The sequence below is a fragment of the Girardinichthys multiradiatus genome, chromosome 6 (assembly GCF_021462225.1).
Source record: "Girardinichthys multiradiatus isolate DD_20200921_A chromosome 6, DD_fGirMul_XY1, whole genome shotgun sequence".
Taxonomy (NCBI): domain Eukaryota; kingdom Metazoa; phylum Chordata; class Actinopteri; order Cyprinodontiformes; family Goodeidae; genus Girardinichthys; species Girardinichthys multiradiatus.
In genome coordinates this window covers 19,886,732-19,994,532 of record NC_061799.1, presented here as the reverse complement: position 1 = coordinate 19,994,532, position 107,801 = coordinate 19,886,732, and the positions used below count along the sequence as shown (strand labels likewise).

General features: G+C 40.1%; 5 protein-coding genes across 16 annotated transcripts; 3 read left to right on the top strand and 2 right to left on the bottom strand.

Moving 5' to 3' along the window:
• Window positions 1–12,008: 12,008 nt before the first annotated feature.
• Window positions 12,009–46,511, top strand: LOC124870265 (transcriptional repressor p66 alpha-like). 6 transcript variants are annotated; one of them, XM_047368853.1, is made up of 11 exons: window positions 12,009–12,203; window positions 32,295–32,815; window positions 36,763–36,892; window positions 38,347–38,475; window positions 39,029–39,106; window positions 39,198–39,317; window positions 39,575–39,766; window positions 41,729–41,990; window positions 42,643–43,058; window positions 43,151–43,274; window positions 45,279–46,511. In XM_047368853.1, exons 2-11 carry the CDS (start codon window positions 32,298–32,300, stop codon window positions 45,416–45,418), a joined length of 2,109 nt encoding a protein of 702 aa, XP_047224809.1. In that variant the 5' UTR covers window positions 12,009–12,203; window positions 32,295–32,297; the 3' UTR covers window positions 45,419–46,511. The 6 variants fall into 6 exon arrangements, with proteins under 6 accessions (XP_047224809.1, XP_047224803.1, XP_047224808.1 ...); XM_047368847.1 differs by having other exon boundaries at window positions 12,011–12,203; window positions 43,151–43,409; XM_047368852.1 differs by having other exon boundaries at window positions 12,012–12,203; window positions 39,599–39,766; window positions 43,151–43,409.
• Window positions 46,512–51,300: 4,789 nt separating this feature from the next.
• Window positions 51,301–57,077, top strand: ndufa13 (NADH:ubiquinone oxidoreductase subunit A13). The gene is made up of 5 exons (XM_047369424.1): window positions 51,301–51,456; window positions 54,938–55,016; window positions 55,107–55,178; window positions 55,264–55,333; window positions 56,847–57,077. The coding sequence occupies exons 1-5, from the start codon at window positions 51,363–51,365 to the stop codon at window positions 56,964–56,966; spliced, it is 435 nt and encodes a 144-aa protein (XP_047225380.1). The 5' UTR covers window positions 51,301–51,362; the 3' UTR covers window positions 56,967–57,077.
• Window positions 57,078–58,751: 1,674 nt separating this feature from the next.
• cirbpa (cold inducible RNA binding protein a) lies at window positions 58,752–63,004 on the bottom strand. 3 transcript variants are annotated; one of them, XR_007038734.1, is made up of 8 exons: window positions 62,848–63,004; window positions 62,097–62,209; window positions 61,896–62,002; window positions 61,678–61,813; window positions 61,463–61,592; window positions 61,312–61,370; window positions 59,002–59,100; window positions 58,752–58,929 (listed from the first exon to the last, which is right to left on the bottom strand). XR_007038734.1 is itself a non-coding variant. In XM_047368892.1 (7 exons), the coding sequence occupies exons 2-7, from the start codon at window positions 62,194–62,196 to the stop codon at window positions 60,288–60,290; spliced, it is 537 nt and encodes a 178-aa protein (XP_047224848.1). In that variant the 5' UTR covers window positions 62,197–62,209; window positions 62,848–63,004; the 3' UTR covers window positions 60,001–60,287. The 3 variants fall into 3 exon arrangements, 2 of the variants coding, with proteins under 2 accessions (XP_047224848.1, XP_047224847.1); XM_047368892.1 differs by lacking the exons at window positions 58,752–58,929; window positions 59,002–59,100 and adding an exon at window positions 60,001–60,292; XM_047368891.1 differs by lacking the exons at window positions 58,752–58,929; window positions 59,002–59,100 and adding an exon at window positions 60,001–60,840 and having other exon boundaries at window positions 62,848–63,003.
• Window positions 63,005–66,120: 3,116 nt separating this feature from the next.
• LOC124870685 (midnolin-A-like) lies at window positions 66,121–74,142 on the bottom strand. 3 transcript variants are annotated; one of them, XR_007038863.1, is made up of 8 exons: window positions 73,706–74,142; window positions 73,535–73,622; window positions 73,383–73,439; window positions 70,926–71,405; window positions 70,744–70,837; window positions 69,302–69,535; window positions 68,496–68,828; window positions 66,121–68,377 (listed from the first exon to the last, which is right to left on the bottom strand). XR_007038863.1 is itself a non-coding variant. In XM_047369509.1 (7 exons), the coding sequence occupies exons 1-7, from the start codon at window positions 73,948–73,950 to the stop codon at window positions 68,653–68,655; spliced, it is 1,374 nt and encodes a 457-aa protein (XP_047225465.1). In that variant the 5' UTR covers window positions 73,951–74,142; the 3' UTR covers window positions 66,121–68,652. The 3 variants fall into 3 exon arrangements, 2 of the variants coding, with proteins under 2 accessions (XP_047225465.1, XP_047225466.1); XM_047369509.1 differs by having other exon boundaries at window positions 66,121–68,828; XM_047369510.1 differs by having other exon boundaries at window positions 66,121–68,825.
• A 9,197-nt stretch (window positions 74,143–83,339) lies between these two features.
• Window positions 83,340–103,483, top strand: LOC124869386 (voltage-dependent calcium channel beta subunit-associated regulatory protein). Of its 3 annotated transcripts, XM_047367181.1 has the most exons (11): window positions 83,341–83,494; window positions 83,692–83,880; window positions 90,601–90,672; window positions 93,809–93,960; window positions 94,130–94,191; window positions 94,295–94,457; window positions 94,542–94,722; window positions 94,803–94,937; window positions 99,786–99,984; window positions 100,800–101,001; window positions 101,086–103,483. In XM_047367181.1, the coding sequence occupies exons 3-11, from the start codon at window positions 90,625–90,627 to the stop codon at window positions 102,935–102,937; spliced, it is 2,994 nt and encodes a 997-aa protein (XP_047223137.1). In that variant the 5' UTR covers window positions 83,341–83,494; window positions 83,692–83,880; window positions 90,601–90,624; the 3' UTR covers window positions 102,938–103,483. The 3 variants fall into 3 exon arrangements, with proteins under 3 accessions (XP_047223136.1, XP_047223137.1, XP_047223138.1); XM_047367180.1 differs by lacking the exon at window positions 83,692–83,880 and having other exon boundaries at window positions 83,340–83,494; XM_047367182.1 differs by lacking the exons at window positions 83,341–83,494; window positions 83,692–83,880; window positions 90,601–90,672 and having other exon boundaries at window positions 93,821–93,960; window positions 94,559–94,722.
• The last annotated feature ends 4,318 nt before the right edge of the window (window positions 103,484–107,801 follow it).

The following is a 107,801-nucleotide window of genomic DNA, read 5'->3' as shown; positions in this document are numbered from 1 at the left end:
AACGTCACACCACAGAAGAAAGACTTTAAGTCCTGTGACAATAATAATTATTTCCATTGTTCTACATCTGCATGAGTTGGTTGTGAAAGTCTATGAAAAGTCAATGCACTTCTATGTACAAGTTAGTTTAAATCATACATACCCCATGGTATAAGAGCCTGGCTAATGGGTGATACCCAGGATATCATGACAAGGAAGCTTCTTACAATACACAGAGGGTTCTACCAAAGTCCAACATGTATGAGACTATATGGCAAGCCGAAGGAGAGTGGCCAAGGTCTCAGCACAAGAGCAATGGAGGTCAGGGTCGACCACATATGACAGGACTCAGGATTAAGTTGTGCAAAGTTGCCCCTGAAAGAGTCCAGCAGATAATAGCTGGGTGTAAGATATAGGTCCACAAAGCCTACAGGGAATGTCATAACCAAGGACCTGAGGACCCGAGGTTGAAGTGGAACCAGCAGACGGAGAGGACAAGTAACAAACTGTTTACTTGAGAAGTGGAATAAAAGCAAATATTCTGTATTTAGTATGCATTTGTATTAGGCTGCTCTAAGCCATTACGTTTTAGAACCACCTTTTGTGTCCCGCTGTAGCCGCTTGGTGGACCACCAAGTGTTTTGGGGCATCTCTCATAGCTCAGGTTCTGTAAAATAGGACAGATAGTGCAGTGACCTTCAATTTTTAAGTCTTGTCACAGATTCTCATTCAGGGTTAGGTCTGCATACTGACTGGGCAGCTCTAACACATGAATGTCCTTTGTTCGGAGCCATATTTATTGGGGGTTAGTCTGCATGTTCAGTGTTACTGGTCTGCTGAAAGGTAACCCCCCACCCTCAGTCTCAAGTGTTTTGCAGTGTAATGAAGGTCTTCATTACTTGTTTTGAAAATTTTGATTTATGCTGAATATTAAATTAAATGAAGAGATTACACAATGAGACAGTGAAGTATTTCATTGTTTCTCTTTGTGGTGGAGCTTTGACAGCTCTTTAGCTTGCACTGATGATGGCCTGTGCTGTGAACACAACAAACAAACAAATGGATAACAACAAGTGATGCTTTAACTAATCTCAGGAATGAGTTGTCAAAGACTGGTGTACCTTAGTATTTGTTGTGCAGAAGACCAACCTCGCTCCCTTCATCTGCAGTGTGTTTGGGCTAAAGACACTGCAGATCAAGAGCTCAGGGATCTGAGCACCTTTTTAAGGTACCAGAAGAGTAAATTTATAGATTGAGAAGGAGGAAAGTAAAGTGTGCACTTTGGGCTTAATATTATAGATTTAAGTCCAGAATTGAGATGTGTTTTCAGATTTTTTTTTTTTAAGTATTTGGATATTTTAATCATTTTGTAGATGTTTGTTAGTGCATATATATTCTTGTTAACCCTGTTTCATGGTAGGTCTGTTAATCTGAGGGTGTAGTAGGTTAGTAATGCTTCCTAGTAAAAGTCTTGGGGACTGCTGCTGAGCCCTCGTGCTGAACGTTTTTTTTTTTTGCCTGTTTCTGTACCTGTTCAATTTAGTGAATTGACACCTGGTTTCTCTGCACCCTATTGCGACTTCAAGCCTCCTGGATTTTATTTATGGTTATGGAGGGTTAAACAATTTTTATTTGAAAAGGATTTGTCAAAACTTGTATAATTGTCCTTCCATTCCATCACTTCATCATGATAAATCCCCATAAAATGCATTTCACCTTGAGGCTATAACGTGACAAAACGAGAAAAAAGTCAAGGGGTGTGATTACTTTTGCCCGGCCCTGTTGTTTTCTGAATTCTTTCATATTTCAAAGCGTATTTAGCCTGATAAATTAGGATTAAGTTAGATTATTTCAACTAATGTTTACAAATGTCCGTGCTGGAAGAAAATGTAAAACTAATAAACGGAATCTTATGTAAAAACACTATTATCGCACCTTTTATTTTAATCTATTTGATGTTAAAATAAATAAATTTAAGTCGACTAAGTTAAATAATTGCATTTCACAACAAGAAACGTTTGGTTTTCGTCTAATTAAGAATGAAGTGCAGCCCGCGCTCCTGCAAATGCATAAACCAACCAAACATCATCAAATTTAATTTCATTAACAAAACTGATTTAATTAAACATATCTCCTCTGCACTCATGTGTTCTCCCCACCACCACCACCCAACCAACACCCCCCATGCACCCGGCACACTTCCCCCAGCAGAGGAAAGAGGCTGCTGCTGTTGCGAGACGAGAAAAGTTTCTGGACGCTCTAGGTGTTTTGGACGCAGCAGCTGAACGGAGCTATTTCCTGCCAAATAGTGAGCCCGTCTAATCGTGACTGCAGCAGCTACTTCCTGCATTGTTACAGTGCTTAATGAGGATTAAGTTGAAGCTGTCATGGTGCTCCGCACGGAGGGCAAGAGACGAGGATAGGAGAAGAGACAAGCTGCATGGGAGCTGGATGATCTGATTTGGGTTTGATACCTACACAGGACCAGTTCACTTACTGTGATCTGTTAACAAATAAAAATGTGCCTATTTATATTTGGCACCTACAGTTTAGCATCTAAGAGAAATTCAGTTCTTAACTGCAAGTGGAAAATTTCCCATCAGTGTTAGTGACACACAATCAAATCAAATAGATAGATAGATAGATAGATAGATAGATAGATAGATAGATAGATAGATAGATAGATAGATAGATAGATAGATAGATAGATAGATAGATAGATAGATAGATAGATAGATAGATAGATAGATAGATAGATAGATAGATAGATCTAAAATAAGCTTAATCTATCTCTTACTGCAGTAGCATAATACAATATCACCCTACCTTCACCTACCCTAAGTTGTGCTTAAATATTATAAAATGATGTTGTTGTTTTTTGTTTGTTTGTTCACTAGTGTTACACTTACTGGCACTCCTAATAATTCCTAAAAAATGAATGTAAATGACACATTTTTTCATGTATGGTTTTTTTTTTATTTTTATACTTGATCAGAGTATCTAGGACTTTTTAATGAGTAATCCACGCTTTCTGTTTTATTGGTGTATGAATAGCATGACATAAGTCCATTTCACTTCTGCTCTTAATCCTATTCAAAATAAGAAAGAGAAGAAAACATACCATTCGAGCTACGTTGATGTGTTATGATCTTTGTAAGTCAGGAAATGGCCACAATAAAATAAAGACTCACCTAAACTGATATCAACAGTCAGAGCGATCATTACGAAACAACTGTGACAAACAAGGTTGGGTGACAACCTGTAGTTTTAGCTTGCTACCATGCACCACTCTCCATGCACTGATTGTGGTAAGGCAGGTAATAACTACGCCAATGTTCACTGTTAGTGGCATCTTTGGGTGTCCATGTCTCTATAACAACCATTAAAAGCCCTCTAGATGCTAACCAGTTATTTAAGGAAGTAGGCCTGGAAAAGGCCTTTTCTGTCCTACCATTACAGGCATACCTGTGTGGAGTTTGATACACACTACTGGGACTTTAACTTGATTTGATTCTGCCCGGAAAAAAACTTTATTCTTGTTATTGCCAACTCGAATGCAATAAAAAATTATTTTGTTCTTGTGGAGTGTGTACAGTCCTTTACACTTCAGAGACGCAAAGCGAGGAAGTGACTGCCTCATAGCGATCTACTCAGCTTTTCTTTATTCTGCTACAACCAGTCGCAGTTTGTTTTCACAATTCACAACAGTGGATAATCATTAGTTCAGCACAAAAATGCTACAACGTTTGATGTAAAAACAACAAATGGTTTGTGCGACCAGTTGGCTGGGGAATTTGAGGCGAAAACACAATGCAACTGGGACGTGCAACCCATGCATCATTTCTTGCTATTAACAGCTATTAATGTACATTTGATAGGTCAGATAGAAGTCTGCAGAGACAGAACAAATTACTGGACTTCAGCCTAAGGTAGTTATGCCCTTTTTTAAGATGTTTTATACATAGTTCTCCATATTGACCAGACTGAGTTCCACTCTATGCATCCTTTGGTCCTATAATACTAAATTTATCTTTAAAAACTCCCATGATATAAACAGTCTTATTGGTTATTTGGGAACTGCCAGAGAAGCAGTTAATGAATATGTGGGAAAGCAGCTCCAAGCCAACTGTTAAGTACAGTGGAGGATCTATGATACTGTGGGCCTGTTTCTCTTTGAAAGCATTTGGAACCATAGAGCCTTTTAGGATTATGGTCTAAAACATATGCCCAAATCAACACAGAAATGTAACGTTAAAGCTCTGCGCTGTCAGGGGAGCCAGTAAATATGTTACTTGTCATTTTGTTAAAAAAAATTACATCTTTAGATGGGACGTACCTATTCAATAAATATAATTAACTCTGTTTTGAAGGGTTTGTTAAACATACACCTCTTACTGATAACTGTACTAATTGTTTAAAGTGATTATCACCCAGCAAAGGTATGCAATTATGATTGTTTGGCTATTAGCAACTATTAATAATTATAATTAATAATAATTATAGAATTTTAGTTAGAGTAAGAAATCAGTGCACCAGCTGATCAGAAATCATTAGCCAAGCAACTTTCGGTATGTCAAGCATTGTCCTATGAATACCAGCCCAATATGGCGTGGTATCATGGAACAATAGATGAAAGAAGTAATTTGAGCACCGGCGTTCGGTAATAGCAAGCTCTGCACACATACGGACAACTTCTCTCCGAAACATAAGACTTTATTAACAAAAACAATTCAACTCCAAGTTAAAAATTTCTATTAACAAACTCTTGAACTAGGCTACAACAATTTTACTAAAACTACCAAGCCAAATACAGGCATAAGGAAAACTAATGAACTATATACAAATAAAGGAAAAGGGGAACCAATTAAAAATGATGCAGTGATATTTCAGTTCAGTGCGGATATTTATGTTAATGAACCAAAGTTTATTTGGAGAACTTTGAAAATGAGGTTTGAATTTGTTTTAAAACTAATTAAGGACAAACATTGGTATGTGTTCAAACAACCAATAATAATTACAGAATAAAGAATAAAAACATTATTTTAATAAAATAAAAATTTAAAGACAGTTTATTCTTAATGTTGTTTAAACAGCCACCATTGTTGTAATAAAATAATATTTAAGCAAATATTATTTGTCAAATTAGAAACCAATAATCTTTTGTACAATTGATCTTAATGTTGTTAACTAGCCATCACATGGGGTAATGGACTACTAAAATAGAGGAGAGGAACGTATATGGACTCTCACAAGACGGTGACAAACTGGTTGCATGGCGAGTGGCTCGCTGTAGCAGCTTGGTGGATCTCTGCATGGGCCAGCACACACGGCAGGCAGGGCTGTGGTCCCTACGCCCTCTTCTCTTAAGGCAGTAGAAAGGAAACCGCTGCTCGACATCTTTTTGGGGAATCTGTAATGCCTTCAGATTCTTTGCTGCAGGAGCTCAGACAAAACAATTACAGGCAGTTTGTCTTATGCTGCTATACAGTTGCAGGATATGCCGACAGCTAACCATATTTTATGTTGGATCCAAAGAATTTTCGAAGAAATGAATCTTACTCGCCAGCAAGTTTTAGAGACATCCAGGTGGTCGCGTGCTGTCACCCCAATGTGATCAGCTGCGCTGACGTGGATAAAGAGAAAGAGGTGCGGCTGGGAGAAGTGTTTTGACATTACGGGCGTTCCAGCTGTGACTCAATCTTGCTGGCCTGTACTAAAAGTAGGTTAATGCAGTACATTTTGGGATTCAGAGTTTTTACCAGTCTCTTTTTTTGTGTTCAGTCCACATTTCATTCCATGGCTGAGGCACAACAATATTCATTGTAAGCCCCTCATGGTTGTTAACTTTTTCTGTTTTTTTTTTAATTCAAATACCAAATCACCTTGTTACTTAAGAGTTGAACCACGCAGCTGAAGGAACATTAACCAGAAACCAAAATCCTTATCATTCATTCTTATGTGGTTTTTATTTGGTTCGTGCTCTGAACAAAGACATTCTGTTGGGTAAATATTGACTTGTTGCGCAATAAAACATAAAATTCTGACATTTGGAATCTGCACTAAAACCAGTCAATGAAACGACAACACATGAAACTGATCTGAAAAAAAGCCTTTTTTACAGATATTTCCAGCCCTCAGAGAATGAATATCACAGCTTTTTCACACCTTCTATGGATCAACAGCTGACACTACGAGTAGCCCCATGTTGTCAGTCCCTGACTTTACTTCAAACAGCACTAAAAAGATTGTGCCTTTCAGGAGCCACATAAACAAATAAAGTAAATAACTATTGCTTACTACCTCCTATGTACAGAGCATTTTCTAACCTATAATGTTTTGATTATAGTAAAAAGAAGACATCTGCTGTTCAGTTGACTGCTTTTAATTCAAGTCAATTCAGTTTTATTTATATAGCACCAATTCACAACACATGTTGTCTCAAGGCACTTCACATCAGTCAGGTACATACATTCCAATTAATCCTAACCATTGAACAGTGCAGTCAAAGTTGGTTATTTATTCAAATTGGATAAAAGGTTTTTCTGTCAAAGGAAACCCAGCAGATTGCATCCAGTCAGTGACTTGCAGCATTCCCTCCTCCTGGATGAGCATGTAGAGACAGTGGACAGTCACTGGCATTGACTTTGCAGCAATCCCTCATACTGAGCATGCATGTAGCGACAGTGGAGAGGAAAAACTCCCTTTTAACAGGAAGAAACCTCCAGCAGAACCAGGCTCAGTGTGAGCGGCCATCTGCCACGACCGACTGGGGGTTAGAGAGAACAGAGCAGAGACACAAAGAGAACAAAGAAGCACTGATCCAGGAGTACTTTCTATGGGAAGGAAAAGTAAATGTTAATGGATGTAGCTCCTTTAGTCGTTTCACCTAGAAAGAAAGAACAGATAAACACTAAGCCAGTTTTCAAGGTTAGAGTCTGAAAGAGAGCACATATAATTAGTTACAGTAAAAGCTCAGTCAATTGCCATGTCTAGGAGAAAGAAAGGGTTAAACACTAAAAGACGGGGCCATGTGGATCATCGGTAGAGGGTGAGCATTAAGTTGTTGCCAGCAGAAGCTCAGACGAGTCCCCTCTCCAGAAAGGTGTCACAGCTAGACACAGAGCCAGGTCAGGTGTAGCTTCTAGGAAGAGAAAAGAGAGAACAAGGTTAAAAGCTAAAATAACAGCAAATAATGCAAAATTGGAGAGTAGTGTGAGAATGTAGCGAAGAGGGTGAAAGTGGTCATTATGTCCTCCAGCAGCCTAAGCCTATAGCAGCATAACTACACAGATAGTTTCAGTTCAGATTATTTAGTTAAACGGCGCTTATTTACAACAATGTCGTCTCAAGGCACCTCACAAAGGGTCCCACTGATGGTCATTGTTATACTAAAAACCACAAGGATTGGGATACCTCCCTCTGTCAGACTGATTATAACCACTGGAAAAGAGAATGGGTCGCACAGGTAGCAGAAATGGAGGGTGTATTTGCACCTCAACCATAACTGAGCTGCTTTCCTACACACTCTCTAGCCTCAGGAGACTGGAATGTTAGGACGAGAGGACACAAACAATCAGACCTGATGAAACAGCAAAATCTAGAAAGAGTTATTTTTTGTTATTTAAAGAGCGAAAGGGTTAGGCTGACAAAGCACTTTATACCGAACACTGTGGTGCTGGAGAATAGCTTTCCTACTTCAGGCTTTCTGGACTCTTACTTAGATCGCAGCATTTAATTCACTCTACGTGTGTTTTTCTGTGCGTGCTTGTTGATAAGTGAGGATTAGTTCAGTTCACTGAGAGGGATGCTTTGAAAGAACAGAGTTCTCGTCAGGAGAGAGTATGCCAACTGGAGCCTTTACAGAGGGACTCATGTTAATGCAGTAATCCTGCTACGAACGTTCTGGACTTGCATGTTTGGACCTGGCTGACCCTCGAAGTAAGGGGAAAGCATAAGGATCTAAGTGAGGTTGACAAGGACCACATTGTGTCGGCTATTAGATTTGGTCAGAGTATCTCCAAAACTGCAGCTCCTGTGGGCTGTACTTGAAATGTAATGGTCACTATCTATCAAAAGAGGCTTCAAGGAAGAAAGAGTAGTGACCCCCGAGAGGGTCATGGGAAGCCATGTCTCCCTGATGCGCATGGGTCGCGATGGTCGGCTGTGTGGTCTGTTCCAACAGACGATCTGTAGCTTAAATTACTGAAGAAGATACACAGCACATCACAGTTTGTTGTGTAGGCAGACCTGTCAGGATGCCCACACTGGTCATAATGTTATCCCAGATTGGTACATAGTCAAATCAGCTTTATTGTTGTATCAATACCACACACAGAACCTCTTAGATTCCACTTTCTTTTTTTTTGCTATATGAGTCCAATATAACCACACAAATTAAGTGTGAGTACAGCCGTTTAGACTGGACAGTTTTATTTATAACATCTATATATGAAATTCATTAAAAGCTCAGTGGATATAAATCTTTCAGGAATTAATTGTAGTAAAAACTTCAGTGACAGTTGATGGATTTCGTGCTTTGCCCTTTTAGAAACCCTGGGTGATTGGTTGTTAATGAATGGCAAGAGGCATCTTAGCGAGTGACTTGTCTTTGATGCTGTCGTTGATTCTGTTTCATGAAAGAGATTTGAGATCTATCTTTTTGACAAAGAACGCTCCAATTTGGTCGGAGGATGAATATGTGGAAAAGGACCTCAAGCCAGCTATTACGTACGGTGAAGGATCTGTGATGCTGAGGACCTGCTTCTCTTCCAAAGCTGTTGGAATCTTAGTACCAAGATGTTGGTATGAGGATTTTTCAAACATCAAACTGGAGGCATGTGAAAGAAAAGCGATAATAGGTTGTCACTGGGTCTTTAATCAGGACATTGATCAAAAGCAAATGAGCAAATCAACACAGAATTGCTTCACCAAACATGGATCTGCTTTTTTCATACCTGCTCCTCAGCAAGTATAATCGGGCAGAGTAGGGCCTACATGTGACATAAACAGACTGCTGTTCATTTAATGGCCATGGGACCAGGAGAAATGAGAAGGGTTGTGCTGAGGTAGTGCAAGGAAATAAAACCCAAGAGCTACTATATTAAGGACCACAATGGCTGGAGCGGGTGGATAATTTTTCACATAAACATTTATAAGACATTCTTGCATTCACAATAATACAAACATTATTTGTATTTTGTTTATTTATGTTTTTATTGTCTATTTATTTATTGTTTCACACATTACTTTATTGTGACAATTTCACACAGTAATATTAATTGCAGCATAGCACACTACACTGACAGCTGGAGGAGGGGCTTCAATCCATAACTCCAGCCGTCAGTGAGTCAATGGAAACACAACAGGTTCTGTGTGGCATAGAGCGAGACTGAGTGGAGTGGAGCCATGTGGCCTAAATAGGGCCTGTGGAAAAGGAGCAATGGACTGCCCTTCCTGTGGTAACTCAAGAAGTACAACCTTTCACAGGACCTACTGGTCATTTTCTGCACTGTCATTATTCAGTCTGTCTTGTGCACATCCACCTCTGAGCGGTTTGGCTCATCCACAAAACAAGAAACTACAATGACTACAATGAACAATTAGGTCTGCAGAGAGTATCATCAAGGCTGACCTGCCCTCCATCCAGGATTTGCACAGGTCAAGGGTCAGGAAAAGGGCAATTAACATCTCTGCAGATCCCACATATCCTGCAAACAAACTGTTTAGACTTTTACCTTCTGGTCGGTGCTACAGAGCTCTATTTCAAAAACCAGCCGCCTCAGAGACAGTTTCTTGCTATCGCACTGTTGAGTGTTCATCAGAGCGATAGCAAAATTCAGCCACTTTTTTGTAAAAACACTGTATGTATGTATGTATGTACAGTACATACAGGTCCTTCTCAAAATATTAGCATATTGTGATAAAGTTCATTATTTTCCATAATGTCATGATGAAAATTTAACATTCATATATTTTAGATTCATTGCACACTAACTGAAATATTTCAGGTCTTTTATTGTCTTAATACGGATGATTTTGGCATACAGCTCATGAAACCCAAAATTCCTATCTCACAAAATTAGCATATCATTAAAAGGGTCTCTAAACGAGCTATGAACCTAATCATCTGAATCAACGAGTTAACTCTAAACACCTGCAAACGATTCCTGAGGCCTTTAAAACTCCCAGCCTGGTTCATCACTCAAAACCCCAATCATGGGTAAGACTGCCGACCTGACTGCTGTCCAGAAGGCCACTATTGACACCCTCAAGCAAGAGGGTAAGACACAGAAATAAATTTCTGAATGAATAGGCTGTTCCCAGAGTTCTGTATCAAGGCACCTCAGTGGGAAGTCTGTGGGAAGGAAAAAGTGTGGCAGAAAACGCTGCACAACGAGAAGAGGTGACCGGACCCTGAGGAAGATTGCGGAGAAGGGCCGATTCCGGACCTTGGGGGACCTGCGGAAGCAGTGGACTGAGTCTGGAGTAGAAACATCCAGAGCCACCGTGCACAGGCGTGTGCAGGAAATGGGCTACAGGTGCCGCATTCCCCAGGTCAAGCCACTTTTGAACCAGAAACAGCGGCAGAAGCGCCTGACCTGGGCTACAGAGAAGCAGCACTGGACTGTTGCTCAGTGGTCCAAAGTACTTTTTTCGGATGAAAGCAAATTCTGCATGTCATTCGGAAATCAAGGTGCCAGAGTCTGGAGGAAGACTGGGGAGAAGGAAATGCCAAAATGCCAGAAGTCCAGTGTCAAGTACCCACAGTCAGTGATGGTCTGGGGTGCCGTGTCAGCTGCTGGTGTTGGTCCACTGTGTTTTATCAAGGGCAGGGTCAATGCAGCTAGCTATCAGGAGATTTTGGAGCACTTCATGCTTCCATCTGCTGAAAAGCTTTATGGAGATGAAGATTTCATTTTTCTGCACGACCTGGCACCTGCTCACAGTGCCAAAACCACTGGTAAATGGTTTACTGACCATGGTATCACTGTGCTCAATTGGCCTGCCAACTCTCCTGACCTGAACCCCATAGAGAATCTGTGGGATATTGTGAAGAGAACGTTGAGAGACTCAAGACCCAACACTCTGGATGAGCTAAAGGCCGCTATCGAAGCATCCCGGGCCTCCATAAGACCTCAGCAGTGCCACAGGCTGATTGCCTCCATGCCACGCCGCATTGAAGCAGTCATTTCTGCAAAAGGATTCCCGACCAAGTATTGAGTGCATAACTGTACATGATTATTTGAAAGTTGATGTTTTTTGTATTAAAAACACTTTTCTTTTATTGGTCGGATGAAATATGCTAATTTTGTGAGATAGGAATTTTGGGTTTTCATGAGCTGTATGCCACAATCATCCGTATTAAGACAATAAAAGACCTGAAATATTTCAGTTAGTGTGCAATGAATCTAAAATATATGAATGTTAAATTTTCATCATGACATTATGGAAAATAATGAACTTTATCACAATATGCTAATATTTTGAGAAGGACCTGTATACATATATATACATATATGCAAAAATCGTTTTATTTTCCTTTGTATTTTGAAATAAATAATATTAATGTTCTTACTGAGACCAAGTGGAACCAAAGCCAAATTGCTTGCTTGTACGCAGAAACCTGGCGAATAAGGCTTATTGTGATATTGTCAAAACAACAAATAAATACTTCTCCAGACAAAATCAAACTACTTCAATAAAAATCGGTATGATCTATCTGTGGCATGTCTGAACCCAGTGTTCAAACACAGTGTACACCCCAACAGAGCTACAGTACATATAACGTTTCACATCTTGACTTATTGCATTTATCTTATGAAAGAAGAAGTATTAGGGGGTACATCTTCAGTTTTTCTCAGATCATTATCCCCTCGCTGTGACATTGTGTGTCTGAATGTGATCATGTGCTTTTTATTCACTGGTACTGTGACGGTCACTGAAGACCCTGACACCTTGGCCCCGCTCAGGCCCTTGGTGGCCACCGGCTTACATGATGTGCTCCGGTCGCCCTGGTATGCCGAGGTGCGCATGCCCACTAAGAGGACGCAGCGGCTCCATGTGTGTTGAGGCGCATTATTTGGCAACAGACGCGGCAGCGGGGAGGGCCGAAAAAAAAGAGGATATCCCCTGGATTTCAAAAAAGCAACGATTTATCGAGGTTAACTGCAGATTAAACATTCCCCCTTCGACCATCGACGAAGAAAGGGCGACAAAGCTTCAAAGTAAGTTGACTTATGCGAAGCGTAAGTTTTTTTAGTGAGTGAATCGAGGGGAGCCTTTTATTCGGACTCGACGAGAGGAGCCAGGTTTTCCTCCACCTATCTGTGACGATAAAGAAGCTGATGGGCTGTTGAAAAGTAACACTTCTCCGCAGAGCCAAAGGTTGAGCGCCGGGGAGAAAGAGGGGGGGCTCGCTCAGGTGAAATTTAGCTTTATTTTACCCTTCCTCGGGCTCACCGGCGTGTAAGTATGACAGCCGGAGTTGGTTCCGTGCGTTAGAAGTCGCTAAATGAGGTGAAGATTACAACGTTACACTGCCGGTGGCTCGTCGGCGGCAAGCTCTCTCTGTGGGCCCGGTGGGTGAAATTTATGAGTTCCGAGTGGAAGATTTCACCCCAGGAGGAGGCAAACAGGTAAACAGTCCCAGCTTGAGTCAAGCAACCCTACTTTCGGGGCTTTACGGTGAAAGTTCGTGCCCTTTTTCGAGCTGTCCAGCCAGGTTGGAGATTCGGGTTCGGTTCTGGTGGTGCGGGTCACGGTGTCGAACAGAAGCTGGGATTGAAGGACTTTTACTAGTTTGACTTAAAGTGTCTGTCAGCCGATGATGCTCGGACATTAACCGTTTTTTATCCGAAGCTAATGGGGCTTCGTGTTTTTGTTTGTGGGATTTAGCTAACGTTAGCTGGCTAACTAATAATACCTCCTCCGAGGCGGTGTCAGTAATAAAAAGCCGGCTAGTTGCACATGTACTGTGGGCTGGGTTTAGTTTTTAAAGGGCTGACTGTGGTGTTGGACGGTGTGGAGGCTGCTGAAGCGGTAATGGTGGACGCGGCTGCCCGCCTTTAAGCCCCGTGGCACAACCGTTGGTTCTGCTATCTGATAGCTAATCTTCCTACTTCTCTCTGTGACAACCGTAGTCTTCCTCCTCTTAAAGCTGAACACACGCACACACACTCAGTGATACACGGCGCACACACTCCGACTCTGCTTCTTCTCAGCCAGATAGCGCCACACACACATTTCTCCACACGAGTTTCCAGCGCTTCAGGACAAAGCTGTACCTCGGGGTTTTCTTAGCCATCGAACCGGTTTATGTAAAGATGTTCAATTTAAGTTCACGATGATGCATTTAGGTGGTTTTAAAAGCTTTAATTGATGAATGAACACGACTGAAGCTGGTGTGAACCACATTCAGCATCCAACAACGTGCCATGAATGCTTTGGTGATTGTTGCTCGTATACTAAGTTATGGTTTGCTTTTTTTATTTGCATTTGTGAAAAAAAAACAAGTATGGTTTTTAATTTACAAAGGTTCATCAGATGCATATCAGCTTTATGGGACAACCATACAGAATATTGCAAACTCTATTACTATATTTGGATTTTAAGTAGACCGACACAAAGTAGTAAGTATAGTTGTAATTTAGCGATAATCTGAAGTGTGCTGTGTAGTGTTATTAAATCCCCCTGTGAGTTAACACTTTGTGGAACCACCATTCTCCTTTGTTACAGCTGCAAGTCTTTGGCGTCTGTTGCTACCAGCTTTGCATGTCTATGAACTGAAACTTTGCCCATTCTTGTTTGCAAAATAGCTCAAACTCAGCCAGACCGAATAGAGAACATCTCTGTAAACAGCCATTTTCAAGTCCTGCCACAAAACTTGCCACCACCCATCTTCCCACCAACTCTGGTCAGTATCCCTATTCCTGCAAAACAAAGGCATTCTCAGAGCATGATGTTGCCACCACCCTGTTTCACTGGGGGTGTGCTCTGTTCGGTCTTATGTGTTGGTTTTACCCACATGTAGCCCAGACAGTTAAATTTATCTGACTACAGTATCTTCTTCCACATGTTTGCCCCCTGCATGGCTTGTGGCACATTGCAAGTAGGTTATCCTATTGTTTTCTTTAAACAACTGATTTTCTTCCAGTGGAGTGCACCACTAATAGTTTTCGTGTCTACTGATTCCTTTACCTGAGCTGTGGATCTCTGCAGCTCCTCCAGAGTTACCATGGCTGCCTCTTTGAGTAAGGCTCCCCTTGTGCAGCTTGTCAGTTTAAGTGGACAACCAGACTTGGTAGATTTGCAGTTGTTCCGTACTCATTTCTTTTTCGGGTGATATATTAAACAATGCTCTGTAAGATGTCCAAAGATTGAGATTTTGCTTTATAACCAAATTTTGAACTCCAAAACTGTGTCTCTAACCATTCTGGTGCATTCCTTGAAGCTACTGGTCCATCATTTAATTAAAGTCATCATTAATGTAACTTTGACATTTTACTTTTTAAATGTTTTGTTAAAATCAAAAATAACAGCCCAAAATTGCCCAACATCATGCTAACTCTAATGTGGGAAGAATTAGAGCACTTAGTTATCAGTTCTGCTGAGTAATCACAATTTTTAATCTAATCAGTTGTTATTGGATACTTGGTACCACAGCCAGATTGCTCCAAAACACAATCATGGCCTTTTTTCTGTCAGGATCCAGAATAAACCATCAGTTGTTTATCTGAACAAAGGCTGTGTAAAGTTTTGTTTACATGTTAACAATATGCCAGCTGTTAGAAAAAGCCTTGCTTTGACCCTAGTACTGCTGTACTGGACTACCTGTCCTGACTGGCAGAGAGGACATTTAGTGCCATGGAAGAGCTGTCCACCCTGGACTTTTTTTTTTTTTCTTGTATTAACAATACAAGCGTGAGTCCAAAATTAATCATAAGTTCTGACCTTCGCAGAAAGCACCATTCCAGCGATCACACACGAGGCAGGTCCAGAGCTGTTGTGTAATCAGCCATGCCTTTGGAAAGAGTCATTCGCTGGCCATATTATAAGTTGCTGCACAGCACTGCTTGGGTCACCGTTGGCTCTATGGTCAGTTATGGAGACTATATTTGTTATAACTCATTGTTTTGACAGAGCCAGGTCAAAAAGGTTCTCAGAAAGGAATTCCTAGCCGGAGCTGCATTTTTACAAAGTAGCGTGGCTGCATACTTGCACAGTTTTTTGAAATCCTTGTGTGATGTAGTCATAGGGTTTCCCAGGGTAAAGGTCTGTCTGTGTGTAAATACTATGCTGAACACATACAGCATGTTCAGTCAGACTCCAAGCAGGAACAGAAGACAGAGATGAAGAGTGCCCTGATAGTGGCCAGGTTAAAGGTTGTGCATTTTGGATCGCTGAAAGCCATGGGTGAAAACTGCTTAACATGTATTAGTGAGATGATTGGTTAGATTCACATATGGAAAAAACTCCATTATCTAAACATGCATCATATCAAAGTGGACTCGAATATTTGCGTAAAATCACAATGATTAAGCACCATCTCTCAATTAGGTATCAACATGTGATTTAAGTTGCTGTAGGATTTCTGAAATTTACCTAAATATATAAACCCATCAAGTCCTGTGTTAGTGCTGTAGAGAGGAGGGGGGTGGCGGAGCTGATGTTTTCCACAGAGTAAGCCCTGTGTTTATAATGCTGTTGTACTTGGAGCAATGAATACACATAGAAGCGAGGGCTGCATCAGAACTAGGATCTTTTTGTCTGTTTTTCTCTGCACTTAGTCTTTTCACTGAAGTTACTGTACAGTGAAGCAGCCACCATGCAGTTTCCTTTACTGTTGTTGCATTAAAAGTAACTTAAACAGTAAGTACAGTTTTTAATCACAAGCGTTAATTAGGAGGGTCACTGCAGGAAAGTGTTTTATGAAGGTCCCTTAAAGAATGTGACATTGGGCAAATAAAGAGAGATGTCTTGTTATATTCCTGTTTTCATTACATTTTACTTGAGATTTTTATTTTTTTTATTTTTATTTTTATTTTTGCAAAGCTACCAGCTTTTTATTTAAATATGACCCTACCTTTTGCCTGCAGAACTGCCTTCATTCCTTGTAGCATAGATTCAGTGAGCTGTTAAAGGCATGAAGGATTTTCTGTGAATTGTTAAAATCATGAAGGGTTTTGGTCCATATTGACATGTTGGCATCACAGAGTTGCTTAACATTTTGTCTGCTGCACATCCATGATTGGAATCTCCTGCTCCAGCACATCCCAAAGGTGCTCTATTAGATTGAGATCTGGTGGGACCCATTTGTTTCAAGGTTTCGTGTGTCGTCCATACAGAGATGGTATTCCACGTACTTTGGTTGTAATGAGTAGCTAATTGAGCTGCTATTCCCTTTTTTTTTAGAACCTGTATTTCTATTCTTCTCTGGCATCCACAAGGCATTGTTTTCAACACAACTGCCAGTGCTTTTGTGGAGAAAATCCCATTAGATCAGCAGTTTCTGATTCAAAAATACTTTATTAATCCCAAAGGGAAATTAAATGTTGTTGTTGCTCATATTATGAAGGTTTCTTTAAATAGCCGTTGTAGATGCTAATGACTGTGGGCAGGAAGGATCTCCTGTAGCGGTCCGTCTTACAGCAGATCGGAAGAAGCTTCTGACTGAAGACATTGTTGTTGTAGGACAGTCTCATGAAGAGGATGCTCAGGGTTCTCCATAATGTTCTTCATTTTATGAAGAATCCATCTTTCCACAATGACCTCCAGAGGTTCCAGAGGAGTTCCCAGAACAGAGGCAGCCTTTTTTATCAGCTTGTTGAGCTTTTTTAAGTCCCTGGCTCTGATGCTGCTACCCCAGCAGATGATGTAGTCAGACTAGCCTAAATGGCACCAAAACACCATTCCATGTTCAAAGTCATGATAATTATGGTTTCACTATTTCATAATAGTATTATATAATTGTTTTTTATTTAAATCAGGAAAGGAATAATTAATAATACTGCTGGTAAAATAACATGGCAATTGATTATGGTTCTAATATTTGTGACTTGTTATTTTGATTCACAGTAAAATATATTGAATAAAAATCCACTAAATTTAGCAGTAACCTTCTAGTAAAATCTGCTTAATGAGTATAATAAATTTTTTTTTGCTGATCTGCACTTTAACTGCATTGATAAGGAGTCTTACCTTAATAAAAAAAGAAGGTGGTGCTCCTTTCATTGCCTACAGTAACTTTAGTTTTTGCGACTACACAAGCATCCTAATTTGTCTATCATTTAAGCAAGAATAATGCAACTTGATCTTCTTTCAGCCGGTTGACCATCAGTATGAAGGAACAAGTGGGGGAGGGGCAACACTGTGTTGCTCTATGCTTCAAACACCTCGAGAAAACTTTTGTCACTCTGGCACTTTAAAACATAGTAGCGGTGCTATGGAAGATTGAAGTGGTTCTGAACTTGTTGGTTTTTAAAACCTTGGCAAACTTGGATACAAGTAACTGGGCCATGCCTGTTAACCACATAGATTCAACAGTCACACAGTGGCTGTCGCTTCATTCTAATGTTTTTGCATAACTTCGTGTCCTGAAGACCAGAACAGATTAGCTCGGAGCATTATGTCTACTTACCACCCATATTAATTACTCACATGCTAATTGTCCTTCCGTGTTAAAATGACCTCTGTTCAGTTGGAGCAAGAGAAACTACAAGCCACCTTTGACCTGCTTTGTGTGACATTAGTCTCTGTGTTCAAGCTGAGGTAGCTTAGTCAATTGGCTGCAACACTTAAAACTTGGCTTTTTGGTTGGATTTACTTTTTAAAAATAAAATCCAACAACTTTGAGAATATTAGTGAAGTAAGGGACCAACATGCTGTTGTTTAGTTTATTATGGGTATTAAGGAAAGAAAGCTGAAGTCAGCAAGTCAGACATGAAAGAAACATCTGTAAAATGGCAGCGTGCCTCTATTCTTGGGAATAACTGTGACAGTTACAATTTATAGAAACTGCAACACCAGCTAATCGGCAGATGTTGTGCACGTGTGTTTGAACTCCTGTTCTTTTGGGTTTTTTTTAAGCTCCCGAAAAGGATCTCATCTAAGTGACATAAAGGGGTTTTCTGTGTGAAAGTTTTGCGATCAGATTTGGAGACTGTTAACTTTATGGAAACATGTAGACAAAAACATCCTCAGTGGTTGCCTGGTGGGAACTGATCATCCTCATCTCTGCTCAGGTGCTCGTGGTTTATAATTTCAACGATTGTATGAAGGATTTATGCATTATTTCTTCTGATCACAACCTTCTGCTTTACAAATGCTTCTATAGACCTGTTACAAATGTGTAGTTCTGAAGCCGCTTAACCTGTTGGAGTTCTAGGGGATCAGTTCTAAATAGGCTAATTACTGTTGAATCCTACCAAAACAGCAGTTCTTTGTTGACCTACTAATAGTTTTGTGGCTCAGAGGGTTTTACTATTATTTTCAGACAGAATATTATCATTTAAAACCTCTTTTATGCTTCCTTTACGCATGTAAGTAGGTCCGTCCGATTCTAATGTCAGGTGCCATTGCCCCTATGCTTTCAGTTTGTTTATTAAGTTGGTATGATTGCTAGGCAATGTAGCCATTAGAGGACGTAGTTTCTGAATTCAGAAGAAAGTTTCAGACAATGGCAAACATGAAGATGGCAGAGGATAATGTACATTAAAAGACATATTGCAATAGATAGAAGGTGTCTGTACAGCCATTAAATACTTTACTGCAGCAGGTGCGTCGTTAGACCTGGGCTTCCAGGGCTGAAGCCCCGGATGTTGTCTGAATGGCCCCGGACCTCTTGATAGAAGAAATTTAGAAATATTAAAAAGATGGAGCCGCAAAATGGTATTGGACTTCACATCTTTATTTAAAAACAGTGGTCTTTTTATTTTATTTTCAATTGTGTTTTTTAATTGTGTTCACCTCCCACTCCACTTAACCTGACAATGAGTTGAAAGACAAAAAATACTTATTTGCGCACTCACGGCACCTCAAATACGCAACTACGCGCACAGGCAGAGAAGTCCAGAACAGCAGTTCACTCCAGGGCCGTCGACCTGCCTCGTTCATTACCCGAAAAGTTACACTGAGCGCCTCGAACAGGGGTCATTTCAGAGCAACCACAGAGCCAACCGGAGAGTAAGAGCCTGATGAATGTGTGTGTACAGGAACAGGCGGAAGCAGAGCGGTATGACCCAGACGAAGATAGCGGTAAAACCTGAATGCTGACTCAGAATGGGCTAATTGTCAGTTAAAGCTAATCACTTCTTCACCCAGCAAGACATGAGGTGGTAGTTCACTCTAATGAGCATCTTCAGGGTCATGATGAGGAACTTTCACCTGAGCTACAGGTGAAGGTAAAAGATCTGTCTGATAGAAAACAGTAGCAACCTTCTCTGTGAGCTTCTAGCCGGATTTGCATCATAATGTGAAAATATCTGGTCCTTTACTTCAGTCAAAATAAAAGCATTTAATCCTAACGTAGCTGAACACATTAAAAGGTCCTTCAGATCAACACATTGCAGCAGCCGGTCCTATAGTCCATTTCTACATGTAGACAGAAAAAAGTGATGCTCAATAGAAATCTTACTGGCACTGGGAAAATATCTCCTGGTGCCAGTAAGACGTAGTTGAAAGAGCAAAAGTAAACCTCCCTCTTTTTGTTCATATCTTCTGTGCTGATTCTAAACATACAGTCTGGCTTTAAAGATGCAGCATAATTAAGAAATAAATCATAGCTATTAATCACAGGTGGACCATTGATTAGTTAACTATTATATTTTTCTAAATTACACATGTAAAATTATATAAACTAAACTAATTAAACAAGGATACAGTTTTACTGAAGGTGAGACATACATACCATATGTATACGGTTATTAATAACTGTAATATTAGTACTGATAAGGTCCAGGATGAGGCTCTATGCTATATTTTAAACACCACAACTTAACACCCTTTCCTCTTATAGTGTTTAATAGTAAGAACTGCACTAATGTCTCACATGTTCAGTGCAGAATAAAAGACTGTGTTGTAAAATGTTTCTTTTATTATTTTTGGCAGGCCAAATTTCTTCAGAAGGGCTGAAAAGATGGCGGTAAAAGAGAACAGTATTATAAAAGAGGGAACAATTTTAATAAAATGTTTCAAAAGCTCTTGGCACAAATAAAATAAATAAATGTGTTTAACAATGGAGCCTTAGGAGTGGAACACTTTGATGAGAATGTAATGTTTAAAAAGGTAATTTATGTAGATGACAAAAGAAGTAAATTTATCTGGTCCATAGTAAACATCTGAGTTTAAAAAAAAGTTGTCAGCAAAAAGTCAGATTACGTTTTTTCTAAATACCTCAAAATGTGTCATTATTTGCTTCAGCAAAATGTTTTTTCATCAGTCCTAAACTGTGTTTCTCTTTATCCTTTATTCAGCTTCTAACAAAAATGAAAACCCAGTAAAATTATTGTAAACCCTTTTTGTTTGATTCACTATAATTTACATTCAGTCTAAACCCAGCCAAGACCGAGAACTACTTATAAACTGTCTTATGGAAATTTAAATATTTTAGGTTTGGGGTAAAGCTCCCAATGTTCTGAGACCCTAAAAACGCCCCTGCTTTGCAGCATGTGGATGGAAAAGTCCCGCCATTATTGACATCTTCTTTGTTACTTTCTTTGATCGGACGTGACCTATACTACAGCCACACTGTCCCAACAATATTGCTCAGTTTGTTGCTTCTGGGCATGTTGACAGACTTCCTGATGACGAACTAATTTACGCACGAAATCAAAACGGATACAAAGCTCCTCCTGTATGTGCCGACATATTTAATGTTGAGCTTAATTGAACCTTAAAACTGCCTTTAGCATCATTATGGGTGTTAGTAAGTGTGACTGCCATTTTTAAAACAGCAGTCTCTGCGTTTATTCCCCTCATTTCCAAAAGGCTACAAACATTTCCACATTCAGGATGTTCAATGGAATACAGAGGTTGAAAGCATAAAGTATAGAATAGAACAACTTTGATGTAATCCATTCAGCCTTCTTGTTATCTGTTTCAATGGTCTTGCTCTCTCTTGCTCTCTTGTAGACCGAATTAACTCAGTATCTCATGAAAAATAGTTTCCTTTGAAATAGCTGGCTAAATTTTGTGAACGTTCTCTGACTTTTTTTTTAAACACCTTGCTGACCCTGTAAATAGATATCTTTGAGTGGTTTCTGCTTATAAACAGCCTCAACACCAAAGAGCACTTAGGCATGGTCCATTCACATGATCAGAAAAATATCAAATTTTAAAGTTGCCAACCACCCAAGGATTGATCAGAACTGTTTAAACTGAAAATTGTCCAATAACAGCCACCATCATATTTCTCAGTGCATTTTTCGTCTTTTTGGATTGCCTTATTGCAAACATTGATTATTACCATGATGTTTGTGATCTGATATTTAGTGCAGCTCTAGTTCTAAACAAGCTAACAGCACATTTGAGTATATTCTGTTAAAGTATCTTCTTAAATAGAAAAACATTAATTTTGGACACATGGTAAAGCATTAAAGCCGTTTTAAAGTGGAAAATAAAGTTTCTACCATTGTCTAAATCTAGATTAGATTGGTCCAGATGTGGTTGCGGACATCTTAGTCATCTATGCCATGTAAAAGACCGAAGTTGTGTGTTCACCAAGGAAATAACATGACAACAAAGTGACTTTTATCTCCTGTCATGAAATTTTCTTTAAATATACATTAATAATCTGGAAAAATGCATCCTTGTTACTGTTCAGCCGGCAGTGTTTCTAAAAGCTGTTTTAATATTTTCATCTTGTTTGAATAATTATCAGGTTAATGTCTGCTAGACAGTTTAGATAATTGTGCCGTGACACTTTGAGACTTGAACCTACTGATTTAAAAACTCAATATTAAATTGGACTATGTTGCTGTGGTTCTTGCTATATTTGTTGATTGAAAAGGCAGCTTACTCTGAACTGCCTACATGGTGAAGTTATGTTTTGTTGGGAGTGGCTTCTATGGGCTTTTTTTTTTTTGTCTGTGAGGTCAGTTTCTTTGGCTGGTTTGGGCTGTGTGTGTGTGCGTGCGCGTGTGTGTGTGTGAGGTACAAGGAATTATGTGTAAACTGCCACGGAGATGAAATGTGAGACCTGTCAGCCAATCACTCCGCCATTACAAAGATAGGTCTGGTGTCCGTGTAAGGTTGAGGCGGTTGTACTGGCATGTCTTGTCCAAACTTCTCCTTCCAGCGTCATCTCCCTGCTGTAGCCCCCCTGCATGGATCAGAATCAAGACAGCAAACAAGCACACACACACTTTACAATGACTGTCAGTGTGGAAGCTCCACGTTCACTCCAGCACCTGAATGGTTAACAAAAACCTCAGCCTCTCTCTCCGTCATACACACTCATATACACACATACACACACACAATTACACACTAAACAACTGGTTTAAACCGGTTCCCAGGAAAAGTGCTTTGTGTCCCTGTGAATCCTGGGAAGGGTCATGTCATGTGTGTCTCAGTGATGTCATAGTATTAAAAAAAACTTAATCAGTTCTACGTTATCACGTGGTTGCTCTGCATGCTGCATTGTGGCACGTATGTGCTGTATAGGTATGTTTTGAATACACGAACTGTGCTGGATGCTCACCACTGTAACAACTTCGAGCAGAGAAAGGGGAGGGGATAGAGGACCTATGTAGCCAGGTTGGTGGGGTTAATTGTACTCATTTTGCAATCCCTCTAAAAAAAAGAAACCTATAGTTTCCTGTAGAATGTCCCCAGACTTGCCTCAACAGATTTGAAGGGCCGGGTCCCATTTATACAATTACTTTTTATACAATTCAGATCATAGCTGCATAGCTTTAGGATCTTGTGATCATCTAGTGACTGCTGAAATGTTTTTGAGTCTTACCTGCAATTCCTGTTTGACATTTTGTGACCTTTGAGCGGACCTGTGATGAACGTGTTTACCTTTTACACATCTGTTAATGGTCAAAGTAAAATCACATACTTGTTTTGAATATGAATTTCTCATAGACTTCATTAGGCACGGGCCCGTATGACTATATGGATATAGTACAAGTACGTCTAAAAAAAATCAGAGTATCACTCATATTAGATAGTGAGACACTTATAAAGTAGGGCTGAAACAATCGGATTAATTGTGATTAATCAGTTATTGAAATAATTATCAACTAGTTTAGTAATCTAATAATCATTAACTGGAGGGTACAGACTCTAAAATATATCATTTTTGCTGAAAGAACAAACCCATTCAGAGCAGTAATTCAGCCAAAACTACAAAAAATATATGCATTTTGCATTCAATGATTAAGCACCTTTTGCTATACAATTATTAATTAGTTAATCGAAAAATAGTCGACAGAATAATCGATTAGGAAAATAATTGTTTGTTGCAGCCCTACTATATAGATTCATTAGACATAGAGAGATATATTTCGAGCCATAATTTTGGATATTATGGCTTACAGTTAGTGAAAACCCAAAATTCAGTGGCATTAAAAATTTGATTATTGTCAAAAAGTAAAAAATTGGAAACTCCTCTAAATGGTCTCAGTCTGGGTCAGTAGGCTACAGAGCCATGGGGAAGACTGCTGATTGGACAGAAGACAGTCATTTAGACCCACCACCAGGAGGGTAAGCCACAAAAGGTCATCGCTAAAGAAGCTGGATGTTCAGAGTGCTATATTTAAGCAAAATCATAGAAAGATAAGTGGAAGGAAAATGTGTGGTAGGCAAAGGTGTACCAGCAACAGGGATAAACACAACTTTTACAGGATTGTCCAGCAAAATCCATTCAAGAATTTGGGGGTGCTTCACAAGGAGTGGACTGAGGTTGGAGTCACTGCATCAAGACCCACTATGCACAGACAAATCCTATCCTGAACCAGAGACCACATGAAAAGAGTCTTACCTGGGCTAAGGAGAAAAATAACTGACCTGTTGCTCAGTGGTCCAATGTCCTTCTTTCAGATGAAAGTACAGTTTGAATTTCATTTGCAAGTCAAAGACCTGGAGTCTGGAGGAAGAGTGGATTGAGTGCTTCAGTGATGATTTGGGGTCCATGTCATCTGCTGGTGTTGGTCCACTGTTTTCTGAAGTCCACAGTCGATGTAGCCATCTACCAGGACATTCTAGAGCACTTCATGCTTCCTTCTGCTGACAAGCTGTATCGAGATGCTGCTTTCATTTTTTTTTACAGGATTTGGCACCTGTCCACACTGCCAAAACTACCAGCCGCTGGTTCAATGATTGTGGTGTTACTGAGCTGGATTGCTCAGCAAACTGGCCCACCCTGAACCCCATTGAGTCTGTGGAGTATTATCAACAGGAAGATGAGAGACGTTAGCCCCAACAATGCAGATTACCTAAGGAAGCCTCATCAAAGCAACCTGGGCTTCTATTATTATTTATCTTTTTTGCAGAAGTATTAAGGTCTTAGAATTAGATATGAGGTAGCACCGTATGTGTTAAACTTTCACCTTCAGACTTACCACTAGCTGTTTTAATGTTTATTTTCAACTACTTGAAATCAGGAAGAAATCTTGGAATGGAAACCTTTGCATCCATGCAAATTAAATCTATATTGTTGTGATTTGTTTATTTTGTCCACCATCTTGCATGTCTTTGGAGTAATGATCTTCAATGTGACGCATAATTGATGCGTCTAACACATTTCGTTTATTTTTGTTCTGATGGAGTTGGCCGCATATAATCCAAGGGAGTATGAGTGTATGGGGAGTGTAAGTGAGTGTATGACGCCCATTGTTGTCTTTACGGTGCGTTGGTGTGAGTGTTTTTAAGTGTACACGTGATGGTGGTAATGTGTGATTGTGACTGTGTGTGCCTGTTTTTTGTGTCAGGTTGGGTCTTGAGCTCCTCCCTCTCCTGGATCAGTTTAGGCCCCCCATCAAATGTGGGGCCTATTTCCTCCCCGTCACACTGCCTGCCGGTAGTTGGTGTCTCTGCCAGCTGATGTACTGGTGGTTCTCAGTGTCCGGGGCTGGGTGCTTTGGTGTGTGCTGGCTCACTCCTGGTGGCTACTTGCCAGGGCCTGGACACCTGGGCTCTGTCGGGCCTCTGCTTGGGGAGTGATGTGTCCCGGGGTCTCGGGTCTCTGGATCCATGGCTGAATCTGCTCGGGCGTAGAAGGCTGCCGTCGGGGCCTGTGGGTTTGCGTTGCAGCTCTCTGGGGCTTCTGCACTGTGGCTGCTGGGTGGTTTCCCTGGGACTCTCCCCTGCTCTTCTCTGGGGGGGTTGCGGTATTCGCGGCGGTGGTTCTCCTGGGGTTTCTGTGCTCTGGGGGGGGGCTTTGGATGTCTGTGGCTCGGATCTCCGTATCTGTCCTGGGTCCAGGCGGGCAGGTCTGTGGCTCCTCACACCACTATTGCATCTTTTTATGGAGAAACACAAGCGCACTCACAGTCAGACCCACAGGTATTTAGATTCAGGTGTTAACAGATACACAAATGTTCTATATTGGGCCACATTTACCACTAAATACCACTTGCATTCATAAGTACCGTGCAGTGTTTGGTAAAAAAGCTGTTAATATGAACGTTTCTGCAGGTGTAGAAGCAAGCAGGGTGTTATCTGGTATTCTCTTCATCCTTCTTTCTTTTCTTCATTCTTTTCTCCTTCTCTTCCCTTTTCCTTTTAGCCCCACCTCTCTCTGCTTTGTGCATCTTATTTTTTTCCTTTTCGTTTATGACTCCGTAACAATTGAAATAATCCAAAAGCAGTTTCTAATAAAGTAATAAATATCAAGCAGAGCTTTAAAGCATTTAAAGCTGTAATGCTCCACTCGTGAAATTAAATCTGTCTTTTTCTTGGCACTCAGACAATTGTGAGCACTACTCTGCCGGACAGGACGCGGTTTAAAAAAGAAAATAATCTAGGGCAATCCAGGAGAAACCAATTTCAGTCCAGTTGATACAAGCAGTGATGTTTTCCAAACTCAACCAGTCAGCCTGAATGCTTTAAAGTGGGACAAAACAGTGATCAAAAGGGCAATTAGAATTAAAAAGTGAGGTTTATGTAATTTTAAATGTCCCTGGTTCAGTTGGGTCTTAACCTGTGGTGTTTGGTAGGATAGTTGTGAGTAGCCCAACTACCCCTCATCTCTGAGGTTGTGTGGAGATGGATACATCTGCAGACTGTAAGTGGGAGGTTTGAAGGCATTTCATCCACACAACCATTGATAGTTCGTTCAAATAGCCCTGTTTTCCATCCCTCTTTTTCCTTACTTTTGGCAGTTGCAAGGCAGGGCGAAAAGAACAAAGATAAAGCATTCTTCACTCATGAATTAGAATTATGTTTAAAATTATGCAATTTAGTATTATGTACATGCATAAATATATGTAGAATAGTAGCTAATCATTTAAAAGCTGAATATACAACTACCTTGACATAGTCTTCCAATGTTTCGCTTTACTTTGGACACACCTTCCCTTGTTTCAGGTGTAACTACTTGGTTGTGTGTGATGCAGCTGCCCTTTTATGAGAATTTGATGAAATGCACTGATGAGACTGATTTGTTCTCCCTGTTCATCTAATGTCAGTGGATTCAGTTTTTATTTTTAGGTTCGAGCTATACTCTTAAGATTGGGTTAAAATTTTCCGGTACATTGTTTGAAAATAAGTGTTATGAAGGAGTTGGTGAATATTTCAAATAATAAAACTACAATGCACACTTTGAAACATCCTGTTGGAATGCATTCAGGGAGTTTCAATCAACTGTACAAGGAAAATAGGAGAGAGAGAGAGTGGAAGGAAAGAAGAAATGAGTCTGAATCAGAGGTTCAAACCCAGTTACTGTGTCCTGACTACATTCATCCTGATACACCATTGATGTGATGGTTATCTTGCTGATGTGTTATACTGGACACTATTCGAAGCATTCCTTACTTCTGTTTGAGCCAAACCATAATACCTGAGTGTGGGAGATGTTAAATTATTAGAATCCAGTTGGGGGCCTTTTGATTAGGCTGACCTGCCAGTTTATATTGAAAAAAATGTCTTTTAAGTCATGCTTTTATAAAATGACGGTTCTTAACAGACATGGAGTGCCTTTCAAAAGTCTTCATACCCCTTGAACTTTTTCTTTTACAATTTGTGAAGTAACGCCCACAGACTTCAATATATTTTATGGTTGTTTTAGGTGGCAGACCAACAGAAAGTAGCACATAATTGCTAAGTGGAAGGAAAGTGATGCATGCGTTTTAATTTCAGAAAAGTGTGCCGTGTTCTTGTATTTACCCTGACCTACCCCTAAGGAGATCCAGCGCAGACAATTACCTTCAGACATCAATTAATGGATGGAGTCCACTGCAAAAAGTGCATAATGATTGACTCAGGGTGCAATGGATACAAAAGCACTCCACACTTTTCAGATTTATTCTTTAAATTTAAGAAGCCAATGCATTATTGTCCTTCGTGATTCCAAATTGTCTTCTTTTTTGTGGTGGTTTATCACATACAATAGCACTACAATTTATTGTGGTTGTTGCAGGACGCAACAGGGGGTAGGAATATTTCTGCAAGGCACTGTTATATTATCTTTAACCTACTGACGGGATGCCAGAGGTAAGCATGGAACAAAGTAATGGATGCTGTTATAACTATAGCAGCAGACGTATATTGACTGCTGTGGTCCATCGTCTGCCTGCTTTTCTTATTTCTGACGTGTCATGAGAGATTGAGAGCAGTCTATGTCGGGGTAATGTGTGACACTGTGTGCCATGTACTGGAGTACTTCTATGAGGGCACCCAGTAACACTCATCTGTTTTCCTATTGTCTTTGGTTTAATGCCTGGTGGCATTTTAGCATATGATTAGGCTGAATCTGCAGTACAGGAGGACAGCACAGTGTAATGGATCTGGTGGTCTAACCCTAATGGATCTGACCTAGAGAGAAAGGTCTCAGACTGAAAATCCCCACCACTTTAATCATCATCATATGCATGTTTTTTTTTTTTTTTTTGCACTTGGCGTTGAACGCTTGGTAAATAGTACCATGTTTGTTTCAGGTTTCCTTACTTTGATTTTTGGTTTAGACTGAAATTTGGATTATTAGATGTTTTGAAATTTCACTGGAGTCAACATCTCGGCCACATGAATGTGCTGCTAATCCAGCTTGTTTTGTCTTGGGGCCATGTCACCGAGGCTCTGTACCCTGCTGTAGATCCAAGGTCAGTTTTGTCTACAACACTTGTTTAATGGTAGGTGTGCAATCATAACAGTGCTGAGTGAGAGAGATGATCATATTGTTAAAGGTAATCTCTCAGTAATGGAGGTTTGTGTTCTCGTGGTGGCAGTTAAAGAGTAATAGGTGACAGGTTAGATTTTACTGTTCAAAATGTAATATTAGTGTATTTAGTACAAATACACCCACCAGGCTTCTAGCAGCTCATATTGATCTTAGGTTTTCTTTAAGGTCTGACCTGCTGATTTTCATTTCTTTCTTTCTCCAAGGACTATAAGATATATAAACCCGAGTTGCACCGATCACAGTTTTGTCTCTGATTTTGTAACAGATTTGATATGCCTATACCAATTTTACAGGGTTTGTGTAGGGTTTAAAAAGTCATAAAATGTTGTTCATTTTAAAGTATCTAATTCAGACCTTTTTGAAAATGCTCAAATTTGTCCAGATTTTTCAAGATAGGGCATAAATTACATTTGGTTACATATTAGTTAAATTTATTTCTTCTTTCATTGTTTCTTCCAAAGACTTTTCTGTCGTGCCCGGACATTCACCCTTCCCTGCTCCTCCTTTTTAGGGTTCCTTTTATGTTATCTAAATTAGTATGGTTATTATATATAGTTTATTTAGTTCATTTGTATTTCACATTTCATATAGGTCTTAAATTTAAAACACGAGTGTGTTAAAAAGGTCCTAAAGTTGCACACTTAACTTGCTGAAACTTGCAGAAGCCCTTTTCTAATTTCTATACACTAGTATTCAAAATATTGTTCTCTAGCCTTCATAACATGAATGATCATTACTGTGTGTGTGTGTGTTAGCTGTCGCTGTAAAACAGGGTTTCATTAATGACTTAAAATTGGACGTGATTACAGCATTTATTCATTTAGCATCTAATTAGAGATCAGCTCAGCTGGTGTTAGATTCTGTGAACAGTAGTCTCCATGTGTCTTCCCCATTTTGTCAACCCTTTGACAAAAGGGTTGACAAAATGGAGAAAATGGTAAAGACTCCAACTCCAGTCTTTACTCCATGAAAGACTGGAGTTGGAGGCCAAAAAGAATAAAGTAACAGAGTAACTTTGCTATAATACCTCAAGCCTCCCTGTTATCTGCTGACCAGCCGACATGCCTCTGTAGAAAATACAGTTTCCATTCAAATAACTGACCGTAAGAAGGAGTTGTCAGCTTTGATAGATTTTTTTAAAAACATCAGTGGAAAAAAAATCTTTATCTTCAAAAATACTGAATTGTTGTGTAAATGTAAAGTCTAATTAATTTACCTAATATTTCATCTTTAATCTAAATTGTCTGGTGTGTACTTATGTTTAAAGTGCTTTTGTTGGAACTGTCAAACACATGGATAGTGACTAAACTGGATTTTTTGTACAGTTTTTCACCAGTCTGCACTTTGTTTTTGAAGTTTAACTTTCTAAAGATGCCCTTTTCCAAAATGCTGGTTTAAATGAACTGTTTGGCATTACTATTAAAGTGCCTGTGACAGATTAATTCAATTGCATTTATGGAAAGGAAATATTAATAAAATATTTCAAAACGTAAACTCATGCCGCTGAAATGAACAGTTGTTTAGATATATAGACTTAATTTTCACTAAAAAGGCACTTCCAGACTACTCCTTTCCGCTCTTTTATGACATAAAAAGGGAACCTTGGCACGTAAACTGACCACCGCTGCAATGGCTGACAACACAGACAGCAGCCAAGAATCTGATATTTCTTTAGATATATTTCAGTCACTATCAGAGAGAGATGAAGCAGAGTCAGAAGAAGACAGTCAGTTGTCATCAGCTGGCATAGCACAAGTGCAGTGACATGCGGACAGCCGTCTAATTCTGTATTTATGCCGGAGCACGGCCAGAGTCAATATGCATGACCACCAGGAAACAGAACGAGTGCGGATTTTCAAAATAATTCACGAACAGACTAGATCTCACTATATCAATAAATACACACATATATTTATATATACACGTGTATATGTTAGCAGTTATTTACATTAGTTCAATTAGATCAGTTACTGGGTTAACTAAGCTATTATAAACCAAGCAATTAAACATTAAATGCACCAAATGAAGCAACAAATATAGCTTCGCTGCACTCGGTGTACTCATCCATTGTAGAATAAAACACATGAAAATATCAGGATGCATAAAATGAAAAATGAAGAAGTTTTACTGGTTTAACTTCCACATAATGAGTTGTTTTGGACTTGCCACCGCATTTATCACTGGCTTTTATTGCGTGATCTGCATATGCTGGAGTTCCTCCGGGCTTCACAGCAGACCGGACCGAACCAGACCGGAGCAGAAACAGTGCAAATCCTGGGTTACAGTAAATGCGACACTGTCATTTTTTTAAAATTGATATTAGAATCTTTAGAGAAACATTTATTAAAATATATTGTATGCGTGTGTAATTCAGTGTAATCCAGCTCTATTTGTAAAGCACTTTAAATTATTACAAGGACCAAAGTGCTGTACAGAAAACACAAGGCATTCAAATTACAAAAGCCAAAAACAGACACACAAACATAAAATCATAAAAATCGTTAGATACTAAGAACAATACATAAATTACTAAAAAGTATAAAATACTGAAGACAAAACAAAATATGAAATACTAAAAAGAAACACAAAATACTAAGTTTACGTACAAAAACAGTCATGCAGACTAACAAATTCAGACTAAAGTCAACATCTCACATGGTGTTAATTGCCAAAGCAAAGAGATGAGTTTTAAGAAGTGATTTTAAAAAAGATGTAGCCTGTCTAATGCGCAGGGGTAGGTCACTCCACATCTTAATTTAATAAGAATAATTTGTATTATTATTAATAATTATAATAATAGTCAGTCAGTCATTTTCTACCGCTTATTCCATAGTGGGTCGCGGGGGAGCTGGTGCCTATTTCCAGCAGTCTATGGGCGAGAGGCAGGGTACACCCTGGACATGTCGCCAGTCCATCGCAGGGCAACACACAAACAACCATGCACACACCCATTTATACACCTAAGGGCAATTTAGAGTTACCAATTAACCTAACAGGCATGTCTTTGGACTGTGGGAGGAAGCCGGAGTACCCGGTGAGAACCCACACATGCACGGGGAGAACATGCAAACTCCATGCAGAAAGACCCCTGGCCAGGAATCGAACCCAGGACCTTCTTGCTGCAAGGCCAGTGCTACCAACTGCGCCACCGTGCAGCCCTATAATAATAATAATACAATGATTTTGGATTTTTACTTGACAATAACTGCCAATATCTAAATGTACTTTAGTGTTCTTACCTGCTGAGTGTTGATTCGTTTAGCAACAGCAACAACAACTTTTTCTCTGCCGATCTTGTCCTATCAGATGCTCTGAACAGTGTGGCTATAGACTCTGCTTCAGCATTCTCCTTCCTCTGTCAGATATCCCAACCTCTGACATTTCTCTTGTGAATTCAGTGGATTCTTGTTCGAAGCAGTTTGCCAAGAAGTCCTCTGATCACAACTGGCTGTGCTTGGCGGGACCAGCCCATCTGTCCCTTATCAGTTTTCCAGCTCTGATCCAGGCAGCTCTGATCATCTTCACTTCAGGAAAATAATGCAGACTAACGGCTGCCGTTGTAGTATTGCTGCCACAACCAACAATGCACGGTTTCAGCATATTTACGCTGTTTTGTAACGCAACTTGGCTTCTACCTGAACCCTTCATCATTGACGCTCACACAGTGAATGACCGGAGACTTCCCCTTAGATGTAATTTCCGGGCGACTTTGGACTTGCAAAATATAACAATGAAATTTGCCTATTTTGTGTCACAATTGTCATTTATCACATCTTTAATCCTAATGTCATGTCAATTACTGCCCATTTCATTCAATATTAACATGTGTTCTTTCAATTTTTGCATTTGTGGGTTAAACAAGTCACAGGCACTTTAAGATGAGCTTAAATTATTGTTTTAAGCTTAAATGATGATATAACTAATCTTGGTTTGTTTGAAAAGGGAACTGCTCAGTTAATGTTTTTCTCCTCTGCAGGGGATGTCTGAGGAGGCTGTCCGCCAAACTCGCAGCCAGAAGAGGGCGCTGGAGAGGGAGGCCCCCCCACAGTCTGTAGACCTCTCTAATGCTGACAATGAAAGCAAAAAACCTAAATTGGACCCTTCTGAACCTGTGTCAGGGACACAAACTGAGCCCAAGCCTGACCTTTTACTGGCACAGGACGCACAGAGCCGGACTAGACCCGGATTAGATCCTGAAACGGAGCCGGAGCCAGAGCAGAGTCGGTTGCCATTACCTTTAGCATTACCCCCGACCTCCCAGTTGGTGAAGGACGATCGGGATCGGACACAGAGACACCAGACGGTTGAGTCCAGCTCAGACAATCAAATTCATTGCAATGACAGAGCAAAGATTGAGCCGGCTATGGACCCACGGAGCCGACTCCGGCAGACCGAGTCGAAGACCTCAGGTGGGATACTTGCTGCAGGTGAGGTGAAGGCAACGATTAAAGTGGAAGTTCAGACTGAGCAGCCAGTGGACATGAGCACCACCAAAGGGTGAGAAACTAACCAAATCAGTGATGCTCTCGAAGTTTTTGTACATTTTAGATGAAATCATAACAAATCAGAAGGTATCAGAAGCTTAAGATATTTTCTTTTTTATGCCTGTGTAGTCGATGTACTCTACATAAGATGGGAAACATGTTTTACAAATACAGCAGTTTTCTGTTGTTTTTTTTTTTCAGTAAATCTATTTCTATCAGCGCTTTTTACACCAGATGTCTGTAACGGTTCAAGTTACAGAACAATCCATAAGATGGTTCAGGGAATGAGTAACAACTGAAATCCCCTGAAATAAATTATTAGGTGAAAATGTTTTTGTTTTTTTTTGTTTTTTTGCTAACGATGACTTCAAGATGCCACTTAAATGGTAAATGAACTGAACTTATATAGTGCCTTTCCAGTCATATAGACCACTCAAAGCGCTTTACATTCACCCAATCGCGCTCACTAATGCGCACACATTCATACACCGATACGCAGATCGGCGGGCATCTTGAGGTTAAGTGCCATGCCCAGGGGCACATTGACATAAGGCAGGAGGAAGCTGGAATCGAACCCACAACCTTCTGATTGCAAGACGACTACTCTTCCTACTGAGCCACAGTCGCCTCTCTAAATGGAGAAACTAGCCCCAGAGAAACTAGCCCCCAGAAATATTGAAATATTGAGACCTCGTCTATTCAATTTGATCTTTGGTTCTTTCCGTAGGTTTGTAATAGGATTCCAGTCATGTGAGTGACTGGGCCATTCTAGGAGCTTTATATATATGTTGTCTTTATCTAAAACCAAATGATTATCTTTGGTTGTGTGTTTCCTGAAAAATCCACACTATCAAAAATGTCCTTGTTCATTTCTCCTTCACCTACATGATATACTACTGAAAGAGAGCCCCACACCATAATGTTCCCTAGTCTAACTTTGCTGTTGATGTAGTGTTTTTGTGTTAACCCTTAAAAAGAAAATTTAAAAAAAGGAATGATTCTGTTTTTTTTGTGTACATGCTCTTCAGGTGTGCACTGTGACATGGTTCGATTGCTCAGTACAACTCTCTACTAATGTGTGGGTGATCTTGAGTTTGATTTCTGGTGAAAAGTTTTTTGTTTTTTTTCTTCTCAGCGATGTGTTTTAAACAATTTAAAGAGATTACGGCTAGGTTTACTTAAAAATAGTCAGCAAAATGCTGTTTCTACAAAGGTCAGGGCGTTTGGAGACACAGAATGTGTGACAGCTGTGTGTGTTCACATGGTGAAGCTGCAGACTGGTAGGGCTGAGCAGCCTCCACCTAAATGGTGCAATGCTGTGCCAGGTTTTCTGCCATATTTATCTGATTTACAGCGAGTCATAGAGATGCAGCACTGTTATAACTTAGAAAGCCAACTCAGATTCAGATTCCTCTACCTTTCTTCCCCATGGCTGTCTGACTGGACAAATCACACTGAGATGAACAAATGTTTTTACTTCTACTTCAGACAGTGGGGCACAGGGTGAGTTGGACTAAGCCAACTCACAGGTAAAGGAGGTTAGGACTAAATTTTGTCAATTCTTTATAATATATATTTTTTGTTTCTTAGTTTAACAAAGATATAATGGGAACAAAGGGAGACTTTTAAATTAGCCAAATTGCAGGGAGAGGTCAGACTTTTCGCGTCAAAGAATATGAGAACAAAAACATAAGTTTGCACCCCATTTTGAAAACGGGTTGAGATTGTGTCATTGCTCCATTGTTCGGGAACGAATGTGTGAAAATTAGATTTAAAGAGTTCAGTTTTGGTGTCATCTGACTGGATGATACTTTCCCAGTATTTCATGGCCACGTCCAAATGTTCTACCGCAAACTTTAAAATGAGCTTTTTCTTCAGCAGTGGAGTCTTGCACAGTGTGTTTTCATAGGGGTCATTACAGTTCAATCCACCAGTTGCTGTTATCATAGGAAAACTGTAACTGCTAATTCCAGGTCTTTCCAAAGGTCACCACAAAATGTCCTTGGCTCTTGGACAACTCTTCTGATTATTATTTTTTGACTCCTCTGTCAGAAATCTTGCGAGGAGCTTGTGTTCATGGCAGGTTTAAGGGTCAATTGTTTAGTTTTCACTTCTGGATTTGAACCCTAAAGGTGCTCACTGGAACTTGGCATCACAGTGTTTTACAGCAGAAAGGCTAGGAGGGTCTTAAGAGAAGTATTTGCTGCTACTTCTCACTACGTGCTTCTTGTGGCATACCTTGGTAACAAGAAATCTTTTTTATGGGCCATTAGTTTGCACCAAACCGATGGATATTTATTGGTTCTGATGAGGAGGAGCAGGTTTCGTTTCGAAGTTCTGACATTTGACTTTTGTCTTGGCTTTCTATGCCTTTTGGCAGCTTTTCTTCATCTGTTTAACACTTGTGCCCTACTTTATTACACACAAATTATGGACTAATTTGTGTTTGATTTCTTTTTGTGTAAATTACATGGCTTGTTTCCAGCATAACCCTATTAGAAATACATCACTTAAATCCTGAATGTCGTGTTGAATGTTGATTTATTTTAATTATTTTTTTTGTCTGCTGTAAGTCCGGATGCAGGAGAGGTTGAGCGATCACATGAATGATCGGTTTTTGCAGCTTCAAAAGTTATTTTGTTCACCTGATGTCTAACAGTTACTGTTGTCTCCTTTTTATTTCTTAAACATCACTTTCGGACATTTAGAAGCAATAACAATAATACTTTATTTGCACCTAAAAAGATGTATTGGAACACTTTTGTAATCCTCATGTTACTTCTGATCATGTTTTTAGGGGAGCCCAAGTGTGGGGCGCATCTTTTAGTCTACCTCCATTTTCCCTCCACTCTCCACCTGAACCCTAAAAACTCCCCTCACACAAAATGAAGCCGTGTGTCACAGACTGGTTCCAGCCGGCTGTTGCCATGGTTTCCGCCGTGGAAGGAACGGGGCGAGTTAATGTGTCATGTGATGCAGACTTTGAGGTCATGTGACTTCTTTGAAAGAGTAGTGATTAATCCACAGGAAGTGATGATGATGGCGCTAAGCCCTGAGGAGAGATTATTACGCACACACACACATCAGGGGGACAGCTATTGGAGGCAGGCCTCATATTGTCAAGAAATGTTTATGCCTCCTAGGAATGTTTAATGTCTGCAATCATTGCTTGTTTTCTAGAAACCTTTCTCCCCTGGTTTGGTTTTAGAGCCGATAAAAACTATTAAAACCCTGCTGCGGAACCTGTTACTTTGCAGTAGAGGATACAGTGTAAGGTTTGAATAAAGTATGCATAACAATGTGGTTTAGCAGAGCCAAGGCTGAATGCCATGGGTAGATTTAGGCCCGCTTCCATTTGCTTTCGTTTTCTTTGCAGGCTTTGTGTGACGTATTTAGCCCCCGTACAGGTCACTCCCAAATGCCTTAGACGCCTGTTTTTTTGTTTTTTTTTTATGTTTAACCCTGCCCCAGTTTACTGTTTCAGCAGAAAATTTGTTCCCTCTAAAACAGCGGTTTCATTGTGACCTCAAGACATTTTCTGGGGCTTGCCCCTCCTTGGCATTAAGATGTATTCGCCTGTATTTGGAGCAGCATCAACATGAAAAGAAGAGCTGTGAGGAGAGGTGTCTGGACTTGTTAGATTACAGTGGAGCAGATAAACCTGTGGTCATAAAGTATAATTACTGTAGTGTAGCAGACCTCCTTTTAGGATGATAGTGGGACAGTATTTGAATAATGTTAATGCTGTAGTTTATTTCATGCAGCGTGTAAATGAAAACTGGATCTATCATACTTGGTGTTTTAAAAAAAGAAAAAGATTCTCTTCTAAGTATTTCAGCACATTCAGTACTTTTGTTCCACTGCTTCCTTTGAGTTCGTATGCTGCATTGGTGATCAGTTTATATAGAAACGCTACTGAAATATAACGCTGGATGTTGCTGTCCTCTTTTTAACCTGCAGTATAAAAAGGGAGAAACGCCCCCCGTCCCCTGAAGATGACGACGTCATCATCTTGTCTGATAACGACTCCCCGAGTCCACCGATGAACGGCATGAGTCACTTTAAGGAGCTGGACATGGACCTGCTCATGGTTAGACAAAAACACAACATGCATTAACATTATTTGCAGAGGTATAATTAAAATTCTTAGATTTTTGTTTTTATTAACATTTTTCCATGTTACAACCAAAAACTATATATAATATGTTTTATTGGGAGTTTATGTAATGGACCAACACAAAGTAGTCCACAATGCCAGATAATGTTACATGGTTTTCGATTTTCAGAGACACAAATCAGAAAAGTGTGGTTTGCAGCCCTCTAGAATCTATACTTTGTAGGAACACCTTTTGCTTATTCTACACAGTATAGGTTGCACCTTTAGCTGAAAGTGTTTTGGGTTTTTTATTTCAGATTTTTTTCTTTGTACATTCAGATAATTTTACTTTTTGTCCATTTTTCTTTGCAAAATACCCTAAGATCAGTCAGATTGCTAGTAGGGCTGCTTGCTAAAGATTCTCGATTAAATGGATTTTAACAAGCCAATGCTAATGCATGATTATGCATTGATCTGAACCTTTCTATTGTAGCTCTGGCTGTATGCTTAGCGTCGCTATCCTATTCAACAGTGAACTCTGCAGTTTCAAGGCTTTTTACTGCCTGGCCAGCTTCCCTGTTCCTGCTGAATAAAACCATCCACTGAGGATGATGCTGGCACCACCATGTTTCACCATAGGGATGGTGTGTTTAGAGTGACAGTGCAGTGTCATGTCTGACCAGAGCACCTTATCCACTCATTTGCTGTGCCCCCTACATGGCTTGTGGTAAACCTCAAGTTGAACTTCTTATTGCTTTTTGTTCTTTCCAGGTTTGTGGACTGCCAGCAGATTCTCCAACCTGAGTTGTAGATTTGTGCTGCTCCTCCAGAGTTGTCATGGGCCTCTTGGCTGCTTCTCTAATGAATGCTCTCCTTGCTTAGCATATCAGTTTAGGTGGCACCCATGTTTCAGTAGGTTTAAAGTTGTGCTATATCATGGTAATTTTGACTGGACAGTGTTCTGTGAGATATTCTTGTTTCCTAACCAAACTCTGCTTTAAGCTTCTCCACAATGTTCTCCCTGACCTGTCTGCTGTGTTCCTGGTCTTCATGACGCTGTTTGTTCTCTAATGTTCACTAAGTAAGGTCTTCACAGAACAGCTGGTTTTATACTGAGGTCAAATTACACACAGGTTAACTGTGTTACTAATTAGGGGACCTCTCGCCCCTCTTGGTGAAAGGTGTGAAAAACCATGTATCCTTTTCCTTTCACTTTGTGGTTATGCACTCCTATTTGTTGGTCTATCACATAAAATACACTGAAACAAGTTTCACTGAACATATGTTCGTTAGGCTCTGTATGTTGTTCTTGGAGCTCAATATATGTGTGAAGATGTACATCAAAATGACCAAGATCTTTGGTTGGGAGTCAGTTATGTGTTTAGATAAGGTGATTTATTAATATTTTTGTTGGCAACGTGAGTGACTTTCTGATCTGTTGGGTGTAGAAGAGCAGCCCAGCAGAAAGAGAGCGCATCATCAAGCAGCTGAAAGAGGAGCTGAGACTAGAGGAGGCCAAGCTGGTGCTGCTGAAAAAACTTCGACAGAGCCAAATACAGAGGGACACTCAGCAGAAGGTAAACATCACTTTGTGCCTACAGCAACAGCGTCACTTAACCCCCACTTCAGGTTGCGTCCCTCTTTAAGTGGCAATCAGCTGCTGCTCTGATGAAGTCTGAAGCATGAGTGGATGGCGTCTCCACTTTCTTGTACTGGGATGACATGCTAGTGGCTGATGCTTCCTTTTAGATTCTCTGTTTCTAGTAAGCCTGCAGAAGGCTAAAGTCAGGTTAAATGTGCCTCCACAACCAGATCAGAGAGGCTGGAGGGGAGAGTCACAATTAGTCCTCAGCTACAGGTTAGTGTGTAGCCAAATATAATGAATGAGTCATTGGAGTTGCATCTTAATATTTTACGGTCATATATTTAGTTGATTTATTAGATAATAAAGTATAGGTGTGCCACTGCCCCTGTTTATTACCTCAAAAGCAATATAAATCGGATGGAGAAAAAGTGTTCGGTAATTACAAAAACTGCACGTTGGATAGGGAAAGCAGCAAATATTTGGTGAGCAGACAACTGTTTGTCTGTTTCTACGATTGTTGATCAATGTTCTCTGTAATTTTGTAGCCCTCAGGTTTATCCGGTTCCTCTGCTCCTCCTCCTCTAATTCGAGGAACAATTACAAGCAATAAAGGCTCTCAGCAGGTTAATGTTCCATTTTCTTTGCATGCTTTCAGGCAGGTTGCTGGTGTTAAAGGCTAATCATTGTGCAGCTAACATATTTATCTCTGACCAGATTTTGACAGGAAGAAGTTCGGGGACAGTCATCCCTCCCCCTCTGGTCAGAGGAGGACAGCAAGTGTCGTCCAAACACGGCTCCCAGATCATTATGCCACCTCTGGTTAGAGGGGCACAGGTAAGCCATGATCTAACTGGCAGCATATTAATGTGTCTGTCTTTCCAGCTAAGTTTGTTGCACGTAGAGAGTCTAAATGAAACCACGAAACCAGTTGCAAAGTAATGATAATTATTAGGACTTATTATCTCTCTTTGCACCTCTGTCTCTTTGTGCATGTTCTCTTTGCTTTGGTGCTTTTTATGTCCCTTCCCTTGTCCTCGACTTCCCTCATCCATGACATGACTCCATGTCCTCCCTGTCGTTGTCTTGGTTAGCCCATCTCTGTATCTCCACAGCAGATCCACGCTCTACGCCAGCAGCAACAACAGCAGCAGTTAGCAGCAACTGGAGGTTCAGGATCAGGGCCACCTCCTCTGTTGCTGGGGCCCAGGAACTCGGCAACCACAGCCCAGAGAGGCATGGTCCAGTCAGGCCTCATCCGGATTGGCAACAGTTCAAATGCACTGGTTCGTATTTAATGGGCTAAGATTTGTAAAGATTACAGAACAAATTCAAGACAACTTTCTTTAAATTGAAGTAGAAGTTTTAGAAATTATCAAAGAGGTTTTAAGTCACTATCTAGTTGTCTTACATCCTTAAAATAACAATGACTTCCTTCTTTGATCTGGATTTTTCCATTGAAATGTACTATATTTTCCATTTGTTTGAAATCCAACGTTTTTCAAAAACCAAAAAGGTACTGGTTTTAAGAATGTGCAGCGCCACATTGCCTAGTTTTCACAGCTAGGTAGCAGGGAGGCTAATGACACTTCCTCAGCCAAAGGTCAGAGTCTCGTTTTAAAGAAACTGATGCAACAAGGTTTGAAAGAATTGAGTAAAGGAAAAAAAGTTCAGTGTCCATCTAAATAAGCTAGCTAAGGGAGATGAGACTTGCAGATAACTTGATATTTTTGTTTGCCATGTTTTTGCTAACTAGGAGGTGATTCTTATGTCATTTTTAACGTGTTACTGAAATAATTTTGCACACATGCTATACCAGAAAATAAATACAGAAATACATACATGGCTCCATAAAAATGATTGCTATGGTAAAATTTAAATTTAAACAAAAATGATAAAACAAGATGAAATGATCTTAGACTTATAAAATGTGATAGAAATTGATTTTAATATTTTAATTTGTGATCAACGATTTACCTCACTGTTGTTATGCAATTCATATTTAAGTTGTCCTTTTAATTTATGGTTTAGATTTCTTGTTTTTTTTTTTTTGTCATTTATTTCGTAGAATCTGCAAAACCTTTGTTCTGTTTATGAAAACAAAAAAATGAGGGATTTCAGCGCCTTTTCGGGCAGTTAGGCCACATCGGATAGCTTGAAAATCACAAGTCTTTGGTCAAACATGGCCTGAATTATTTTAGAGTGCCTACATTTCTGGAAAACTCCGATTATTTGTGCAAATCTATTAAAAAGTACACAGAAGGTGCCTTTAGTTTTTCTCTTTGGAAAAATAGCATCCTAAATCACATTTGCTTTGTTTGAAGAAATCTGTGAGCATTGTAGAATCATTCAGCCCATGTTTGACAATGAAACTGATTGACAATTTTCAAGCTCAACCTTATTTAATGTGGTCTAAATGACCCTCAAAACAACCATTTTTACAGATGAAATAAATGTTTAACTATTCAACAGTTGTATACTTAAGTATAGAGCTGCACTGTATATGCAGTTCCAATAGTAATTGGTATTCTGTTCAGATACAGAGTAGGCCAGTAGTATTTAAGTGCTGTGCATGAACACCCTGCATGCCAATAGTTGTCAAGTTTGATGGCTTTTCAGTGCCTGTTGATGAACACATCTGTTGAGGGTTTTGGTGACCAGAGATGTTGAAGCACACACAGGACTGAGAATGTGGGTTAACCACAGTTGTTATATAATATGTCTTCATCAACATAGTCAGCTATAATGTTGCAGTTGCATGGTTTCCTAAACCTCCTTTACAGGATAATCCAGTCAAAGTTTGGCGTGTTTAGGTATTGATATTTACATGGTGGACTTGATTCCATTGCTAAATATTGCAGTGATGATGCAGATTAGAATTAACCCACATTTCCTTGTCAATTTGCTTTATTTTTCACCACTCCTCCCATTTAATGTGAGCTTTACCATCTTAGCCACTAAAAATGTACAGTTAGTGTGAGCATCAAGGGTCACTAAAGTCCCTCCAATTAGCACCAAGTATTTGCACGCAGAGATCAAATGCATGGTACTTTGAATGTAATATCCTATCAGGAATTGCATCCAAGCAGTCCAGGGTGATAGAGCTTTACATAAGCCTCCAGATTCTGTGTGGTTTTATCATTTTAATACAATTAAACAAGGAACCATTCAATAACTGTATTATTGTTCGACAAAATCAAAGAGGTTTCTGATGATTAGCTCCTTCCTGTGTCTGCTTGTTTACTAAGGCCTCGCCTTCCGGTGTAAAGGGCTCCTCCTTAGGAAGCGGCGGCGTTTCTGTGGTTGGCGTTAATGACTCTCCAGCCAGCCGCCAGGCTGCAGCCAAACTAGCCCTGCGGAAACAACTGGAGAAGACTCTGCTGGAGATCCCACCACCCAAGCCACCTGCGCCAGAGTTTAACTTCCTGCCCTCTGCAGCCAACAATGAGTTCATTTACCTGGTGGGACTGGAGGAAGTAGTGCAGAACCTGCTTGATACCATCCACAGAGGTGTGTTTGTTTACTGCTCTGCTGGTATTTGCTTATCCTTTAAAGGAAAACCCCTAGTGATTTCTCAGGAATATAATTGGCATTGGCTATTAAATATGTATTCATTAAAAATGGTAAAAGGGTTACTCTCTGTTTCACCTCAGTAAAAGAACAGAGCTATGTGATATTTATATTTCTGTTGATTTTGATGAGTATGGCTTACAACACATAAAAACCCCAAATCTAGTTCCATAGAAAATAAACAGATTTCAGAAGACCAATTAAAAACCAACCTATTCTTGATTTTGACTCCTTTTGCATGAATGACTGCAACAATGCAGGGTGGCAAGGAGGTGATCAGCCAGTGGCTCTCCTGAGGTATCAACAAGTCCCTGTTGCTTTAAAGGCGACCTTTAGCTCGTCTGCAATGTTGGGTCAGTTGTCTCTCATCTTCATCCTGACGATACCTCCATGGGGTTTTGGTCGGGCCAGTTTGCTGGACAATCAAGCACAGTGATAGCAGGGTCATCAAACCAGTTATTGGTACTTTTGGCAGTGTGGGCAGAGGCTAAGTCCTACTGCAAACTGAAAATGTAATTTCCATAAAGTTTGTCACCTTTATCTACTTTGGTTTTGCTTAATGCTAAAGACCTTCCCATCCCTCTCTATCCAGGAAAAACAGGTGTACCACTGTCTAAGCAAGTTGCCCGAGACCCTTTTATCTGCACCCAGTGCAATACTGACTTCACCTGTCGCTGGAGGCAGGACAAGGCTAAAGGCGGCGCTGTGCTCTGTGAAGACTGCATGTCGTCCAATCAGAAAAGGGCTTTGAAAGCTGAGCACACCAATAGGCTGAAAGCTGCATTTGTCAAAGCACTGCAGCAGGAGCAAGAAATAGAGCAGCGTATTATTCAGCAGGCGTCCTCACCGGTCTCCCACGGTACCTCATCATCTGCCGCTTCGTCACTGAAGGTAGAGCAGCTGGTGTCTCAGCAGCTGAAGCAGGCTCAGGCCAGAGTGTCCTCCATCCAGCACCACCACCAGGTCAGCAGGGGAGCAAACATTCTCCATCATCACTCCATTAAGCAGGTTGGAAAAGCTGTTTACGTTTTCATTTAAAAGAAATGTTTGTGCAGCCAATAGCGCTGCAAGTCAAACTATTTGTGGTGTTCTCCCCATAGAGCTCTCAGGGCCACCTGTCCCACGGCATCTCCTCTGTTGGGGTGAGGGGCGTCCCCCACTCGTTCTCCTCCTCTTCGCAGCTGCAGAGTGCAGTGGCGGCAGCGGCTTTGGTCAGCCGGCCAGGTAAGCATGCCCATGTTTCCCACCGCTCTGTCCAGAGTTCAAAGGTGAGCAGCAGTGGGATCGGCGGCGGCAGGAATGTCAGCGGAGGTAGTGCCTCATCAGCTGCATGGAAGAAGCAGAGCAGCAGTAACTCAGGTAGACTCGCATTAAGGCCAGCCCAGCTCTGGCGCCTGACATCTCTTCTCTTTCACCTTCTGTCTGGTCCAAAAGCAGTCCTTTACACATTTAATTCAAATTTTAATAATGCTTAAAATGCATTAGTTGAGATGAAGACAAAAAATGCAGCAGGAAATGTTTTCGGACGAGGCAATCCCACTCTCGAGTTCCCTTCCTGGAGCTGATCCCATTTTTTCCTACTTTAGTACCCTGGTTTTGGTGAGCTCGTGTTTTTCCTGGGTGTTAGAATAGAAAATCTTCCCATTTTTTCCTGTACAGCAGCAGTCGGAAGTTCCCATAAACTCATCATGGTTATAAATCTCATGTAATTTGTAGCCCTTGAAATCATTTATTTGCTCTTTTTTTTAATTTTTTGTGAGTTATAAGGCCACACCATACAACTGCAATTATTTATTCATTTTATATATGGTGCAAATGCTTGAATTTATTGTTTTTTCTATAACCGACACAGGGTCAGCGTTAAAATTACAGGCCCAAATATTGTATATATGCACTCCCACTAATATTTGGATAAATGCCCCGAAGCACTTTTTGGTGAAACCACATCCTTTTTGCAGCCATTAACAAGCAATTTAGGTGAATATTTGACCACTGTTCCTTGCAGAAAGAGTAATGTTTTAAATTGGTTTGTTTGCTGGGACGATGCCAGCTTATAAGCATAGTCTACAATTTATTATATAGTTGCAGTCAGAGGTGTCTGAAAGGTTATAGCTTAACCTGCAAAATTAATTCCAAAGCCAGTTCTGATGTATGTTTGGATCATTGTCCTGTTGGGGCACCCAATTGTGCTCAGGTTTCAGCCATCCGACGGAAACCGTGTCCCTCAGATGAAGGGTATTTTATTTATTTTTGTGATTATTCAGTAGCAACCCAGGAACCACCAAGCCTCAAGTCTGCCATGAACTTTAAACCATTGGAACACTAGTTCCTTTGTCCAATGGGAAGCTAGACCCACAACTGACATCTTCAAGCATGACATAAATTTGCAGCTGGTCACGTGGACCAGCCAGTTGCCTTCTTGAGACAAGTTTTATGATCAGATGAAAGAAACAATGAGCTATTTGTCTGCAGTGTGGAAAAGATGTTAGAGAAAAGGTGACAGCATCATGCTGAGGGTTTGTTTTGCTGCCAGCAGTAACGTAGCTTTAAATGAAATTGCTCGATCAAGGACAAAACGTGGGCTACCTCCTAATTTTTCAACTCTATATTAAATCAACAGGTACACTGTTGAAACTTTGGGCATGATTGGGTGTTCTAACACAACCATGAGCTTATCCATTTCAAAATGGGTTTTAAAAGGATGAATTTACTTCAACTCTACATAAAATTAAAAGTTAGAGACTGCTTAAAAGTCAGGTCAGTTCCTGAAGAGCAACCAAGCTAAATGAACTCCTCCAGTTCTGCCCGGAAGTGTGGTCAAATATTCAGCCACAGATATGCCACAGGCTTAAAGGTATCTAATCAAAGTGCAACTTGCAAAGGAACCTTTAACCTCATATCAGTAGGACTGTATATACGTACAAATATCTAATATATATACATTTGAGCCTGTGTGGTTTAAAGAAAAGCTCTTGGACTCAGTTCTTTTTTAAACTCATTATATTTGTGTAGTTCCAACCTGGGGAAAAAAACAGCATTTTAATGCATCATTAAAAGCTGAAAATATTCATACTGATAGTGAGCGTATGTAAACTTTTGACTGCAGCTGTGTTTGTCGGTGCGGTTTGGGGACTTTGGAGGCTTCATACTTAAGTAGCCATACTCTTCCACTGATTGGTCCACAGCCAGCTACACATTCTGATTCACTGCTCTGCTGCTTGTTCATAGGAGTAACTATGGCCTACGTGAACCCGAGCCTAACCGGTCACAAGACCTCGGCCACCGTGGACGCCCGTCAGAGGGAGTACCTGCTGGACATGATCCCCTCTCGCTCTTCGATCTCGCAGACTGCAAACACGTGGAAATAATTGCATTAACAGTGCTCTGCTGATCAGAAGTTGTGTCCAAGCTTCCCGGCTCTGATATTATGGTCTCCAGCGCCCCCACAGGACTGTTAAGCAATTACAATCTCTCAAGTGAAGAAACGTTCCTGAAATCTCTTTGTAAGATTTTATGTTTAAGTTTTTATTATTCTCGTTGTTTATTTTGAGGTTCACGCTATTGTTTTGATAATTATGCACAATCCATTTTTATTTGAGTGGGTCAAAGAAAAAACTAAATAAAATGAAACCATACTTGAAGGGCTTCCCCTGAGCTTTGTCCTCCAGACTGAGCAGATAAATTGTGAGAAGAGCTTAACATCTGCTGTTAAAGAGAAGTACTGAGTTTTAGGGTTATCAGCCCTATATGCCATTATAGCTCTCAGATGAATCCTGTTTTTTGACGATTGAAAGGTTCCAGTTTTAACCCAGGAGTTCACATTAAACAAAATACGCATTTCTTTTAGGTAATGGTAAAATCAGCAAGTTGTAAAATTTTCCTTACATCCTCTCTGTGTAGTCAAAGGTTGGATTTTACATTGTATTTACAGTAAGTTATTTTACTTTTGACGGATGTTAAAAATCACTCAGTATGACGGTGGTTTCCACTGATGGAAAAGTTTATTCTAGCTTTGTTTTTTTTTGTTTTTTTTCCCCAGTTTAACAGCATGCCTATCCCTTACGCCTGTTTTGCACCTTAGCAGAAAAAGTGTGGTGTCATTGCTTATAATTCATCTGTAATTACCATTTGCTTATTTTACATTATTGTCAACATTTCGATTATGTCATCACTGCAAACTCTGACGGAGCTGAATCTTCAACACTGGGTCCAGAGCTCTTGCCTCCAACAATTCAAAATCCATGACACTGGGTGGACGTTGCTCTTACTCTGTTCCTGTAAGAAACGTCTTCCAGGTACCAAGACTCGGGACTATAAATGAACATCCAGAATTCCTCACCTGTATGGATAATGTCTCTGGTTTCCATAATCCTTATTGCATTGTTCAGAATTATGTTAAAGTTTATTTGGTTTACCTTTTCCTAGTTCCTAAAGAAATAAAAAAAAAATATACATTTTAAATGGCTCCTGTGATTTATTTTGGTGGGGGGGGGGGTTATTATAATAATATTTTAATGGGGACAGATCTTACACAGCTGATCTTTTTATTTGTGCATTGCTTCTATTATGTTCTTTAAAGATGTTTGACCACTAAACAGTGTCTTTCATTGTATTTTAAGACATCGGCTTCCATATTTAGCCAGATGTGGGCATCTTCCATATGTTTGCTGTGGACCTTCTATGGCTTGTGGCAAGCAGAACTGCTCGGGCTTTCTTTCAACAATTACTTTGTTTACGCCACTCTTGCAGAAAGCCAGATTTTGACTGCACAGTTAATAGTGGTCAGAAGATTGTCACACTTGAGCTGTGGATCTCTGCAGCTTTTGGCTGCTTCTCTGATGAATTTGCATGCCTGGCCTGCTAATTTATGTCGACAGCCATGTCTTTGTAAGGTTAGATTTAGTTTTGGATATTGATAACCGAACCTTGCTTTAAGCTTCACAATTTTACCTCTGACCTGCCTGCTGTGTTTCTTGGTCTTCATAATTCTGTTACATCTGAGGCCTGCACAGAACCGGTGGATTTATACTGAGAGTAACACACAGGTGGACTCTTACTAGTGTTGTGGTATTGTAGACCTGTCTTGTTTTTGTTTTGGAGGTGCTGTACTTTGGATTTTTTCCATCAAGGCCACAGCTGCACCATCCTTTTTGTTACAACAACTGTGTGTGAAACGTCTGGCTGCATTAAAATACAAATGTTTATTCTTTTACTTTAGAAAACGTATAAGGTGCTACCTGTGCCCCAAAGTGCCAGAGATGGGAAAAGAAGGGAGAAACATTTTCCTTTGCAAATATGGATTTAGTTTTTCCTGTCTGAGCAACATGCAGAAAGAACGCTATGGTGGTCCTCCATCTCCACTCTGCCTGCAGCTAATACTAATTCAGTTGATGTTTAGCTGCATGTATGCAGCCTTGTCTGGCTTGTCTGACCTGTTACCAGTTTGTCAGACTTGTTGGAGAAGTGGCAGGTAGTTGAGTGTCTGCTAACATACTAACTTGGGTTCGCATACATGTTGTGGAAGAGCACCTCACTGAAAAAATTAGACGCACCAGTGCAACCAGTTTATCTGGGGCCCCGTTACAGGTCAGCTCGCTAATGCAACAGGAAGATTTTCTTTAATTATTTGTAACAACAACTGCACTAATATGATCACAGCAATGGTCTGGAAAATTCTCTGCTTTGTCCTAGACTTGGTCTACCATTTAAGTGTTGGTCTTATCTTGGGTTAGGTAGTCCTGACTACAACACTACGTTTTACTGTTTGGGTGACGCGGTAGGAACTTAGTTCCACCAAAATATATTTAGGGGTACCAAGGCAAATTATTTTAGATTTATTTGTTAAAAATGTTGAAAACCATGCATGCTTTTTTTTTTCTTCCTCTACATCTTGGCATATAAGGACTCAACAAAGTTCTTCAAACCTTTAGCTGAAACATTTACAGTGCTAAGCCATGTAACATGATTTATATTCCAATATTTTCTTTGCTGGTCATTTCTTATGGACCTTTGCAAGGAGACAGTCTAGAAATTGGTCAATATATATTTAATGGAGTGGGATCACCAATTCAGGTGTCAGGCATGTTGGTGTGAACAGAAAGATTGAAAGTATGACTGATGCAGATATTTTTTTAATTGCAACAAGATGCAGGAAATGAGAAAATCTTTGGAAACCACTGCTTTTTAGTATCCAGGCCTATTCAGGCCTTTTTTAGATTTGTCTGACTCTGGGATAGAACTGACATGTAGTTCCGACTCTAGTTCTGAAAGAGCGTTACACAAAGAGATTGTAAATTCTGCCTAAACTCTTCACTGTCATTTAGTCTACAGTCTGAAAAAAACTTCTAATTTTGCTTTTTTAATAGAAGCAGTGCATTTTTTTTCTAATCAACAAAAGTGCAGTTATCCATACAAGAAGTACACTGTAATGTGTAGTTCTTAAAGGAAATGTTGCATATCTTCTATACATTTGAGAGAGTAGAGTGCAGTTGTCTCTGCAGTCATTTATTACAGCACAGACATAAAACAGGATCTTTAAGAAACTTAAAATATTGATAATGAAGCTTAGTTTTATGATGAGGTTTGCTCTAAAGTTAATTTCAGGACAATTTTCCACACGTTCTTAACAGGTCTCACCCCCTCAACATAATTCAAATAGGGAGCATCGAGGGTCATTGCTTAATTAAACTTTTGGTATCAATCAGTACAGGAGAACCTGTTCATAGCAAGTGCCCGACCTAATTTCTCCAGAATTATTTTTTGTATTTACTGAATGCTTCGTGTTTTGTCAGTAGTAGAAGCCTATTTTTTGATTAACATACAATATTGTTATATCTTTTTAAAGTAAGAAGTTAATAATTATAGTGGATAGTAACGAGTTACATTTACTTGAGGAATTAGTTAAAAAAAAGCCCTATGTTTTACTTCTATTTAACTGATATTAAGTAACACCACTTTTAAGTCCAATTTGTTGTTAATCAACCCACCTCTGGTCACTTCACTGAGTGAAGAGCAAGTTTTAACAGACACAAAACCACGCAGGTAGTAAATGAAGACTTTGTGTCTGTACACAATGTGCTCTGTGCTAGTGTTGCTTCTTTTTCTTTCTATCCTTTTTCTATCTGCTCAGCTTGCTGTTATTTGAAGGGCAAGTGAATATACAGTATCAGAATCAGCTTTATTGCCAGGTTTGTACAGATAAACAAGGAATTTGACTCCAGTCCACTTTGCTCTCAGTAATAAAGAATATCTTTTTTAAATGTACATATATATGCAATCGAATACCTTATAGTATATCTTGTCACTGGAAGTAGTTTGCACTGTTCAAATATAAATATGTCACCTACTGTAGAAATTGGTTTTAAAGTTTTCTTGTTACTCTAGGTTAACTATTTTTTACTATTGTTTTATTCTATTTAAAAAATGAATTTGTTAGGTTATAATTTATTTGTCTAATTGCATAATTTCTAAAAAAAAAAACACCCATATATATATATAAACTTTCGAGTACAATTTTTGGCTTTTCTACTCACCACTGTGTATACATACATGCATAATACAGGTCCTTCTCAAAATATTAGCATATTGTGATAAAGTTCATTATTTTCCATAATGTCATGATGAAAATTTAACATTCATATATTTTAGATTCATTGCACACTAACTGAAATATTTCAGGTCTTTTATTGTCTTAATACGGATGATTGTGGCATACAGCTCATGAAAACCCAAAATTCCTATCTCACAAAATTAGCATATCATTAAAAGGGTCTCTAAACGAGCTCTGAACCTAATCATCTGAATCAACGAGTTAACTCTAAACACCTGCAAAAGATTCCTGAGGCCTTTAAAACTCCCAGCCTGGTTCATCACTCAAAACCCCAATTATGGGTAAGACTGCCGACCTGACTGCTGTCCAGAAGGCCACTATTGACACCCTCAAGCAAGAGGGTAAGACACAGAAAGAAATTTCAGAACGAATAGGCTGTTCCCAGAGTGCTGTATCAAGGAACCTCAGTGGGAAGTCTGTGGGAAGGAAAAAGTGTGGCAGAAAACGCTGCACAACGAGAAGAGGTGACCGGACCCTGAGGAAGATTGTGGAGAAGGGCCGATTCCAGACCTTGGTGGACCTGCGGAAGCAGTGGACTGAGTCTGGAGTAGAAACATCCAGAGCCACCGTGCACAGGCGTGTGCAGGAAATGGGCTACAGGTGCCGCATTCCCCAGGTCAAGCCACTTTTGAACCAGAAACAGCGGCAGAAGCGCCTGACCTGGGCTACAGAGAAGCAGCACTGGACTGTTGCTCAGTGGTCCAAAGTACTTTTTTCGGATGAAAGCAAATTCTGCATGTCATTCGGAAATCAAGGTGCCAGAGTCTGGAGGAAGACTGGGGAGAAGGAAATGCCAAAATGCCAGAAGTCCAGTGTCAAGTACCCACAGTCAGTGATGGTCTGGGGTGCCGTGTCAGCTGCTGGTGTTGGTCCACTGTGTTTTATCAAGGGCAGGGTCAATGCAGCTAGCTATCAGGAGATGTTGGAGCACTTCATGCTTCCATCTGCTGAAAAGCTTTATGGAGATGAAGATTTCATTTTTCAGTACGACCTGGCACCTGCTCACAGTGCCAAAACCACTGGTAAATGGTTTACTGACCATGGTATCACTGTGCTCAATTGGCCTGCCAACTCTCCTGACCTGAACCCCATAGAGAATCTGTGGGATATTGTGAAGAGAACGTTGAGAGACTCAAGACCCAACACTCTGGATGAGCTAAAGGCCGCTATCGAAGCATCCTGGGCCTCCATAAGACCTCAGCAGTGCCACAGGCTGATTGCCTCCATGCCACGCCGCATTGAAGCAGTCATTTCTGCCAAAGGATTCCCGACCAAGTATTGAGTGCATAACTGTACATGATTATTTGAAGGTTGACGTTTTTTGTATTAAAAACACTTTTCTTTTATTGGTCGGATGAAATATGCTAATTTTGTGAGATAGGAATTTTGGGTTTTCATGAGCTGTATGCCAAAATCATCCGTATTAAGACAATAAAAGACCTGAAATATTTCAGTTAGTGTGCAATGAATCTAAAATATATGAATGTTAAATTTTCATCATGACATTATGGAAAATAATTAACTTTATCACAATATGCTAATATTTTGAGAAGGACCTGTACATACCGTGACGTGCCTTAAAACACAATGTTCCTTAATCAAACACATGGGGGCGATGTAGAGCGCATTCACAGTCCGTTCTCTGTTCACTAAAGAAGAAGAGCCGCCTCCCTCCGGTCTGTCAAGGAAGAGGCTGGAGCAAGATGGCGGGGTCCAAGGTGAAGCAGGACATGCCTCCTCCGGGAGGATATGCTGCTTTTGATTACAAGAGAAATCTTCCGAAACGAGGACTTTCGGGTACTTGCACCCCATCTACGTCTTCTTAAATCCGTAGACACATAGGCAGGGTGTGAAGGTTGGACAGGTTACTCTGTCCGAACAGAGGCTCTTGCTAACTGCTCGGTGTCAACTCATAGACACAAGCTCGAATAAAAAGGTATCTGTTGGTAGTTTCCATTTAGCTGTGCTTCTCTCGAAAAAAAAAAAACAATAGTTACGTTTCGTGTCGGTGTTTTGATTTAGTCTGGTAAACGTTAAAATGTCTAAGAAAAGTCAAAGCGATGATTAACCAGTTGCTAAACTGCTAGCTCATATGCTTTGTTTACTGCAGCTACTATGAAGGATACAGCTTCGTTTGTGAATAAAAATAGCTTATCTGCTTAATTTAATCCATGTCTGCTGTTGTGAGACTCATATTTTAATTGCAATGTGAAAGTCGTGAAATATTAGATTTAATTTCTGCATGAACGAGTGGCTAATGGCAAATGTGACGATCGGGTTGTACGACAAAAGAGAAATACAAATAGATTTATGTGCTTATTACGTCTGTTAAAACTTAACCTTAACTAACGTTAAAATGTATGGAACATAACATAAACACAGGGAATGTTGCCAAATTATATTTTTAGATAAAGTTGTGTATATGGTTATATCTCGTTTGATTGTTTGTGTGGTTAAACAAGCTGTAATAATCTGTTTGCAGCTTAGGGCAGGAGGCTAGTATTTGTACATTATAATAAAATCCACTTTACTGCTACTGTGTTTAAAACCACGAAAATTGAATCAGTTTTGTGACTCAGTGTTGAAAAATATTTGCTACCTTATTTTATTGTTTGCTTTTTTAAACACTTAAATGTTTCAGCTCATCAGACAAAGATGACCTGGGTTAATTAATAATAATGCAGTCTTTAAATAATAAAGCTAATTTGTTAGGGGAAGGAGTTATCTGAAAAAATAGAATTTGAAAATAAGATTACCCCCTTTGTTAATGCGATGAATTATCTGCGATTAACCAAGTTTATTTAAATTGAATACAATCTGCTAGCCACACCCTGGCCTGATTAATGCCAGACCTGCCGAATCAAATAATCGCATAAACAGGACCAGTTTAACAAAATGAAGTAGGCTCAAAGTTCCCTAAACCCAACATATCATGACTCATTCTTAAGAAAAAGAAACAGATTAGAAACAAAGTCATTTACATTGACCAGCCCATGACGGGGGACCTGTACCTTGAGTCCTGAAACCATTGCTAAGGCCTTTGGAGTCCTGCAAACCACAGTCAGAGAGCTATTATCCACAACACATTTCTCAAGGAACATGTCTGGGCAACAGTTTATGACCTTAAGCTCAAGCACAATTTCAGCACTTATGCAGCAGGACAGTGATCTGAAGAACCCCAGCAAATCAATCTCTGAATGCTCAAAACAAACAAAATGAAGGTTTTGGAGAGCCGTGTTTAAAGTCTGGACCCAAATCTGATTGGAATGCTGTAGCCTGATCTTAAACAGGGCATTCACAGTCAAACCTTTCATTGTGGCTGAATAAAAAAAAAACAAAAAACAATGGGCTACAAATTCCCCACATTGCTGTAAAACACGCGTGTAAAATACACGCCTATTCACTAAGTTTAGGGGAAATTAGTTTTTCACATAGGGGCAAGTTGGTTTGGTTGGTGTTTTTTCTTTTAGTAATTAAAAGTGGAAAAAAAAAATTTTTTTTTGTTTGTTTGTATAGCACATTTCATCAACAAAACAAATCGAAGTGCTTTACATGATGAAAATATAACATAATACATCAAAAATACATTGTAGTGGCATATTAAAGGCAAGTAAAGAAAGTTAGACTACAGACTAAAATTAATGAGGGGTTTAAATGAAGCAGTCAAAGACAACTCTAAACAAATTGGTAAATGCAGTTTTCTGGAAGTTTGTTCCAGCTTAGTGGAGTATAAGAACTGAATCCCCCCTTCCCATGTTTGGTTCTGGTTCTGGTGATGAAGAGTAGACTTGAACCAGAGGACCCGAGTGGTCTGAAAGGTTGATACCATAACAACAAATCTTTTCTGTACTTTGGTGCTAAGCCATTCAGTGCTTTAGAAACTAACAAGTATTTTAAAGTCTATTCTCTGAGATACCGGGAGATACCTTAGAGCTAGACTGAGCTGTGTCATCTGCGTAGTTATGGTAACTTATCTTGTTTGTTCAAATCTGAGTTAGGGGGAGCATGTCGATATTGAACAGGAGGGGTCCCAGGTTGAAACCTTGGGGAACCCCGCATGTGATTATTTTTTTTTTTTTTTGGTCTTTGATGTAATGGTACCTTCTGACACAAAAAAAGTCCCTGTCCTTCAAGTAAGGCTCAAATCAGTGAAGTGGTGTACCAGAGTGACCATCCCGGTGAGCGTGGAAACCTGACCGGAAGACGTCAAAGTGGCTGGTCATTGTTAGGAAGGTCTTTCACTGTCGAAACACGGCTTTTTCAGTAACCTTACTGATGAGTGGGAGATTTGAGATGGGCCTGGAATTTTGCAACAGTAACTTGGGTTACCGCAAAAAGCAGTTACAAAAAAGGATTTAATTGTCTAGCTACTTTTCTGCATCCTATTTTTTAACATGTAAAATTATTTTATAATTTCCTTACACACTTTCTTTGTATCCTTTGGGAGATGCATGTCATTTCCAATCATAAACTAATTTCTTAGTTGAATAAATATAACTTTATATCCAGATGGGCCAGGGGTATGAATAAATGTTACAAGTGTGACAAAAAAAGATACAACACAAGAAATCTATAATATCTAGCAGCTCTATATGAAACCATGACCCAATGTAAAAGTATATTCTAAAGGCCTAACAGCTGCTGCTTTCCATTGTCTTACCTTTCAACACAACATGATGTTAAAGAAGCATGTAGACCCCCTTAGATTGGATCCAGTGTGTAAACAGTAATACTTAACACCGCTTAAACGGGGACTGAATTATTCTTCATTGATTGGCGATTCTTGAGAACAGTTTGTGACATGTGAAGCTTTTACTCTGTTTTTATTAACAATAAATTGTCATTTTGATGCCTTTGGTAGGGCCCTAACCAAAGGGGAGTTTGATAATAATATCCTGAATAGTCAAATCTGATAATTATTTAAATACAATGTATCAATGTTATGTAAAAGAAAACCACCCTTCATTGTGTTTGCACAAATAAGGTGTTAACAAATCATGGGCTAATAGAACCTTCGGCGCCGCACAGAGAGTAATGACAACTCAAACGGTGAAATGGAGGGGAAAGAGTGATTTCCAAGCTGGAAATTAGCTGTTTGACATTAGATTGGTAATTTGTTCATTGTATAATTATTGAACAGTCTGGAGATTGTACAGCAATATAGCTGTATCAATAATGATGCTGTTTTTGTTGAAGCAACGTATAAAAATGAATTATACGTTGAAATGAATGTGAAGAGAAACAAAGGTAATGCATGGAGTATTTTTCCAATCATCAGGTTATAGCATGTTTGGAATCGGCATTGGGATCATGGTGTTCGGCTACTGGCGGCTGTTTAGCTGGAACAGAGAGAGGAGGTAAGGCACGGTTCTTAGTTTTGCCCGGAAGCCAGATTGTCTGTGACGGTCAGAGTGGAGCTCACACTGGTCCTGATGTTTGATTCCCAGGCGCTTGCAGATGGAGGAGCTGGAGGCTAGGATTGCAATGATGCCACTTCTGCAGGCAGAGAATGACCGAAGGTGAAGATAAAAACTCGCACGAATACTTTCTGTTCAGGAGTGGGATCTGCTGTGTGCATAACAGATGTTTTTCATATTTCTGCAGAACTTTAAGGATGCTGAGAGAAAACTTGGAAGAGGAGGCATTCATCATGAAAGATGTGCCAGGCTGGAAGGTAAAGGAGTCAAAAATATTCTTGTTTATTGAACACATGTTCTTCAAAATTATCTGAATTCATGATGCATAATTTTCAGTTTTCATATGCAAAGATACGCAGTGCCTTTTTAATGGGGAAAGCTCAAAATTCTTGCAAACACGTTTAGAGAACTGCATGTTCTCTTCCAGTGTTTTGAATGAGAGAAAGAGAGGAGGTGAACAATAGCAGTGTCCTCCTTTTTATAACTAAATCAAACATTTACTGTGTGAACTAAAAATGTTTAAAGATTTAGTTTATATCTGTGAGATCAAATTAATGTTTAGTTGTAGAAATGCTTCACATCTGCGTCGCCTAGCGTTGACCAATCTTTGGTGAACGGGTTTTCCATCCCAGAATGCGTTACATGATTTACATTTTCGGCCTCAGGAACAGCATTTTTTATGCCACGCAACAAGTCTTCTACTGGATTAAGGTCCAGGGATTAGGCTGCCCACCCCATAACGTTAATCTTGTGTGGAACTGAGATGCTGCTTGCTTACTCGGGTATTTGAGGTTGTTTTCTTATCTTCTCTGGCATAAGGCAACATTGACCTCTTCAAGTATTTTGATCCATTCAAACTGATGCATGATCCCAGGAAGGACATATATAGACCCGACACCATAGAGGGGGAAACGCCACACCATGTCTGAGCCACCCCGCTTCAGTGTCTGGGGGTTGTCTGGCCCATGATCTTGTTTATATCAGTCAATAACGTGGCACCATTTCTCTTTAGGCAGATTAATTTGTTCTGTGGCAAAAGGTAACCTCTTCAGGAAGTTTTCTTTATTTTCTTTTTTATGGGACTTTGTGGGGGCTTCTTGCCAATAGCTGCGTCACATAGGAATATTTAAATTATAATGCACAATGTAGACCTTTCATCACCATGGATCTGATCTTTTCATAAGTCTTTACCATTTTAGCTATTAAATTATTTGAATGGTAGTTTGCAGTTTTCTTCCACGTTTTACTCATTTCTATTTCCATTTTAAAGCATTTGAAATTATTTTACTCTGTATGTTTTCCTCTCTCCAATCAAATTTTATTGCTGTTCCTCTAAACAATGAATGACTCATTTTAACCTTCATAGAGGAATGCACTATAACCACCAGAAACTGCATTCACTACCTTTGTCATGAGATGCGGGCCACCTGGTTTCTCTCAGTAATTGATGGTTTAATTTCACAGCATCAGCCGTGTAAACATAGTGATTGTTCAGTCTGTTTGTTTTCTACTACTCTGCAGCACATACCAGTCAAATATTTGCCACATAGAAGTAAAACTGTGATTATTCTGGTTAGTAAAAACTGCTACTTTTCTGAACACGATGTAGGAGGGTTTAAAATTAGATGAGGTGTAAGTGATGCTGGACCAATTTGTAAAAATATCACATTTACCAAAGGACCATATTAATTCTGATTCCATTGTTTTTCTATTATCAAACGCTTATCGGGTTCAGTTCTGTTCAAACCTCTGCTGCATGACTCTTTGCAGGTCGGTGAGAGCGTCTTCCATACAGATCGCTGGGTCACCCCTGTGTCAGAGGAGCTGTTCAACCTCCGGCCACGCGAGGAGTTTTTTCACAAGCGTTTTGGCTTCCTGTGGTATGTGTGATCCCAGCTGTGATGAAGATTGTCCCAAGCTCCATCAACTCCCATGTGGACCTGAGCCCTCGCTCACTTCAGCTTGTAAATGTTCAGTAATAAAGTATCTTTTTTTCTGTAACTAATCTAAGGTTGTTTTTCACTTAGATTAGACTAAGATGTAAAAGTTATTCGATAAACTAGTTATAATTGCAGGGTCACCAAACATTTTAATATAAATATTCAATCCTTTTCCAAAGCTCTGTCCTTTGTTCATTTTAAAATATATAGTTGTGTTTTTAAAATCAGGAAATGGAGGACTGGGTCAGAACTCAAAAAGCTGCTCTTTCACTAGGTCCGCAGAACGAACTGTGGTGATTTGGCAATAGGGTCGGGGTTTGCTAAGGTTCCCTGATGCACTTGTGGAGTGAAAGTGGTCAGAATAGTGCATCAGTTTGTGTGTGGTGGGCGTGCCCAAGTTCAGCCCTCAGGAGCAACTATGCTACAACTTTTATAAAAATCTCTGCTCCAACACACCTGAACCAAATGGCTGAATTACCTCATCAGCGTGTCCATCAGCTCTGCAGAGGCCTGGTACAGAGCTATGTTCCAGGTGGGTTGGAGAAGGGATGCATCTAAAAGTTGCAGGATGGTAATATTCTACAACTGGCACCCTGGGTATATGAATCTGAATAACCTCAGACCAGTTGGGGCCCATGCTGAGCCATTTTCAACGAGCACTGAGTGTATGGGGACTGGGTCAATTTTTCTTCACCCAGAGGATTGAAACCAGTGGCACACAATTTTTCTGATCTCTGTTGAATGGAGGTGCCATGCAAACAAGCCTGATGAAAAGCTCAAGGTTACTTTATAGGTAGATTAGTTTTGCAGTGTTTAGAATACACACACAGGAAAAGGAAAAAAAAATGTGATCAGAACCATAAAATATAACTGATTTTTGGAGTATTGAGCATTTTGAGCAAAGGACACAGGAGAGCAGGGCTCAACACTCACAACAAAAAAATATATTAAATCATAGAAAAATAATCTGGTCCTACATTTTGAGACTTCATCCAGAAGACAAGAGCTGAAACTCTGAAGAGGATGAGAGTTGTGGTTTGAAACACTTACCTGGCTGCTGTACAGGGATGAAACTAATGGCTGTCCAGTCTGGACAAAACTATCTGCTGGAGGGAATTTCTCTTTCAAAGTTGAATGACCAAACCATGCCAACCACAGAAAAGGATAAAACTGATTTATAAGAGGGTCATTATGGTTCAGTCTTTATTAAAAAGGCAGCTTCCTTATAATAGGTACTGATGAGCCTTTTTGCACACAGCCTGTTGACTTAAAAGTGTAATTTATCTTCTACTAAAGTCCCACAGTATTTGTAGGAATGCACTAAAAAAAAAATGACTAATTAGTGAATTCTTGACATATTTCCCCATGAAAACCCCAAGGGCAGGTTTAGTAATGAGGGTTGCATCCTCCACTCTAGGCACATGTTGCCATGGCCAGGTACAGCATGAGCAACCAATGAGATTATACTCTCCCTAGAAGCTGGAGATCCAAAAAACTACAGTAGCCCATTAATTCCTTTGAGCTACTTTTCTCTTCTTCCTGAAGGGGCTCCACAGGGTAACAGTTGCTGAAAAAATGCTTACCATTGTTCCAAAGGTAAGGGATTAAACTGGAATTTAGTTATTTACTAGATTTACAAGCCCAGCACACAAGCTTATTGGCTTTTTAAATGCAATTGCCAATTCCCTCAAGAATCCTAATTAAGTGTGGCAAAACAGAAAACTTGAGAACAATGTGAGGGACTAGTCTTAACTTTATTTTCAAAAGCAATACAGATTCATCCACTGCCTCAACCATCTACTTGAGACACGCAACAGCTGCTTATGCGCTCCATTCGTTTCCGATGACCCATCCACAGGGTGCTTCAGCCCTTTTTAGCGCCGACTGCAGAAACCCATTCCTTCATAGTGGACCTACAACAGATTAAAGAGGTTTAGCCAAAAGGTTAAAAGGCTTCACATGCATATGTTCTTAATAGTACTTACCTGATATGGTGAATCTGCATTAGGCACCACGTCATCCATCTATAGCAGCCAGACCAGGCTGTGATGAGAGCCAATCAAGTCTCAACTGGTCAGTTCACCCTAGAGAAAGACACCAATTAGGCCTGGAAAAAAACCCACAAGGAGCACAATATTCTGCATGCAACACTTAATTTAACTTGCCATAGAAGTACAGACATTTCAGTAGTGTAGTTGCAGTTCTAAATATAGGGGTGAATTGAAGGAATTACTGGAGGAAATTTGAAGAGCAATGGGGTAAACGGAAGTTGACCGAGCACAATTTATCCATGACTTAGAGGCAAAAATGATTGTGGACTTTTAGAGCGTTATATCCAGGAGCTTCCTTAAAAACATTCCCTCATAATGGCATTATCTGAAATCAGGGAGGAGGCCATGGCATGTTTGAAGGAGACATCTGAAGCACAGGACTTTACACAACTGCAGGTATTCATGGAAACAATGAGAACGTCTTTTTTAAAGGATGTGAGCAAAGCAAAAGGAGATTTTTACCTCACGTGCACTGGCCTACTTTCTTCATATATGATATAGGCAAGAGCAGCTTTTCATCTTTGAGCACTTGTTGGCAGGCGCAACACTTCTCTCCAAGGACTTGTGGGTTTTTGAAGGAGCTGAGGTCTTGAACAAACTGAAGCATTGACAGGACACCAGCTGACGGCTTGAAAACGTGCGCATCACTTCCAATACAAACTTCACTGGAAGTTTGAACTCACACCAGATAGGATTGAAATCTTTGTACATGTACAAGAGGCACTGAAGAAAGAAAATTTGCCTAATACTTTACTTAACAGAAATTAACCAGCTGTACAAGTTAAGCTTTCAAGGAAATAGCCAATTCTAGTGCCCTTTTGCAACATCTTTTTAAGTGATGTTAGAAAAACTGAGTGTTCCCACGCAGCAATGAGGTAGCCACCACCTTTATCATTCCCATGTGATCATTTTGAAGAGGCAACGGAATCAGGATCATTTCACATTTTGTTTTAATAGGCTCCATGAAGCCAAACTGACAAAGAAAAAAAAATCTTGGATCATACAAAGAACATAAAGTACAAAAAAACTGTTCCCGTTCAGTTTACTCTGGTAACGAAGTTACATTTTCTGATCACTTTAAACAAGAGAGTCCATTTACAGCACATTTAAGATGCAGATGTTGAGCAGAGCACAGAAGATACCTTGGGCAGACTGTCGCATGCTGCATTTTGCAACTTCATGAACAGCTGGCCACTTCGGATGTGTAGTTCACCAGGAATTCACTCTTTTGGGAGATTGAACACAAAATGAGCCTTGGGTAAGCTAAGGTTCTCAATAGTTTAAGAAATTGAACAATAAAATCCCCCAAAAGTTAATCTGAGTATACTATTTCTTTCCTCAGTTTAAAGATTTGGTAGGAGGTAGATCAGTTTATCAACAAGGAAAACAAAAAAAGCCCCATTAAGATCTTATAAAAACAAATTTTAACACTTTAAAGTGCTGGACAAAATAAACTAGCTGATTAACTGATGGACAAAAGAAATGTGGATAGCTGCTTTATCCCCGTATAAAAAAAGGGGGCTGTACAGTAGTGAGATCATACAAAAGCTTTGAACGATAGGAGTGGTCAATTGAGCAAGAGAATTGAATTTTAATTTGTAACATGGTTGAGCAATAACCAAAACTCAAGGCTACATTTACTTCAGATGCCAAGCTACTACAACAGAACTACATATTACACGTGGACATGTTTTTTTCCTTGAGGAGCACAGCTTTCAAATACGGCCAGCCAAGTGATGATCTTGAATCAGGGAGAGGTTTACTCGTGTGTCGCTGGAGGATAAGAAGTGGGCACAGGTAAAGACACTGAATGTTGACACTGGTGTTTCACAATATCCATTCAACCCACTAGATCTAGTCTTATAACCCTCCCTCGGTTTTTTGCTCAAGGGGCTCCATCAGTTGAGAAGTGAGCAACTTTTGAAGGTAGCATTTCTCATTTGCCTTAGAGCTTAAATGCCAGCCTCTTTCAGTGCGGAGCGGGCCAGCAAAGACAGGCAACTGTATGCAAAGCTTGAACTTGGGCTCAGGTACAGAACTGAGGGGCACACATGAGTCTTAATATATTAGGGCTACGCAGGTATACATAACAGCAATTTGAAAATCCAATTTAAAAATCCTCTGAATATCTGCTATGGCAAGTGGTCACCATCTTTAGTAAACCACTACAACATACAGTATCAGTTAAGGTTTGACAGCCCAAGAATATAACTACATTTACTTCACATTATAGAAGATGCTTACCATAGCTGTCATAGCCATCGCGATAGGATCCAGAGCGGTCACCATATCCACCCTGTCCCCTACAAAAAACAAAACAAAAAGGAATTATTTTATTTTTACTGTCTTTGGTTGAAGAGATTTACAATTTAAAATATAAAAACACAAAACTGACCTGTTGTCCCTGTAGCCACCTGAGGAATATCCTCCACTTCTGTATCCACCACTAAAGCTCCTGTCACCACCACCGAAGCTTCGGTCACCATAGCTTCTGTCGCCATACCCCCTGTCGCTGTTGTAGCCACCTGAAAACACAACAATTAAACATTAAAACTTTACAAAGCAGGAAAACGAGACAAAAACCCAGTAAACTCTGGTTGCAAGTCTCACCTCTTGAGAAGCCTCGTCCTCCCCTGCTCCCACGGGAGCTGCTGAACCTGCCCCCGCGTGGGCCTGAGCTAAACCCTCCTCTGGAGCGGCCGCCTTTTCCTGCCTCATCAACTCGAATTGCCCGTCCATCAAGTGTCTACAGGAGTAAAAGTAATTAGATTTCATATCAGTAATCCACTAAAGATATATATTGTTTAGTTAACATGCACACAAATTACCTTTCCATTCATGGCATCCAACGCATCTTTAGCATCTTCAACATTGTCGTATTTCACAAAGCCAAAACCACGAGATCTTCCGGTCTCCTTGTCTCTGATAACGTCAACTTTAAAACAAATGTATTAAATAAATTTTAAAAAATCACAAATTCAGTATAAAATACCCATCTTTATGTAAATATATCATTCTGTCTTATCTACCTTTTTCGATGGTTCCATATTTGCCAAAAGCTGCAGCCAAAGAATCTTCGTTGGTCTCGAAGCTCAGACCTCCAATGAAGAGCTTACCCTCATCCGACATTTTTAAAATTTTACTAAAAGACATAAAAAAAAAAAAAGGTTAAATGTCTAAAAAGCTGCAAACACAAATATGGAAAAACGTAATTTCACCCCGACTAAACAGCAGTAGGATGACTCAGCTTGAGCAGAAAAGTAGGTCATGGTGGCAGTTACAAAATGGCGCCCGGTGGTTGCGCACTTTTCAAAAGGAAGCCATGAGGGTTTTTGAAACATTTAAAAACGTCTGTTTAGACCAAAAACGTGCTTAAAAGGCCAATTTAATTATATTCGTCGATAAGCTACGCTATTTTGAACATTTAACAACGGATGCTCTTTTATTTTTCAACTTGATGATTAGTCGGGTTTTTCCCCGTCGCCATTTTGTAATGTCTTCTTTGTCTCATTGACCTACTTAGCTGCAGCACGATGCCCTACATTCAAGGTTGCAAAAGTGTTCCAAAAAAATCAAACCAGGTTGATAAGTGACTGACCTCGTTTTACCAAATGACTTGGAACACTTATTTTTTTACTTTAATCTTAAACTTTTACATAAATTAGGTTTTTAAACACAGTAAGATCTTATTTCAGGAACATGTAGTGATGAACGCGAAACCATGAAAGCACATACGCTGAACACCAGAATAAATGTATTAAATGCGAAAGCCGCAACTACCTTTTGTCCTTGGGTGGAGTACAGGAGAACGTTGAGTCGTGCCGCAGCAAGTCGAATGAGACCGAGGGAAAAGGGGCGCGCTCTTTTATAACGTTAGCTCATCACACTTCTTCTGCTGTTTGACACGGCTCGAACTCTACTGCCATCTCCTGTTCGGCGCACCGTACGACTACCAGTGCTGGCTGAAGATCATCTTCTGCCCCTCCTGAAACGATCTGTTTCGATTACAAAACGAGAAGTCTTTCCTCTTTTCGCTCGAAAACCAGAAGAGCGACTCTGTAACGTCGCAGCTGTCTATCCCCCATTCCTACTGTGTGCAAAGCATTTTATGTTAATGTTGCTCTTATTTGATTATTTTGAACCTCGTTTAGATAATTAAAGAGGCGGTGTTGGTGGCCATGTCTCCTCATTTCTTCCGCATATTCCCTCCATTTTGCGGAACTCACGATTATGGGACAGCTTCTTTATCGTCCACAATATATCATGTTGTTTCAAAGTTAGGATACCCAGTAGATTTTTTCATCGAGATAAATGTCTTTATGTGTAATACGTGTAGCATTTTGCTTTCATTGAAGTCTACCTATTTCATTTCGTGCTCTCTTCTGTCTCTTTTATGTAAAATGTTGATTCTTCTCTATGACACATTTTCCATTTGTTAACGACACATAACATTTCTACTTGTTTTTGCTCCTTTTCTTTGTTGTAGCTCTCTTAAGTGCTCGTTCAGTAATCCGTGTTTCATCTTTCAATATCATTTTTGATGTGAGGTAAAAACGCTTAAAGCAGAATTTCATCAAACTCACTTTAGACATACATTATCACCCAAAGAACAACCTGACATAGTCAGTTATTCTATTTGTAAAACTTTATATGAACTATATAAATTCTCCCCTAAAAAGAAAGCAACCCATATTGTGTTTTCTCGTTGTTGTATCCTCTTTTTTCACGTTTTATTCACTCAGGCTGTTTGTGAGAACCCTGCATAGTTATCAGGAGCATTGACAACAATAAAACACAATGGTAATGGCTTACAGTGTTCATAATGTTCAATGTTAGCTAATCAGCTCCTTGCTTGTGCCTCTTGTGATGTCATCAATCCAAATACACTCAAACCAGAATGAGCCTTTTTTCTCCTCTGTGCATTTTGTGAAATTTTGAAAGGCAACCTCATACTTCTTGTCTCTGAAAGCATTTGCAACGATTAAAACTGCCAAAGCTGCTGCAAACAAGGAACTGAAAGAAAAATGGCAACATGTTGGGATTTAAGGCAGCTTATTTCGTATTTGGGGAACAGAGGACAATGCACACAGTACATGTTTTTTGTTTATTGTGTCTTGCAAAAAATATTCATACCCCATACAATGTTTTCACTGTCAATTAACTGCCATTCTATTTTGTCACTGTATTTTGTTTTGATCAAAAAGTGTATTCCACCTAAAATCTAAATCAGTCAGTCATTTTCTACCGCTTATTCCATAGTGGGTCGCGGGGGAGCTGGTGCCTATCTCCAGCAGTCTATGGGCGAGAGGCAGGGTACACCCTGGACAGGTTGCCAGTCCATCGCAGGGCAACACACAAACAACCATGCACACACTCATTCATACACCTAAGGGCAATTTAGAGTGACCAATTAACCTAACAGGCATGTCTTTGGACTGTCGGAGGAAGCCGGAGTATCCAGTGAGAACCCACGCATGCACGGGGAGAACATGCAAACTCCATGCAGAAAGACCCCCGGCCAGGAATTGAACCCAGGACCTTCTTGCTGTAAGGCAACAATGCTACCAACTGCACCACCGTGCAGCCCAAAATCTAAATCAATCCGATCAAAAATCTCAACACCCGTATTTATAATGATACCTTGCACACAGATTGACTCTATTTACTAAACAGAAGATTTCTGAGGATGTTTGATTTTATTTGGGTGTATCAGAAAAAAATGGGGCTGGATACAACCTACTCTTCAGATTTATTTTTTGTAAAATATTGCAAACCATGGTTCATTTTCCTAACCCTAACAACTGTCCACAACTTTGTGTTGGTCTACCAAACTAAATCCCAGCGGAAGTAGTAATAATTGTAGTTTGACAAAATTGAAAAGTTCAAGGGGTATGAATACTTTTTTCAAGGCATTTCACATGCCAGTGACCTTGTTTCTGTTGTGATCAGCACATTTACCTTATTTCTGTTTGCAGTTTGGTCTTTGGCAGTGTTTCCGTGTGTAAAGCAGTCCCTAGGAGATTCAGCTCTGCCTCTTAGTAGCGGTCTCTCTAAGAAAAGATGGGACGCGAGGGGGTGGCAGAAAGTGGGGATGTTTAACAATAAAACAGATGAGGGTCATCAGCCAGTTATTAGTATCCTGCAGAGGTGTAGTTGCATTTGAAAATGCCTTTCAGGTCTTTCAACATTTTAAATAGAGCCCTCGGTTAAAAAAATGGCTGTTTGGCTTTGTGCAGAAACCAGTCCTATTCCTCTCTTATTTCCACAGCTTTTACCCTGACTAAGCAATGTTTGTTTAATATGCATCTCTTCACCTGAAACCAGTTCTGCTTTGGACTTACCGAATGCACTCATCTTGTTGGGACTTGTGTGTCATATTGTGTTGATTTGTTAGAGCATGATGTCACCTCTAACAGTCAGAACAAACTCAGACATTACATGCTTGTGTGCTTCATTCATTCCTTCCTGCCCACAGCCATCAGCATCTACAACGGCTCTTTGAGGAAACCCTCATAATGAGCTACAACAAAATTTAATTTCCCTTTGGGATTAATAAAGTATTTTTGAATTGAATTGAATTAAGTAGCAGCAGAAGTTCTGAACAGGTGGTGTTCATCGCAGGCAACCTCCTTAGTGAAACGGAAGGGTTTTGTGAACAGCTTTGCATAACATCTACACTGCAAAGAGCTGAAAATACATCCAGCAACAGAAACAGGAATTTACATATGGGAGCGTCATCTCAAAAAAAGTGGAGATAAAATTGTCTACAAATCTACAGAGGTTTGATGCTTTGAATGTTAATGAAGAAAAGTCTGGTTCAGACCTTGCATGCCACACAGAAAGGAGATTTGTCTCTTTTCACCACAGGGTGGGGAATGTGACAAAAGCTGTGGGGGAGGGGAGCTTCTCTCTGCAGCACCAAGGAGGGGGAGCATGGTGGAGAATGTAGGTGGAAGTTGATGTTGTTTTTTTTTCCAACACACAAAGGAAACTGCAGAAAAGGCTCCCATGAGTGTGAATGCACCAGTAATACAAACAGAATCGACCAAAAAAGGCTTTTCAAGTTTTTATTAATTCTTTGCTTTCATTTCTATTTTGCAAATTGAGATCATTTTAAAGGGAATATTCTGCACAGAGAATACACTTAACATTCATGATAAGGCAATGCATTGCTTGGAGTTGTGGTTAGTTTCAAGAGGCACACTCTTAAATTGACACAAAAGACGTAAATTACCTAATCAAATACATTGAACACATCTGAACACAGACAAATCTCAGCTTTTTGAAGCTAAACTCTCACAGTTAGATTAATATTTACATTACATTTACAAAACAGTATGTCAAAGACAACAAGTCACAGTGTTTGGACTGTGCCGTTCACGTTAAAGACAACATAAATCTCAGCGTTGGGGGTCAATCAGAAACCAACACAAACACATCAATACCGAGTTTAAGAGATGATTCAGGATTTTTAAAGCCGAGGTTGCCTTCAAAGGTTATAAGCTGTTATTATATGTAACACAACCCTCCTGGTGACTTCATTTAGTATCCAGATAAGCTGGATCCAGAGACTGAAGCTACAGCTAGTCCAAGAGGAGGCAAGACCAAAGCTAACATCTAGCATCTTAAAAAAACAAAACTCTAATCTAAAAAAAAAAAATGGTAGAATTTTAAGCAAACACTCTTATTAAAATTGAAAGTATCAGGTGATTATTTACACAGAAGCTGATGGATATGAGCAATGGAGGTAGAAGGTGGTGGCCACCAGTGATCTTCAGGAAACACGCTCTGAGAAGAGAACATAAAAAGTGTTCCTGGTCAGAGTAACTGATATAAATAGGAAGTGGTGTACAAAGAGATATTATATTCATGTTGGAGATTTTTACATCTCTTTACTTTACTACTCTTCCAATGCTTGACATGTTTCAACATCAGTGTTTCGCACCAGAAGATCCTTGATGGTGAACTGACTCCAACCTCCCATTCTTAAGCAAATGATCATCAGCTTGTGTGTAAATAATGTAAACATAATGACGGTTTTAAAGTTCGGATGATTTTGTTTAAATAAAACGCTATAAACCTTTTCATATTGGAGTTCTTCATGATGATATAAATTAGGATTGGTCTTGACAGATCTCAGACTAGCCTACAGCTTCAGCCTCCAGGACCAGCTAATCTGGATTTATATTAGATATGTGGTTATCAAAGAGTCTGTATCTGCTGTTGGTTTCCTAATCACTTGACTGGTGATAATGCTTCTAGCCTCACCGTCACGTCAAAAACAACAATTTATTTGCAGGTATTAATTTTTACACTTTGTGTTGATAATATAAAATAAACATAACAAGACTATCACTTTTTTTTCATCCCTTTTAGCGTACTCTCAAAGTTTTGATTTGAACGGTCTATTTTCAAGGAGCTATATGCTAAATCTCAATTTATTTAATACACGAGCACATGCTCAATTATCCCGTGCAAGGTCTGGATCCCATTAAACATTTGGAAATGATGCAAGTTGATTGTTTTTTGCTTCAAGGCAGAATATTCTCAGTCGTTGCTTTTAATCGTGAAAATATCATGTCACACAGTAAAAATCGTGTCCCCGATGGCTTATTACAAGGACTATTATTGGTCAAAGACTCTTATTCTACAAAAAGAACTGGAAAAGGCAGAAGATCCATCAAAGATCATTTGTTGGATGTTTTGTAAGGATATCTAAAATATTTTTTTAATTAAATAATTTCTTTGTAATTCTGACTCCCAACTCTTTAGAGATTTCAATACAAACTGAGCATAAATGACTCCAGAATTTGGGCTGTAAAACGCTAAAATTATTTTTAATTCTAACCTGCTCTCAGGATTCTGGTATTATTTGAAAGAAAATGTGCACCATAGCTATTTATACCAAATGAAGAGTTTTGTCAAATTCAAGTGTGATAGTAACTGCATATAACCCTTTAAAGAGCCTCAATTTAAAAATCCTAAACTGTCCCTTTAACGTTGAGGAAGGAAATGTGCATATTTTATGAGCTTGGGATACCCTTACTGGTGAAGGAGAAAAACTAGAAGGACCATATGTAAATACTTCATGTTGTTGTAAGGAACAACTCATGAGTTAAAAATGACATAGTCCCGCATCGATATTCCAAGGCTGATTTGCTGCCCTTCACACCTTGGTTCATGAGAGCTTCAGGAAGGAACACGCAGCTCAGTTTAAAGAAATAACTGGAAATTCTGACATTTTTACCTGAGGATAGAAACCCTCTTTATCAGAAGTCCTCATGTTTTGTTTCTGCTCACAGCAACTAACCTAAAACATGTCAGACAGAGAAACAAAATCAGCTTTTTCAGTTATGCTACAATAAGAGCCATCTCCATTATGCTCAGTACAATGAACCAACAAATTCTAAAACCTATATAAAGCTTACATGTTGATGTGCAGTGGCTTGTTGTGCTAAACAGATACCTCACTATAAACACAGGACCCTGCTCTGGTTTTATGTACTGCATGTTGTGGAACGCTCTCTTCTGCTCAAACAGCCACAAGAAGAAATCACAGTGAACGGATTTCTTTAGTGTAGAACACTAGGAACGGTGGCGCCGATGCTGGTTTGGTCGAGCAAGTCCATGGACGAGCAAAGGCCTACGAATTTCCCTGCGGCGACGCCTCTGATGCATCAGAAGCTGGAGCCGCTCCATCTTGCAGTGCAACGTTTTATTCTCCTTTTCAGAGGGGTGCAGCAGCTGACTCTCATCCCCTACTGAAGAGAGAAGAAAAAAAACATAACCCACTATGCACAAGAACCTATGCTTGCAACTGGAACAGGAAATGTTCAATCAGTCCAGTTACCACGGATATGTGAAAACACAAAGCCTTTGCAGGATTAATTTGCACTTTCACAATGAGTGAAATTGTACATGCACAAAGACAAAGCCATGTATATGGAGTCTTCGTTTACACATGTCTGTTATAAATTGAACTACTTAAACATTTTGCAGCTCTAAATGAAAACCTTACAATCATATTTGACAGTATATGTTTAAATCTGTATTTGATTATATGATTGGATTGTTTTGGAATGAAATGCATAAATACAAATTGATAGTGGATCTGAATTGGACCTGTTTATCTCCTAAAATGCCCTGAAAGGCACACTGGAAGAAATTGGATTGGAATATTCAATTGAATTGTGTATCAATTACATCCTCTAATTGCAACAATATAATGTTTTACCGCTGTTTTCTGTGCTTTGGGTCGATAGTGGTCTGTTTCTTCCTCTGCAGGGCTCCTCTGCAGTGAGATGGCTGCCTGAATCCTTTGAGGGAGTGAAATAATTACATAAAGGAGGCAACAGTGCCCCCTGGTGGTGACAGGCAGCTCGGAGCAGGTCGTTGATGATTTGGAGAATGATGGCAATGCCACGACGAGGATGACTGAAGCCTCCATGACTGCAGTGGCCCAGAGTCCCTATAGGATTGGACATTTGGAAATTATTATATATAATTATTATATATTAACTATTCCTCTGAATATCAATAACTTGTGGAAATGGTGGACAAAACTAAAGGGCTATTAGGCTCGACATAAAAATCTGTTGAGGCGATACTTTGGTCTTGTAAACCTTCACCTTCCTGTATAGCAGCTATAACGGTATTTATTTATTAATGATTAGATATCTTTAAAAACTGATACGATGCCTTTAAGAAGTATCCATAGCCCCTAAATTTACATATTCTGTCACATTATAACGACACACTTAAATGTAATTTATTGGGGTTTTATATGATACATCAAGACAAAGTAGTGCAAAGTAGTGAAAGGAAAACTATAGTTTTGATGCTTTTGAAACATTTTAATTTGAATTGAAAAATGTTCCCCATTAATCTGACCAGCTTCCCTGAAGAAAAGCATCTCCACAGCATGATGCTGCCACCACAACATGTTCAGGGTGATATGCTGTGCTAGTTTTCTGCCATATATAATCTTTTGCAGACTTTACACTTTATTTCTTATGGCTTTCTTTCAACAATAATTTTCTTCTTGCCAGCCCTCCGTAAAGGCCAGGTTTATAAAGTGCACGACCAGCAGATCTCCCGTTGTGGATCTCTGCAGCTACTCTAAAGTTAGAACGGGCTTCTTGGCAGCTTCTCTGATTTATGCTGTCCTTGCTAAGCCTGTCAGTTTAGGTGGCTCCATTTTCAGTAGATAGATTCAACAGAGCTCTGTGAGATGTTTACAGCTCAGGATATTGTTTAATAACCTAACCCTGCTTTTAACTTCTCAACAACTTTCTCTCTGACTTTTCTGCTGTTTTCCTTTGCCTTCATGATGCTATTTATTTGTTAATGTTCCCTAACCAATGTCTAAAGGCCTTCTGAAAGCAGCTACATCTATACTCTGATTACATTACACATAGAAGGACTCTATTTACTAATTAGGTGACTTCTGAAGGTGGTTGCATCAATGTTTATTTAAGGGTATCAGAGTAAAGGGGGCTATATACACATGGATGCCTTCCTTTTCACTTGATATTAGCTACTTTGTGTTGCTGTATCACATATACAGCCACAGTACATTTAACTGAAGTGTGTCTTTGTAACCTGACATGTGAACAGATTTAAGGGGTGTAAATACTTTAGCTAGGAACTGTGTATTCACAGACTGCCATCTCTTACCAGAGAAAGTCCCAGAGAAGACACCTGGCGAGTGACTTATGACACTGTCAATGACCGCTCCTGGAGGCTTTGACTGATGTTCAGGAACATCTCCCTGGTGAAGACAAGACAAAATAAATAAATAAACATCTAGATTTAAAAAAATACTTAAGGGGATATTACAGGAAGGTATCACCACTGACCCCTATAAAGGTTGAAGCTGGTGCTGGACTCAGGCGTCCTGGTTCAGTACCGGTGGGTTTGGATGAACAGACTGGTGTAGCTGCATGAGGTAGATTGTGGAAATATGTGGAATGTAAAGGGGAAGGAGGTGTGCAGCCAGACTGTGAGCGCCTCACTAATGAGGGATTGATGGAGCTCTCAGGTGCTAAACTTGTGGATGAGATAAAGGAACTTCTGGGTCTCTGAGTGCTGCTTTGGAGGAAGGATGTAGAATCAGTCAGGAGTAATGGCGGAGAGGAGGACCCTTCAGAGGAAGACTGAAGGAGGTTCACATTGTTAGTCTGTGTAGTTTGAGGCTTGACTCTGGTCTGGACCATTGAGTTCATGTTGCCCTGGAGCTCCCTAACTTTCTGCGACAGCTGGAGCTGCACATACATTGTGTGGGCTCCGGCTCCAAGGCTGAGGGTCAGAGGCAGGTGCCCCGAAAGGAAATCATTTATCTGCAAGAAGCGTAGAATATGTCAAAAATAATTTTATTTATTTTTTTCAAAAATGAATTCTAAAGATTTCCATTCCTAATTTGATAGAAATGCAGCAGGTGAGGGAGACATGTTTACAATGAAAGCGAATTTGTGATTGAAAGGGTTAAAAAATCCAGTAAAAAAATAATAATGCATACTAAACGTGGGTTTGGCATGATAAAATAATAAACATGTTAAATTTATACCATCTTTGCATCATACCAATCAGAAAATATCCTCTAAGCGTGGATTTTTTATTATTATTGTGGAATTAACTCATAATTACCATGCTGGATGTCAAATTTCAATTAGCTATCAATTTCAGTTCAGTTCATTTTTATAGATGCAATTTACAACAAATTTCACCTCAAGGTACTTTACAAGATATTAAAGACAGGAAATTCATGTTTTGTAACAATACTTCTTGCATTAGGTCATATACCATTAGAAAGTTTATTTATTTCCTTTAAAATAGTTCCAATGCCAAACAGTTCATTCAACTTCTGACTCTTGTTTGGTGTCACTTATTGGATTGGATGATTGACGTTTGAAGAAGCACAACATGTCTGCAATTTCTTTACTTATTGGATTAACAAAGAAGGTCCAAACTAGTGTGTGTAAAACTGTCTAAAACCAGAACAGCCTGGCAGCTCCTCCTCATGCTCTCCAGCATGGTCAAACACTGCTGTGGGAAGTCATCCAATTCCTCGACCAGCATTTGTTGCAAGTCAGCTAGTGCCGTTGCGTTGGTGTCTTCAACTGGAGTGAGGTTAGGATTAAAGGGGGGCCTTATCGTCCTCCCACGCTTCCAAATTTAGGAGACAGTCTCTTATAAACCCAGCTCTGTAGGGACGAGGACTGACATTGGAGGACAAAAGTTCGGTCCCTAAGAGTGGAGATATGGGGTTGCCACAGGATGCACAATCTCATCTTGATACCTCTCAGCACTGAGTTTGCTTCTCATGGTGACTAGCCTTGTTTTACCAGTGGCACAGATGTTAAACACACCATCACACTGCCTCCACCAAAAACTGTTTACCATTGGCAGAGACGATTTGGCAAGTTTTAATAAGCACAACTCATACTTCTGCATTTTCCTTACAAATACGGTACTATTTAAAGGGAATTAAGCAGGCTTCACATACACACGCGCGCGCACACACACACAAATCCACCACAAATTTCCTTACTTTATATATTTAAATCCATCAAATTCATATAAATACAACATAGTCCAATCATATAGAACATTCCTATTCAAACCCATACAGTTCAACTGATAATTAATTATAAAACAACCCAGGCGAATTGAATATATGGTCAACAGTAAGCCCACCTGATTGCACAAAATCACTGACTTTGCAGCACTTCCTCATCCAGTGCAAGTATGTGGAAGCAGTGGAAGGGAACCACTCCCTTGTAACAGAAAGAGGCCTCCAGCAGAAGAAAATTTCAAATTTTGGCAGCATTGCGCAGGTCAAAGGATATGGTCAGAGATAACGCCGAGGTTCTTTACTTTAGTACTCAAGGCCAAATTAATGCCATCCAGACTAGGTGATAAAGCAGTTAGTTTGCTAGGCGATCCAGTACAGACAAAAATGTTTTCTTTTGTGAATTAAAAAGATGAAATTAAAAGTCAACCAGACTTTTTTTAGGACACGCTTTTAGTATAAATAACTGATTAAATATTTATGCTTTATGGATAATATAATTTTATCTAATGGCTCAAGCACCGTGCCCAGTGGTACTTAATTACTAACTTTGGTGTGTGAGGAAGATTCCTCCACAATTTCCCAAGTAAATTCACAGTTCAGCTCAGGTTTTAGTTAGAAAGAACTCAGAATATTTGACCAAAAAATATTTTTTTCTCAACTGAACCACATTTTTTTTTTTTACATTATTTAAAAACAAAAAAAAAAAAACAATGTCCACTGAGTGTCCAATACAGGCTCTTACCTCAGATTCTGTTAAACTCTCCAAAGTGTCCATCACCGTCTTCTCTCTAGCTGAACTCTGCATCAGTAAAAAACAAAAAGTTCAGTTTTCATGTAAGATGACATTATTTTTTGCTATAATTGTAAACAGAGCATGTGAAGAGGCGGACTTACTGCTGAACCTGTCTCAATGACTGGGACCAGAGTCAGTTTGCTGCCATCTGTCACACCCTGCTCCATCAGTGTCCCTGCAGTTAGGTGCCTGGTGGTATAATACACATGTGATGTTCATGTGTCAGTTCCTCTACACATGGATATCAACGCACACAGTATCATCTGACCTACCTTTCTTTATGCACCACTTTGATTCGGTCTGTTTGCAGCTTCAGTTTTTGGGAGATCAGCTTCCTCAGCCCCTCCGCAGTCTCTTCCCGGTGGACACTGAGCTCCACCGGGCAGCCGGTCGTTGAAGTGATGGTCAATCGCATCGGTGGCTGCCTGCCGGAGACTCCAGACCCGCCTGCCGGCTCTGGAGTAAGGAAGCTACTGAAGCCCCGATGCTGCTGCTGCTGCTGCTTCGCCTGCTCCATGCAGAGTCTCTGCTTGGTCGGTCTTTTAAATGAAAGCTTGATGATAACAAGCAGCTGCAATATGTTTTATTCTTCCAGTTACTTCATCCGTGGCAAAAAAAAAACCGACAACAACGTTTTAAAACGGACGGTTTAACTACACCTCACGGCGTGACAGCTTTCTGAGTGTGACAAACAGCTCTAAGCTAAGAGTAAAACATATCCCTGTTAGGAATACGCCCCGCCCACTGGAACCCACAGCCAATCAGTGAAAGCTTCAACACTCTCAAGGCAACACCCTGTGCAATCTGATTGGTCTATCTCTACACGGCTCCACCCATGTTTGTTCTCTACTCACCATTCATAAATGATGCAAGATAATCACGTTTGTACAGGATGTCGCTGTGTGGAAATGTCCGTTTTACAAAAATGACAGATTTTAAAATATCAGGGGATTGTCCGAATTGTTCCAAGTTCACAAGGGACATTTTTTTTTTTTTAAACACGGAAATGGCTAACAGCCTCTGCAGATAACTACATCACTTTCACAGTATTCAGTATATATGTTTGGCTCTAAAATCCCAACAGCACCCCCTTCACAGTCATAGCACCTTACAAAGGTATTCATACCTCTTGAACATTTTTCTAATCTTTGTCACCCTACAACCATAAACGTTGATGCATTTCTCAGGGATTTATTTTTTTACATTTAGAAATTTAAAAACAGTGGTGAGTTTTTATATTCAGCCTCCTTTACTCTGAGACCCCTAGATAAGGTCAGGTGCAATCAACCGGCTTCGTAGATCCCCTAACTGGTAAATGGAGTCTTCTTGTGTGTAGGCCTCAGAGGTTTTGACCAAGAATAAGACCAATAAGCACACCAGAAAGGCCAGGGATAAGGTTGAGGAGAAGTTTAAAGCTGGGTTAGGTTCTAAAATAATATCCCCTTTGAACAGCTTGTGATACAATGTTAAATTGCAATCCATTATCAGAAAATGGTAAGTGTATGATACAACTACAAACCACAGACTGGGCAAGGACAGCATTGACTGGAGTTGAATACTACAAATGCATTACTTATTTTCATGTCAAAAGCTCTTTTCAGGTTTTTCTGAAGCTATCATTGTGAGCTTATTGGCTCTTGGACAACCGTTTTTATTCTTTTTTGTGTTATTGTTTTATAGGATGCACGATATATCAGCATTAACACTGGCATCAGCCAACGTTAGTCATTTTTTAACATATTGTTATTAGCTCGATAAGTAAAACTGGGGTGATATGGTGTTCCCCAGACATGGGATGAAGCACTGACTCGAACTGTACACAAACAAAGAAACTGGCAAATACTCTTATTTTAGATAGACACATTAACCTAGCTTTAGTCCTGCTGGCAAAGGAGGAATCACAGCAGGAATCCCCGTAATCTCATGGAGCCACTAAAAAAACATTTCTCCCAACCACACCTCGTTCTCATTGACCTGTGCCAGTGCAGCTGACACACTGGGGAGGTAGTGTGCAAGAAGAATCAATTGTCCAAAGACATTATTGATTTATAATAATTCGGCAAACAATGTTTTAAAATACTATTTACTAAATAATGACGGCTGTTTTAAAACCTTTAAGAGTCAGTTGTCCAAAAGGTTATTCATTTCTAATTTTGCAAATACTTTTTTTAAACATGATTTTGTTCAAATAATGTTGAACAGTTGAAAACATACCAGTTGTTACCCCTAATTAGTTTTAAAACTAATTTGACATTTCTTCCAAATTCTTCAAGATAAGCCTTGGTTCTTAAACATAAATATCCACACTGAACTGTGATATTGCACCATTTTATTGGTTATCCTTTTCAACCATTTTACTAGTCCCCTTAATCCTTTATTTGTACATATTTCACTAGCTTTCTTTATTCATTCATTTCGCTTGGTAGTTTTAGTCTGATTGTTCTAGCCTAGTAAAGAGTTTGTTAACTGGGGTATGTTTAAGTTGCAGTTGAATTGTTTCTCTTAATACATTTGTGTGTATTTTAAGGAGAAGTTGTTGTGAATTGTTTCCATATATGCACAGAATTTGCTGTTGAATGCCAGTGCTCGAATCACCCTTTCATCTTTTGTTCTAATACCACTGGTATATTGGTCTGGTATTCACAGGACAATACTTGGCAGAAAATTATTTAATAAAATAATAAATAACTTAAGCAAATTATTGCTTAACAGATATTAACTGGTATTTATTTCCATCTTGTTGCCATTTGTGTATGTGTTTCAGGAGAGGGTTGGCAATGTGATATTTGTTTGGGCATGTGACAGTGATAGTGAGGCAGTGCAGGATTGTGTAGTGTTTGACTGAGGTGCAGAAGCAATGTCACTTCTTCACGATTTTGAATAGGTCGGAAAAAATATATATTGGTAAATGTCCGTTATCGACCATAACAGCAATATAGATATTGGCCTACATTTTCATAAATGTGCAGCCCTTGATTTTTGTATTTTTTTGACTCCTCTGTCAGAAATCTATTGAGGTTCACCTGGCTGTGGCTGGTTTATGGTGAACTGACTTTTGTTCCACTACCACATTATGGCTCCAATGGGGCTCACTAGAAGGTTCAGAAGCTTAGAAATTAACCATTGCAGTCAGTAATTTTTGCAACAATAAGTCTTTTTGTAAAGGTCTTTTTACTTTTAACTATACTACTTTGTGCACTACTTTAATAATGAGAAAATATTGTATTGGCCATTAGTTTATATTAAACCAGCTGTTTGTGATTTGCACATAGCAGCAGGAAGGCTTCCTAAATACACACAGATTTGCACATCTTCATGTGTTCAATACTCATTACTTGTGTAATTCCAAGTTGTTGCAGATAAAGTCATTTGTGAACTAATTTGCTTGGATTGTTTTTGTATATGTGGATTACTGAGGTTGCTGCTGACATCTGGTGTGAATTTAATGTCAAATGCCCCATTACAACCATTGATGTGTTCAATGCTTATTTCATCTAGAATTGTGGCCCCTTTGCATGTACTGTACCAAACATTTGTGTGGACCTGAGGTTGCAATAATGCTTTAATGAAAATACTTGTATTTTCTGGGGTGTATAGACAAGCTAACCTTTTAATTTATAGATTTCCATAGATATTTCAGATTTGTATACATTCTCTAGCTGATATTACGCACAGCAGGGAGTAAAATGATTTTCAGCTGCATCTTTGAGTCTTGCACTATTTCATGGTTCAGTTGTTGGCAGGAGATTTACACAGAGAGCACTTTGTATTCTGCAGACTTTCATATCTTCAGCAGTGAGGTCACATGATGCAGAGCGGAGAGAAAAGCTCGGGGTAAAACATGACGTAGGAAGCCAGTGAGGGCAGAGAAATGGAGCTAATGTATGTCTCCTTACTGTGGCCTAAAATAGCAGCAGCAGCATCACTCTGGCTTTATAGCCTGCGTCACTCCTCTCCTCTCCCATACCGTACCCCACATGTTTGTTTGCCAGTGTAGATGGATTGGGTTTGTTTCTTCAGGTTTCAGGTTTCCGTCAACGATCAATACAGGACTAGTTGTGACATATCTTTAAAATCATCTCATAAGATATCATCTAAATTCTAAGAGTCAGTTAAAGGATTCCCTCCCTGGTCCCAGTTTGTTGTTTTTTTTCTTGTGTGACCTCAATGATCTTGTGATATTTTGATGAAGCGCTTCCTCTGCACCCCTCCTTCCCCCCACCTAAATCCTTCAGGCTTTTGAGGTGGAAGAGGCAGCAGTTTGACTGCTTCGAACCTCGGCGAGAACAGTCACACAAGATTGTCCTGCTTGGACAGACGCAGCTATGACGTCAAACTGCAGGCACACACATTTACACTGCATTCTTCCTCTGCTTCCCATTCTCCCCTTTTTATGGCCTCCGCTGGCATCACTTCCCAAAAATCTCACTCATGTGGGACCACACACTTTAGATATCCTGGAAATTTTAAGAGGAAAAAAAACTCAGTGTGGGAAAGAATTTCCTCTCAATATTTAATTAAGTAGCCTTGTAAAATCATTCACATTCATCTCCCTTGACCTTTTTCACATGTGACCATGTTATCACCCCAAATGTCAACATATTTTATTGCTTTTTATTTGAGTAAGCTGATTTGGGTAAAAAAAAAAAAAAACAATACCTCAAACTTTGGACAACTTTGGCACAGTGTATGCAATCATTTGAAACTAAAAATAGAATAGCGCAACTTTCTAAGACATGAACGTCTACATAAATTGACGAGGATATATTTAATCTGGAAAGCAGCAAAGACGTTCACGGTAACTTTGGGGGAGCTGCAGAGATCCACAGCTCAGGTGTGAGAAACTATTAAATGAACAAGTATTAGTTGTGAGACCAAAATTGAACTTTTTGGCCTAAATTTGTTTGCTAGAAAAATATCACTGCTAAAATATCACTATAAGTCACCATCTCCTTGGTAAGACATGATTCTTTGAATGCTCCACAACCAGGTTAGGGAAGCTGGTCAGAGTTGATTGAAGCTGCAATCATGGAAGAAAACCTGTTAAAAATCCATACAGGTCCTTCTCAAAATATTAACATATTATGATAAAGTTCATTATTTTCCATAATGTCATGATGAAAATTTAACATTCATATATTTTAGATTCATTGCACACTAACTGAAATATTTCAGGTCTTTTATTGTCTTAATACGGATGATTTTGTCATACAGCTCATGAAAACCTAAAATTCCTATCTCACAAAATTAGAATATCATTAAAAGGGTCTCTAAACGAGCTATGAACCTAATCATCTGAATCAACGAGTTAACTCTAAACACCTGCAAAAGATTCCTGAGGCCTTTAAAACTCCCAGCCTGGTTCATCACTCAAAACCCCAATCATGGGTAAGACTGCCGACCTGACTGCTGTCCAGAAGGCCACTGTTGACACCTTCAAGCAAGAGGGTAAGACACAGAAAGAAATTTCTGAACGAATAGGCTGTTCCCAGAGTGCTGTATCAAGGCACCTCAGTGGAAGTCTGTGGGAAGGAAAAAGTGTGGCAGAAAACGCTGCACAACGAGAAGAGGTGACCGGACCCTGAGGAAGATTGTGGAGAAGGGCCGATTCCAGACCTTGGGGGACCTGCGGAAGCAGTGGACTGAGTCTGGAGTAGAAACATCCAGAGCCACCGTGCACAGGCGTGTGCAGGAAATGGGCTACAGGTGCCGCATTCCCCAGGTCAAGCCACTTTTGAACCAGAAACAGCAGCAGAAGCGCCTGACCTGGGCTACAGACAAGCAGCACTGGACTGTTGCTCAGTACTTTTTTCGGATGAAAGCAAATTCTGCATGTCATTCGGAAATCAAGGTGCCAGAGTCTGGAGGAAGACTGGGGAGAAGGAAATGCCAAAATGCCAGAAGTCCAGTGTCAAGTACCCACAGTCAGTGATGGTCTTGGGTGCCGTGTCAGCTGCTGGTGTTGGTCCACTGTGTTTTATCAAGGGCAGGATCAATGCAACTAGCTATCAGGAGATTTTGGAGCACTTCATGCTTCCATCTGCTGAAAAGCTTTATGGAGATGAAGATTTCATTTTTCAGCACGACCTGGCACCTGCTCACAGTGCCAAAACCACTGGTAAATGGTTTACTGACCATGGTATCACTGTGCTCAATTGGCCTGCCAACTCTCCTGACCTGAACCCCATAGAGAATCTGTGGGATATTGTGAAGAGAACGTTGAGAGACTCAAGACCCAACACTCTGGATGAGCTAAAGGCCGCTATCGAAGCATCCTGGGCCTCCATAAGACCTCAGCAGTGCCACAGGCTGATTGCCTCCATGCCACGCCGCATTGAAGCAGTCATTTCTGCAAAAGGATTCCCGACCAAGTATTGAGTGCATAACTGTACATGATTATTTGAAGGTTGACGTTTTTTGTATTAAAAACAATTTTCTTTTATTGGTCGGATGAAATATGCTAATTTTGTGAGATAGGAATTTTGGGTTTTCATGAGCTGTATGCCACAATCATCCGTATTAAGACAATAAAAGACCTGAAATATTTCAGTTAGTGTGCAATGAATCTAAAATATATGAATGTTAAATTTTCATCATTACATTATGGAAAATAATGAACTTTATCACAATATGCTAATATTTTGAGAAGGACCTGTATTTAGTCAAGCCAGTACCATTCACATCCTCCACAATGTCCTGAAAGTCAAGGGAGACCCAGACATAAGTCGGAGTGATTCACCACAGCAGGGATGTACATGGGGCCATGTTGTAAGTCACTGACTCAATGCAATCTTCTGGGTTTCCTTAGATATACATTTTTTCAACTAATTTGAATAATAAACTGAAATAGACTGCAATGTTTGGTAATTAGGATCAATTGGAATAAATGTACTTGACTTGAAATCTTTGTAAAATTCATTTTGTGGTGAAGTGGTGTTGTTTAAATAAACTGAATAAATTGAATAGAAATGTATAAATACTATACAATAGACCGGTCCTAGACCATTTGTCTTTAGTTTTTGTTTTGTTTCTTTTTTTTTTACAAATTTGTATTTCACACTGACTAGAAATGAGCATTTAAAGTTTCACAGCCTATGAAAGTTTTCATTAGTTTTATTTTTTTTTAAATAACAGGGCTTTTTTCTTTTTACAGAATGAAAAACATTACAAAGTGATTCAAAATGTATACACTAAAAACAATCTTTACGTTAACTATTTACTCAACACTGGGTAAAAATGACAAATTTTAATCACAATGTTAAAATGAACTCCCCCTCGAACAACATTCTCTCTGATATCGCAAACTGAGAGGGCTTTATTCTATACAGAACTTTGCATGTAGCAACTTCTTTTACATAAACCCAAAGTAACTGGACCACATAAATTAGCAGCAGCCCATGTGCATGATTTTATGCACATTTTATGTGAACAGTGAGACCTTAAAATTAGGAAGCAATGGGATCTTGTTAGATTGGGACCTATTTGTCTGGTCACAGTTTCTGCATTTTTTTTCTTTTGTTGAGGGAAATTGTTTGGAGGAAATATGACAGACCAATAGAAAACAAGAAAATTTTAAAACTGAGAGAAACAATTTTCTCACTAGAAAAAAAAGGTGGACTAAACACCATCAGGGGTCGGCATTGAAAGGTTGTTGGAAAACTATGGGCAGACATTGCTTATATTGTGCACTGCCTGCCTGCCTAAACAGTAAAATATGTATAGTATAGTATAGTATATATATATATATATATATATATATATATATATATATATATATATATATATATATATATATATATATATATATATATGTATAGTATAAACAGTAAAGTTAAGGACGGATTTGTACAAAATTTTCAGACATGGTTCGTATTAGGACAAGGAACAGACGATTAGATGTTGGTGGTGATGCGGAGCAAGGATTGTTTTGAAGGATTCCTTATCATTGCCAGACCATGGAGCAACAACTTGAAATTCCCACATGGTTCGTCACCCTGTCAGCAGCTGACATGCAGTGGTCAGACGTCATCCAGAGTACAGCTCATCAGTATAGAAAAAGGCTGACATGCGTCATTAACCCTATTGCCTTGGTGGAGCTCTGTGGTCTATAAGTGCTTTTCTATTTTCTCTGTATGTTATGCTGTTATTTTATTTGTTGTTGACAAATGCGTCACAGGCTAGATTGCACTGTAGGGACACAACACTCTCATGAGTTCAAATAAACACCATCCATCCATCCATCCATCCATCCATCCATCCATCCATCGATACATACAGGTATTGGACAATGAAACTGAAACACCTGGTTGTAGACCACAATAGTTTATTAGTATGGTGTAGGGCCTCCTTTTGCGGCCAATACAGCGTCAATTCGTCTTGGGAATGACATATACAAGACCTGCACAGTGGTCAGAGGGATTTTAAGCCATTCTTCTTGCAGGATAGTGGCCAGGTCACTACGTGATACTGGTGGAGGAAAACGTTTCCTGACTCGCTCCTCCAAAACACCCCAAAGTGGTTCAATAATATTTAGATCTGGTGACTGTGCAGGCCATGGGAGATGTTCAACTTCACTTTCATGTTCATCAAACCAATCTTTCACCAGTCTTGCTTTGTGTATCGGTGCATTGTCATCTTGATACACAGCACCGCTTTCAGGACACAATGTTTGGACCATTGGATGCACATGGTCCTCAAGAATGGTTCGGTAGTCCTTGGCAATGACGCACCCATCTAGCACAAGTATTGGGCCAAGGGAATGCCATGATATGGCAGCCCAAACCATCACTGATCCACCCCCATGCTTCACTCTGGGCATGCAACAGTCTGAGTGATACGATTCTTTGGGGCTTCTCCACACCGTAACTCTCCCGGATGTGGGGAAAACAGTAAAGGTGGACTCATCAGAGAACAATACATGTTTCACATTGTCCGCAGCCCAAGATTTGCGCTCCTTGCATCATTGAAACCGACGTTTGGCATTGGCATGAGTGATCAAAGGTTTGGCTATAGCAGCCCGGCCGTGTATATTGACCCTGTGGAGCTCCCGACGGACAGTTCTGGTGGAAACAGGAGAGTTGAGGTGCACATTTAATTCTGCCGTGATTTGGGCAGCCGTGGTTTTATGTTTTTTGGATACAATCCGGGTTAGCACCCGAACATCCCTTTCAGACAGCTTCCTCTTGCGTCCACAGTTAATCCTGTTGGATGTGGTTCGTCCTTCTTGGTGGTATGCTGACATTACCCTGGATACCGTGGCTCTTGATACATCACAAAGACTTACTGTCTTGGTCACAGATGCGCCAGCAAGACGTGCACCAACAATTTGTCCTCTTTTGAACTCTGGTATGTCACCCATAATGTTGTGTACATTTCCATATTTTGAGCAAAACTGTGCTCTTACCCTGCTAATTGAACCTTCACACTCTGCTCTTACTGGTGCAATGTGCAATCAATGAAGACTGGCTACCAGGCTGGTCCAATTTAGCCATGAAACCTCCCACACTAAAATGACAGGTGTTTCAGTTTCATTGTCCAACCCCTGTAACTCTGCATGCAGTTAGCCTCCTTTCGACTGATGAAAGAAAAATGCAATGCTGCCACCATGTGGCCAAGCGTGAAATTACACAAAGGTTCACTACACCGATCCTTGTGAGCTTATCTCACAGCAAGGATCCAGAGGCTGAGTCAAGTACAGCAAAGTAAAAATACATCAGGTTGGATGTCTGATATTGGTGATAGTCTGAGCTTTAATGCTGGTGTCGATATTAATAAGATAAGAGATGAGCCACCGCCCCGTCAGGAGCTGCCATTCATGAAACTGCTGAATGAGGACAGCTTTTCTCCTCCATCTCACTTCATGACCGCAACCACCACCACCATCATCATCATCAGCAGCATCATCATCAGTGCTGGTCACGTGGCGCTTCGGAAGCGGGCGGTGGGTGTGTCCAATCGCGTGTGGTTTCATTCATAACTACAGTCGTTATTTGAAGCCCGGAATAAAGTATGCAGACGGGGCAGACTAGCTGTGGACCGCTTCACACCAAGTCTACAACGAGGTGAGTCCCTTGCTTTTCCTCCCTCTTACTTTACCCGAACCAGCTCGTATCGATCCCACAGGCGTTTTCCCTGTCTAATATGGCATTATTTTAATTATGTAAGAGACAGGCGATACAGCTGTTTATTTGAGCGGTGTCAAACGGCGGAGTTCCCACATGAGCGGGGTCCATGTCGTGATTTATCCCCCTCCCCGCAGGCTAAGGGCAGGCGGCGCATTGACATGGGACAGCCCTGCTGATCGGGGGGTTTTCAGCGGAGAAGGGAAGATGCTTCTGCTGCTGATGGTGCTGATGCTGAGCGCCGACGCCGGCTGCAGCGCATCTCTGTAGCCCCCCTGCACACACAGAGTAGAGGGAAGCTCCTCCAACACTTCCCGTTATAGACCGTAAGATACCACACATCTGGAGCCCCTAACCACCGACTCCAACGTCAGGGTTTTATGCAGCAAAGCGCCCATCTCTCTCCCCCTCCTCCCGCTGATGGTATTTATAAAGATACAAACACCATAGGGTGTGATTGAAGTGCAAAGAGTTAGAAAGTGTCGGTCTGAGCTCCAAATGCCCATCTGTCTGGATGATTTACCGGAGATGAAGTGAAAGTGTAACATGCTATCAAATCCGGGATTATTATTCTTATTTTTCAATACATAGAGCCAGTGTTGAGTTTTTACTTTCCTTGCAAACAAGTGCTGACTGATAATTAAGCTGAAAAGTCTAGAGATAAGGGTATTGCTGTATTTTTGCGAATATGATTAAAGTTATAGATGAAGGTGACTTAATCTAATTAGTGCAAGACACATTTTGCGTGTTTCAGTTGCTTCAAATATTGTGTGATGCAAACAGTGGTTTAGTTTGGAGGTTTGAACATTTAGGATTACATATCCATGCATTTACCACGAATGCTGACAGTGAATTAGTTTAGATTAGACTGTCCTAATACAGCCTGTTGAAGAGGGGAGTCATTCTCCAGGTAAGGGGACAATTTAGTTCAATAATTGTTAAATCATTTAGGCATTTATGGGAAATAAGCTTTTTGGTATTTTATCTTGATATAACCTGGACCTTCAGGGAACTTTTATGGGATTTTATGTGATAAACCAACACAAGGTAGTCCCAAATTATGAACTGGAAATTCTTATTATTTCACAAATACACATCTGAAAAGAATGGCATGAAATTGTAGAACCACATTTTGCTGCACTTACAGTTTAAAGCCTTCTGATGTATTTTTCAGCTTTCCACATTGAGAGAGTTTGACCAAAACAGCTTAAGCTCAGTCAGATTGGATTGGGAGTGTCTGTGAACATAACTTTTCAAGTCTTGCAGCTTATTCTTGATTGGATTTAAGTCTTGACTTTCACTGGTCCCTTCAAATACCCGAATATGCTTTGATGTAAACTAGTGCTGCATAATATGCCCCAAATAAATCGACATCACAATATCAGTGGAGGTGATGTTAATACTGCAAAGAACAATTTAGAGCTTAATAATTCTCAGCAATTATATTTCCAGCTTCAGAAACACATGCTGTGCACGACAATGTTATATTCAGCCTGTAGGATGGAGTTTTGCAGCAGCAGATGCCCACACCTGATGTAGATGATGGTTCTCAGCATGCTAAAAGTCACAATGTTAGATCATTGGGTGTTAGGTTTTGGTTTTCATTTGTGTTTGTGTTCTCATCATCTCCCACTTGTTTATTATGTTCTAAAAGGTCTTGCCGTATCCTATTATTTTCTCAGTGTTCATCATTGTATCTAGGATGTTGCCTATTCTAGTTTATTCCTTTGTGTCAAGTTTATTAGTTTGTTCCCCTTTGGTTAGTATTTGTCTTTTTCCCTATATTAAGTGTTTCTTTGTGTTTTAGTTCAGTCCCTCTGTGTTAATCAGTCTCCCTCCCTCAGTGTCCCAGCTTACATTTTGCCTCAGCTGCTCCACATATCCCCTGATTGACACACCTGTATCCAATGTCATTCTCAACTCTTCCCTCAGTATTTAAGTTCTCTGTTGGTTATTGTTCTTCCATGGATCCTCCCGCTAGACTGCCCATTATTTCCTGCTACTAGTCGTTTCAATGCCCGTTACTCTGTCCGTGCTCCTAGTTCTGTTCTTGCTCTTATCTGTAGGTTTTACTATATCTTATTTAAAATATCATCACCATGCTCATCCAGCATTCCTGCCTGCACTTGGGTCTTGCTCCAAAACCACGCTACATAACACAGAGAGTCTTGGAAGTATTGCGTTGCTGGATGGTGAACCTCCACACCAGTTTCAAGTTTTCTGTAGCCTTTTCTTCCCTGATTGCCCTGTGTTTAGCTCTAGCTATCTTCCCATTGACTCTTACCTGCTTTACTGTAACTGCTAAAGAAAAGCATCACCAGAACATGATGCTGCTACCGCCATGTTTCACCATAGGTTTGATATGTTCAGTGTGATGTGAAGTTTTCGTTTTATGCCTCAAATAGTCTTTAACATGTTGGCCATAAAGTTAAAATTTTGTTTCATTCGAGCAGAGAACCTTCTAGATGTTTACTGTATGTACTACATGGCTTGCAGCAAACAGCATATAATAGTTTTAATGCTTTCTTAATACAGTGGCTTTCTTCTTGCCACATTTCAACTCTGGTCATAAACAACATAGTTGTGCTAATTGCTAAATTCTGTATTCCTACCTCTCAAACTGTTTCACATTTTGTCTCGTCACAGCCACAAACCTCAATGTATTTATTGGGATTGTATTTGACAGACTTATGCAAAAAATTTGTAATTGGGGGGTTAGTGAAAAGCAGTGAAGGATTTTCACATTTGTTTTTTTTACAAATAAAACTCTGAAAATGTGGCATGTATTTGTATACTGCTCCATTTACTCTGATGCCCCTGAATAAGATATAGTGCAACCTCTTTTTTTTTAGAAGTCACATAATTTGTACTTTTTTGCTGCGAGTAGATTAGTGCAGCATGTTGAAGATGCAATGTTCGGATTAGCAGGAAATTTTTTTTTAATATGTATTTAGTATTTATCCTGATATATCATCAATGAACAGTTAATCCATAAAATTTATTTAAAGTACCATTTTCTCCTCTCTACCCCACGTGATCCTTTTGTGAATAATAGATTCAATCCTCACTGAATTCAACTTCTCTGAAATCCACTTTAGATTTCAACCATTTCATCAGACTGTTCTATTTCTGTTAGGTGTGAATGAGAGAAAACTCTCAAAAGATATTCACAAATGTCAGGACAAAAATAACAAACGGACTGTGACTATGAGCAAAGCATTGAGGGGGATTATTCATCAGAACAAAGATTCACAGCCATGAACAATGTGTGCCGTGATTGCTGATATTCATAGTTGCGGACTCATTGTAGTTACCTTGAGCTGAGATATTACATAAAATATGAGCCTCCCTCATGGCGAGGGAATGTGCAGCAGGGTTATAAGCATATGTGAGGAATGCAGCAGTGGACCGATGTTACACACGCTGCACAGACTCGTTTTTGCAGAATAGTCCTTTTGACTTTAGAGATGGAGCCAGAGCATCATTGGGCTGATCCGCCTAAAAATAATTTTAAAAGTATTCACTTGATTTGAACGATAAGGATTGGTCTGTTCTAGAGCTTGTTTCTGAACGACCTCTGGACTTCCATCACCACCAGACCTCTTACACACCTGAGCAACTGTTTTTTAGGTTGTTGTGCTGCTAGAAGGGAAGCCTCTGCTCCAATTTCAAGTGTTTTGCAGCCTCTAACATATTTTCATCCAGCATTTCACTATAAGTGGCTCCATTGATCGTTCCATCAAATGTAAACCGCTTCGACGACCTTGCTGAAGAAAAACTTCACAACAGCATGATGCTGCCACCACCATGTTTCACCATGGGTATGGTGTGTTCATGGAGATATGTGGTGTCAGTCCCCTACCACACATAGCATTTTGTATATGGGCAACAATTAAAAGTTTGGTCTTATGTCACTGTCATGTCCTTCTGATGGAGTAGAACCTAGACTGAGAAAGGAGAATGGAAGTCTCATACTGAAGATTATATTTATTGTAAAAAGGACCTTACAAAATGCAAACAGAGACACAAGGTGAACTAGAGAACCACTGGTAAGAGTAATAACAGACAGAGGAAAGGAAGAAAGGATCTGACAAGGAATGAAAGAAACTAATAGGCTTACAACTGCTGGAGAGGTGATCAGCAACATAGGAGCAAGGCGAGTTTTATCAACATTGATAGGTGACATGAACATAGGAGCTAAAGGAAAATTACTAACAAAACCAGAAAAGAACAGGGAACTTAACAGAACAGAAAGGAATCAAAGGCTAAAGACACACTAATTGAGAATTTAAACCAAAACACAAAGAAACAGAACAAAGTAGGACCAGTAATCTCAAAACAAAAGAGTGACCTGCATTGAACCCTAGTGACAAAACCAACTACACATCCCACAATGATCAAATTACAAAACCAAAGTCACAATTAAACCACAAAGACCCACCGATCATGACACTAACCAGAGAACCTTGTTCCTTCTTCTGCATTCTTCTGTGTTGTTGTGTCTCCCTAAAAGTGGCAAGCCGCAAACATAGCTTCCTTTGGCTTTATTCTTGGTTTTACTCTGGTTACTTAATAAAGGCCAGATTTCTAGTTCATGACCCACGTCTGTCCTGTTGACAGATACTCCCTCCTCACCTGTGCTTCTCTGTAGCTCCTCCCAAGTTACCTGGGATCAATGGGCTTCTTCTTTAATTAAGGCTCTCTCTGCATAGCATGTAAGTTTAGGCAGACAGACTTGTCTTGCTTCAAAGCCTGGGATACTGTTTCAGAACCTACTCGTGCTTTAAACTTCTCTCCCTTTACAGAACAACTTTACTTACCCTGAGATTAAATGGCTTAAATGTGTTGGCTGATTTCAGAAAATCCTAAAGAAGTTTGTAACAAAATGTGAACAGTATGGAGCATTATAATCAAATTTAACCTGACAGAAAATGCAGAGGTTAACTGCATGGCAGTCCACCACTAAAGGAGCAGCTCATGCCTCTATGGGTGGAGGATAATATATAGGCTGGGATGGGATATATAATCCTTTCTGTAACTTTAGCAAGAAATGTATGCAGTTTGAGAAGGCAGTGATTTAAAACTCAGATCTAGTAACAGAAAGTCTCAGTGAAAAACTTGGTATTTCATGGATGCAGTTTTTATGTATTTCTTGGTTGTTTTTAATAGATTTGACTTCAGATAAATCATAGATCCTGTCATAGATCAAGTGCTTCAAGGATACAAGACTGAATATCTTAGCTTCTGCAGTCAAGAGCTTTAATTTCAAACTCCTGCAAAACAATGTTGAAAAAAGAAAGGTGACAAACATAATTCAAATTCAAAAATGCTTTATTTCCCAAAGGGAAATTAAACAATGCTTCAGATGTCAGTAGATTCTTATAGTTCATGTCTATATTCCTCTGCCACCTACGAGCTATGTTTTATTTTATGCTGGCAAAGTTTTACCACAATTATCCTTATCATAAGCTGCAGTGAAAACTCCAAGAAGGCAGATCATTCTTGGTGAGGGTAGAATTGATGAGTTTAAATGTTTTTCTTTAATGTATTGTATGCAATTTCTTAATGCATGCAACAATTTCAATCAACATTTAAGTAAGTGATTCTCTCCTACAGGAGACAGCCCTTTGCACAGCCAGCTCATGCTCTCGGCAAGGCTTGTGTGATTTTCACAACCCAGGTTACCTGCGTTCATCGTGGGCGTGACTGTCAAATTAATTTTGGGCCACAAATGATTCACTGGAATCTTTTTTTCCAGGGTGAATTGATTATTCAACTCTTAACTGCAGTGAATAAAAAAAACAAAATCAGGAATTTGGAACCCAGGTTAAAATGTATTGTGTATTTTCTCAAATCAACACAAGATCAGAATACCTTGTAGAGGCTCGATGATCACTCTTTTATTGTAGTCATCAACAAGCTTCTGGTATAATTCTAGTCAGATATAGGAAGTAAGCCCAAAGGAAAACAGGAAACAACAAGGATGCCTGTTTTAGGAGACAATTTAAAGAGTACAAGCATGGCTCCCCCATGCTGATGCAGCCTCTAAGTAGCTCCTTCATCCTGTTGTGTGTCAATTGCATGTTCAAAAATGATTAAACAAACAATTAGCTAGTCTGGCACTCCAAACAAATGTCTAACAAGAAATCACCAGCTGTCGTTTACAGTACAACATGTTTTCCAACACATCGTACTGAGTTTTTCATGAGAGGCCTCCTAAAGTGACAGACGCAACATCAGAGAGTTTCAGATTAAGGACAAGAGATGCTGGAGTTGTCATCACATGTTTTTGAAACATTAAAGTGTCGTAAAATGGGAGTTTTTACTCTCTTTCCTCCCTGTGCACCACCGGGTCCGTTTCTCTCCAGTTCTGAGACCCAACCAGTAAAACCAGCAAAGTATTTACCTTGTGAAATAATGAGAAATGGTTAAGTATAAAATCAAGATTTAATATAAAATTAATCAGTGTACAAAATATGCCAATGAACAGATACAAAGTGACATTCACCTTTGGTACCGGGCTCCACTGAGCACATCTAGGATGAGCCAAATGAAGCCAAGAGCAGTGCGCGAGTCCTGCTTTTATCCATTCCTGTTCTTAACCCTCCTAAAGGGTGTCATCCTCTCGTATCAGTTTATCCTTGACTATGTGTTGCATTTTATGTGATCAATGGTTATGGTGTGTAAGCGTGTAGCAGTGAGCGGTGCGGCAGATAAGCAACAAGGTCCGATATATTTCATTAGGGCAGCAAAGAGATGATTAGAAAAGGCCACAGAATCATACATCCATAACAAACGCATTAAAGGATATACTCTACAATTTAAATGACATTTATCCGAGCTTGAATATATAATCTTCTGATCAGCTTTGTAGTTCCATGGCACAGCTCAATCAAACTTTGTCTCCAAAGTATCAAAAAGTTCAGTCTTACATTTTATATTTAATTTATCAGTGAGGGAGGGTAAAATTTATATAATCTGAGCTGGATGTTTTACAGTTTATCTGCAGCTCTGTCTAATTTCTCCTTCTCCTCATCTCCCCACAGGGCTCACTCACTCTGACCTGGACCATGAGCAATGATCTGCCTGTCTTGACAAGTCTGACTGAGAACTCCACTGTGAGTATACTGCTCCAGCAACACCTTCAGATAGTGCTGGTTTGTGACGTTTTGCTTGAAAAAGCTCTAACAATGCTTTCTGAATCCTGCTGGGTTTTCAACCCTTATGGGAACCACAGAGAAATACATGTTGGGAAAACAGTGTTCCAGGTGTTGGCTTTAATCTGCAGGTGCTGCATGGGGTGGTTGGCAAAGGTGAGCTGATGGAAAAAACAGGTCTGAACATGCTTCTGGATGAAGCTAGTTGTTGTGGTTATTTTCAGTTAAATTTCTCTGCGGAGAGAGAGAATTGGCTGCATTGTTGCTCTGCACAGTGAGTCAGAAAGATGGCTTGAAGAGCGGTGAGAGGCTTCACTCCTGCTGCTGATTGATGGAGCTGTTCTTCCTGTTTGGCTGAGTTTGTAGAAAAAGCAGGTTTCATTAAGTCACGGCAGCTCCAATGCGCGCACACACACACACACACACACACACACACACACACATGTACATGCACACACGCACACACACACACACGCATGCACACACACGTCTAACTGTGGCTGTTTCAAACACAAATACAGTACTATTCTCATTTCTTTCATCTCCAGAGAAATTTTTTTTACTTTTTTTTAAACTATCTAAAAAAGACTTATTAAACATTTGAGCTTTTCTGCTGACTTCCTGCTATTAGACTGATCTTGTGATAGTCTGATTGATGGTTTTACTTTACCGGCCTTACAGGAGATCCCCAACACTTGTTATCTACAGTCAAACCAGTCATGTACAGACATGGGCTGAAAGACCGCAGTGAGGAACAAGTCATTGCTCCAAATGACACACAAAAAAAGCCAGATTACAGTTTGCATATGGACTCAGGGACAAACACTTTTACTTGTGGAGACATGTGCTGTTGTCTGATGAAAGTAAAATTTAAGTGTTTGGACATAATAACCATTGTTACAGTTGAAGGGAAAAGGGGGTGCTATTAGCGGCATCATCCTGGAGTAATTTAAACCCCAGGAGGAACTTCTGGGCTCCTCTTTTCACCTCCAGAACATCTCTGGATGACACAATTTTTACATCTTCATACATTTGCCAAGATTAAACACTGCGATTGATTAATATTCTGTTCATGCTGGCAAAAAGAGTCCAATTATTCTCCACTCTGTTCTGAAACTGACATTCGGAGGAGAGCCAGGAAAGTCTTCAGCAGGGATTGCTCATGTGCGTCGGCATCCTCCTCTTCCTCCTCCTCCTCCTCCAATTTCCATTTTTAGCCTGCAAAGGCCTTATTTCACTCTCATTGAGAAGAGTTGGAAAATTGAATTAACGGTCTTGCTGACGTTTCGATTAGCATCCCCAGCCCAGCTCAGCCGAGACTGAGTGTATTAATCAAAAGAGAACAGTTGGTTGCCTACGAGAGTGTGTGAGCGAGCAGACAGTGTGTATCTGGGTGAGTGTTTGCTGGGACTTAAGAGTCTTCCAGTGTTAATTCCACTCATTAAATATTATGGTGCTTACAGCTGACAGCATAATGCCTCAAAGAGAGTCCTTACCGATGTGTAGCTCTTTGGACGAAAGATAATCAATTATGGTCCCAGCAGAGTGAATTGTGCCATGTTCCCTGCAACAAAACATAACAGCGGAGAAATGTACGCCTCTGACTGGCTTTGCTATTAATGAATGAGTTAGGAGCTTTAGAGATGACAGGTAAATGCAAGGAGTGGAAATTAAATGATTGCCCCACAACCCAAGCGATAGCAGTACATAGAAGAACAACGTGTAAGTGATTAGTGATATTTATAGATAAAAGATCGGATTTTTAAATCCCATCAGCGAGTTTCAATGTGCTGTTCTATTTCTAGGTATTTTGTTTTTACCTTCATCTTTCCCTTAATGCACAGATATGTATTTCAGTGTGGATATTGTTGGTTAAGAGTCTTTCACAGAACATTTAATTTGAATGCACAGAAAAGGAAAGTGTCCAGAAAAGGAAACCAGGGATCTGTCCCAACCCACGTACAGCTGGTAACAGGATTACACTGTGTAATTTGGTAACATCTCTGGCCTGATGGAAACAAATGTATCTCACTCACCCTCTCGTGGGAGGCCAGTGACTCCAGCGTTCTGTGTAGCTCACATTTAAACAGGATTTAATGATGTCCCTGTGCCTTTATAGCACTGATTTACTGGTTATGTTCTTACATTTCTTCAGAACAGGGCTAAAAATGACCTCATAGTTCATACAAAGGCACACTCAGAATAAGACGTATGCTCTAAGGGGAAGCAATAGTATTCACACTCAACATTTTATCACGTTAAAAAGCCTTCGGAAGTCATGTAATCTAATATCAGTAGGAAAACAGCTTTTGTATGAAGTCCTCAGAGGTTTGTTAGAGAACATTAGGGAAACAACAGCATCATGAAGACCAAGGAACACAGCAGACAGGTCAGGGAGAAAGTTGTGGAGCTCTTTAAAGAGGATAAGGTTAGGAAATAATATCCCAAGCTTTGAACATATCAGGGAGCACTGTTCCATCCATCTTCTGAAAATGGGAAGACCATGAAAAACAGCAAATGTACCAATACATGGACTTCCATCTAAACTGACAAGTTGGGCAGGGAGAGCATTGATCAGAGAATCAACCATGAAGCCCACGGTAACTCTGGAGGAGCTTCAGAGATCCACAGCTCAGGTAGTAGGACTATAAGTGGCATACTCCACAAATCTGGCCTCTATGGAAGAGTGGTGAGAATAAAAGGCCATGAAAGGTGTTGTTTGCAGTTTTAAACAAACCATGTAGGAAACAAACAGAAACATTTAATGGGACCAAAATGTAATTTTTTTTGTCTACTTTATAAAAAAAACTGTCTGGCGAAAGCACATGACCCTGAACATACCATCCCCACTGTGGAACATGGTGCTGGCACCATCATGTTTTGGAATGCTTGTCTCCAGCAGGGAGAAGCTGGTCAGAGTTGATGAGAAGACAAACGGAGCTAAATACAGGGCAATTTTGTAAAAAAGTCAAAACTATTTACTGTTGCAAATAATGTATGTGGAGATAACTTCTCTGTGAAATGTACAACAAGACAGAGCTTAAAAAGGCTGCATTGCTCAGAAGAGCTTCTGAAAGTTTTTTTAATGATTGCTCAGCAACAGGATGTGCCCGTGTCAGCCGGCCAGGTGGAGAACTACGTGCTGCTGCTGGTGCTGCTGAGCGTCTTTGCCGGAGGCACGCTGGTCCTGCTCTCTCTGTTGCTGCTCTTCTGTCACCGCTGCTGCTTGGGTGGAAGACGTTACTCCAGGTGGGTCCTGCAGGAGCGGTCCCAGGTTACCTGGGGAGTTACAGGGATAACAGGGGGTCGGTGCGATTTCAACTTGAGTGGGATGTGAGAAGTGAAAACCCACAACGTGACACGGCACTTCTGATTCTGTGTAAAAACAACAAGAGTAAAACTCTTTTCCTCCTTCTAGAGCGAGCGATGACCCTGAGAAGACAAACACGACTTATGCTGAGGATTCTCAGCCCACGCAAGGTCAGAGCTGTGCGGTTTTATTTACAGTTTCACACATTCCTTCTGGTTCAGTGTGGTCACAGGCTCCTTTGTTCCTATTCATTGGTGCGTCCTTGTGGCTCAGAGATCACAATTCGTCTGGATGAATCAGATGCTCTCTCAACATCGAGTTGCCACGATGGAGAGTCGGACCGATTTGTTTCCACTGGCTCCATTGGTCGCAGAGTCTCCTTCAATGAATATGCACTGTATGAACAGGAAAAAAACTCTCTGGAAAAGGGACGCAGGTAATGTCCATCTGAACAAAAGGGTATTTTTATATTGTTTCTTTTCTGATGGAGAATGATCAGATGTTTATCCTTCAACCTCAGATACACTCTCACTGAAGGAGACTTCCATCACCTGAAAAAGGCCCGACTGACCCACCTCCACCTGGCTCCAGCTCCATGTGACCTGAAGATACTCACCATCATGGAGTGTGACTCCACAGAGAGCAGCACCATCAACATCAGCGAGACTGCGGTTCCCAAACTGCCTCTCAGCATCTACCAGGTAGCTGAACAACATTAGATCAGTATCAAAAATCTGTTGCATTTCAGCTTCTGATGCATTTTTCCATTTTCTTTTTCCAGCCCGTTGAGAGAAGAGTCCCTGACTGGATGGGACAGAGCCTGAGTGGGGGTCTGCCTGGAGATCCACATCACTCCACCGTTCTGGACCAGGGAGACAGGCAGTCCTTACCATCACAAACCCAGCGGTCCAAGACAGTGAGTCTTCTGTCTGCATTGATTTAAATATACACTGCTCAAAAAAATAAAGGGAACACTTAAACAACAATATAACTCCAAGTAAATCAAACTTCTATGAAATCAAACTGTCCACTTAGGAAGCAACACTGATTGACAATCAATTTCACATGATGTTGTTCAAATGGAATAGACAACAGGGGGAAATCTTTGGCGATTAGCAAGACACTCAATAAAGGAGTGGTTCTGCAGGTGGAGACCACAGACTTCTCAGTATCTATGCTTTCTGGCTGATGTTTTGGTCACATTTGAATGTTGGTGGTGCTTTCACACTCGTGGTAGCATGAGACGGACTCTACAACCCACACAAGTGGCTCACGTAGTGCAGCTCATCCAGGATGGCACATCAATGCGAGCTGTGGCAAGAAGGTTTGTTGTGTCTGTCAGCGTAGTGTCCAGAGCCTGGAGGCACTACCAGGAGACAGGCCAGTACACCAGGAGACGTGGAGGAGGCCGTAGGAGGGCAACAACCCAGCAGCAGGACTGCTACCTCTGCCTTTGTGCAAGGAGGAACAGGAGGAGCGCTGCCAGAGCCCTGCAAAATGACCTCCAGCAGACCACAGATGTGCATGTGTCTGCACAAACAGTTAGAAACCGACTCCATGAGGATGGTATGAGGGCCTGACGTCCACAAATGGGGGTTGTGCTCACAGCCCAGCACCGTGCAGGACGCTTGGCATTTGCCAGAGAACACCAGGATTGGCAAATTCGCCACTGGCGCCCTGTGCTCTTCACAGATGAAAGCAGGTTCACACTGAGCACATGTGACAGACGTGACAGAGTCTGGAGACACCGTGGAGAGCGATCTGCTGCCTGCAACATCCTTCAGCATGACCGGTTTGGCAGTGGGTCAGTAATGGTGTGGAGTGGCATTTCTTTGGAGGGCCACACGGCCCTCCATGTGCTCGCCAGAGGTAGCCTGACTGCCATTAGGTACCGAGATGAGATCCTCAGATCCCTTGTGAGACCATATGCTGGTGCGGTTGGCCCTGGGTTCCTCCTAATGCAGGACAATGCTAGACCTCATGTGGCTGGAGTGTGTCAGCAGTTCCTGCAAGATGAAGACCTTAAAGCTATGGACTGGCCCGCCCGTTCCCCAGACCTGAATCCGATTGAGCACATCTGGGACATCATGTCTCGCTCCATCCACCAACGTCACGTTGCACCACAGACTGTCCAGGAGTTGACGGATGCTTTAGTCCAAGTCTGGGAGGAGATCCCTCAGGAGACCATCTGCCGTCTCATCAGGAGCATGCCCAGGCGTTGTAGGGAGGCAACGGCTGGGCATGCCACACACAATACTGAGCCTCATTTTGACTTGTTTTAAGGACATTACATCAAAGTTGGATCAGACTGTAGTGTGTTTTTCCACTTTAATTTTGTGTGTGACTCCAAATCCAGGCCTCTATTGGTTAATAAATTTGATTTCCATTGATGATTTTTGTGTGATTTTGTTGTCAGCACATTTAACTTTGTACAGAACAAAGTATTCAATGATAATATTTCATTCATTCAGATCTAGGATGTGTTATTTGAGTGTTCCCTTTATTTTTTTTAGCAGTATATTTCCTCAGTCAGTCAGTCAGTCATTTTCTACCACTTATTCCATAGTGGGTCGCAGGGAATCTGGTGCCTATCTCCAGCAGTCTATGTGCGAGAGGCAGGGTACACCCTGGACAGGTCGCCAGTCCGTCACAGGGCAACACACAAACAACACACTCATTCATACACCTAAGGGTAATTTAGAGTTACCAATTAACCTAACAGGCATGTCTTTGGACTGTGGGAGGAAGCCGGAGTACCCGGTGAGAACCCACGCATGCACGGGGAGAACATGCAAACTCCATGCAGAAAGGCCCCAGGCCGGAAATCGAACCCAAGACCTTCTTGCTGCAAGGCAACAGTGCTACCAACTGCGCCACCGTGCAGTATATTTCCTTTTTATTTTAAACTTTTACATCATGTATAAATATTTATATTTTAAGACAGAGAAGGAAAAGTGAACAGCAGAACTCCCAAAGAACAGCATTCAGAGAAACCTTTTAATTTAAAACGCCACAAAATCTGATCAGATGCTTTTAAACAGCTCAAGACTTTCTGAGATACCTTCTAATTTCATTGAACTTCTTTGTTTTCTTCTTGATCAATGTTTTATTTATAAGATTTTGGAGAAGAGTTTAAACCACTGCTGTTTTTTTCATTAAAGCTGGACTTGTACTCGGGCTTTAATGTGTTAAACACGAGAAACCTAAAGACAAATGAAAAATTAACAAATGCACAGCATGTTACAGAGCAAAAGAGAAAACACATTTTGGCAAAATGTTGCTAGGTAATTTTACTCCTTTTCCAAGTTCGATGTCAAATCCAGCTGTTGCCTTTTTGTCAAGAAATAATTCAGTTTTGTGCCATTATACAGTCATGTAATAAAACATGGACAACCTATGAACATATCTGGACATATGGATATTTGTATATATGGACATTTTTTAGCTATTTTACCTCCACAGTTATACTCTCTAAAATCACAGACAGGCATGAGGCATCTGGTGCACATAATTAAAGCATTGTTACACATCATTTTGAATCCGTTTTGCCCTGTTTACACCTCAGACATTTGGTTTGTGTTCTCCTGACTGTTAAGATGAAAGTTAATATAGTTGTCTGGGGCCTTCAGAAAAAAAAAAAAGACTGAAGCAGCTTTAGAGTGGCAATAGATTTACAGAGATCTTAAAAGAATCTGAAATCAAATATTGCACTCTACTGACAGTCTGCATGTGGAGGATGATCAAAACAACTATCAACATGTTCAGGTCCAAGCAGGTTCACCATTAAATAAACCGCAAGATACTAAAAGAAGTTTCCAAAATTCCAAAAATGTCATCATAGAATCTACAGCAGGCTCTCATGTTTGTTGATGAAAATGTGCATGTTTGTACAATTTAGAAGAAGACTGCACACGTTTAGCTTCCATGGAAATTGTGCAAGGAGAAAACATTTGGTCTTTGAGAAAAACACAAAGGGCAGGCTTAATTTTGTCAGAGAGAACGTACACAAAGACCAGAACTTCTGGAATAATTTCTTTTGAACGGATGAGTCTAAAATTGAATTTTGTGGGCACTGAAACAGATATGTTTGACATAGACCAAATACAGCATTCCAGGAAAACAACCTCATTCCTTTGCCAAAACACAGAGTTAGAAGTGTCATGGTGTGGGGATGCTTTGCTGCAGCTCACCATCATCTAATCCACCATGAATTCTACCTCATATCAGAGACTGTCTGAGAAAAATCTGTGAACAAAACTGGAACCAACAATGACCCAAAACATACCAATAAATCCACCAAAGACTGGCTGAGAATTAAAAAATGGAAAGTTCTGGTCTGAGTCAAAGCCTCGATCTCGATCTCATTGAGATGCTGTGGAGTGATTTAAAATAGGCTAATCATGCAAAAAATACCCTTCACAATGAAAAGTTGTTCAAACTTTCTTTAGACCGATGTCAGAGACTTACAAATGGTTACAGAAAGCATCTCTCTAAAGTTATTCCAGCCAAATAAGGTAATACTAGCTATTAGGGGAAAGGTGTCCTTACTTTTTCCTTAGATAGAATACGAATTTTGCTGTTATCAGGGCAATTTCTGTTATTTAAGTGCAATAAAGTGCATTTTATCTTTTCCATAGATAAATACTGTAAAAAAAGAATTGAAACCAGCAACACAGCAGTGAAAGAGGCTCATGATCCTCATGGTGGGATACTAGTGAGTCAGTCAATCACAATATGTTGTTTCTTTTCTATTTTTAAATACAGTTTTGTTATCTGTTGTAACATTTGCACCACAAGTAAAATTTCACTATGAACATTTTTGTTACCTAGTTGAATTCTAAAGACCCCACGCTAGTGAATTCATGATCTGTAAGTGAGGTCATGACCCCAACTCTGGGAACCTCTGCTATAGGCGACATCACAATCTCCCTCTTCTTTGGTAGATCATTACCAGCTTCTAATGTTTCATGTTCCAATATCACATTGCCCACAACCATAGTGTGTCAGTTCACAGGGTATGTAAAATATGAGTCCACTCATAATTCATGTTTGAATTATTTATTTATTTGAAGATTTTACATTGCACCCCATTTCCTTTGATGGTTCTGATGTGGTTCTGATTCCTATTTGGATTATTCTTTTCTTATAAAATATGACAGATTGTGACCTCTGCTAAAATAAAAAATAACAGTAAGTGACCTCCTTCTGCTAAATGCTTGTGTGAGTCACATGAACACATTTAAAACTATATAACAACCAGCAAGTCGGGTAAGAGAAGAGACATGATCGGTACAAGAGGTCTGAGAAATGGCTAAAACTGGAAATGTACAAAAACGTCGAAGGGGTGAAAGAAACTGAACCCTTTAAAAAACAAAAACATATCAAAAAGTTAAACAAATTTTCTTTTACTGAACCAAATACTTTTGTCTTTTCTGGTCTTGCTTGATTTTTTTTGGGAGTTTTATTTGCATGTGTCATCTCAAATTACAAAAATGACCAGTGTCTGGTCTGTGTCAACGTTATTTGGTTTATTTCTTCAGTGCAAACAAATCCATCGATTTCCAGCATAAACTGTGAAAATTAATCTCCTGCTCCAGGCTCAGACCCGCTGCTGCACAGAGACATCAGTCATCACTGCATCAGAATGACAACATGACAAAATACTGTCCCCTTAGGGCTCTGCCTCCCATTGTCGCTATCCATCTCATCAACATCTCCTTCATTAATATGTCTCCACCTCCCCTGCCTTCATCTCTTCTGTAAGATGGAGGCCATCAGGAATAAGGGCGAGGCCGAGAGCAAGCTGGGGCAGAGGGGAGAGTCCATGCAACCCCCGGGTCCGACATCTGTTCTGCACTTCTTTTCCAAACTGCGGCGACACGCCAGTCTGGAGGGTGCCGGGCCTTACTTTAGAAGGTGGAAGTTTGAAACTAGTCATCGGGCCGCCAGTCTGGATGCCAAAGGTTTGTGCAGATTCATGGAAGAATGCTGAGTTTTCAAACAGTATGATTAAATGATTTAAAAGGAAGATGAAACTTATCCAGGGCTAAAAGTATCACAGAATAATTTTAGTAAATATTTATGTATAAAAAATATAAATAAATTAGTTTATTATATAAGTAAATATTGTGTTCAGAATAGTCACTCCTGACTCATTCAGTGTTAAAACTGTATATAGTTGTAACAGTATCTATGAATTTAATGGTTCCTACGCAGCACTGCACCATGAAATAATGGATCTATCGCGGCAGCTCATCGAATGCACTCTAACATGTAACTGGTTAATATGCACAACAGACAGACATATTAACTTCCTATTCTTAATCTATAAGCACCAGTTTGTTGACGGACCCATCATTGCCAGCAATAGCAACTTTAACTACTCTGTAAACATCTTCCACATGTTCATAGTTAGATGGAAAAACGCAAATTGCAGCCTCTGCTCTAATTCATCCCAAAGGTGTTCAAGAAGGTTTCAAAAGTACCTTTTGAAAATAACCGTTAAGCAGGAATTAATCATATTTTTATTAAACCCACATTTCTGTATTAAACAGTTTTCCATTGGTCTGATGTAATATTATATTCTTAAACGTGTTTTCATTAGATGTATGTAGATTTTTCTGTTATTTGTGCTTTGTGAAATACATAAACGTTTTGATAGTATTTATTACATTTATTTCCAATTTGATTTAAAATACGACAAGTGTAAGCAGCTTTAATTTCTGTAGTACATTGTGACACTTTTGGATCTTGATAGATGTGTCTGAATTCCTCCCAGGATCCCCGAAGAGAAAACCTTTTCAGAGACAGAGAGCAGCGAGTGAAACCACCGATCACACAGATGAGGACTCCTCTCCTTTCCGAGATGATGCCTTTGAATCTTTCCCACATATTTCCATTCAGACCAGTGGCCTCCAGTCCCTATCTGCAGAGTTTCTGCCCCATCCTGAAACTGCTACATCCTCGGTCTTCCTCAAGAGGTATTTATTTCCTTATAACACAGTAAACATAAACAATGCCGTTTATGAAATTAGGAACTGACTGTGTGTTCTTCACCTGTGCAGGCTAAAACTGGAGGCCAAGGCAGAGGTAGGTGGTAGCATCAGCACCAGAAGAGCCGAAGTTTGTCTCCCATCTGATCCTGCTCTGGATGCTGAGCCTGCAGTCAATGGAACCAGAGCCGAACAAGAAACAATTTTTGGAGCACCGATAAGAACCAAAGCGACAACAAATGAATTGGAGTCTGCAGAAGATGACAACCTGTTTGGCACAGAACAAGAAGCCATCATGCAGGACAGGTTTGAAGACTTTTTAAGAAAAACCGAGGAAGCAAAAACAGATTTTGGCACAGCTGATGAGAGAAAAAAGAATGATGCGGAGACAGATGAGGGAGATGAGGCGGCATTAGGAGCCGTAGCCAGAAGAAGGACTGACTCAGGCTCGTCTCTGTCTTTCATGATCCGCCAGGAGAGCTCAGAGGCACCCCCGTCCCTCTACAGAGACATTTGGAGCTTGAGAGCCTCTCTGGAGCAATATGCCTCCTCAGATCAGAGCAGCACAGATCGGGAGTCAGTCCGCAGTGACGGCGACAGCGTCTCATCCTTTGGTGGCGCAGGAGCTCGCTCAGGTCTGGACGCCTGCTTGTCGCAAGACCTGGATGATGAGCCTGAAGGAGAGGGGGAGACAGTGGGGGGAACCAGAGGGGCATCAGGGGGAGACGATGAGTTGGGGAGCGGAGCTGGAGGGGAGGGGGAGGGAGGAAACAGGAAACTCCTTCAAATGGACAGTGGCTATGCCTCCATAGAAGCGCCATCCAGAGCCCCTGAAGATATGAGGTTGTTTGGAACTCCTGGGGCCCCACGGGGGAAGACTGCATCTGAGAGGAGACTGTTTTTTACCAGCTCTGGGAGAAAAGGTTCAGTATGTGAGAGTGTGGAGACCAAGTTGTTTCAGGAGGAGCTGGAGGACCAGATGGCTCTTGGCACAGAAACAGAGGAAAAACTGAAGCAGAAATCTCAGGGTGGTGTTCTTTCTCACACCCCTCAAGAGCCATATCTACTACTGAAATCTCTCCATACTCAGAAACCTCCAGAAACACAAACTCAGCTTATTTCTCCATTGGTGAGCCCAACCCCACAGCCCCCCAGTCCACATCGATCCCATCTCCGCCGACGTGACTACAGCATTGACTCGAAGACAGATGCTCTCTTCAACGAGTTCCTTCGTCACGACCCACGCTTCGATCAGCAGGACTCCCCTTTACGCTCCAGACACAGATCCAGGGTTCACCTCCGGAAGCAGTGGCAGAGACACAAGCAATACAGCGACCCGGGTTCAGCCTGTGGGGGAAGGTACTCACCGTCTTTGGAGAGGCAGAGGTTTACCCCACTGAGGAGGGGCGACAGCGCAGGGTACCCACTGGACACCAGGTACCACAGCACCCTCTCACGCATAGCAAGCGCCGCAGATGAAGAAGCGAGTGAAGTTGTGGCTTCCGAGGAGGCAGCTAAAGAGAGAGCAGAAGATCAGATGGAGGAAGGAGCTGCAGGGAGCGTGGCCAACCAAAAGTCAGATGGAGCAGACCCAACAAGAAGCATCTCCGCAGAATTGACTGGTGAGAGCGACGGCTGCCAAATATCCACAAACGAGGAGGGAAGCACAAGCAGCCAGTGTGCAAGCCCTGTGACAGCACAAATGAGCCACATGGACCCAAGAGTGGACAACAGGAACAACAACAGCAGTCAAGCTATCTTATCAGAGCTTTCCCTGCAGACACAGAGCAGCCTAACAGACAAGATGGTGGCGTCAGTGGACGAGAGACTCTATGGCAGATTGCGCAGTGCGGAGAAAGCCCGACAAGCAGTATCCGAGGTCTTACTAACGCACACTACCTCACCTGGGTCCAGTCCTACATAATCCTCTGACATAGTATTTATCGCACAACCACAAGTCAAGCATCATCATGTTTTAGACACTGTATCAGAAATCTTTAGCAGCATTACATTCCAGCTTGTCCAGTCACACCTGAACTGCCACTGTGATGTCCGTCTTTCATTATTCAGAAAACTCAAATTCACCACAGACATTCAATGATGTAGATCCATTTAGAAAGCATTGTTTTCTGACTTACTTGTGACTTTTGAGCATGCTACTATGAGTCCAAAATATGTGTCTGTGAATAATGTACAGTTTGAACTTCCACAAGCACTTTGATTGGATGAAAGCTACTGCTGGTTGTTAGCCATTTCTCTCATATTTGTTCCTCCTCAAGTGTCCTTGTTCGTCTCAGTCGTCATGAGGGTGAATGGTTGTGTGAGAGCAGTCGTTTCCACATACAGTGATACGGTGCCCTGCAAATGTATTCACACCCCTGAGGTTTTACACATACAACCACAAAAGTGTATGTGATTGGGTGAAATTTTATGTGACAAACACAAAGTAGTGCAACATTATAAATTAGTTTAAAAAAAAAAAAAAAAAAAAGATACCTGCTTTTAAATTTTTTACAAATAAAAAAAATCTTAAACAAAACACAGTGTGTACTTTTATTCAACCCCCTGAATCAATGAGGCTCTCAATTGGACTTAGGTCTGGACTTTGACTAAGCCATGAATATGATGTGAGCCAAATTATACTTGTGTAGCTCTGGCTGTATGTTTATGGTCATTATCCTGCAGCCTCTGACCAGTTTGCTTGTCTCTGTTGAATATCATCCTGACATCATGACGTTGCAATTTCCGTAAAGTGGGAAAGGAACAGGGTTTTCGGTCAAACAGAACATTTTATATGTAGGCCAAAAAGTTCAGTTTCGATCAATTTAAAATTAAGCAACCTTTCTTTGCCACGTATGCTTTGTCCTCTACATGGCTTGTGGCAAACCTCTTATAGTTTCATTTGAACAATTGCTTTCATTTTACCTTTCTTGTGTAAAGACAAGAGTTATGTAGTGCACCACTAAAGGTTTCCTTTTCAACAGATTTTCCCACCTGAGCTGTGGATCTCTACAGCTCCTCAAGAGTTATCATGGGTTTCCTGGCTGCATCTCTGAATACTGCTTTCCTTGGCCTGCCAGTTTAGAAGAACAAGAAATGTCTTGGATTGAACAGTTCTCCACAAGATGTTTAAAGCTCGAGATTTTGCTTCATAACTCAACCCTGCTTTAAACCTCTCCACAGCTGTATCGCGGACATGTGTGGTATCTTGATGCTATTTGTTCTGTAATGTTCTCTAACAAACCACAGAGGACATGACAGGACAGCTGGATATACACTCAGATGGAGTCTTTTTAAGTAGGGGATCTCTGAAGGCAATTGTTTGCGCTGGATTTTTATTTAGGGGTATTGAAGTTGACTGAATACAAATCCATACTAGTTTGCAGATGAAATTATTAACCATCTATCATTTTCCTTCCACGTACCAATTATGCACTATTTTTACTTTAATCTAAGTAACCTAAGTAGGTTGCAAAGTAAAAAAAGGGTGAAAAAGTTCGAGTGGTGTGAATGCTTTTACAAAGGATAGCAAACATGTCTACAGCTGCCCTCTCTTTCAACACCTTTGAACACCATCAGCCTGTCTGAAGATATCGCCCTTAAACCAGACGGAAAGCAAAAGATGCAGTCAAATAATACAAAAAAACAACAAAGTGAGCGTTTTGTGTTTGCTGCAAAGATTTGTTTTCATTTCTGTTAGTCATCTGTTCTTGTCATGTATCATAACTGAGATGGTATTCAGGCGTGGGCTTTAGTGTTGCTGGAACTCATCTGAGGGAAGACTGACAGATGATGCTTAAAGTGAGTGACACAGAAGCCTCTCAGGCTTTTAAACAGAGTGTTCACAGAGGAGTTCAGGCTGTGACATGCTGAAAGTAATCAGAGGTGGCATCGCCTGTCCCCAGCAGAAAATAAAATGATTGAGACACACTGTAATTCCAAATAAATACAAGCTAATTCTGCGGTTTTCTCTTGAACAGAAACACCCACAGTTTGATAGTTCTAAACAAACCGATCAGAACTGGTTTGTTGGAAAAATGTGAAACCTGCTCAACAATACGAGATACTGTAGGTATCCGTACCTGAATAGTGACTTGTAAACATCGTTGGAGAGTCCACAGTGTTTTTTTCATTATAGCAACCAGTGATGTTTATTTCTATTAAGTTGTACAGGTGGAACCCGGACGGCACTTTTACTTGAGTTTGTGTGGACATGGCGCCGAGAAAGCTGGAGAGAAACAAAAAAAAAAAAAAAAAGGGAGAATTGTAGTGAAAGAAGGAGAAATACAAAAATGATCTCCCTAAAGGATTATTTTACATCCGTTTCCAGCTTTTAAAGAGCAGCAAATAAAATGTCAATTTAAAAAAAATCAAATCAGTTAAAAACAAATAAAAGTAAACCCCATAGTTACAAGACCAGTCATTTTTATTTTATTTTTTTAAACGAGAAAGCATACCAAGATGATTCCTAAATCTGAATTGTCTTTTTACTGAGAAATACTGCCTATTATTAAATCTACTACAAAAACCTATTGAACAGCTTCCTTTCTTTAAATCACTCAGTGTCTTGTTGGAATTTAATTTAATTTAATTTTTTTTTTACTAATTGTATGACAAATACAAGCAAATCTTACTTTAACTAAAAAGTGTAAATGACTGTTTTACAATGCAGGATTTTTGTGATGCAAGTAATAGGAACATGATAAATCAGTTGAAAGCTTATATGACATTGCATTAATGTGAATGCAATGTCTATTTAACTGGAAAACAAAAAATACAACAAAGAATAACCTGGTTGCACAAGTCTGTGCACTTTAAAACTTTGTTAGAGCACCTTTTGAATAAACTTTATTGTTCCTTGAATTCACACCTACCATCAAGTCTTTTGAATCCAGTTTTCCTGAAAAGAAATGAAGATGTTACTAGCTTTTTTTAGTATTTATTTATTTATTTGGAATCTTTAGCTAAAACCCTAGTTCTTGCTTCATAAGAATTTCATTGTTCAAAAGTATCAGTCAGGACAAGAAACAAATTTTCACAGCCTTAAATATGTACCATGGAACAGTGAAGACGATAGAGATAATATGGGACTAGGACTAATGCTGTAATCAAGATCACCTAACCCAGGACCGAGTCAAGACCAAGACTTAGGGGAGGCAACAAAACCTGGAGCAAAGGGAAGGAAGACAATCTACAAACTGGTTCTTTCTTTTGCATGTTGTATAGACATTAAAACATCCATATATTTTCACCATCATCTCATCCTCGGTATGTAGGGGCACAGGTGGCAGAGCTGAAACTAGATGCATTTGAATGCAGCCAGAAATTCCACACCAAGTTACTCTCTACTGGTCTTCAGAAATAAAATCCAGCATTTTGGAAACCAAGACAAGACCAAGACTTGGAGAATGTGGTCTGAGACCAAGATCTGTCTGGAGAACAACAGTAACTTTACAAACACTGGATAGTTGACCAAATCGATGAAAAGAGGAGAGAGAATCTGGGTGGGGAGGGTAACAAGAAACTGGAAGTAATATTGAAGAGGCAGCAGGAGTTTCTACAAAACACTGTTTTACTGGTGAGAGAAAGCTCCTGAATTCTCCATATGTCTGGATTAAGGAGCAGCATTGCAGTAGTGAAGGCTTTTTACTTTTGATGCAATAGAAACTCAAGCCTGGCTAAAAACAAACAAAAAGCTTTCTTCTAAAACCTTGAGAGAGAAAGTGTTGTGGTCTGATGCTTATTCTTTTTGGCCATAATTCCATAGGATATATGTTTGGCATGAAGACAACATTTTAAAATGCTGAAAAGCATAATGCATTACCTGTATTCAAAGACAACTTTTTTTGTCGGGGTGGATAAAAATATGTCATTTTTACCCCAAATCCTTCATGTTTCTGCTTGAAAAGTATAAAAACCATTCCGTTTTTTTGCATGATGACCTGCATGAATCCAAATAAACCACAGGCAGCTTGAATTTGTTTCTATTATAAAGAGTGCTATACAAATAAGTTGTACTTACTTTCCTTCCCCAGAAGAAAATTAGAGAACTGGAGCAAGGAAAAGAGTGTACTAATAAAACCTGGTATGTTAAACAGGACTGACCACCTTTTATACCCACAATAAATTGCATACATACAGGTAAGACCTAATAGTTTCAAAGCATCATCGGCCATGTGAACCTTTGGAGATCCACCACTTTTCTTTTTTTTTTTTTTGTCTTTTAATTAGTTTTCAAAATTAAGAAAACCTTTTTTCCAACTCAATATAACATGATCAACCTGTGCAACTCATCCATTATCCTGTTATCAATTTGCTACACGTGGACAGTAGCAGCAAACTCAGAAGTAAACGACTGAAGGGTGGTTCTAATAATTAGCTGCAGTTTTAATCTGCATTGTTAACCAACATAATGCATGATAAACCCAGCGTGTCCCCTCCAAAATAAAAATGCTACATTTAGCTACTGTGTGTAACATCCAGAAACCAAGGATTTTCCATCATTATTGTAAAATGAGGAAATCTAGCAACTTTTTATTAAAAACGTCAACCTTTTTCATCCTATTGTGACTCATTTGAGCTTGTGTGTGAGCTGAATGTACAAACAGCACAATCATTCCCGTGAGAACCGCAAAATGGAGTGTGTCCCGACGTACCAACCACTGTGCTGAAATGTTCGTCCTAAGACGAGGCCTTTCTTCATCCTCACTGCACCCTTCGGTCTTCGGCTGGAGCCTCCATGTTGACCTTGCTGACGTGGAAAGCGCCGCTCTTCCTCCTCCCCTCAG

Coding starts and splice junctions, on each gene's coding strand:
- LOC124870265 (XM_047368847.1), top strand. CDS start 32,298: ATGTCTGAGGAGGCTGTCCGCCAAACTCGCAGCCAGAAGAGGGCGCTG. Junction 36,893..38,346: donor TGGACATGGACCTGCTCATG/GTTAGACAAAAA, acceptor TGTTGGGTGTAG/AAGAGCAGCCCAGCAGAAAG. Junction 38,476..39,028: donor AGAGGGACACTCAGCAGAAG/GTAAACATCACT, acceptor GTAATTTTGTAG/CCCTCAGGTTTATCCGGTTC.
- cirbpa (XM_047368891.1), bottom strand. CDS start 62,196: ATGTCGGATGAGGGTAAGCTCTTCATTGGAGGTCTGAGCTTCGAGACC. Junction 61,814..61,895: donor TGGATGCCATGAATGGAAAG/GTAATTTGTGTG, acceptor TTACTCCTGTAG/ACACTTGATGGACGGGCAAT. Junction 61,371..61,462: donor GGTGGCTACAGGGACAACAG/GTCAGTTTTGTG, acceptor TGTTTTTTGTAG/GGGACAGGGTGGATATGGTG.
- ndufa13 (XM_047369424.1), top strand. CDS start 51,363: ATGGCGGGGTCCAAGGTGAAGCAGGACATGCCTCCTCCGGGAGGATAT. Junction 55,017..55,106: donor AGCTGGAACAGAGAGAGGAG/GTAAGGCACGGT, acceptor TTTGATTCCCAG/GCGCTTGCAGATGGAGGAGC. Junction 55,334..56,846: donor AAGATGTGCCAGGCTGGAAG/GTAAAGGAGTCA, acceptor GACTCTTTGCAG/GTCGGTGAGAGCGTCTTCCA.
- LOC124869386 (XM_047367180.1), top strand. CDS start 90,625: ATGAGCAATGATCTGCCTGTCTTGACAAGTCTGACTGAGAACTCCACT. Junction 99,985..100,799: donor CGCCAGTCTGGATGCCAAAG/GTTTGTGCAGAT, acceptor AATTCCTCCCAG/GATCCCCGAAGAGAAAACCT. Junction 101,002..101,085: donor TCCTCGGTCTTCCTCAAGAG/GTATTTATTTCC, acceptor TCACCTGTGCAG/GCTAAAACTGGAGGCCAAGG.
- LOC124870685 (XM_047369509.1), bottom strand. CDS start 73,950: ATGGAGCAGGCGAAGCAGCAGCAGCAGCAGCATCGGGGCTTCAGTAGC. Junction 71,406..73,382: donor AGAGTTTAACAGAATCTGAG/GTAAGAGCCTGT, acceptor CGCTTCTTGCAG/ATAAATGATTTCCTTTCGGG. Junction 68,829..69,301: donor CCAAAGCACAGAAAACAGCG/GTAAAACATTAT, acceptor TTCTCTCTTCAG/TAGGGGATGAGAGTCAGCTG.